Raw genomic sequence first — 144,179 nt, 5'->3', positions numbered from 1 at the left:
AACCAAGAAGCTGCTGGATGTATAAACTAAAGTGTTATGATAATGTAGCCAACTACGAGTGGTGGTGAAGCTAGAATTAGAATCACAATGTTAAAAAACAAACAAACAAAAAAAAGAAAAGAAAAAGAAAAGTGCTTCGTAGTTTACCGTATTTAGTACAGCATTACATAAATTGTGTTGCATCAACTGGAATTTTTTGTTACAGAAATAAACGTATACTGTGACTCATATGTGCCCGAAGGAGGGGCAGGGGGTCGCTCCCTAGCTAGTGAAAACGTATTAAGTTTCTTAATACAAATAAAAAGTATCAAATGTAATAGGGTATATACCGGTAGTAACCAGGGAGATGAGTCCCTTAGAAAATTTTCATCGGGCGCCCATGCTGTCATTAATTTTTCTGGATAAATGAATTGTTAGATTTGAAAAATATTTCTGTAAATGTTTTTATCTTTAATTTTGTTCTGAGTACATATAATCTGTTCTGGTGTCTTCTTAATACATTTAAGCGCTTAATAAATATGCAAAAGTTCGATACTCTGGAATTTTTGGTGACTTTATTTATTTATTTATTTATTTATTTTGAGCATTGATGCCACTGTTACATAATTATGCAAACACGTATTTATTAATTTGGGATAGTGGATACTGGATATTGTAGGCAGTGTTGTGAGAAGTCATATGGTTTTATGACTTGTTTTGTCGTACTTCTGGTCATTCTCAGCTATGTTGTCGGGTGCCTCCTTGGTTATCTGAAACCGTAATAATGCGACTAATCGAATGAATCGCTGATTAGAATATTTGAGGTCTATAAGTCTACTGGTACTCATAGCGAAAGTACATGCAATAAAGCTAGTCTTAACACTGCAACAGAATATCGATTTATGAATATCTTAAAAGGACATGGATGTTTGTTCCAACTACATCTTCAAAGCGTGCCGAAACTCAGCTATAAAATTCAAGTAGTATATATATATATATATATATATATATATATATATATATATATATATATATATATATATATATATATATATATATATGTGTGTGTGTGTGTGTGTGTGTGTGTATTATTGAATCCTCTTCTGGTGTTTTGTTCAATACATGATAAAATTGGTAATTTTGAAAAGAAAAAGCAATGTATGTTCAAGATGATATCAGAACAAGGGTTCGATATTACAAACTAAGAATTAATTTCAAATTTTATTCTTATGGATATTATGCACGTCGTAGGGGCAATGCTTCTTTCCTTCACTTTTGTGTTTTCTTTAGTTAAGTAATCTTTAACACCAGTGGACCAGTGTGCACTCTAATTGCATCCATCCAGCAAAAATTATTGTTAGCCAGTGGGTGTATTAGAGACCCGCGGGCCGACTCTGTTATTTCTTTGGGCCGGGCCGGGCCAGGCTTGGGCGGGCCGACACTGATTTCTCTTCAGGTCGGGCCGGGCTGGGGCCGATTAATTGCAATAATTATTGACTTTCTTTAAACGATAATTAGAATAAAGGCAAACGTTGAATAAGTATGCCCATGAAAAATATTACAAAATGAAACTTTTAAAATTTATCGGACCCGGGCCGGGCTTGGGCCAAGAATTTTAAAAAAACTTATCGGGCCGGGCCGAAAATCTTCAAAACTTTTCGCAGCCCGGGCCTAGGCACATTCGGGCTGGATTGGGCTCGGGCCGAAAAATTCGGCCCGTGCAGGTCTCTAGTGTGTACTGATACAGTTTCCAGAAATTCGATGAAAATTGGGTCAATATATATGGTCCAGCAAGAGTTATTACTGGATCTAGCAAGAGGGCATGCTGGACCGGCAAGGACCTCTAGATAGGGAATCGGTGTGATAATTACCGTAAATCTTATACGGTAATAACACACCTGTACATTTAAAAAAAAAAAACGACCCCCTAAATATTACGGTAAATTACCGTAAAATATACGGTACCAAATTTGTTTCTAAATATGGTCAATATTATTTTGCTTCTAAATATACGGTCTACCGTTTTTATGGAAAAACGGTGATCCGTAAAATTTAGGGTAATCGGATGGCAGCGATAGTTGACGGTAATCGGTCAGTAAATTTAAGGCGAAATTTTTTACAGTGTAGGGTCCTTCGAAGTACTTGATTCAGGAGCTTCAACCTCTTGATCATCATCAGAAAAAAGATCGTATTCTTTAGGTGGGTCAGGAACAGGTAGTCCTTCTCCATGTGGAACAGGGCGCATTGCAGAAGGAATGTTAGGATAGATCAAGGCCCGCTTCTTCTTCGTGGAAATTCCCTTCTTGACGGAAGGAACCATACAAAAATAACAGTCTCTGATGTGATCGCTTGGCTCCCTCCAAATCATGGGCACTGCAAAAGGCATTGAGCGCCCCTTCCCATTAATCCAATTTCTTAGATTGCTGGCACAAGTGTTACACACAATGTGGGGTGCCCAAGATTTACCTTGATCTCCAATTTTACAACCAAAGTAATATTGATAGGCTTTTCTTATTAGTGGTGTTATAGTCTGCTTTTGTGAGGAAAATGTCACTTCCCCACACACGTAGCAGAAGCTATCCGCACTGTTTACACAATTTCGCGGCATATTGAAATCCTCAAAATGTCACTTGAAATAGTTCCGACAACTATTTAAAAATATACATTCGAAATACCAGCATTTTTGAGTATTTGTAGTTGTATTTTTATGTCCTGCACTACACAAACGTCACAACCAAAACGCTGATAACTGCACTAAACTTGTCTTTTCTAACAATAGCAGAACACTACTGAGATAAGGAACACAATGAAACCAAGCGTTCGTATAGTTTCTCCAGTGTTGCCGGATCAGTGTAACATTTTACCCCAAACGAAGCGAATATATTTATTTTTAAAGCGTTATTATTAGACATGCCTGTAAAACGAAAAGTAGAGCTAATATTCGAAAATAACTTTCAAATTCGTGATCAGCACCACAAAATCAATAAGAATTAGCTGATTTTGTTCAATTTACATTTTCGTTGTTGAACAGTGTTATAAATATTTACTTGATACTTGCTTGAGATTTTCGTTACTTGCTGCCATATCTCAACAATAGGATCCACCTACTGTAACGGAATATTCACGAATCATTCGTTTCCTGTGGGGGTATTCCTTAAGGTGCCACTAAGCGATTGTGAATCATGCATTTTGAATAGAGAAGATCACAAGTCTGCAACCATAGCTGAAGGCCGAGTAGTTTTTGAAATGAAATGAAATGAAATCTTTAAGTTTTACGTCCCATGATTATGCCAGTTAGGCTAAAGGAGACGGTAATGATGAGAAATGGTGGAATGGAACATAGTGAGAGGAAACGGGAGAACCCCGAGAAAACAAACGTACATGTTGTTTGTCCACCACAAAGTTCACTTGGCGTGTAGTAGTTTTTGAGATATTCACCTCCAAAGCTCATTTTCCCCACGCTTTAGGCTACTTGTAACATGAAACTAATCAATTCCCAGGAAATCTTTACTAGCATTTTATTCTTGTTTCTATGAGTAGATTCACCTCTCATGCGTTGTTAAACTTGCACATTAGCACTCTCTCTCTCTCTCTCTCTCTCTCTCTCTCTCTCTCTCTCACCACACACACAAACATATAGATGAGGTTCGGGTCTGCACTAAGAAAAATCCGTTCTCCAGACAGCGGTATATTGTACAAATATACGGAATCTTCTTGCTTACTACAGAAATCAGTATGGAGCATACGTTATCCGTATGCTGCATAGACACTGCCTTTAGATGTTACATCATGCCGTTGCAGGATGTCTGATATCTAACAGTCTTCCTTATATTACATACATATATGTATATTACCTTTGTCAGCTATAAGTTATATACGTCCATTTGTATGTGAGATCCAGACCGTCTATATTGTTTCACACGTATAGATGGAAGTACGTATAGATGGAAGACTTATACGGAAAGTATTATAAAACATGCTTTTTCAGTTATACATCTGCTGTATGTTAAATCCTAAAACTACAGGAATTACGCATGTAACCTAGCTTTTTAAGTACGCCACCTACAATTTTTTTCTCAGGTGGGATGTTTTTTTATAATTTCATTTTGACGGTGCAATTTAGGGGAGGGGAAGATATATATATATATATATATATATATATATATATATATATATATATATATATATATATACAGGACACGTAAGTTTGGCCCTCCACTGTAGAACGCGCCTTGCGGTTGCCGATCGTTTGCTTTCAATGTGTCATGTGAGCCTTCCTCTTCCGTCAGCAGTAACCCGTTAACCTGTGAGTATCGTGGTGTGCAAGTGGTGCGGTAAAATGGGCAACCTGACAGATTTCCAAAGAGGCATGATCATTGTGCCCGTCTGGTTGGAGCTTCAGTGGCAACAGTGGCGAACATTGTGTTGGTATCGAAAGGCACTGTGTCCAATGTCACGAGGATATACATAGGGTAATTCGTGGGCAAACGACGTCTGCAAAGCACAATAGTGGTCTAAAGACAATCCTGTCAGATAGGTACCTGAGGGTATTAAAACGGATTGTAGCAGCTAAAAAGAAGACCACTGCAATGAAAATTACGTCTAAACTCAATTCCGGCCTACAGAACCCGGTTTCATGGAAAACAGTGCGACGAGAAGTTCATAAAATGAAAATTCATGGCCTTCGCCAAATCCCTGGTCACAGCAGTAAATGCGAAGAGGCGTACCCAGTGGTGCAAGGACCACAAGGCAGTGGAAACACGTAATGTGGTCCGATGAATCGACCTTCACAACCGGTCGTGTTTAAGTATGGAGAACACTGTCGCAGGCCTATGTTGGAAACTGTCTCCTCCCAACTGTAAAGCATGGGGGTGGTTCTGTTATAGTATGGGCAGTGATATCGTGGTTTTCCGCAGGTCCCATCATAACCCTGCATGGAATGATGAGTGCTAAGGCGTATGAGGTCATTTGGGGGGACCAGGTTCTACCCATGGCCCAACTATTGTTCCCTGGTGGCGATGGCATCTACCAAGATGATTTGGCACCCTGTCACGCTGCAAAAACGGTGAAATCATGGTTTGAGAAACATGACCAGGAGCTATCACACCTCCCCTGGGTCCCACAATCACCAGATGTGAACATCATTGAGCCGTTGTGGTCTGAGTTAGAAAGGCGTGTTCGGTCTCATTACCATCCACCAGCATCCCTTAAGGAACTGGAGCATGTTTTGGAGGAACAATGGTACAAAATTCCACACAGCACGATTCAGGAGCTGTATACGTCCATTCTACGTCGGATCCAAGTTGTTTTGGACGCAAAAGGAGGCCCCATACCTTACTAGGTACAACTTTTACACTTTTGCAAACGATTAGATTTTTTTGTTTATATATAAATGTTCGAAAATGACCGATATTAATGTGGAATACATAGTTTTCGGGGTCATTGATATGAACAGTGACACTTCCGATGCCGTTTGAATCTAAAAACATCCCCCATTAGTACTCCTAAAGGGGGGATGGTGAGATGTAAAAGTAATTGAAAATGACCGATATTAATTTTGAATTCATAGCTTTTGGGGTCTCTAAGTTGATTAGTGACAGTTTTGGTGTCCTTTCTGTTAAAATGAAACGTATTTTCATCGTGCTAAGAACAAGTATTCTGGTTGAATATATATACTGTTTTTTTTTTAATTTTGCAGAATTTATGAAAACGCAAGTTACTTTCTTTTGTTTTTTTTTAATTGGGCACAAAAAAGTTCTTACAATGGAACACATTCCATAAAGAAACTGACAAACTTTCAAAACGTGTTCCCGTTACTAACTGATATATTAGTTAAAGAATAGAGATTTTTTTTATTTATAAATAAGAAAAAGTAAAATTCTAAGTGAAACATTAACCCTGCTGAGGCAATTTTCACTTGTTAACTTAAAAATGGACATTCTTACGGTAAAAACGAAATAGTTTTTAAGAAAGAGAAGTATTTTGTTCTTAAGGAGGCCAGCAAGTGGCATAAAAAAGTGTTAATATTTAAAAAATTATTAATAAAAAAAAAGTTATTATTTCTGCACGTGCAAATGTTTTATACAGCTGGGTGACCTACAAATTGGAGAGTTGCAAGGCAAAATTAACTCTTATTAACACCATTTTTTTAAAAAATATTATTCATTTAATCAAGAATGTAAAAAATTTAGATTAATAATTTCTTGCCGTAATAATTAAAGTATACTTGAGAAGTTAGTTTAATAATTGCAGCAATATTAGTTAAACACGTAGGCGTTAAATTCTTATTTGCCGTATTTTTTTTTTTTTTAAAGTTAATTGGTAGTCTCATTGTCACTCTTTCTTAATAGTCAAGCCTCAAGCTATTGTGTAGAGTAATGGTTCTCAACCTAATTCTCATTACGACCCCTATTTTATCATATATTCTTTGTCAGCGACCCCTTTTCAATTTCTGGTTTGAAATAAGCTTGTGTGGGATTTTAAATATAGCTATTGTGGAGATCTCACGATATCCATCTATTTCTTTAATAGTAGAATCCATTTCGGGACGCAGACAAGGTTGAACGACGACAAGCTTGGACACTTAATTTTGGTCGCTCCCGACAAGGTTGGACGACGACAAGCTTGGAGAACGACAAGCTTGGACACTTCTCAATTTATCCTCTTGCGCCAGACTCGGACGAATTCCTGGGGTGTCCAAGCATGTCCTGGTCGATCCCGACAAGCCTGGATACATCTCATTTTGAGTCGTTGACGACAAGGTTGGACGACGACAAGCGTCCAGGCTTGTCGGGATCGACCCTGAGATGCTTTGACATATCTCATTTTGGGTCGCTGACGACAAGCCTGGACACAAAAAGTGTCCAGGCTTGTCGTCGTCCAACACAAGCCCTTGGCGCGGTCCCATCCATTTCTTGTACAACAGCAACTTCCCTAAAAGCGAATGGATTAAAACCGAATTCGGTCACTTCATTCATATTACAAATATCGTATCCAATCCGTCATACTGTTCCAAAATCGAGGCCATTTGAAAATTTCAGAACTTCATAACTTCCTTAATTTTGGGCCATATTATAAAAAAATAAAGTGATTTCTAATTTTCGTTTTAAAAACTTGGTCAGTTCTTTAAAAAGTTGTTGAGTATTTTAAATGACTTGATGATGTGCGTCACAAACACTGAAACCTTACAATGCCGCACTAGTAAAATGACAGCATGCTTAGGTCTCTCATTAGCTTTCAAGTTTAATTATTGTATTTCAACAATCAGGTTTTGTTGCATTTGTATTTTTTGTGGTATTTCGATATGTAGTTCTCATTAGTTTCATATCGTACCTCTTTCATTTAAATTGATTTTTAAACAACTCCGCACCTGTTGAAAATGCTTAGTAGACCTATTTTTTTGTTCTTAACAGTACGTATAAAAATAAAAGTATGCCTATCAGAGCAAAGTTCAAATACTATTTAAAAATATTTTCCGGTATTAGATTCTAGCTATATTTATCTATTCCACTTATCTTCGCGACCCGATGAAACCCTAGGGGTCGCGAACCCCAGGTTGAGAAATCCTTGTGTAGAACCTTAACAATTTATTGACAGGCAACGGTATATCTACGCGGGGTTTCATCGGGTCCAAACCCTCCCTTTAAAAATTAGTAGCTTGATACATATTTTTACACGTTCTTAATAAAGATATATTTTGAATTATTTTTTAAGTACAGTAATTATTGATGTGGCATAAAGATTTCATCTTACGCTTCATCTATACTCGTTTTCTTATTAAAACAATCTAGTTCTATAAATACTGATAAACACAATTTTTCAGAGAATACTAGCTGAACTTGCGCTCTCTACACAGCGCATCATTCACATATGAGCATGAATCTCCTTGTCATTCCTCACAACATCTGTACATGTCCATTTACAGACACAAATGAAAGACCTCTTGATAAAAATGTGGAAGGGGTACAATAAAGAAGAGGATTTTTTGGATTATTTTTTCAATATCTCTCACCGTTTGTAAGATTTCTGTCTACTTCCTATTATATTCGAGTTTCTAATTCATGTACGATCAGGGTTTTCTTTCTTTTTGCATGTAGTATGTAATAAGCAAATACATTACACATATAATTAATAATATAAGTGATATATATGGCGTTTATTGAGCAAAACACTCCAAACAATAAAGCCATCTCAAACTGGAGAAATGGCTTTGGGCATAAAATAAACGCCTGAGAGATATACTACTCCAGCATACAGTGATGTGGTGTTGGAATGCATAACTCGTAGGATGTGATGCTTTACTTTTTTTTTAATTTCAACACTTCCAGTGTACCCCTAAAATATGTACTAAAGAAATAACTGGACAATCTACACAAAATTTGGGGCCAACCAGTGAAAACGGCATGTTTCTAGTACTTTTGGTTTTTGAGATCTCATTGTCGAAAGCATTGAAGACAAACATGTAAACTTTTCTTTGGAGACAAACACATAAACTTGGCATTTGAATATATAGATAGAGTAGTACTTAAGAATTATTGTTATGTTTTCAGATGTAGAGTCACGTTGGTATAATATCACATAGATATAGTGTCTTGTGATATACACCCCCCTCCGAAACTTCAGACAAATTCCAACAAGAAAAATCTAGGTGCACTCCTTTTGATAGGTATGTATATAGAATTCAAATTTAAATTTATGAAAATGTTCGTTTGGTCGAAGTTTTTCTTTACTTCTATCTAATCTTCATGACATGTCAAACATCATCATAAATGTGTTATTAAGTAAAAATTATTCACATAATATCATTTACCATTTTTTTAAAAAAATAATCTCTATAATTTAACCTATTTTAATCGGCCTATTTGGAGAATTTTTTTTAAAAAAATGTCTACCATATTGGAAGTGTCATTTTGAATTTTTCATTTGTGACCTTACATTGGTATCAGCGACGTATATATTTATATTACGCTAATTGACCAACGTTTTCACACTTTCACCAGCATCCTGGGATTTCAGCCCACTGTGCGACATATTCGTACATGTTACATGTGTGATGTTATGTGATTCGTAGCATAAAAAACTGACTACAAATTGATCAAGTAATTGTACAAGCAGAAAAAAAGAACCTTTATTTCCGTTTAAAGATACGCAAGTCATTACACAATTTGCTCCAATAATAATTAAACAAGGTTTCATTGTTGTTACATCACACCCTTGGTAGACCTTTCGTGACACGGAAGGATTCTGAAGATCAAAATAAGAAAAAAAGAAACAGAACATAAATTTTCCACACACACACTAGCACTCACGTAAGTTCAAACACTTGCTCTATAAGTAATATAAATGCCTTGCAGCAACTTTGAATATAGCATCTTGTATTGTTTGTCGATAATATTAATAATAATAACATATATACAGGATGTGGTAATTTTCACACCACGATGCAGTAGTACAATGCTTAAATAAGGCGGCGTTTGTCTCATGCTTAAAAGTAAATAGGCTAAACGCCATACACACTAGGGCGGAGCGAAAAATCACTTTTTTATATATCGAAAACGCAATAGTGCGGAAAAGTTGTCAATTGATGTTGATAAAATATTGTAAAAATTTCGGCGCTGAAATCGAATATCTTCGGGTGGCGAATCGCCAAAAAAGATTTCGTGTCTTTATAGGGTATGCAAACCCGCCGAACACATCACTCTTTTGCGTTTCTACGGTAAATGAACAAAAGTATAACCTACATTTCTTAAGTTAAGTAATATATAAAATTTAAGAAATGTTTTCTGAATGATTTAGGCGCATTTTGGATCATACACTAGTCAATTTGATCAAAATAACAATCTACTTAATACAAAATACATATTTTTTCTACACCTCTGCTTGTTTCAGCGAAATGACCCAGGACCCACGACGAGGACATGGGTGTCGGTCAGGTCCTTCCCATACCCACCCTACCATTCATACACGTATGTTCAAATTTAAATCTTTGGTTATTTGCAAAGCATAGTTTGCCTTTGTTTCTATTTTTGTGTTTACAAATCGGTATTCTTAGTTTTAGTCTGATAAAACCGTCTCTGCCACAAACTGCTGCAGATGCTTCTGTTACAAGTTTCACGCAGCGTTCTGTACTCGTAATGTGACAGGAATATTTGAAAGCTCTTTTTATGACTGGATGTTCACGGTTATTATTGTAGATTTCAAGTTCTTTGTTGGAAAACAAGACAACGCTGGAGGATACTTCACTTCAACTGATTCCCAATTAATAAGGTCTGTGTAATCGTTTGCATTGAAATTGAGCTTTGGTAACATACATTTTTTTACATGTGACTCATTGTCTTCTTTAGCTGGTCTTCCTCGTTTCGTCTTCCTACTGATACTACTGTCACAATATCTGCTCTTCTCATTCTTAGCTTTTCCCATTACGTTGGCTATCTTTCTCTATGCCTCTGTTCTGACGTGAATCTTTCTTCAACCATAGAAAACAATATATTCTCCGGGTGTGCGAAATAACAGTTATTTTGGATTACACACTTCTTGACCCAATTGCCACTAGTTTTGTGGTATGTGCCTTGAAGAAATTCTCATTAACCACAAGTGTTTAGCTCCATCTCTACAAGTAGCATATCTCTTTGCTGAAAACCAACGACCTTCAGTCTCTTTCCTGCATAGAGTTTGATCTTTCAGACCATCAAAATACAAGCCTCTAAGATCCTTTCCTTTGGCCATCAACACCTCCTTTTGTCCTATATTTTCCCTTTCTCGCTGGACTTTTGGGAAGTCTATCATCTAGCCAGCATTTTGTGGATCAATTATTCCAAAAGATTGCAATGTAGCTGTTGCTATCAAAGCAGTTGCACGATCAGATGTTCGAAATCGGTCTGCCAGCATACCGACAAGTCTAAGGACATGTCGTTGCTGCTTGCTTCTTTTTTCTCTGATATTCAGTTGTTTTGCAAAGTAATCATCAACACCTGACTCATCGCCATCATAAGATGATGTCTGGAGTTCATTAGAAGTACTCGTTTGTGATGTGTAGGAAGACTGTTGGCGGGTGGTCTCTCGTGATTTACTTTTAGTGAGTATGATTAGTTTTAAAGTCTCCTCGTAGTCAACTCACTCTATTCTGGCTACTCGTGTTGTTCTCTGTTCTTGCAGAAATGTCCACTCCTTTCTAGGTATTTTCTTTCTTAATTCACATGAGCACATGGAAAGTTCATGACATCTACAGGAACATATATCAAAAGACTTCGTGAAATCTTCTTTAAATATATCCACTTTTTTCTGAAAACTAGCAGAAGCTTTCGTTTTCTTCTCAGATTTAACAAACTTATATACTTTCCGTGCAAAGCAAGTAGAAACTGAACTACACATTCTAACGACAAAGTAGGGATGGAAGCTTTGCCCTAAACAGATTTCACACATTGAGCAACGTCTCTCGCCAACTTCTTTATAGATCGATCATACCCTTTCTCACACTTTTCCAGCTCTACCAATTGAAAATAATGCTTCATTACATCTGATTTTGTGGGCTACTACACACCTGAAAGTTCAGCTGAATGTCCAAGCACGGGGTGAGTTGTTCTTAATCCTGTTCTTATTTTCGGCATGGTTAGAGTTTCAATATTGATGTAAAATACAGATCTTACACACATCACATAAAGTTTAATTTACAGTACAAAAACAGACTATTTATACACGTACCAAATACGTGCAACGAAGTAAACACTAAAATGCAATGTTAACCCCGCAAAATTACCTTGAAAAAATCATCTTCCACACTCGAACAAAGTTATCGAATACTAACTTTTTTTTTTTTTTTTTAATACTGTTACTATCAATTGGACTAGTCCAAATTGAATTCTTATTCAGAGGAGGAAGTTAAACTCTATAAAACAGTACGAGAATTTTTAAAAGGAAAAAGCGTGTTGAAGGAAAAAATTATAATGAACAATGAACACATTAATCGGCATATTAATTTAATGCTAGAACCTTATAAGAAACTACAAGTACAGTATATGATATGCAATATTTTGTTTTGCTAAAATGGGCTATTTTATGGTTCCAAATCAGCCTAAATCATCTAGAAATTATTTCTTCAACTTTATAGACTGCTTACGTTAAGAAATATACGTAATAATTTGTTCATTTATTGTAGAAACACATAAAAGTGATGTGTACGGCGGGTTTGCATAACCTATAAAGACACGAAATCTTTTTTGGCGATTCGCCACCGGAAGATATTTGATTTCAGAAACAAAATTTTTGCAGTATTTTATCAATATCAATTGACAACTTTCCCGCACTATTGCGTCTTCGATATATAAAAAAGTGATTTTTCGCTCCGCCCTAATACACACACACACACACGCACACACAGGGTGTTTCAAAATAACACCGAAACACTGACAATATTTGGGAGATGATTTCTGACACCACAATAAGACCAAAAAAGTATAGACCAAACTGGGTGGTGCACAAATGTTTCTTTTCGGAGTTATAGGCTGCCAAAAACATGAAAAAAATGAACTTTAAAGGTCCATAGCTCCAAAACTGTGGGACCTCCCGTAGTCGGCTCAATACTTCACTTAGGTACTAGTATGTGCCCTATCCAAATATCCATGTTTCAGAATCCTGCGGTACTTCCGCAACAATTTTTATAAAGGTAGTTGGTGAGTACTTCAAATTATATACCACTATCCAAACTATATTGGATCCTATATAATAACTAGCTTTAGCTAGCTGGTGGCCATGCGCGCAGACTCTCGCATCTCTTAAATCCACAATTATACCAAATTTAAATTTCTTTTCGTATTTCAACTATCTAAAAAGATAATATTTTTATTCCCAAGAAAGTATTAATTTAAATAACCTGGGAATTTCTTCATACCCATTAAAATCTAAAAATATTCACTTTTGGCAATTTTCCTGTAGATTAGTCCTGAAAGGCTACAATCGTGCCAAATTTCATCATTCTAATCCTGTCGGAAGTGCTTAAATATTTTGAGGTGTAGAAGATATCCCATATAAATAACATGGGAAAGACTTTTCAGTTCCCCATGAAACCACTCTAAAGTTGGAATTTTTTATATTTAGTGATTTACTTAGAATACAAACTTGAAATTCGGTATGCTTGCATGTGTTCGCAAGCGTTATCTAAGTACCTAAAACATGAATGAGATCATAGTTCAAAAAAGTCCCATTTAGACCCCCTAAAAATTAAAAATTAAAGGCAGATGAAGATATATGGGAAATTTCTTCATCCCCCTTTAGACCCCTCTAAAAGTTAAAAATATCGACTTTTGGCAATTTTCCTGTGGGTCAGTCCCGGACGGCTACAATGATGTCAAATTCAGTCATTGTAGCTCTAGGGAAGTGCCAGTAATTTTGAGGTATAAAAGATGTCTCATATAAGTAACAGTTCCCCATAAAACCACTCTACAGTTTAAAATTTTTATTTTTAGTGATTTTGTAAAATAATCCTATACAAAACGTACAAGGACTCCGAATTTCAAGTTTTTATTCCAATTCCAAGTACCTAAAACATGAGATTATAAGTAAAAAAAAAAAAAAAAAAAAAAGCCACATTTAAATAATATGGGAGATTTCTTCATTCCCCTTTAGACCCTTAAAAACTAAAAGTATTCACTTCTGGAAATGTTTCTGTGGGTTAGTCTCGAGAAACTAAAGTCATGCCAAATTTCAACTTTCCACGTCAACCGGAAATACCCGTTATATTATGTCAGTCGTTCATGTAGTTTTACACATAGTTAGGATAGGATAGGATTAGGATATTGTAATTGTAAGAGATTAGCGATAAGGTTTTCGGATACCTTTTAAGGATTCAGTCAAACAACTACTGCTTTCTTATTATTTATCGTAGGATCACGGTTCATACTTCCTTTCTTTAGAACAGAGCATCCTCTCCAACGGTACCACTCGCTTGTGCGTATTATACACCAGAAACGGGAAATTCGGGGAAAACCAGAAGCTTGTTTGAAAAAAAAATCCAAAACTTTTGCGCCCCTCTGGCCCGACCCTGGGTTCACTTAGGGAACTGATTTTTTTTTTTTTTTAAGTAGTTATGTACACAATGCATGTGCAGAATTTCAATCTTGTATCTTGAAAACTAAACTATAGCAGAAAAAATGAGCCTCAATCTGTGACTCAATCTGATATATACAAGGGCGGATCCAAGGGGGGCTATAGGAGCTTTAGCCCCTCCTAGACGCTCAGATATACACTGGATAAAATGGGCTTCAATACTGCTTTACACTGGATAAAACGGCAAACTATGGTTTAGCCCCTCCCTTGATCATATCCTGGAACCGCCACTTTATATATATATATATATATATATATATATATATATATATATATATATATATATATATATATATATATATATATATATATATATATATATATATATATATATATATATATATATAATTTACTGCATCATTACTATTTGGACTAGAATCATGGTTCAAAGGCCATTTTCTTCAGTATTAAGTTCTCTTTCCAACGTTACCACCTAGATGTCCCTATCACACACTTAACCGGAAAATTCTTGAAAACCCGAATTTTTTTCTGAAAAAAATCACCCCTTGCGAATAGTTACGCCCCTTGGGTCCGGGCTCGGGTTCACGCAGGGATCTCAAAAAGAAAAATTGAGAAATTGTCAAAGGTGCACACAATCCGTATGCAAAATTTCAATCTGATATCTTAAAAACTAAGGGAGTTTTTTTTAAAAAAAAATACCTTAAGAAACGGTTCCGAAACGCATCTGGGGTGTTCTTTGGTCCATACTTGACTTTATCAATTAAAAAAAAAGAGAAAACGGTTTCAATGCCTGATATAGGACCTAAATAAACGGTCAGAGAGTAGAGTTTAACGTCCCGTTCAGCAGCGAGGCTATATGAGACGTGGACCTACTGACTAACGTGAAATCTGAACCACATGAGCTTACGCCGGGAATCGAACCCGGGACCCCCACGCTAAAGGCGCGTACGCTAACCGCTTAGCCAAGGAGGAGCTCTAAACGGTCAAGGACAAGACTACGCCATGTTAACAAAAGTTACCATAAATACTAAAAAGAGTAGGATACTGTACTTGTAAGAGATTACAGTACAACCCCTCAAATCCGAACTAATTGGGGCTGAAGCCTGTTCGGATTTCGGGGGGTTCGGATTACCCGGGAAATAATATTACGTACTTATTTCGTTACTGAATTGGTGGCAAAACAACGACTGAGGTTAGACAGGGTGGCCCAGTAGTCGAAAGGGCAGTGATCTTGACTGGCGGGTGTACACTCATGTCCAAAATGATTGTCGCATATCTATAACTGTCTTCTTGTAAGAATATAATTAGCAGGATACTTTTAACACTGATACTATGTGTATAATCGGGAAATGTATATTTGTGGCAAATTTCAGAGGAATAGAATTATAAATCCAAAAATTAGAGTGAGTAAAACAAAATGTTGCTAAATGGACAAGAAAGTTCTATTTTTGTTTTCTTGTTCTTAATTACAAGACGTAAACTATTTCCTATTTTATCTAAACTTAACTGTATTTTATAACGTTTTGAATAAGCATTAAGTCTAAAAATGTTAAAACCTTAAAAAACTAAATTTGTGAGATTAAATCATTTTTTTCATTTTCCAGCTGTAGTTATTATTTTTTTTCCTGAGAACGTGTTCGGATTTGGCGGGTTTTTGGATTTAAGGGGTTCGGATTTGAGGGGTTGTACTGTAGTGATAAAGTTTTGGGATATGATTTTAATCGTCTGAAAAATAGGATCCCTCTATGACCTTATCCCTGTATTGCAACTGGAAAATATAGATATGTTGTCTACAGTTGTATAAGCATAATTTGAGCATACCGTGGTTTCACCATGTGATACAAAACTCCTTGTTACAAACTATGATTTGCACCAAAATTATGGAGAAAAACATACGTAAGAAGAACAGAAGGATAACATATTACATATGATCAAATGTAATGTCGTTAGGTAAGTTATTATATTATTTTAGTGACAAAAAATGAACAATAGAATTTTTTGTTCTTAATTCAAGACAAAGAGAAAAGTACGAGTAATTTCTTACAGCTACTAAGAGTTTGCTTTAAAATGCATCAACAAGAATAATGCGTTTTAACCTATTTTGTGCCTCTGTTATTTTCAAACGGTGTAATACAACGCAATCAGTCATTTACCAAGAGAGAAAGTTAACGGTTTTATAGAAATTATTATGTTTCGAAACGTAATGATAACTACCGATATTTTTTTGTTATTTGATTGTTAGTTAGTTTCAGTTCTGTAGGTTAGATTTCCTTATTACCAGAAAGTAACTTGGTATTTATTAGCTATGGGAAAAGAATCAATACTATTTTTTAAACTTTTCAGACATGCCTTACGATTTAAAATTACAGAGTTAGTGAATCAAAAGTTGGAAAAAAGATTGAAAAATGCTTCTGCACTAGATACAGTAAGTTTAGAAGTTGTACTTACTTTCTTCTTTTTAGTGGGGATATGACAGCTAATACGGGAGAAATGGGTGCCCTGCTCCAAAATACTTGAATCATATGCCTTATGGACACGGGTTCAACATGGCAAAAAAAGAGAAAAAAATTATAAATTATACAGAACTTTAGAAGCATTGATACGACGTAATTACGATTAAAGGTATCTACGGGAAAGATCTTTTATTGAAACGTCCTTGTAACATTTAACCTTATAAATATTTTTTTAAAAAAAACTGTAATTTTGTGCTAGTTCTATAGTAGCACTATTGCCAACCCTAAGAATTTTTTTTTTTTTAAATGGCACTACGTGAGATTAATACAAATTTGAATCTACATATTAATTGAGAACATACGAGTAGTGATCAGAAAGTAAAGTTGCAAAGCCTTTCATACAACCAATACAGCCAACAGATAGTAGGATGGGTACGCTACAGGCCCGTATCCACGGGGGGGAAGGCAAGGAAGGGCCACCCCCCTAAACTTTGGCTGGCCCCCATAAAATTTCACTGTAGGCTTGCAAATGAACTATACTATGGTGATGAAGTATAATATGATTGGGTCGCTTCCCCTAACTTCTACCGCCCCCCTTCCTAAATTTTTGGGCTGGCTACGAGCCTGGTGCACTATATATGGAATACGTTCCTAATTTAAAATACCAAACTATTTCGTCTACTATGTGCTGTCGCCGAGAGGACTTTACGTAAACTTGTACACAGTGACACCCTCAGTCCGCGTATGAGTGGTTTGCTGCCGAACGATAACAAAACATTTTCTTTTGTTGCAGAATATTTTTCTGAAGAACTTGAGTTTTTCGGACGAACCCTTCCCAGCTGCTGAATGTACGCAAAAAGGCATGTATTATCTTTGAGTTTGTGATGTTTAGATTACATATATAGTGTACCATAAGGACATAAAGATTCAGTACACTGAGAATCACGTAAGCGTGTGTAGGAAGAGAACTATCCAAAATAGCGATTTTTCTAATATGGAATACTAGCAGGATCCTAATATGGAATATTCCTAAATAGGTTCATACGTATGTGAACTAGAAGTGAAGAAGAATAACTGAATCGTAAGTTATATTATAGTCCGCGTCACTCGAATTGGCGTATGGCGTCAACCAATAAACTTGCAGTGCGCTGTTGGTAAACCTTCAGTGAGGTTTCTAATCATTCGTAAATGACCATAAATATGAACAAAATCAACTACGAAAATAAATTTCTTACTGAAGGTTTGGAATCAGCGTACTGCGAGGTTATTGGTTGGCTCCATACGCCAATTCGAGTGACGCGGACTGACAGGCCTGACATATTATTTTAGACCGAGCGTCAGCGAACGTCATTTGTGTTGTCTGTCTGTGTGTCTCGCGATAACTCCTGAACGCGTGAACCGATTTGAATGAAATTTTCACAGATTATTTATTGGTTCAAATGTCCCAAATCCCGTGTTGTCTACAGTGCAAAGTAAAGAGAACAGCACGACAGTACCGATTGAAGTAATGAGTCCGCTATCACAGCATTGCAGCATTGTGAGTCCACAACTACAGCCACAGCATTGCAACACACTTGGTCGAAAGCCAGGTGAGGCTAAAGTAGTTACGAGCACTCTACACAAAAACGATTTAGAAGCTACCTCTACCTCATCACAACGGGCCTTTACCTCATCACTGCAAGTAGTTAAAAAATGTTGAACTTTCCAAGCCCTGCCCCCCCCCCCCCAAAAAAAAAATCCAATCGAAACAGCCAAAGATAAGGACATCAAGTGGCTACAAGTTAGAAAATTAATCTGAAAAATCAGTGAGTGATTTGAACGAAGATCGTGACAGTTTAAGTGATCCTATTGATGACGACGATGATGAGGAATGTGAACATTGTAGTAAATTGTGCTCGCTTAGTGCAAGGGAGGGAGATTGGCTAAAGTGGCCACTTTGTAAAAGATTGTCCCACGAAACGTGTCCCATGAAAGATGGAGAAAATTATGTTTGTGGCCAGTGTTTTGCAAAGCAAAACTGGAATTAAAAATATGGACGCTATAAAAGACACTAATCCAGTATGTTTGAGCTTTATATATATATATACACAGTGGAGTTTCGTTAATTCGAACTTGGATAATTCGAACAGAAGTCCATTCCCCTTGAAAACTGTATTGAAAACAATAGTAAAAATCGTGGATAAATCTAACTTTTGAACCTATGTTTTTTGGATATTTCGAAGTAAATACAGTTGAAAATTTTTAATGTTGGACAGATGTAAACAGAGAAATACAGTTTTAACGTGTTTTCAGTTATCCAGATGCAGCCACGGGAAAGAGTAATACAAAAGATAAATAGAAAATCTGTGTAATGATAAAGATGAAGGTGAGTTGGGGAAGAAATGAAGATATAGAATGAGTGCCAATCTCATCTTGTTTCAGAATTGGTTGAAAATTTAAGATGAATTATTGATAAAGTCAACCAAATGTTATTAATATCGTATTCCACGCAATACATGAAATTCAAGATTTATTGACCATAAAAAACAATCAAATTTAAGCAAATGAGGTTTACGACTTCTTAAAAGTGAGAACAGAATATTCAAATTGTTACTGGTGTTTAATTGTCTGGGCTATTCAATGTATGTTGTAGTGTTGTACTAAATATATTTTCCATTGTACACGTAGTTCGAATTATGTGGAGTCAATGTCGTTTGTTAGTTTACGGTATTCGATCACGCAAATAAGCTGCTTTAAAGGTAAAGTCTACACCATATGAATATGTTTTTGATGCACAGTACTTTGGTTTGTTTGTTGTTATATATGTGAAAATGAATGTTGTTGGATAATTCGAAGTTTTTTCGCGTGCCCTTGGACTTCGAATTAAAAAGAGTCCACTGTATATATATAGCTTTTTGTATACTTTATTTGTCGCACGTAGTTTGCTTCCCAGAATATTTCGTTTTACAAGCATTTTACAAACATAGGCATAATAATGAATAAGTTCAATCAAGTTCGATAATTATCATTGTACTACGTATAATTCTGGTATTTCTGCTGTTTTATGTTTTATCTTAAGAATGTTATGTAATTTTTGTTTACTTGTCTTATATACCTATAGGCAATGCCTACAACACGGCATTTGGATAATTCGAGCATGGGCACGATCACTGCTCAGACCGCCCATTCTGAGTGAGGTTTTCCGTTGTTTTCCTCAGTCCCATCAGGCGTATGAAGGAATGGTACTTTTGTGGAGCCCAGGACCGAGTCCTTTTCAATTCGTAGACTTATATTAAGGGCCTATGTCATTTCGGAGTTCAAGGCTTGAACACTTCATATGCTTCTTTCCTTGAACTAATAAGTAAATTTATTCCTTAAATTCCTAGTATCCCACTTTAAGAACCGGTAGTGTTCCATATTAGGAGTGAGGTGCGCCTAATATGGGAAATTGAGTTTCTTTCAATTTTGTAATATTGTAAAATAATAATAATAATAATAATGTGGAACACACTTTTATACTTGTATTTTGTTTTGCAAAGGTACCGCAAGTATTATGATGTATAATATTTTTATTCTGGAAAAAGCATTTCTGAGAAATGAAGAAGAAACAAAAAGTATTCCATATTCGGTGCCTTTATCCTGCATGCATTAGGTTATTTTTCGACAAATCCTCCGTATGGGTTGAGGCACTCGTCACATCGTGCAGTGAGTTTGAAGATTCCTTCCTGGTAAAAATCATGTCCTTGCGTGTACACCCACGTTGTCACGAAGTGTTTCATCTCCTTTTCCGAAGCAAAGCGATGGCCACCTAGGTGCTTCTTCAAGTGCAAAAACAGGTGAAAGTTGCTTATAGCGAAGTCCGGGCTGTAAGGAGGATAGTCAATGATGTCTCAGCGAAACTGCATCAATAGCGTGGTGGTCTTCTGTGCTCAGCCACTGCGTTCCTCGTCGATGACGTTTTTTCGACCAACTGTAAACTCTGAAAAACATTCTGCGACATGTAGACGAGATATTACCGTCTCTCCGAAAAACTCTACCAGCTGCCGGTGAATTTCAGTCACGGTTACATGTATCGGCCACTAAAATCGGATAACTGAGCGGACTTCTTCGCGAGACTAGTTTTCTAAACAAGTTGTGTTTACCTACTACTAGAGCCGTAGGTGGCGGGTGGCTGACAGTTGCAAACAGTGCACAGTTGTCAACTCCATGTATTAAAATTACCGCACACTCCTCATTCCTCTATAATAGACGAAATTTCAGTAATATCGGCCTTGTAATCTTAGTTTGTGATTCTTTCTCGTACAATACTTCACTTATATTTCAGTGTTACAAGGATACCATAACATCACAAAAGTCAAAATTCTGGAGGCCTCTATTACAAAACTAACGCTGGTGAGACGGTTGGCGCAAAACACATCCAAAGTACCTTAGTGTCGAATACCACGCAGGGGCTTCATTTAGGGGAGCAGGAGGGGCCAATTGCCCCTCCCAAGAGTTTGAGGTATACATATACTTTAATCTATTGTCTATTGATATACTAGTACACAACGTGAAAGTCTTATGTCAGTGGTGCTCTTGCCCCCCTCAAGTGAAGTCTGAAATAACGCCCCTGATACCACGGTCATGATATAAGTAGGAGTAAGTAGGGATTAAGTTACAAAGAACTGAAAATTTGATGTTTTCGAAAGACATGGAAAAAGTTGAAGCACATTCTTTTTATAAATTCTTGCAAATCAATAAGCATACTTAATCATCAGGAAATTTCTACTTTGCCCATCTGTGACATTAGAAAGCATATGACATCGTCAACTTCAAACAGGTGTACTTGCTTTAGTTTTCGGGGTATCGACATGAAAGTGGCACCACTGAACCTTTAGACACAGAAGAAAAAGAAATGTCATCTGCGTAAAAAGGGTGCATAAGGGCACATAGACCGCCAATTACGAATAACATTAATACTTTAGAAGTTGTATAATTTATAATCAGTTTGGCCATGTTTAACCCTTTTAGGATTTTTGGTAACTTTTGTTACCACGGCGTAGTATCGTCTTTGACCGATTATTTAGGTTCTATAACAGGTATTTAAGTTTTTCTTTTTTATTGCTCACGTCAAGGATGGACCAAAGAACACCCCCAGATGCGTTTTGGAACCGGATGGTCAATTTGACGGCGCCAAGTGGGGGCGGAGGTGCGTGATTTTTTTCTTTTTTCTTAAGGCAAATTTCAAAACTTTTTCACGCCTTTAGTTTTCAAGATATCAGATGAAAACTTTGCATATGGATTGTGTGTACCTTTGGGTAATTCTCATTTTTTTTCCAGATCCCTACGTGAAACTGTGGCCGGACCCGAGGGTTACAAGTGTTCCATGGGCATAATTTTTCAGAAAAAATCCGTTTTTTTCGATTTTTCCGGTTCAGATGTATAATATGGTCATGTGAGTGGTACCGTTGGAAAGGACTAATTATACTGAAAAAAATGGCGTTTGAGCCATGATTCTAGGTCAAATAGTAATGACGCAGTATATTTTTGAAATATATATTTTTAAAAAATGACTCACCTTCAGACTTTCGAAAATTTCTCCTAAGTTAGTTTTCAAGATACAAGATTGAAGTTTTGAACAAGTATTAGGAACATAACAACGTATTTTTTTTCTTTAAAAAAAATCTTATCCTACGTGAATCCAGGCTCAGGCTAGAGGAGTGCAAAAATTTCGATTTTTTTTCGAAAAATCTTCCAGTTTTTTCGTTTCTGGTGTATAATACGGACAAGCAAGTACAGTAGTACCGTTGGAAAGTACGCTTGTATCCTGAAAAGAAGGAAGTATAAACCATAATCCCTGCCATAATCCTACGATAAATAGTAACGAAGCAGTAGCTGTTTGAGTGAAAATCTAAAATTTACCTCAACAATTGGAAATCCTAAAAGCGTTCACCTGTATCCACGAGACCTATGGTTCACTATTTTGGAGCAGGGTGCCCATTGTCCCTTACGTCCATAACCACAAACCAAATAATCTGTCACGTTTCCATCAAAAAGAGCAAAAACTACTTTCTATCTTACTCCATGGCTATGAGTATAACTTTCAGTTCCCGTCCTCTCTAGTACTACAGCACTTTTCATTCCTATTAGTTTTTGATACGCTAGCTGTATAATTTAAAATTGTACGGTACATCTTATAAATTTAATGATTAAAAAAAAAACAGCTAATGCCAAGTTAGTTACCAAGGGAACTAATCTCAATCGATAATCAAATAACAACTCTCGGTATATTAGTGATTCAGTCGCCATTTGATTACACCATTTGAAAATAACTGTGGCACAGAATAGATTAAAGCAAGTTATTCTTGTTTATAGATTTTAATGGAAATTTTACTATAATTAATGAGTTCTTTCTTTGCCTTAAGAAAATATTATATTTTCCCTTTGTAATTAAATTGTATACTGGTGAGTTGGAGGTGAGATCAGTGCGTGAGGTAAAGAATCCGCAACAAAGACTCATTCTCAGTTTCTTCTATTATTTTGACTTTATTGATAAATTTAATAGGGGATGATAGGAGAACAATAGAAAAACGCAGAGATCTTATTAAACGCTTGCAGGGACATGGGTTTAGAAGTAAATGCAGAAAAAAAACTAAATACATGGAGGTTCGTTGGGATCGTAACACAGCAAATTATGGAGGTGTTAAAATATCAAATATTAATACTTTTGACAAAGTGGATACTTTCAAATATCTAGGATCAATATTGACAGACGAAAACCATATTCACGAATAAATTAAATGTCGACTAAAAACAAGGAATTTATGTTATTATACAATTCAAAATCTTTTGTCGTCGCGAATTATGTTGATGAATTTGAAACTTAAAATACATAAAACGAAGATTATGTCTGTTGTGTTATGTGGTTACGGAACATGGTCACTTATTTTCAGGAAAGATTCAGACTGAAAGTATTTGAGAACAAGATCTTGAGACGAATATTCAGACCCAAAAGGAACAGGAATGGAGATTGACGAAAACTTCATAACGAGGACCTGCTTAATTCATATCGTTTACCAAACATTATTAGGGTCAGCAAATCTTTGGAGGCTCAGGTAGGCAGGTCATATAGCCAGAATGTTTTTCAAAGGATTTCAAAGTTTTAACTGGGAACCTAATAGGAAAAAAGATCATTAGGAAGACTTAGGCGTAGATGGAAGGACAATATTAAGTTGGATCTCGCAGAAATAGGAATACTAAATAGAAACTTTATCCAGTTGGCTAAGGACAGAAGTCAATAAAAAGCTTTTGTGAATGCGGCATTGAACTTTCGGGTCTCATCGGTCACAGAGTTAAATAGTTAGTGGTTCCAAATCAGATTTTAGCACTAAGTTAATGTATGGTATAAACCTATAACTTAAATGTACGACTCACACCACATGCGTTACCCTTAGGTGTTAAAGTGGAATGTTTATATTCATTTCTAATGGAATATTTTCCCCATATATAATATTGTATGATATATGACTTCATAGATGTAGTTACAGGTTCCATAGTCATTCCACACTGGAAACAAAAGACTAATAATAATTAAATTCAATTAAATTTCAACTTAATATGGAGTTAACGGGTATGCCTTATTTTTTTCCCACTCGGTCTAATTCACAATTACATCTTTAACAATAATAAATAATATGGTATAAAGATACGGACCATCGCACTCAACTTTCTCGCTGCATTTCCTTAAGGTAAATCTTGTCGTGCTGCAGTTATTAAAATGAACTATTTTCTTGGAAGTACGAACAAGATTATAAATCGTTTCCAGAGTAATTCGCCTGAAGAAAATTCAATCTCAAAAGTTAACTAGCTCTTGTAGACTTTTAATAAGAAATAACTTATGTCATACGTTAGGGTTAGTATTAAGGCAATATTTATTTATACAATATCAACAAAAATCGCATGAGTCATATTTCATTAGAATGAAAGAAAAAAAGGAAAAGAAAAAACAAAGCATAAAAAGAAAAGAAGGAAAGAAAAACTCACCGTAAGAGTAAATTATGAGGATATTTTCATGGAAGTGATTTACACAACACTGTAGGAATATTAATGAAATATTTGATTATGAATTATGAATAAAATTGCCTGAATCCTTTTCGAAAACAAGAATTTTAGGAAATCAAAAAATGCATAAAAATATTGTGATCTTGGCCAATAATTAGTTTTTGGATCAGGGGGCCACAAAACTTTTGAGCGGCCCCTAAATCGAGTTTCCGTATTTCCTAGGAAAAAGCACATCATACTGAGTTAAGTGATAGTTTGCGTTTGGCTACACTATATGTAGTTGTCCAGATATGAGGCTTAAGAGAAATTTTTTGTTGCCCAATAATTAATTATTGGATCAGGGGCCGCAACATTTTTCAATGGCCCCTAAATCGAGTTTTCGTATTTCCTACGAAATAAGCACGTTATACTGATTTAACTGATAGTTTGGGTTTGACTACACTATATGTAGTTCTCCAAACATATGGCCTACAAGAAAATGTTTGATTGAAATATATTGGATCTTTCGGGCCAATTGGATCAGGGCCTACAAAATTTTTGAACGCCCCCTAAATCGAGTTTTCGTGTTTTCTGCTTAATAAGTACATCATACTGAATTAAGTGATAGTTTGGGTTTGGCTACACTATATGTGGTTCTCCAGATATAAAGCGTACAAGAAAATTTTTGATTGAAAAATATTGGATCTTTTGATCCAAAAATAATCTGAAAAGAAACTCACTCCAAGAATAAACTACCATTTGTGACTTTTTTTCGTAAGAAGTAATTTGCGAAACATATTTCTATTAAAGAAATATTTAGTTATGATATACAAAAAAAAATCACCTAAGTCATTTTTGGAAAAAAATCTTCCAAAAAATTCAAGAATAAATAATTACTTATGGATTTTTTCAGGACAAAAAACATATGTCATATTGTTGAGTTACTAATGAAATATTATTAATGGAATGAACAAAATCACCAGGCTTTTTTGAGGGAAATGTCCGAAAAACTCACTCTCAAGAATAAACTACTACTCATAGAATTTTGCACGACAAATGAGCGTATGCCATGCTGTCATATTATTAATGGAATGTTGGGTCGATGCATAAGTTCGTGCGGTTCTTATATTTTATATTTTATTTTTCTTCTGCTGTTCTGTAAATTCAAATACTGTACAATACAACATAGACATGACATTAACATGTTCTACGAGTGTAAAAATACATTGCATACATTTTATTGTCGTTCACATTAACTAACAATCATTCAGTGATGTATTCACCTCCACTATCTGTGACCTTCTGCCAGCGTTCACGCAGCAGTTCAATACTTCGCCTGTAGAACGTGGATCATTAAACAAGTGAAAGCGTCCTGCTCGAAAGCGTGAAAACATTCTGTGCTGTTCTTCTAGCAATTACTTCATTCCCGTACAGTGCACAAATTGTTCTGGATCCTCGTTCACTATCACTTTATCGGTATTTGTGGGCAATGGAACGTGCAAATCCCTTGAAAATTCGAATCCGATTTTTCTCATAACCACCACTTTTCTTCTCTCTTTCGTCACTCGAAGAGTAAAATGTGATGGAAATGATCACTTGTCTCAACTTGACATTCCATATTAGTTTGTCTGAAATATATATATATATAATAATACGTTCACAATCAAAAATGAAATGAAATCTTTAAGTTTTACGCCGGTTAGGCTAAAGGAGACGGTGATGATGAGAGATGAGTGAAATGGTATAATGCAAAAAGTGGAAGGAAACGAGAGAACCCCGAGAAAACCTACGAACACGGTGTTTGTCCACCACAAAGTCCACACGGCGCGAGCTGGGACTTCAAGCACCGGAGGTGAACGCTCTACCACTGAGCCACCGCATCCCCTCCCTCTACGTTCACAATCAAGAAAACCTGTGTTTCCCAACACACAAACTCCAAACTACAGTAAAACAACGGAATGACGATAAAAAATCGCTTCACGCCGCATTGTTGCCAACACAAAAGAAAACCACAAGAACTTTGCATCGACCCAATATTTATTTATGAAATATGATCAAAATCGCCCGAGTAGTGTTTCGAGAAAATCGTCAGGAAATACTCGTTCAAGATAAACTACCTCCTGTTGATGTTTTATAGTTATGTCATATTGTCAGGTCATTAATGAAGCATTCATTTACGGAGTACGAATAAAATTGTCTGAATACTTTTTAAGGAAATTGTTCGAAAAAACTCACAGTTAAAAATCAACTACCCCTCGTAGAATTTTTACAGGACAAATGAGTTATGCCAAATTTTCAGATTATTAATGAAATGTTTATTTATGAAGTATGAACATAAACACCTGAATTGTTTTTGAGAAAATAAAAAAAATTTCCCCCAAGAGTAAATTACCTTTCTCAGTTCTTCCCAGAGAAATGACTTGTACCACAGTGTGAGGTTGTTCGAAATGTTGATATTTGAAATGTAAACAAAATTTTTCGAGTAATTTTTGAGAAAATGGCTTTTTTTTTATTTTCATCCCTTAATAAACTACCCTTATTTAGAGCAGTAGGAGGAAGAAAATTAAAAAAAAAAAAACCTCTAAAGAATTACATGAAAACCTTTAAGTTTAAAATTTGATTGAGATACGTTGAATGGTATGGCCTTTAGGCGAGTATGCATCAGGAGGAACGAACGAAATGATCGAACAGATGGAATGATGTTAAGAAAATCACTTTTTCGGTATCTATGGGCAATGAAACGTGCAAATCCCTTGAAAATTAGAATTCGATTTTTCTCATTCAACATCACCTTTCTTCTCTCTTTCGTCGCTCGAAAGTAAAAAAAAAAAAGAAAGAAAAAAGAAAAAGAAAAAGAAAAAGAAAGAAAGAAAGGAAAAATACGTTTCTGCTTTATGGAAATTTATATTGAAGCCGGAAGTGCTAATGGATGTGTAATTGGGGAATAAAATCAAAGATGAAATATATTCTTACGGACTGAATCCTATTTGAGGGGGTGCGATGGCTCAGTAGTAGAGCGTTCACCTCCGGTGCTTGGGGTCCCTGGTTCGATCCCAGCTCGTGCCGTGTGGACGTTGTGGTGGCCAAACACCATGCTCGTGGGTTTCCTCGGGGTTCTCCCGTTTCCTCCCACTTTCTTCATTCCACCATTTCACTCATTTCTCATAATCACCGTCTCCTTGAGCCTAACCGGCATAACCGTGGTACGTAAAACTTAAAGATTTCATTTTCATTTCATTTTGAATCATGTTTGTAGCTGTCTATTTCCGAGCTTTTTAACTGGCAATAGACGTTTCTACCAGAAATGGGTAATTTCTATCATAGAATCTCTTCTGAGTCTTCGCAAAGCTCACTCATGTAAAATATGAACTACCTCTTCAGTAACACAAATTTTATAAGCACCTCCGGACAAAATAGTACGAAGTGTGGGGATTTTAATGGCCTTGGGGAAAGCGCCTGGTATACCAGTATCCTTCTAGGTATTGCGCATGTGAGTATTGTATGTTATTTATGACAGTTTGCGGCTGGTCAGGTATGCATGCTGATGCGGTATCACTTTATTACAGATGGAACCATAGGCACGAGAAGGGATGTTACCGAGTGGCAAAAGAGAGCCATTGTCTTCCGGCGTGAATATGAGCATTCTCTGTAGTAGGCGATGAAGTTCGTTGGCGTGTCCGAATCTACACACAGTGGAGAGTAGAGAACGTATGGCAGAAACCATTCCTCTAGGAGCAACAGTAGCAGGAAACCCATCATGCCCGAGCGCGACAGTAGATATCTGGGGAGATTAGCAATCTCTAAACGGTTCCAAATCCGGCAGGAACTGCTACAGGAGTTCAATGTAGAACCCAGCCATCGAGTCTCTGAGTGAACCCTGGAGTGACAACTGTATAGTGTAAGGATATTTAGTCGTGTTGTCAGGGTACGCTTCAGGCTGACTGCCATATAAAAGAAAACTCGTCTGTCGTAGACGAGGGAACAATGCTACTGTAAGCAAGTGGTGACGCATCCTCTGGCCAGAAGAATCTCGGTTCCTCCTTTATTTCAATGACGACCATTGCAGGGTGATGTGGCGGGCCAGAGAAGCCTACAAAGTTGAGTGTCTGTAAAAGGCTAAACAGAAGGGGGTGGTGATACCATACTCTGGGAGTGTATTTCAAGTGCTGGCTTGACAGAAGTGCCCTTATGAAGGCTGTAGGTTACGTCTTCATTCTTGATAATGGGGTGTTGCCACTTGTCCAGTTTCGAGAGATGATTCCATCTCAGAGTCCCAATATCAAGAGACAACTGCACCGTCCATCGAGGTAGGATAGTGCGGGAATGGTTTGCTGATATCAACGTTATCCAGAAAATCTGGGACATATTGGAACGAGCCGTTAAGAGGAAATATCAACCTCTTCCACGATGGCCAGTCTGCGGAACCAGTTGTTCCAGGAATGGATCAAACTGGACTAGAACATTGACGGCATGCCGTAGAAAATCAATAATAATAATAATAATAAAGTTTAACAATTTATTTAAATTGGGCCGCCGTTTTAGCAGCTGTTAGGTCTATCCCTACAAATGCTAAAACAGAAATTTTCCTTACCCTTTCTCACCTGCTTTTGTTTACTCTCCGATTTTATTTTTATTTTGTCTTATTCTTTTTGACCGTCAATTTGACCGTCAAATGAAATACAACCGTCAATTTGTTTGTGGTTATCATATTTAGAGAACTATGGACGAAACATTTTGCGTGCACTAGGGTTGAAATACTTATGTAAAATACAAAATGGCATTAATCGAAAACATCATTGTGATTTACATAGTTTAGAAACTTATCATAAATCTGTCTAAATTATATTAATTCAGAAGACGTATTTCACGTTCGTCTTTGAACACTTTTGAGTCCTCTATTGCTTTAATTTAACTAACTAACTAACTCTATAGCTTATGGAACCCGGAGGTTCAATGCCGCGTTCACAAAAGCTCTCCACTGACTTCTATCCTTAGCTAACTGCATCCAGTTTCTACTTTGTATTCCTATCTCTGCGAGATCCATCTTAATATTGTCCTCCCATCTGCGCCTATGTCTTCCTAATGGTCGTTTTCCGATTGGTCTTCCAGTCAAGACTTTGAAAGCGTTTCTACTTTCTTCCATTCTAGCTACATGACCTGCCCACCTAAGCCTCCTAGACTTGACGACCCTAACAATGTTGGGTAAACCATATAAATTATGTAGTTCCTCGTTATGAAGTTTCCGCCATTCCCCATTCCCGTTCCTCTTGGCTCCGAATATTCGTCTAAAAATCTTGTTCTCAAATACTTTCAGTTTATGTTCTTCACTCAGAGTAAACGACCATGTTTCGCAACCATACAGAACAACAGGCATGATTGTCGTTTTGTATATTTTAAGTTTCAAATTTCTCGACAGAATTCGCGACGACAAGAGATTTTGAACCGAATAATAACACGAATTCCCTGATTTTAGTCGACATTTAATTTTCTTCGTGAATATGATTTTCGTCTGTTAATATTGATCCTAGATATTTGAAATTATTCACTTTATCAAAAGTATTATTTAATATTTTAACGCATCCATAATTTGCCGTATTACGGTCCCGACGCACTTCCATGTATTTAATTTTCTCTGCATTTATTTCTAAACCCATGTCCCTACAAGCGTTTAATAAGATCTCTGCATTTCTTTGTATTGTTCTCCTATCATCCCCTATTAAATTTACATCATCAGCATATGCCATAACTTAGTGAATACCGTTCAACTCTAGGCCCTGGTTGCTATCTTTGATTTTCCTTATAGCGTATTCCAGAACAAAGTTAAATAATAATGGCGACAACGCATCTCCTTGTTTCAGGCCATTTTCGACGTGAAAGCTCGTGGACAAACTTTTCCTACCCGGACTTTACTTTGGGATTCATTTAAACATATCTTAATTAATCTAATTAGCTTTCTCGGTATTCCAAGTTCTGTTAGAATGATGTATAATGTTTCTCTCCTAACCGAGTCGTACGCCTTTCTAAAATCAATAAATAGTTGATGTACCGGGGTATTTTATTCCCACTTTTTTTCGAGTATTTGGCAAATGGTAAATATTTGGTCGATAGTTGATCGATTTCGTCTAAATCCGCACTGGTAATCTCCAATAATTTCATCTGCGTACGGGGTCAATCTTGCTAATAGAATATTTGAAAGGATCTTATAGGATGTTGACAGAAGAGAAATGCCAGTCAGATTTGTCGCCTTTCTTATGAATTGGAACAATAATTGATTCTTTCCACTCTTGTGCCAATTCTTCCTTGTTCCAGATAAGGAGAATGAGTTTGTGTATCTTGTTCCACAATTTTTCGCCACCAGCTAAAATTAACTCAGCCGGAATTTCATCTACACCCGGAGGTTTGTGTTTCATTAATTTATTTATAGCGGTTTCTACTTCTATTCGGTCCTAATTAAAAAACAACAATATAATTTCTCATAACTGGAAATATGCAGAATTCTTACCAAATTACTCTAAATATGCAGAGAAATTATCTAGCTAAATACAGCGTTGATTAGATTAATTTTTATTCACATAAATTATAATTAACATTATAAACAGTAGCCGATCTGAATTAATTTACAATTTTTTTTCAATAGCTGTCGCTGTAATCGATTTTCAATAGTTACCTAATTATCAAATTTCTAATAAAATAAATAAATGTCACATGTTCTTACAAGAGTGTGCTTAAGTGTTTACATGCATAAGTTATGAAATACGAAATCTTTGTTTTCTGTCATGCAATGTCAAGATACATAACATATCCAAATTATGATGATAACCTTGCATGCTACACATTTTATAACATACATAACTACCTTACTCTAATTATGGCCCCTACATAACTAGAAATTACGTACTATTTGTATTTTATAATTCACATTTCATTCCTTATAATTTAAACACCAATATTATCAGAACATAATTTAACCTTGACTACTAAGCATGCACCTCTACCAGAATCAAAATCGGATAGTAATTCGATCTAAATATTTGTGAGAATTAATCTCGTAAACACCAGCAGAGGCCTAATCACTGCTAAATTAAAATAACGCTAATTTTATAGTAATTATGTGATATCTTCAAATAGATAAAAGATAATCGAAATGTAGAACAAGAGTACCGTTATCACGAGTACCTTTCCGTTTGCAGCCACTTAAAAACGCGAAAATAAAAGCCGATTTTCTAAATGGCTGGAAATCGAAAAGCAGATAAGTGAGTCGTGATAACGGTATCTCATGTAAAATAATATCGTCTTGTGAACTCTTGTTCCACTTTTCGATTATCTTTTATCTACATATTTGAAGATATCACATAATTACTGTAAAATTAGCGGTATTTTAATTTCGCCGTGATGGGGGTCCCTTGAACGGTATCCTTTCCATTGACATTAGTTTGCTGTTGATTATATATGCAATAATAAGTAGTATTCCACAAAACAAAACTGGTTTAAAGAATTTTGTTGTCACTATGCATTTAGTCACTGAGTTAAAATTCAAAGTTACATTTTTGTTGACCAAGACTCTTTCAATCTAACAAAATATTATTAATTTGAATATGTAGTTAAATATTGTGCAGTGCTCGGAAATACAGTCATTTCACTCTGTGGAAGGAAGGACTGAAACAAAAGTATCCACTAGCCCTAATCATGTTAATTGCCTTTGCATTGCTTTCAAAAATTCAACTTGTTCTGCCAGTAAAAATAATTTTAACTATAATATTAAAACTATCAAAACGTTGTTAGAACTCTTGAAGCCAAAATAATGGTTCAGCTCACGGTAATGATCAAGATTTAATTATCAGAAAGCAAATTAATCACGTTAAGTCACTGATGATGAAAGAAACTTTTCCCTCTTAAAATACTTTTACAATTTATTTCATTGAATACATTATCTTCAGCTAATTTAGTTCAATTTAGTTCTTTTTTTTTTTTTTTTTTGAGCTTTATTAATTACACTGCAGTTGTCACACCTACCTTACTTTTCATGAGATTCGAAAAACTACTAAATCTATTCCGTAATGAACATTAAACAAGATCGTCGTCCATTTGCGAACAACCACAACTATTCTAATCTCAACCCCAGACGTTGATTAAATCAGGGGTTCACACGTCTATTTTCAGGGTAACGTTACATTAAAACATATAGGAAATGTAAACACATACAAGATTATAAATGTAATTCGCGTATTTTTAATAATCACCGGATTTACTGGTTAAATAATTTTGAAATTATTTATCTCAATTAAAGGAAATCGAAGATTTAGAATACAATACTAAGCTAATAAAATGATATAAATTTACCTAACTTAGAAGAATTTTCTTAAATATTTGTATTTCAATAAAAGCAAAATTGATGATTAGTATCATTATCCTGGTATACAAGCCAGAGGAATACGCGACAAAACGTACTAGCGACAAAACGTACCACTTACCCTGAGGGCTGCTTGTGAAGGGTTTTCTAAAAACACTTTAAATAATGACAAGCGACAAAACGTACCACTTGCCTGGAGGGCTACTTGCGAAGAGTCTTCCAATCAACCATCAAATAATGTCAGGCGACAAAACGTACCACTTGGTAGGACGGTATATAAGTATATATATATCGGCCAAAATAAGGTTAAAAGTTGAACAGATTGGTGCTGAGAAAAGTACCGATGCAAGACCAAGACTAAGACTAAGGCTAAGACTAAGACCATGCCTGCAAGATTCTCGCAACACCAAGACCATACCTGCAAGATTCAAGCCAGACCAAGACCAGCAAGAATCTTGCATATGTAATATTTGAATATTTGCTGATTTGCATCACACTTTATCCAGGCTTTTGACAAGAGACGGATAGGCATTATTAGAGGGGTGCGGGCGCTTTCCCCCACAAGGGCCACCAGCATCTCAATGTCACAAATCAATTGCACAGTTTTCTTTCTACAGTAAGTCAATAGTATTAACAATTGACAATTAAAACCTGATATTCTTTCATCAGTATATTATTCTGAATTGTTCAAAATATTATATGAAGTTGAAGGAGAACGTATACTATATTACAAAATTAGCAGATGTTTTAGTGTACTAGTTTTTGATGCTACTGTATCTATCACTTTTGCATTCGAAATATTTTTTAATAAATCTTTTTCAATAGACATCAACATAAATGTTTTCAAATGTTCCTTAGATATGGTACTCGTTAGCCTATTTTTAATGTATTTCAGTTAATTTGAGTTTTGAAAATTTTCTTTCACATGTTACCTGAGTTACGGGCAAAGTCAATAAAAATTTGTATGCTGGAAACCTGGATAAATATTACTGCACAAATTACAATTCTGCAAAATTAAAAAGGCAGCACATTGGACAATTTTGCAACACGTTTTGCATTCGCTTTCCTTGTAAACAAATGTATTTTCTCCTAATTCTGAGTCACTTGCACCATCAGCACATTCATTTTACCTCGGTTGTGCTCGTCATCAAGACTGCCTTTCAAGGATATCCACGTCCTTCAAAAGCCCAAGAGAATACATTTATAGTATCCTTGGAAACCTCTTAACTGAAGTTTTTCGGAAAATATGTAAGTTTATCGAAAGGCACGTCTGGAAGTTCTGTTACTTGGCTGAAGTGGCTAGGGTCCAAATAATCCATAAAGTACATTGCTTCTTGAATCTTGAAGAAATACTCAAAACTACCATGTCCAATATTGTGTTGAATGCTTCGATGCAATAACTGGTCATTGGATAGAAGCAGCTTCATCTTCATATTCACAGGAAAAATCTTTGTCCATCTCTGAAGGCGAATTGTCGATAGGTCAATAGAATAAAAGAAATCACGTTCTAAGTCTTCAAATTTATTATTGGCCCATTCTGCAAAGCTTAATGCTGCATTCTTAACGGATTCAAAATCATCTCTCTACTCTTTCAGTTGGAACAGAGTAGTCTGCACCATCCGATAGGACTACACTAGCAGCACGCTCTATTTGGAGATAGTTTGACAGAGAGGTCGTCACCTGAAATATCTTAAGGAACATTTCTGCTGTCCGAATTGTTTTGAACTTGAGAAGATCTTTTATATATCCTTTCGCTTTACACCTAGCTTTTGGTTTGATATTTTCTGTAGAAGCAATTTTCTTAATTGTTATGGTCAACTCTATATACAAAGCACTTTTTGGATTAGGAAAATGACCAAACTTTTTCTGAAAAACAGTGTGTTTTCTACCATCTTGTTTCCGCAATAACTGTAAGACGCCTTTGTTAACATTTGATCTTCCAAATGTACATTCACTGATAAGACTCACGTATAAATATCGCAGTCATTCAGCAGAACAATGACACAGAATCAATGCAATATTTTGTCAGATCACATATGACATGATTGAGTATATAAGCGTAACACCACACGTGTAACTGAGTTTCTTAGTAGTTAAGCAGTTAGCGTATGCGCCTTTGTCGTGGGAGACCTGGGTTCGATTCCCGGCGGGAGCTCATGTGCTTCGGATTTCCCGTAAATCAGTATGTCCTTTCTCATATAGCCTCGCTGCTAAAAGGGCCGTTAAACTCAAAATCAACTGAATCACACGGGTAACTGATCATAGGTGAATTGAAAAAATCCGAATATTGTCCTTGCATGTTACTTGAGCCATTGGTTGAATTTCAAATACACTTCTTAATATCAAGGTTCAACTTCTGCAGAATTTCCAGCAGTAAACTGCAAAGACACTGGCCTGTGGTAGATATGCATTTTACAATGATAACAATACTTTGTTTAACAACCATTTTAACAACATACCGTAAAACAACAGAGCACTGGCCTGAAACTACTATATCTTGAGTAGTGTCTAATAGAACAGAAAATATTGAAGCTTGAGAGACTTCTTTCGAAATATCTTCTCTGATAAGTGTGTTGATAGCATTCAAAACATAATTCACCGTGTTTAGTAAAAATTATGCGACCACTATCCTGCTTACTTCCTCGTATATGACTCTTCTCGGTGACCTTATCTAAATTACTTTTAAGCGGAAGATCAAATTTGCAGGAAAGGAATAATATCCAAAAAGTTTCCATGATCTATAGCTGTGTCTTTCAGTTTATAGGCTGCTACATTTCCTCTGTAAATGATCCCCCTTTTACCAATGAGTTTCTGCACTTTGACAACTCGATACATTACCTGTCTGTTCTTCTCAACCTTATACTGCCGTTTTTTTACCTGCTCATGAGGAAGTAGTTTCTTAACTTGAAGTAGTACGTTTTGTCGCGGATTAAATATCCGAAATGTTTCAATTAGTCCATGACAGCTTGTAATTTATATAAGTGGTACGTTTTGTCGTGGAATAAATATCAGAAATGCTTTAATTAATCCATGATAGGTTGTCACTTATGACAGGTCGTCAAAAGTTTTACGTTTTGTCGCGAAAATTCAAGTGGTACGTTTTGTCGCTGGTGCGTTTTGTCGGGACACCAAGCCAGAGATGGAGTGAGTCGGTGGGTTGTTTGTCAAGAGGACGTGACTCATTGCGACCCACCACTCCCTGTGACCCACTCTGAGCCCCGACCCACCAACTCACTATTCTCAGTGCATTGTAGAAATCTGAACACTGACGAATTTGTCTACGTTTTATATTCAAGGTCTCCATTTTTCTTCCTTTTTCATGTTTCAATTTACATAGCACGTCTAGAAAGTAAGTTCCGTTTCAATTTATCTCCGCTGCAGCGCTACTATCGCAGTTCCGCACATGCGCGGTAGACGCTCTGTATCAAGGAGAAGAAACGTGCGCCATTTGGTTTGGAGATCGCTGTCAGTAACGTACGCTTTGTTGTGCTTGTTTACAATGTCGGTGTTGATTGAAAATCCCGCCGCTTGTGAAATCAGAGCGGTGATTCGTTTTCTGAATGCGAGTGAAACCAAGTGAAATTTATCGGCAAATTTGCGATGTTTACGGACAAAATGCGATGAGTGATTCAATGGTGAGAAGATGGGTCCGTCAATTCAATGAAGGACGTAGTGACGTGCACGATGAAGAACGAAGTGGGCGTCCATCTTTGGTTACAGAAGAACTAGTTCACGCGATTGATGACAAGATCCAGGAAAACCGCAGGGTTACTCTAATCTGTTCTTACATCTCACGTCTTTCCTTGGCGGTCAACACTTCAACAATGACGACGAGCTGAAAGAAACTGTTTCCAACTGGTTGGAGACACAGGCGGCAAACTTCTATGAAGAAGGTATACAAAACCTTGTGCCACGCTATGACAAATGCCGGCAAAATTTCGGCAGTTATGTGGAAAAGTAGTTTAAGAGTTGTAGAATTTTGTGCAATAAATAATTTTTCTGTATCTGTACACAATTTAATTTTATTACTAAACGGAACTTACTTTCTGGACGTGCCTCGTACTTACATGTATATCCAAGTGAAAAAAAAAACTTCAGTCACTTTTGGATATTGATATTTGTAATTGTAATAATAGTAATAGGACTTACTACTTTGCTTTTGGGACATAGTCGAATTTTGCACTTTTTTCCTTTACGTTGACTAACTTTACCTTGATTTGAGACTTGCTACCGCCAAGTAAACTCTGTGGTGGACAAACACCGTGTGCGTGGGTTTCCTAAGGGTTCTCCCGTTTCATCCCACTTTCTTCATTCCACTATTTCATTCATTACTCATCATCACCATCTCCTTTAGCCTAGTTGGCATAAACGTGGGACGTAAAACTCAAAAATTTCATTTTCATTTTCATTTTTGATTTGAGACTTTCAAATACTAACCTATTTTCCACTCAAAAGTATCTGTAATTCAACAAGGAAATAACTATATATGATAATTAAATTGAAATTCATCGTAATATGACCCATAACAAACACTTTACCATTTTATATCGTAAAGGTCAGATCCACCGGTATTGTAACAGAGCGGTGCTTGAGCGATTGACCGTAGTAGTTCAAATTCTGATTAGTGATAATTTTCACAGCCTTGTTTTATAACAAGTGTAAACTCTTTGGTCAGTGAGCTCCCGCCAAGTGAACTTTGTGGTGGACTAACGTCGTGTGTGTGGGTTTCCTCGGGGTTTTCCCATTTCCTCCCACTTTCTTCATTCCACAATTTCATTCATTTCTCATCATCTCTGTCTCCCTTAGATTAGCAGGCATAATCGTGGGACGTAAAACTCAAAGATTTCATTTCATTTTTTTCTTTAGTCAGTGAACAGGAGGGCGTGGATTATGGGTCAGAATTGATGATGATGGGTTTGGTGGGTGGTGGGTCACAGTAGGTCATGGTGGGTCATGGGTCAGAGTTGGTCACGGTGTATCAGTAGTCATGGGTCAAGTTTTCATTGATCCACCCATCTCTGAAGTAAAATCACAACATGAATACCTCATTACTGTAAATGAAAACTTAGAAAAATTGAATAAATACTGTTAATATAAGAATTTTGTAACAAATTATGTTAACATAATTTTAAAAATTAACACTGCAGGAACAATTGTTTTAGAAATAATAAAAAAAATGGATCAAAGATTGCAATCTTGGCCAAGAATTTTAAGAGTGATCCAAAAAATGGACCAAAAGATTGGGATTTTGGCCAATAATTAGTTTTTGGATCACGGCCTACAAAATTTTTGAACGGCCCCTAATTCGAGTTTTCGTATTTTCTACGAAATAAGCACATCATTCTAAGTTAAGTGATAGTTTGGGTTTGGCTACACTATATGTATATCTCCAGATATAAAGCGTACAAGAACATTTTTGATTGAAATACATTGGATCCTCGATCAGGGGCCACAAAATTTTTGAACTTATCCTAAATCGAGTTTTCGTATTTTTTTAAATTTTTTTTTCGGAATAAGCACATCATACTGAGTTAAGGGATAGTTTGGGCTTAGCTACACCGTATGTAGTTCTCTAGTAGGGATGCGTACGAGACGAGTCGAGACAGAATTTTCCTGACAAAATTGGAGTCGAGACACAGCTCTTCCAATAGAGAAATATACATTTTTCGAGTCGAGACATCGCTTTTACAGCACATTTTCGAGACGAGACAGCCTCAAATCTTGTCTCGTGCGCATCCCTATTCTCTAGCTATACTATAAGGCATACGAGAAAATTTTTGCCTGAAATATATTGGATCTTTTGATCCAAAAATTAAAAATGACATTCCTACACGTTTTCTATTACCTTCATCCGAGCTGCTCGTTTAATTCATTAGGTACATTAAATCAAAAAAAGATAGAAATAGCTTCTAAACAAATTTAGTCTGTAGCTTCAGGTAACATCAAATGTCGAAGGTAAGCGCGTTAATTGCATTGTTCAAAAACAAATTATATTTTCAAATGCAACTTCTCATTACTTATTCTTCCTTTCTTTCTTTTTTTCTTTTTTTTTAAACGGAATGGCGAGGCTACTTTTGCATATTTCAAAAAGAAAAAAAAAACTACCATCCTTGAGAAGAGTTTATCCATTGGGACAGCCGTCGTAAAATTACTAGGAACACCCGATAATTTAGATTTATTTTCTTTTCTTTTCTGCATCGCAAAAGTAATAGTCTGTATATTATTATTATACGAACACGCTCACACACAAATCAAGATTATGAGGTCAGTAAAGTCTAATAACATTTACTTCCGGACCGATTACTTTTTTTTTTTTTTGTCACTGGTTATATAATAATATTGGCATATTTTTGTTGTTATTAATATTTTATGTTTTTTTTTCTAAATTCTTAAGTGTTTTTCTCACCGAAGGGTATAATTAACCAGAAATCATTGTAAACAAATTGCATTTTTTTAAAATAATAATAACAACAAGAAAAAAGAACATTTACCTTGTTTTGAAATTTAACATCGATTTACAACATTGAGCTACTATTCTGTGTTTAATGAAAGTGGATCTAAAATATAACGTGATTTTCCCGTTACCAAAGCACGTGTAACATGTATTCTTTTAAGATTATTTCACTTAAAAAGCAAGTCAGTTTCATCTTTGATTGTGAAAGTACATTAAAGTTCCATGTTAGACTAGTCCTACATTCTATTTTTTTAAAAAAATCTATGGCATCCCGCAGCGGGGGGCAAGGGTGTTCAATTCTTGGAAATATATGTCAAGAAAACCAGTACTTAATTTGCTCTCAGATAGTGTGGTACTTAATAAATACTAAAGTACTATAATTCATTTGCTGTATTTAATAAGGATGTCTGTGTAAATAATTGTTGTTTCTACCAGACTGCTTCGAAGTCAAAAGGAGGGTATTGTGTTTAGCGTGTCTGTATGTGATGTCCATTGCTTGCACTGCGGAGCTCAAAGGCCTGAACCAATTTCAATAAATGAGATATCATTGGAATTATAATGACAGTCCTGGTAATATAAAATAGGTGACGTCACAAAAAAAATCAAAATGGCGCACAGTCGCCATTTTGTCGAAGCTGAAAAAAAAACAAGTTTTTCTGCTTTTCCTGTAATATAGGTATAAAATTAAACCTCTTATGAGGAGAATTTAGACAATATTTGCATACAGTAGCATCAGAGGCGCCCCCACGGGGGAAGGTCCGCCGAGTCCAGGCTCCCTCCACCAAACTTCCTAGCTCAACATACAGATAAATAATTGTTGTAGCATGAAAATTTGATTTTCCACTTCATCTATAGTCTTTTTCTTATATATATATATATATATATATATATATATATATATATATATATATATATATATATATATATTTAAAAAAACAATTTAGCTCTATCATATTTTCCTGAAAATATAGGAGGAAGTATTTTACAATTACTCATAGTCTTTTCGGCTGTAGACATATACCGATTTAATACTATATCGACGTAGTAGCTTGTAATATTGGACTCCTCTCAAAGGTTCGGCCCCCAACAAAAATTTTTGGGTGCGCGAATGAGTAGCAGTCCCACGATTATACGAGTCCCTGTAAACGAGCTTCTGTGATAATTAAGGCAATATATATTACAGTTGTAAAAGATAGCACGCATACTGGCTGTTGCCAAACCGCTACATCGCAAGTTGTCTGGCTCAGCTGTGTCATCTTGTATCGCTATAACATCGCAGCATCAAAGAGAGGCCAAAAGATGTCCCAGAAAACAATCACTGACTTTTCAAAAAAAAGTAAGTTTTGTATGATATAATATATATGTAAAAATAATTGTTTTTAAAAAGTTTTAGTATACTGTAATAAATAGTTCCTATATATTAAAAAATGTTTTATCATTTACAGTACTTCGTACCGTACCAATTAACAGCTGATCTCCGTATTATCCGAGTCTTTGTGTACCCAAGGTAGGCTTGATCCCAATTATCTCGGATAATCAGGAGTCTACTGTATATTGTAAGGAAAAGAAAAAAGATAGATAAAATTGGATTAGATTCGAGTTTAGCATTTCGTTCAGCAGCTAGGCTATGTAAGACGTAGGCCTACAGTCTAACGTGGAATCCGAACCAGATGAGCTCTATTTTTGTTTTTGAGGCCATTATTTCCTCACGAATCACTGTTCTGTGAAACAAAGAAAAAACTACAACATATGTAGAATACTTTAAGTGTTATATATTCGCACACGGCACATAAAATTTTATATACATATGTGATAGGAGCCATTTTTGAGACCTCTCGATTCACAGAAATAAAATCTAGCATCAATAAAAGAGATGGAATGTCCTACAACAGGTGATATGCTTTTTGTTCTCATACTTATTGTATGAGACAAAACTGCGTTTTTTTTTCGGCTACGAATATTTTAAAGTTCTATATAGTAAATTTTCACTTTTCTGAAATTGTTGTTTGTCTTTTACAAATAGGGCACAATGGACAAACATGTTACGCCAATGAAAACTTCATTCCCAAACTCTTCGAACAGTGTATGGCTCATGGCTTTGTGGCAGTTAGAATGAAACAAGAGGTGGAGCAAACAAATGCCGCATTCTGGAGTGAGATTCCAATTTTAAAATCCATTAAGGTTTTTTAACTAACTGAAATACCCATTCTTCGTATAGGGTCTTTATTTATAAGTCAACGCCTGTGGGAGTATCACCATTCATCTCAACGACCGCGAAGACTATGGATTTGACACTAATATAGGTCATTTTGGATTATTTTTACGTTTCGTTACCCCCTCCCCCGCAGATGACCTCCGCACAGTGGTCGGAAACTGGAAAAAAACGGTCAAAAATCGATTTTGTCAACTTCGCCGCCTATGAAATCGGTATTTATATTTGATTATAAGTATCTCTCCTGCTTCCAAACCCGGAGTTTCAGGACATAGGAATATTTTCGCTGTCCATAAAATGCATGTAAACATGAACAAATAAAAATGCCGACAAATCAGTAAAAAATGAACGAAAGAACATATGTTTTTACAATTTATATCGCTTCTGAGGTCGATGAAAGCGGTTGAATAGTACCTTGGACTCAAGTACTGTGTGTTTAGTGAAAAGTTTTATCTATATATATAAAAGAGAACGTACAAATCCTTTGTTAGCTCATCACGCTAATACGGCTGAACCAATTTCTTTCATTTTTGGGGGGTTATTAAGATTTGGACCCTAGATGGTTTTTATCATATCACTTTAATTTTCAATTACCAGTGTCTTGAGATAATTGACCATTCAAGTGTCCATAACGTACAAATCCTTTGTTAGCTCATCATAGCTAAATCTAACCGTATTTATATGCAACCCACATGACCGTGTCACTCGGCGGGTTAACATAAATGACAGGCGATATAATGTTAACATTTACTCCAATCTTCTATGGTTTTTATCATATCACTTGAAAGCGAAAAAGTAAAAATTATATAAGTAACAAAGTTTATTGCGTTCCAGGGTGACCGCAGCGAAGCGGGGTGAACACTGCTAGTTTGTTATATATTGTCATATCATTTATATGATGGCTTTGTTAGTGTTACCGAAAAGTTACATATACGCTGATGTTACTAGTTCTGCAGTCTAAGCCTATTCTTGCTTATCTGCAGAATAAGGTTTATTGAGTTGTTCATGAGTAGTGCAAAGGTTGAGCATTGGAAATAGCTGCACGCAAGTACACCAGAAGGACTCAGTCCCATCTAACTGGAAATGCGTGATGAATAATGTTGTTGTGATCACAGTTCAGATCCGTTATCTGAGCCTTACAAAGGGGAAAAAGCATATTCTCTTGTACGTAATTTGGATTGCCCTTCGTCCCTGAATCAAAGTTGTAGTGAACTCATAATATTGCAATTGTAAATTACACGTCAGTGCAGTAGTATATAAGAAAATTCTACATTGAATCTTTTAATTTTACCGAAACAACATAATTCTGAATTAAATTACATTCCAGTAAGTATTAGTGTTTCTTCGAAGCTGGTGCGGGTGAAAAACCGCGAACTTTAATTTTGTATCCTAAGGCCAAACACTGATTTGTTTTACACCATCTTTTTATTAGCTGCACATACAATTGGAGGGAGAGAACATTAAACCTGTAACCGCTTCTTGGATGCACATTAACTTCTGTCATAACTTCGTACCGACTAGCGATGTCCAGTCCAATTCACATAAGGCGTCAACATGTTTTCAATTTATAACCTGTATGTATGATATGATTCACGATGGTTGATTTCAAGATGGCGACTTTCATTGTTCTATGTCCTCCCCAATTGTTCCTCACCTTTTAACTCCCCTACATTGTTCCTTTGTTTATATTTTGCAGTATTTGACATTTATACGAGGAGTTTCCACACTCTTGCACCACCCTGTATATTAATAACAGCACGTATTGTTGCAGGGGTTCTTTGAATCACTTTCGCAGTAGTTGCAATCGATTAAGAAGGGACAATTATGTATATAACGATAGACAGACGTCAGTCAACTTCCATTATTTCGGAATAAACTATTTTTGTTCGCTTTTTCCAAGTTTCCGACCACTATGCTCCGCCCTTCATACAATGGTAGCTGAATTTGAAAGTCATCGCTAACGGAAGTGTCACCATTCGTCTTAGCGACCGCGAAGACTATGGATTTGACACTAATATCAGTCATTTTGTATTATTTTTACATGTCTCAGTATCCCCCACCCCGGTGACCCCCGGTTCGCAGCCCAAGGGGGTGAATTTGGAAGTTAATGCGATCAGAGTTTCACCATTGATCTCAGCGACCGCGAAAACTATGAATTCGGCACTAATTTCGGTCATTTTCTATTCCTTTTACAGGTTCTGGTAAACGCCCTCCCTGAGACCCCCCTGGTTCGAATTTTGGAAAAACGCTTCGTCTTGACCTTGGGCCTGGACCAAGGTACCCTTGATCCAAATTTGATAGCTCTCGGTCCACTCGTCTGGTTCCCAGGCTGCATACAGACAGACAGACACACAGACAAACAAACTCGTATGCTGATCTTTTTAATTTCTAAATACAATGGGCATGAATGCATAGCGTATTTGTGGGCTAAGTTTTGTTGCTGTACCGTTATCTGTAGTGTTGTAACTTTCTGGCAAATTATAAATTTACCCATTTTTAAACATTCTTTTCAGTTTCTTTTTTTTTCTGTTCTTTTTTCAATAGAGAACAATTGACACTTGAAATCTGTATTCCATCACATTTTTGAGAATGTATCAAGGGAGGATGAAGGGGGGAATGAAGAAAAAATAGCAGTTTGCAAAGCGTAAAGTGAATGGCTGGTTTCAAAAAGTTGCATGTAATGGAAGAAAAATTTGGGGGTGCAAGAAAATTTCTACACGGTTTCCAGATATCAGGGAAGGGAATAGAATACGAATCAGCCATTCTCCAAACTTCTACTAAATGAGTGTTGATCAGCGATAATTATTTTCTTTTTGAATTGGAGGCTCACTGTCTGTGGAAAATTGGGTGATATTTTTGAAGTCTGAAATCAGTGTAAAGTATTTTATACATAAAGGAAAAGAAATGCTAAACAATAGAGTTCAAATTTTGTATTGTTACAAGTAGATTTTTATCACATAAAAAGTTTCTTAATTAGCTTATTGGCAGTTTTATCTTCTTTTTTTTTCTTCTAATTTCTCCATCTCTACCACTTTCATTCTCTACCAACATTGCTATGTAAGATTCAAAAGTAACAAGATTGGGTTGCTCCCCCGCTATTATAAGGGCAAAACTTAAAAGCTTACATTGTCAAGTTCTGAATGCCTAACTTTCATTACATTAGCTAATATTTATTAAGTCACCTTCTGTTAACCCTTATCCGGGCAAGCTATTTTTGTAACGTAGACTGCAACCGGGGCCTTACCAACTCTATTAGCCTTACCAACTCGATATGTTCATAACTTTAACTTCGACTAAAGATAGAAGAATTCAGAATTTTATGGCATCGAAATATTTATGGTTATTAAGAAATTCGAAGAAAAATATGAAGCTACTGGGCCTGGGAGGCCCCGGTTGCCCGGATAAGGGTTAAAACATCTTGTTCTACAAGCTTATAGGCATTGAACTGAGAAGCGTCTGTTTTTCTTCCTTTTTTATTTGTTTCTATTTACCTACCTGAGATGAGTATATGTAACTTATAAAAGAAGTTCAGGCACTTTCGAGTAATAATATTTGTGATTGTAATAATAGCTATAGGACTTATTACTTGGTTATGCCGGTTAGGCTATAGGAGATGGTGATGATGAGAAATGAATGAAATGAACAAAGTGGGAACTACAAGAAAACCCACGCACATGGTGTTTGTCCACAACAAAGCTCTCTTAGCGCGAGCTGGGATCGAACCAAGGATCCAATGCACCAGAGGTGAACGCTCTACCACTGAGCCACCGCGGCCCTGTTACATGATTTTTCTTAAAGTTCCAACCTTGTAATTCATTACTTATTCTCACCTCTGGTACTTGGGGTCCCGGGTTCGATCCCAGGCCCCGCCAAGTGAACTTTGTGGTGGACAAACACCTTGTGCGTGGGTTTCCTCGGGGTTCTCCCGTTTCCCCCCACCTTCTTCATTCCACCATTTCATTCATTACTCATCATCACCGTCTCCTTTAGCGTAACCGGCATAAGCGTGGAACGTAAAACTCAAAGATTTCATTTCATTTTCATTACTTATTCGATTGACATAACAACTCGATACCAGGGTCTTCTTCACTTAGTTGCCACTCTGCTTAGAAAGAAATCTAAAACACTAGACACAAATGAAAGAAAGTTCACTGTGCTAGACAATCAATGAGTCTTTTGTTCTAAAACTATTACAACTTGACGATCAAGCATATGTGTTTGTAGGTTCTGGTTCTTATAGCAACAAACGAAACACAATCATAATAGTGGAACGTAGTGGGTCATGGAGGGTTGGTGGATCATGGTAGATCGGTGAGTCAGAGTCAGTCATGGCGAATGCAGGGTCAGAATGGGTCATGGTGGGTGCAGGCACGTAGCCAGGATTTCGTGAAGGAAGGGGGGGGGGGTCCGTGACATGAAATACTATGGTCATCACACCAGGGACTCGATCATTCTAAACAATTTTACTGGAACATATATTGGTTCGTTTAGCCAGGATTTCGTAACGGTGGGGGTGGGGGGGGGGGTTAACATGAAATTCTGAAGGCCCAGCTCGATCAATCTAAACTACTTTACTATCAACATATATTGGTTTGTGAGGATATGTTGGTAAATATTTTAATAAACTATGAAGAGATTCGAGTAAAATTAAAAAAAAAAGTATTGAAAGAGATTATACTATATTTACATCCTTCCTCTGTTTATTTAAATATAACAATTTTCCTTTCATTATGACCTCAACTATTATAAAAAGTACATACTTACTATTATAGAAAGTACATACTCAATAATGTCTTGTAAAATATTTTGCAATATCTGCGTTCCTTTTTCTGTTGAATCAAATGTTAACAGAACTTTCTTTCCACATACATTTTTTTTTATTATTCCGCCAACTACGGTCTGTTCCAAATGACAGGTTAAAGGAGCAGCATAAAATTGTTTTTGAAATAACATGTTTGATACTGCAAGGATGCGATGACGAAAAATTATGATAAAAAATGTCCACGCTGTTACACAACGGCACTATGCTTTCGGAAGATTGAAATCTCCCTGACTAGTAGCAGAAATTCTGAGAATTCTGCAACTTATCTAGAAATTTCAAATTCCCTGACTCTTCCAGGATACATCGCTCACCTCGCAACCATGTATTTCAAGTAATACAAATTTCCTCATAAGAAAGAGTAACCAAAAGCTTCCTGTAGTTTATTTTTAACGTTGATCCTTCTTTTTCTCATTTCATTTTGTTTCATCCTTCCCTAATTTTTTTTTTCATTTCTGGTCTCGACCGGATCCCCTCCCCCTTGCTACGTGCCTGGTGGGTGGTAGATCGCAGTGGGTCAAGTAATGTTGACCCATGACCCACTGACTCACTCTCAAAATTTGATCCACTTGACTCACGATCCTTAGACCCACTCCATCTCTGTGAATATCTTGTTCTACTTGAGTTTGTTGCTCTTTGTAAAAAAAAAAAATCTTGACGGCTTTTCGCATCCACACGATAATTACCACTAACAAAATTATGATTTTATTGGTTATATCTTTTAATTTCTTCATTAATTGCTTACATAATCATTTTCTTTCTTCCCAGAGGCCTCATTAAGCATATAACACGAGAAGAAAAAACAAGGGGTTTCATAATCTGTATGAAAGCTTTATTCTGTCATTTTTTCTTAATTATTGCTCAAACTTTCATCTTACTTGTCTGATAATACATATAAATGTTACAAAAAAAAGTCCATCTTGATTGAAGGAGAAACAGACACTTACTAACCTCTGTACCTTAGAGTGTCAATGAGAGGGACAGGTGCAACATCATCTTCTATAGGCTTTTGTAATAAAATCCTGTCACACACAATTTTCAAGATAATTAAAAGACATATATCGTTTCCTTTTTGCCAGAAGACAACCGGTTAACTTCAAGGTCACTCAAATAAATCACTGTTGCCAGAACGTTGACATGAAAAAGTCACTAAATGATAGCTAAAAATTACTTCAATTTTGAGTGAAAAGTTGCTAGAAATTGGATCCATAATAGAATGGGTGTCTTTGGCATGCAAAAAAATGAGGGGGACTAGGGGCGGATCCAGGAGGGAACGATCGGGGCGATCGTTACCCTCCAAGAAGAGGAAACTTTCTTATTTTATATATAAATAAAACCCATCCCAGAGTTTGAAGCTCTTAAAAGTATCTCTAAGTAGCAGCATTACAACACATCGCCCCGCAAAGGCCCGTCCTAGATCCGCCCTGAGGGGGACGAACAAAACAAAGAATGTTTGTGGACTGCAATTAAGTTTACTTCAAAATTGTGAGGTAAATTGGAAGTTACTTGAATTCAGAGGTAGCAGGATTTGGTTTCTTGCACTAACAGTCTAATAGACGATGTTGGGAATCAAATTTATGATGAGACAAATTTCATTTCGATTACTGAGTATGGATGTGTTAATTAGCACAGGGTCTAACGATATGCACGATAGCTCATGGAGAGCTGAAGTTAACGAAAGGTCTCCAAGTCTAAAATTTAGTATTGTTTTCCAATAGATAAAAGAGAAATTTAGAGCAATAAGTTTAATGATATACAGACCCAGGGACGTAGCTAAGGGGGGGCATGGGGGCACCGGCCTTCCCAAATCTTGGCTTGGTCCTCTCAAATATTTAGTTAAAATTGTATGTTACAAATTGTTTTATCCGACAATAAGTGAAAATTTATCCACAGTAAACTGAAATTATTTATACTTCTAAGAAAAGATTTAAAAAAAAAAAAGTCAATTTACAGGCTATTCCTTAAACACTAAATGAACAGTAATAAGAATATAAAATAGTAACTTCGGGGGCTGGGCGTCAACTTCGTTAATATTGCAAGGTTCTTCTAACCCTTAGAGTGATAAGAGCTTTATAGTAGCCTTGAGGTACTAAGCAGGGGGCGCCCGTAGAAAATTTTCTAGGGAGGGACTCATCTTCATGATTACGTCTGGTATTTCAGGTATTTAATATACGTAGTTTGTTATATTACGTATACATTTTCACGTGTCAGAGGGGGGGCCCGGGCCCCACCCTGCCCTGTCCCTTTCGGGCGCCTATGGTACTAAGGGCTAAAAATCTATGTGAATGCACTTTTTGTAACCAAGACAAAACTGAAAGGTCGATTAACTCATTGCTGAGTTTTGCAACATAGTATTTTATATTTTAATTGTTTTACTAGAAAATATTGAATGTAGATTTACTTTCTTATTTTTATTATGTTTAACAACGATTTTGACAAAACAGAGAATAGAATATGTCAACTATTTAGACCCTTATCTGTGCTGGCAACACTGCGACCGAGCTAGAAAGAGTCCGCAAATCGCAGGGTAATTTCACAGAACATCCACACGCAGGAAGGCTGAAAGAGATATGATCTGCTAGTCTAGTAAGTCTACTTATAAGACGGGCTGTGCTGACTATGTTACACGCAGCAAGTGAATTTTTATCTTTAAAAAAATCAATTGCTGAATGACTCAAACGTCTTTTAATAATAAAAAAATGAATGAATAAAGTAAATTAGACTGTTTAACCTGAAACCGTCAGCTCATCTGGTCACTTAATATGCAAGTGCTAACATGTAAAAAAAAAAAAAAATAATAATAATAATAAATAAATAAAAAAATAAAAACTTTGCCGAAATTTGGAGAGGATAGAAAGCTAAAACTACTATGTAGCAAATGACAACAGTTACTTCTGAATTTAGGTAACAGTGATAAAATTTATTTTTTAAGAATTTAAAAAGGAATAAATAAAATTCATAAATTAATTAACAAAATAACAATGACATGAATTTCTGAAAAAAAAAAATAATTTTTAGGAATTAAAACAAATGTTTGCAATCCTTCGGATAGGAATATCTCAGTAACCTAATCCTGCTATGCTGGTTGATGTTAAATTAGATTCTATTCACGAAATCTGACGGATATCGCTTTCCAGTTGCTATTATTGCTATATTATTGTTTTTTAAAAGTACTTCAAAATCAGAACACTTCCAGGAAACCATAATTTTGACAGTTTAGGACGGTTACGTTAAAACAAAGAGAAAAAAAAACTGGAATTGAATCTAGTTACACCAGGAAACTAATTCTCTCTTTTTATGATTTATATAACTTAAAAACAACACAGTAGCGAACAATTATTGTTTAAGCGAATATAGAGCACTCATTAAGCACAAATGTTATATATGAAGAAGAAATCTTAAAAAAGAAATTGACCAAAGTAGAAAATGCGTGAGTTATCGAGCGATAAATTAGGTAATTTTGAATTGATAAAAGAAAGCTTTTGACTTTGCTAGCAAGATGAGAACAATATTGAAAAGGGAAAAGGGGATAGGAGAGATATGCACTTATAAAATCTTAATGTTTACGCATATGTTAACGTGATAATTATATGAGTAAATATCTTCATACATATTCAGCATTAAGAAGAAATTCAGTCACATCAAAAAGACATTCAATAGTTTAATCCTACCTATGATAATCATATACTGTATTTTATACACATTGATAAATACACAGAATATATATATATATACGAGGGATACTGATAAAGATTGTGCTTTACCAAGAAAAAATGAGCTAGGAAGCTGAAACTCCCACACTATTCCACATATTTCCCTACTAGGTCAATACAGAAATAATAAACACTTCTGACCAGAGTATATACACTTGTTTATTAAAAACTAAATTCCAGTGTAACAGTTTCAACAACGTAACGTTGTCTTCATCAGACACCAACATCAGACACCATCAGATCAGAGTTGGTGTCTGATGAAGACAACGTTACGTTGTTGAAACTGTTACACTGGAATTTAGTTTTTAATAAACAAGTGTATATACTCTGGTCAGAAGTGTTTATTATTTCTGTAGTGAGCTCCAGAGTCGTGATGGATAGAGTTGTAGGTCAATACATTTGCTGCATCTGTCCTGTAATTTTTTAAGTCCTTGTAAGTAGAAGTCTTTTGTCTGCTGCTTGAACCACTCATCTGTACCATCAGTTGCCCTTTGAACACTGAAAACGGTGACCTTTGAGATATTTTTTTTGAGATTCTGGAACAGATGACAATCGGATGGAGCTAGGTCAGGCGAATAAGGGGGATGAGGCAACACTTGAAAACCTAAGGTGGCCAATGTGTAATGTATTTCAGATGCTGTGTGTAAGGAGACATTGTCAAGCAAAAGCAAAACACCTTTGGAGAGCTTACTACGACGTTTGTTCTTGATGTTTTCGCGCAACTTCCCCAAGAGACAACAGTAATATGTAGCATTAACAGTTGCACCCACGGGAACATAGTCCACCGGCAGAACTCCGTACTTATCCCAAAAGATTGTTGCGATTTGTTTCTGTGCAGACCTCTGCACACGGCGCTTCTTTGACCGGGGAGAAGAACTGTGCCTCCAGTCTTTAGACTGTTCTTTAGTCTCGGGATCATAACAATAGATTCAAGTCTCATCACCAGTTACGAGTTTCTCCAAAAAAACAACCTCACTTCTTGCAAAATGTTCCAAAACTGTGCGCGAAGTTCTCACTCTTTCCTGCTTTTGTTCCTTCATCAGAAGTTTGGGGATCCACTCCAGATCATTATTAATAATGATACCAACTCTTTCACGCGATATGCCCAAACATGCAGCAATCTTTTTGGCTGATATTTGACGATCTTCCATTACCATATTTTGGATGGCTTGCACGTTTTCGGGAACAGACACAGAAATAGGCCTGCCACTTTGTTTCGTACTTCCAACATCAAAATGTCCAGTTCTGAAGTTTGCCATCCAGCGTTTGACAGTTGCATATGACTTCCCACAGTCCCCAATAGTTGGGTGGGTTTTTACAGATAATCATATGAAGATACAAAAGAATGTCTGAGCACTTTTCCTCCGTCTATACTTGTACGTTTGTCTTTGATGTGATGGTTGATGCTTACAAGGAAAAGAAGCGGAATACACTTTCCTCATTTACCTACCGGGAAGCGGTTCTCTGATGACAAAGAAAAGGATGTTTACATTAAACAAAATTTGCCTCTACCAAAATAAATGTTCTAATGGAAAATAATTTTTAATGTTATTAAATTATATAAGAATAATTGCTCATTGGAGCGAATGTTACATCAGCACAATTAATTATGAGCGAGAATACAAACACCAAAGAATCAATTGCTGAATATTGATCTACCATTCTGCCTTACTTTTACTCCTGGAATCTGATCATCGCCGAGAAATGTCTTCCGTGACATTGAAAAAAGTTACAGTGTCAAGGTGAACGGAAGGTAGTTGTAAACAGCGATGAGAGTAAAAATGGAGATAATTCTGTGCGCGTAGGTAGACCTGCAGGTGAGAGTGAAAATTCAGTATGTTCTTATTCGTGATATAGGACTCATACCTGACTTTCAACATCTTTTTTAAAAAAAGAGTGGCAAAAAGCTACATATTCCACACATCTCTGGTTTTTATTCAGGGGAGTATGACTAGCACGTTACATTCGTGATGTTTAGTCTGCCCTCCGGCCTTATCTGGACAGTTGCCAGGACTCTGTTCTCCGGCAACACATCGTACGTTTCCATACCGCTCGTTGAACCCAATGTACTCTGTTAGGAAAACGCTTTCTACTCTAGCCTGCAAGGCCACCGGACCTAAACCTCTTCGAATACATGTGAGGTATGATAGGACGGACTCTGTTCACCAGCCGGTCCCGGCAATGATGATCTACTAGACAGACAGAGCCTAAGTATTTGACTGGCTAATGTCCGAACACACTGAAAAAAATGTAGATGGCGTACTTAAAAAGATAGGTTACATGCGTAATTCCTGAAGTTTTTGCACTTAACGTACAGCAGACGCATAACTGAAAACGCGTTTTATAATACTTTCTGTATAAGTGTTCCATCTATACGTACTTTCCTTATGAAACAATGTAGGCGGTCAGGATCTCACATACAAATGGACGTATATAACATATAGCTGACGAAGGTAACATAAGTATATGCATGTGATATACGGGAAACTGTTAGATGTCACACATCCTGCAACGGCATGATGTAACATCTAAGGGTAGGGGGCCGCGGTGCCTCAGTGGTAGAGCGTTCACCTCTGATGCTTGGGGTCCCGGGTTCGATACCAGCCCCCGCCAAGTGAACTTTCTAGTGGACAAACACCGTGTGCGTGGGTTTCCTCGGGGTTCTCCCGTTTCCTCCCACTTTCTTCATTCCACCATTTCATTCATTACTCATCATCACCGTCTCCTTTAGCCTCACCGGCATAACCGTGGGACGTAAAACCTAAGGGTAATGCCTATGTAGCATACGGATAACTTATGATCCGTACTGATTTCTATAGTAAGCAAGAGGATACCGTATATTTGTACAATATACTGCTGTCCGGAGAACGGATTTTTCTGTGCAGTTGTGTGGCCGTTTGAGATAGTTACACGTTATATTAAGATAAATAGGCCTACTGTATTATGTTCAGGGTGTACATGGATGATGAGTTGAGAATTGCACTACTTACCATGGCCTTCTTTTAGTGTACTAACTTTGGACCAGATCCGTGAATTATTGCGTATTCCTAAATACATTTGTGCCAGTGTAGTTTTACAGTTCTTATATACTTTACCTGATATTTTACTGAATGATGAAATCTTGACTCTCTGTAAGAAGTATATGACGACTCTCTCGTCATTTGATTAAAAGTTCCGAATATTTCATTTTTTCCTTCCCTACATCGTTAACAAACGCAATAGATATATTACACTGAGAAAAAATCGTATATGGATTACGTACAATAGTATGTTACATTTGTAAATCCTGTAGTTTTTAGACTTACCGTACAGCAAACGCATAACTGGAAAAAGTATATTTTATACGTACTTAGTTTTTGGACTTACCGTACAGCAAACGTATAACTGGAAAAAGTATATTTTATACGTACTTCGTTTTTGGACTTACCGTACAGCAAACGTATAACTGGAAAAAGTATATTTTATACGTACTTCGTTTTTGGACTTACCGTACAGCAAACGTATAACTGGAAAAAGTATATTTTATACGTACTTAGTTTTTGGACTTAACGAACAGCAAACGTATAACTGGAAAAAGTATATTTTATACGTACTTAGTTTTTGGACTTAACGTACAGCAAACGTATAAGTGGAAAAAGTATAGTTTATACGTACTTAGTTTTTGGACTTAACGTACAGCAAACGTATAACTGGAAAAAGTATATTTTATACGTACTTAGTTTTTGGACTTACCGTACAGCAAACGTATAACTGGAAAAAGTATATTTTATACGTACTTCGTTTTTGGACTTACCGTACAGCAAACGTATAACTGGAAAAAGTATATTTTATACGTACTTAGTTTTTGGACTTAACGTACAGCAAACGTATAACTGGAAAAAGTATATTTTATACGTACTTAGTTTTTGGACTTAACGTACAGCAAACGTATAACTGGAAAAAGTATATTTTATACGTACTTAGTTTTTGGACTTACCGTACAGCAAACGTATAACTGGAAAAAGTATATTTTATACGTACTTAGTTTTTGGACTTACCGTACAGCAAACGTATAACTGAAAAAAGTATATTTTATACGTACTTCGTTTTTGGACTTACCGTACAGCAAACGTATAACTGGAAAAAGTATATTTTATACGTACTTAGTATTTGGACTTAACGTACAGCAAACGTATAACTGGAAAAAGTATATTTTATACGTACTTCGTTTTTGGACTTAACGTACAGCAAACGTATAACTGGAAAAAGTATATTTTATACGTACTTCGTTTTTGGACTTAACGTACAGCAAACGTATAACTGGAAAAAGTATATTTTATACGTACTTAGTTTTTGGACTTACCGTACAGCAAACGTATAACTGGAAAAAGTATATTTTATACGTACTTAGTTTTTGGACTTACCGTACAGCAAACGTATAACTGGAAAAAGTATATTTTATACGTACTTCGTTTTTGGACTTACCGTACAGCAAACGTATAACTGGAAAAAGTATATTTTATACGTACTTCGTTTTTGGACTTAACGTACAGCAAACGTATAACTGGAAAAAGTATATTTTATACGTACTTCGTTTTTGGACTTACCGTACAGCAAACGTATAACTGGAAAAAGTATATTTTATACGTACTTCGTTTTTGGACTTACCGTACAGCAAACGTATAACTGGAAAAAGTATATTTTATACGTACTTAGTTTTTGGACTTAACGTACAGCAAACGTATAACTGGAAAAAGTATATTTTATACGTACTTCGTTTTTGGACTTAACGTACAGCAAACGTATAACTGGAAAAAGTACATTTTATACGTACTTCGTTTTTGGACTTACCGTACAGCAAACGTATAACTGGAAAAAGTATATTTTATACGTACTTAGTTTTTGGACTTAACGTACAGCAAACGTATAACTGGAAAAAGTATATTTTATACGTACTTCGTTTTTGGACTTAACGTACAGCAAACGTATAACTGGAAAAAGTATATTTTATACGTACTTCGTTTTTGGACTTAACGTACAGCAAACGTATAACTGGAAAAAGTATATTTTATACGTACTTCGTTTTTGGACTTAACGTACAGCAAACGTATAACTGGAAAAAGTATATTTTATACGTACTTAGTTTTTGGACTTAACGTACAGCAAACGTATAACTGGAAAAAGTATATTTTATACGTACTTCGTTTTTGGACTTAACGTACAGCAAACGTATAACTGGAAAAAGTATATTTTATACGTACTTCGTTTTTGGACTTAACGTACAGCAAACGTATAACTGGAAAAAGTATATTTTATACGTACTTCGTTTTTGGACTTAACGTACAGCAAACGTATAACTGGAAAAAGTATATTTTATACGTACTTCGTTTTTGGACTTACCGTACATCAAACGTATAACTGGAAAAAGTATATTTTATACGTACTTAGTTTTTAGACGGAAGACGGTTAGACGTCAGACATCCTGCAACGGCATGTTGTAACATCTAAGCGGGAAAAGAGCCAGTACTATGAAGCAAGCATGCGGATATCATATGCTTCGTACTGATTTATGTAGTAAACATAAGGATTCCGTATATTTGTACACTATACCGCTGTCCGGATAACAGATTTTTCTCAATGGAATGAAATGAAATCTTTAAGTTTTACGGCCCACGGTTATGACAGGCTAAAGGAGACGATGATAATGAGAAATGAATGAAGAAAGTGGCAGGAAACGGGAGAACCCCGAGAAAACCCACGAGCACGGTGTTTGTCCACCACTAAGTCCGCACGGCGCGAGCTGGGATCGAACCAGGGACTCCAAGTACCGGAGATGAACGCTCTACCACTGAGCCACCCAGGACCTTATCTGGGAAATAAGGAGGATGATCTAGACATTGAAAACCTTCATCATGCCATGTCAATTGCGTTTCCTTCTTTTTCAGATCTCCTTCCTTTTTCATTTTCCGTGGCGTTATACTTTCATTTTTTTTTTCAGTTTTATAATGGAGAGAGTCTGCATTAAGTATCTGAGCCTTGGACAGGTAGTGAATGAGTACGACTCCATTCTTATCTCAGAAGAATGTTGCAAACACCTTCTCAGCCCAGGCCCGCAACCAGAAGGGGGCTAGGGGGCCAGGCCCCCCTAATCTTTTCGTGGCCCCTCCAGACATCAATGCTATTATTAATACAAAAAACAATTTGTAGGTGAATTTTTAATGACTTGCCCCCGTAACATATTCATGGCCCCCCCAAACCTCTGAGGCTGGTTGCGGTCGCGGACCTGTCTAAGCCTACTTCAGTTTCTTGAACTTCTTGGGGCGCGGGGAAAATGAATGATACCACTCCACTGATTCAGTATCGTAGTGGTACAACTATATTTCGTCCATGGTTACCATTCGTAACAGATTTGATAGGCATTGCCAGGGCCGTGCCGTGAGGGGGCGAACGGCGCGACGGCCCCGGGCGCCGAAGTAACGGGAGCGAAAAATTCGGGAGAAAAAAGGAAAAAAGATAGGAAAAATTGCTTGGAATATATGTATGGGGGCGCCGTCGTATACTCTCGCCCCGGGCGCTGATTTTCCACGGCACGGCCCTGGCAAGAGGTTGCGCATACTCAAGTCATTATGAATTATGCTACCGAAGCATTCCAGATAATTGCCCACAATCTCTGCCACATGTTTTGCTGAAATTTTGAAATTTTCAAGAATTAAATCACGAATTGCATCTATGATTTTGGGGACGGTCACTACTTTTGTTCATCCTGGATGTAAAGCATCCTCTATTGAGAAATCAGCACGTTTAAACGTTGTCCCTTCTTCACCACTGTATACAACGAAGGGGAGTCCCGTAGTGTTTTGCTGATTTGATCATGAATTTACTTCGGTGACTTTAATTTAAGGAACAAAAATTTTATGACCGCTGTGATTTCGATGTTCGTGATATTGGCTGGTTGAGCACACATAATCACTTCAGAGGATTGAACAACACAATAAGAATTTCATTATGCATATGAAAATTTGTATCTGTACAAATAGAAATATGTTTGTCAAAACTGTACAAATTCATTACTCTGCCTGCATTCCTTCTGCGTTGGGCTAGTGCAGGGCCGTGCCGTGGAAAATCAGCGCCCGGGGCGAGAATATACGACGGCGCCCCATACAGATATTCCAAGCAATTTTTCTTATGTTTTTTTCATTTTTCTCCCGAATTTTTCGTCCCTTGCTTCGGCGCCCAGGGCCGTCGCCCCGCTCGTCCCCCCACGGCACGGCCCTGGGGTAGTGTTTCAGCAGCTCCTCGTAAATAAACACACACACAGATTTTTTCACAGATATTAGTAAGCCTAACGGAATTCATGGATGGTCTGCTCAATCGGCTTCTTGAATAGATTGATTGACTGAGATTGTAGTATGCTGGGTGGAAGTTCGTTCCATGCATGGATAGTGGATGCAAAGAACGATTTCGAGTAGAATTTTGACGAATGTAGCGGAAGAGAAAGGACTTTATTTACACCTGATCTTGTATCGTGATCTTGATGAGCATTCAATGGTTGCAATCGTTGATTTAAGTAGCAGAGTTGTTGAAAGCTCACAGTCTTAAAGAGAAGTATGAGTCGATGCAGGTGACGTCTATCGGCAAGTTTCAGAAGGCTAAACTTCCTGCAGTATCGAGTTAAGTCATTTGATCGTTTGAGATTGTAAGCAAACCGTATGCAGGCATTTTGGATACGTTGTAACTAGGGATGGCCAGAACCGGTTCCATCAGGAACCGGTTTTCGGGTCTGAACGGATCCGGGTCTAGAAGATCCGGTCCAAGAAGATCCGGAACCGGTTTTTCGGATCTAGGTCTGGAACCGGTTTTTCGGATCCAGCTCTGGAACCGGTTCTTCGGATCCAGGTCTGGAACCGGTTCTGAAAACCAGATCTCCAACAACCGGTTCCTCGTGGAACCGGTTCCGCCGGAACCGGAACTTTGTGGCCGTCCCTAGTTGTAACCGGTACACTAATTATTCACTCAAGTCAGAAAGAGCTACATCGCAATATTCAAGGTGAGAAAATATTTGTGATTTCACAAGTAGTAATTTTGTTTCAGTGGGTAGAGTTTTCTTTAGTCTAATGAGTAGATGCAAAGACCAGAACGCTTTCTTACATACAGCGTTGATGTGAGGTTTCTACTCAAGAAATTGATCTATTATTATCCCGAGATTTGTGATCGTTTCAGAAAATGGAATATTTGTTCCATTTATCTGTACTGCTGGTATATTCGAACGATGCATTTGTATAAGTCGTTTAGAAGAGAGACAAATGCATTTAGGTTTAAATGGACTTATGGTTAACCCAACAAAGAAATACAGTTGTATTGTAATAGCAAACATAATAAAACTATCATTTTTGGTAAGAAAAATAGCCGCCCCCCAAAAAAATGTATCTGCTCCTCCTTTGCCCCCCTAAGAATTTAAACCTGGTGTCGTCACTGGTACAGGGAAGTGTATTAAATTTCAGGGAGAGCATGTAAACTAACTAAAATTTCATCAATCCACGTGCACTCCTTCTGCCATCTTTCAACAACTCCTGGTACATTTCTGCTCAATATGGTAGACGTCACGTCAGTTGTTTGAAGCAAAATAACTAAGAGAGTACTAGTATATACTAACTAAAGATCGGTACTCTGACAATACGTTTTATAAGGAGCTAATCAATGTAACTCCATTCATTTATTACTATTTGAAGCAAGAGAAAACATAACTCCTTTTTATATATTCTAAAAATTAAACTCTGGTACTCGCACATTAAGTTATGTTGCCATCCATAACTTACATGTTATTACAAAATAAATAAGTTATTACAAAAATTAATACAAATATTATTTAAAAAGTAGTTAACAAGGAACATAGACAACATGGTAAGTTATCAATTACCGTTGAGTTCATTTTTTTAGTCGCTGTCTTAACCTAGATTTTTGGGTAATTCAAATTCTGGTCACACTGTAATTTCTATGGATGGCAACACTGAAAATTCTTCAGATTCATATTTTCGGTTGTAGAATAACATTATATATTATTATGGTAAGTTACATTTCATTATCTTTTTTCACTTACGAAAAATGGGCAAAAGAAAAATTGTTAGCTTTTGAAAAATATTTAGTAGTCTGAAGCCTTAAGAAGCCATATCTCGGGAACCGTAAGTGATGAACATTTTTGTACCAAATAGTAACCAATGGCCACTCTTCAACTGACCACTACTTTGGCGAGAGTCACCGGTACCAAAATGTTCACCATCCTCTTAGGTATTGATCAACACCAAATATCATCTCTCTATAACTAACCATTCCTGAGATATTGGCCCAAAAAAGTTCGGATTTCGGGAGATTTAAGGAACCAAACCATATCTCGGGAACCGTAAGTAATTGAGAGCTGATATTTTGCGAATTTTTCAATTGTGAGTACTATACTGGAACGTAATTTCATATTCTTTAAACAGCCGTTTTACATGTTGATTATAAAATTCACCACCTAAATCTGTTTGTATGTTAAACACGGGCAACTTGTTTCTTTTTTAATTGTTGTTATTGCTTTTAGTTTTAGGACCTTTCTTTGTTTTTAACGGAACACAATATGCATATCGTGAAAAAATAGCAATACAACATAATATTAATTAAATATATTTAAAACATACTTCATTCGTGTATTTCTTTTATTAATGACTATTGAATATACCCATGCTCCGCACGGAGGCTATATTTGGAAGTCAACGCATGTGGGAGTATCACCATTGATTTCAGCGACCGCGAAAACTATGGATTTGATACTAATATCGGTCATTTTGGGCTATTTTTTACATGTCTCGGTATCCCCCCCCCCAACCCGCTCCCAGCCCGCATACAATTGTAACTAAATTTGCAAGTCATCGCTAATGGAAGTGTCACCATTGATTTCAGCGGCCGCGAAAACTATGGATTTGACACTAATACCGATCATTTTGGATTACTTCTATATGTCTCGGTATCTCCCCCACGGTGACCCCCGGCCCGGAGCCGAATAGTGTGAATTTGGAAATTAATGCGATCAGAGCTTCACCATTGATTTTAGTGACCGCGAAAACTATGAAATCGACACTTATATCGGTCATTTTCTACTACTTTTACATGTCCCGGTAAACGCCCCCCTGAGACCTCCCTGGTTCGAATTTTGACAAAAACGTTTAACTCTGGTCTGGAGCCTGGACCAAGGTATTCGTGACTAAAATTTGGTAACTCTCGGTCAATTTGTCTGGTTCCCAAGCCGGTTCCGGTAAACGCTCCTGAAACCCCCCTGTTTCGAAATTTTAAAGAAAGGGCTTCGTCTTGATCTGAGGCCTGGGCCAAGGTACCCCTGACCAAAATTTGGTAACTCTAGGTCCAATCGTCTGGTCCCCAGGTCGCACACAGACAGACAAACACACAAACAAACTCTTTATTTTATTTATATTAGATTAGATAACTGGTTGGTGATTATTATTTCCGAAACGAAAGAAATCATCTCATTTTATACACATACAAATACTCGTATATATATTATGTTTGTCCTCGTAGTGAAATATCGCACACACCCGTTTTCTCATTGTTTGGAATTTATTCCATGAAACATGGTGTACTTCGAAAGATGATTCCTTATCTATTCCATAATATATATTTCTAATTATTATTATCTTTCCAATATTTTACATATCTGCTAAATCCATTTGTAATGCTTGTTGTCTGCGTAAAACAATATATTGTACAGGAAGTTTTAACAGAACTCTTAATCAAAACGTGTGGAAAAAATTTAGTACTCACGGAAATTATAAATGGACAGATACAGTATATTACAAGAATTGCTTAATGAGTATAATAGTAAAGTAGAAGTTAATAAGAAAAAAATTTTTTTTTTTTTAAAGTCCGTTCTGGCAATGCTCTTGGAGCAGGCCTGCAATCAGAGAGGTGCTAGGGGGCCTAGCGCTCGTAAACTTTCCGTGCCCCCTCCAGACCTCAATACAAAACGCTATTCTTAACACAAAAAGCACAATTTAGATATTTGTTATTGAATTTTTAATGACTTGGCTCTCCCCTAATATATTCGTGGACCCCCAACCCTATGTGGTTGGTTTCTATCCTGTCTTGGAGTATTCTTAACTTTTTTTTTTTTTTTTTGTATCTTCGAAGTTGACGCCTTATATTTAGTGACTTTTGCTCCGTATTGGCAACACTGCAAGCGACGTACAAAGAGATAGGCTGTTGTGTATGAATGTAAGCAATAGAAGTGTTACTACTACACGCATTCGCATTTGTGCAACTTCCCCTCTTTCCCCTTCCACAAATTTTCTGTTTTCTCAATGGTATATATTAAAACAAATAACAAAAAACAAAACCTTACATCTTTCCTCCACCGACATCAAGCTAAAGAGGGAGAGAGAGGGAAAAAAATACAAGGTTAGATCCTTAAAATAGGAGAAGTTAAGTTTCTTTAGGGTCAGTTGATGAAAACTATCGGAACGGTTTACAACTGTCAAGAAATGCATCACGGAAGAGGCAAGGAAGATATTATTGGGGAAAAGTGATTGTGCTTCTTTTCTTTTCTTTTTTTTAAATTATTATTATTATTGAACCAGTTGTGAAGGAACAAGTGTTTTTTGATATTAATTCTCCAATCAAAATTTCACACTAGTGAATGACTGACTTCTTCTGCAAAGATAGGAGACTCGTTTTGGAACAATTCCAAGACCTACGCAGGAATGGCCACTGTTCAGGTACGATCAATTTTATTTGTTTAAAATTACAAATGAAAGATTCAAGAGTTTGGAACAAATTCTTCAATAGGTTTATTTTTTTTTTATTTTTTTATTTTTTATTTTTTTTTTTGTTTGTTGACATTAAGCGTCTGTGTCCAGCGCCAATTCAATGTGAGGCATGGATCTACGGTTTAGGATGGAATACGAAACACATTAATGTGTAAAAATGTTCTCCCACTGGGAATCGAACACGGACCACACTCCTGCGTCCTAAGTTATACCTTCGAAAGCACCCACCTCTGTGAAAACTCGGATGTGATTCCTGGCGGGAGCTCAACTGGTTCGAAAGTATCAAGATGGCTCAGTGGTAGAGTGCTTACCTCTGGTGCGTGGGGTTCCTAGTTCGATTTCCGTAAAAGTAAGTTTGTCGTGGCCAACATCGTGTCTGTGGGTTTTCTCAGGGTACTCCTGTTTCCTCCCACTCTCTCATTCCACCAATAATTCCGTCATCATTCACTTGCCGCAATCATCCGTCTTCCTTAGAATAAATGGCATAAACGTAAGACGTTAGACTAAAATATTTCATTTCATTTCGTTTTTAAATGTTTCGAAACTCACACTAAGTTGTAGGTTCACCTTCATATAAATTCAAGTCCAAGCAATGGGGCCGCGGTGGCTCAGTGGTAATGCGTTCACCTCTTGTGCATGGGTACATGGTTCGATCCCAGCTGGTTCGCTCGGTGTTCTCCCGTTTCCTCCTACTTTATTTATTCTACCATTGCATTCATTTCTCATCATCACCGCCTCCTTTAGCCTAGCTGACATAATCGCGGGACATAATACTGAAATATTTCATTTTTTCAAGTCCAAGCAATTCAACCAATCGACTGTTTATATACTGTATAAATGGTCTACCCGATTTTTAATGCTTTCATAAAAACGCGACTTTCCCAAAGCGTTGCAAGCAAAATTTTAGTAGGAAAAATCCCACCTTCGAAAGGGTTTAAGACAATTGAAGCAATACTGTACTACTGTACAATTGTCATCTGGAGAGAGCGACGTCAGCTAACATTGTCTGCTTGCGGAAAAGGAGAGACATTGCTTCGCGATGGAAGACTAAAAGAGTGAAGAAGTCATTGAGTATATCATGGATTAGAAAAAAGAAATTTTTCAGTAAGTTTTGCCTCTTATCTCAGGGATACGTTTTGGCATTTATGTAATTTATCAGTAAAAAATAAAATAACTTTAAATCTTCTCAATCTTATTTTTTTTAAAAAAAGAAAAAAATTAGACCTACGTTTTATGTTATTTTTTGATAATTTTAAAATTGTATGCATTCATGCTGCATAGAACGACACACGCAGGAATTCATTTCGGGAGAAATACAAAGGATAAACTAGGAAAAGTTTTGCAATACGACGCAACTGTGTGTCGCAGAGTCTGCTTCTTGGTGCATGCTGAGACATGTTCATACTTGCACAGTATCCGCTGCGCGAAGTCTATGGGCTGAGTTATTCATTAGCAGTGATAGTCTAAAGTGTTTGCTATGGCATATTGATCACAAAATGAGATACAAGCAGTTTTGCGGTATAAATTCGCGTGTGATTTAAACATAGACCAGTACTTAGAAAAAATAACGTTTGCAATAGGTGATGTCTGTCCACATCCTATTACTATATTCAAGTGGTAGAGAATTCCAAAGAGGACATTTCACTCTGGAGGACGCTGAGGGGGTGGGAAGGCCATGAACGTCAGTTACGGAGGAAAACATTACTGCTGCTAGAAAATTGCTTGACGAAGACAGGCGAGTAACCTACCAGCAGATTGAGGGTACCTTAGATTTAAACGTTCCAGTAATTCGTTCTGTTCTGCATGATCATTTGCGAATGAAGAAACTTTGTTGTCTGTGGGTGCCGTATAGTCAGACTGAAGAGCTGATGACACGACGTATGACATGGTACCGGAAGATGCTGCAAATGTTTGACAAGGGACAATTTCGATATGTGAACAACAGCGTGACATATGACGAGACTTGGTTGTACTATTATGATATGCCGATCAAAACTCAGAAGAAAGTTTCGGTCTTTGATGACGAGGATACACTTGTAGCTATCAGAAAATCCTGATCACTAAAAATGAAAATGATAGCTGTATTTTTCAAATCGAGTGGAATTGTGGAGTATGTTGTTTTGGACACACAAAAGACAGATACAGCTAATTGGTACACTGAACGGTGCTTGCCTAAAGTCATCGAAACTATGAAGAACCTACAACCAAACTGAAGAATGGCCACCTTATTCCTCCAACACGACGATGTTCCAGCTAACCGCACGAATATTTGCACTGAATATTTAATCATTACAGGACTGAAACTTCCTTGAACACTCTTCTTACAGTCCAGACCTTGCTCCCTGTGACTTTACACTGTTCCTGTATTTGAAAACGAAGCTGAAAAGGAGGCGGTTTTCCAGTGATGAGGATCATCTGAGAGCTTGGGACAACGAGTATGTCTTACTCCCTAGTAAAAATGGGCAGATCTGGTTTAACGTTGGTTTCGGAGGATAAAGAGGTTTATTGAGTGTGGTGGAAATTATTTTGAAAAAATTAAATCTATTACAAAACTTTCCTAGTACCCTCTGTACAAAGCTTTTCAGAGGGGGAATCCAAACTCAGTAAATGGATAAATTATATTAAAATTTGTAAAATCACCTCTAAAATTACAAGTCGGGATTTCCGGGAGAGAGGTTCGGACCCCTTAGCTCTCGGTAGATGGTGGGTCAGTGGGTCAATGGTCAAGTTTTCATTGAACCACACCATCTCTGATGAGCGCATAATCTCCCCCTAAAAAGAATATTCACACCTTAAAAAAATACATAATGTATTCTTTAACTTTTATAACTAAGTATTATTTATTAATGTATTTAAGAATATTTTCTTCTTACAATATGATTTAGATTAAATTACATTTTAAGTATTCACTATTTAAAGTAGACCGCACACGTCTTTTTTTCAATTCTCAAAGTAGTGAAGCAACATGTATGCAACATATGCAACCAGTTGCAGGTAAAGTACTCAAGAATCTCACAAATGGACCATATTGACATAAACAACGTGTTACCTCGCGAAATCTAACGTCTAAAATCCAAAAGCAAGAATCTTTGAAATGAAATCTTTCAGTTTTACGTCCCACGGTTATGCCGGCTAGGCTAAAGGAAGCGATGATGATGAGATATGAATGCAATGGTAGAATGAAAAATTGGAAGGAGACTTGAGAGCCCCGAGAAAACCCACGTAGACGGCGTTTGTCCGCTACAAAGTTCACGTGGCGTAAGCGAGAATCGAACCAAAGTCACCGTCCGCACGCACTAGAAGTGAATGCTCAACCACTGATCCACCGCGGCCTAAAACAAGAATCTTTACAAATGGTGCGTAGAAAAATATTTTGGGATTTTGTTACACCGTACGGCAATTATGAATAGCTAAAAAAAAACCTTCGATTTAAAACATTTTATTACACAAAATAGCTACCGGTATAAATTTATTGCAGAGTAAAGGTTCTTACTTAGATCTGTAGAAAATGGGCAGTGTGGCTTTACTTTTAACTTTTAAATGGATTGATTCACTCGGGATTCTCGGATTGAAATCAATAGTGCAACAACAGACCTCTCACGATTTGCCGATCGATTAGTAGACTCTGATTGAAAGGTTGGCCACCCTTGCAATATGCAATGTAGAAATGCACACATGAGAAATTTATAATACAATATATTAATTTATTCTGTGATAACCCCAAACCGAATTAATAATTATTATCTACAAACAAACAAGCCACTTGACATAAGAGCCCATTTTGTTAGCCTAAGTCTGCTCCAGCGTCATCTGCTAACCAACGGCTTAACTACGACGGACACGTGGTCAGCGTGCTGCGACACTCTGTCCCTAATAGACGCATCAGGAGCTTTCTAGTCCTAGTGGCCATCACGTCTTTTATTTTCGCGCGATCCCCAGTTTGCCTCACGATACTGGGTGGATGCGGAAAATTGGGAAGCACCGGCCGGAAAACGAACCCGAGAATAATTATTATCCCCCATCAGGATCCTACCGCCTACAGTCGCACAATTTGTCGATGCCAACTAGATGCCGCGGTCGGATTGCCGCCGCCTTTCCGAGCGATTTTCGACCGCGACGAATAGTTGCCTTGCCGAGCAGTCGGCAAACACTCGGAAATGAGCATTAAATGCGTCGGCGCCACCTTCGAAAAGAGACCGACATAACGAGTCGGCATAGGGTCGGAAAGAGGCCTTTCCGACTGTTTTGCCGACTCTGACCATCGGCAACAGTCGGCAAATGGCATTATATTTTACGATTTTCGACCGCTTGCCGCCTCGGCAAAAGGTCGGCAACTTCGAACAAGTAGATCGTCCTGCCGCCGCGGAAAGATGCCGGCTGCCTCCGGCGGCCCGCCAGCGTCGACGGCGGCAATCCCTCTTTGCGACCGCGACTTCGTGATGGGGTTCGGTTATGTGAATTACCTTCATCAAGGATCTGGAATCTTGACATTCCAAGAAGTCAAAGTGTCCTGCACAGGGGAATAGTAATTGAATTCGGGAAGCACATATCTGTGTGAGGAATCCCAAATTAGTCAGATTTTGAACAGGGATATTCATAATCTTAATTGGTTGATTGGATGACTTGTATTTTTACGTTTTTGTAAGCAGCGAAACTATGCATGCAGAACTAAACGTAAAGCTTTATTGTCGAATTCGAACTATTGTACAAAGCAAATAAAGTGATAGCATTTAAACAACTCAATTTTAACGTATGTCAGTGGACCCAAAATAGCTACCACTTTAGCGTAATATTTCGACACCAAGGGTCAGATGCGGTTAACACAGGCCTGATGTTTCCGCTTTGGAACAGAGACGGATTTTTAGCGGTATGAAAATAACACCACGTGGCTGCTACACAACTATGTGAGTTGAGGAAGGAACGCAGGCCAATAAGAAATCTCCTACTAATATTAGTAACTGCTTTACTTATTAGTGATCAGGGAAATATTTCATTTCTTAAGAATAACAACTGAACAAAATCACAGTCACCTTAAAATTCTGTCAGGGTTGCAGGATGGCTGAGTGGTAGAGCGCTTAACTCAAGAGAGTGAGGTCCCTGGTTCGATCCCTCGTTAAGTAAGTTTGTGGTGGACCACATCGCGTCCTTGGGTTTTCTCGGGGTACTCGTTTCTTCCCACTTTCTCATTCCCCAATTTCTTCCATTCTTATTCACTTGCCTTAATCATCGTCTTCTTTAGCATTTAGGACATAATCGTGGGACGTTAAACTGAAATATTTCATTTTATTTTTAAAAAATCCAGTGCATCAGATAAGTACATCTATACCTTAATTTTAAGCGAGCACATTGCCTTCCAATGATATCATAAATATCTAGTATCTGAAAGTGAGAATTCATGTATTTTTTTTTTTTTAATTTTTGCTATAAGCAAATCTTTATTCTGTATATTTGACGTTTCAATCAAGTAAAGAACAACTGGTATTTCCTATAATCTTTTACGAAAATAGATTTATGAGCATGTGTATTTTATGACATTTACATGAGTTGAAGTATTGCCATCTGTTGTTTCCAGTCCATCATGCTCGTCTTTGTTATCTCTTACATTTCGTTTCTCGTAACCACTTAACAAATAATTTACATCGCACTTTATCATCTCTCATAAGAGGAATTCTCGTTTAATAAGAAAAGTTTGTTTTTTGTAGAACTAGCTGTTCTGACAACTGCATATAAAGCAACAGCAATGGCGCATTACTAAAATAACTCATCATCCTGTCAAGTAGTTGATTTCACGACTGCAATTGTAATACTTTATTCCAAAGTGCGATGGAGTTGAAGTAGCATCAGACTTGCGTCAAAATTTAACAAAACACGAATAACATAGAGCCATTGTGTTTAATAGGCGCAGCTATTTATTTTAACTGTGTAGTGCTGAGTACTGCGTTTAATACTCTCCCACTAGAAAACGAACCACAAGCACCCTAGCCTCTGGACCAAGTGGGTTCCTCACATTGATCTTGTGGCTTGCATGCTCACTCTTGGTACATACAGTTCCGGATTCGATACCCGGTGTGAGAATCCAATCTCGTCACCAAATTGTAAAACGTGAATGATTTCAAAATTACACAATTTTTATATTGCATATCCTCTCTCCCTTTAACTTGGTAGGGGGGGGCACGGTGGCTTAGTGTTAGATCATTTACCTCTGGTGCGTGGGGTCCCTGGTTTGTTTCCTGGTCAAGTAAATTTTTGATGAACAACATCGTGTCCGGGAGTTTTCTCGAGGTACTCCTGTTTCCTCCTACTTTTTCATTCCATCAGTTCTTTCATCATCATTCACTTGCATTAATCATCGTGTCCCTTAGCCTAAAAGACATAATTGTGAAACGTTAAACTGACATATTTTATTTTATTTTATTTTTCCTTTAACTTCGTCGCGTCCAACTTAACTCATGCATCCTTATAACAACTTTGGTATCCCACGACCCAATATATAATGTAGGTACGTAACAAAGACACAATCAACAACACGTTCATTCTTCGCGGATTCTTTTATTTCATTCATATTATTTTTAATTAACAATTTCCTTTTGACATATATTGCCTCCAAGCCTTATGAACTACTTATGCTCAATTTTTCATTACGTAAATTATCTATTTGGTCGTTTATTAACAACCTATCACGTAAATATGATTCCAACACTCTCACTTTTTCTAACAACGAAATAACTAACTTTTCTTCTTCTTCTTCTTCTTCTTCTTCTTCTTCTTCTTCTTCTTCTTCTTCTTCTTGAGAGGTATTATCAGTATACTGAAATATTTATGGCCAATTTCAGTCTATATTTCTACAAGAACGCTGAAATTTGGACATATTAGGGTGGTTCGGATTTCACTTTAGCTTGTAGGCCCACCCTCTCATATATCGTCGGTGCTAAAAGATGACGCAAAACTGTCAACAATGAAACAACTTTTTGTTCAACACCTTCATTTGCAGTACATTCGTGGGACAAAGGGAAAAGCAACTGGCCATCCTTTCTCTCAATGTACTTTCCCCGCGGGCGATATTGAGCAAGCTGGTAGAGAGGTTGTCTTCAGATATAACCCTCATATAATAAAGTTATGTGACAAATATTTTGCTACTGTTTTTTGTTGAATTCTGAGCGGAAATCGACGATTATAATTTTGTAATATGTCCTGACATACTTTTACAGCTAACTGGTTTTTGGTTTGCACAAAAGAAATCCCATTATTTTAACTGCGTCAAAAAAAACAGTACAAGAAAGTGCAAATTCCTTTCTGACGTCACGTGAAGAAACCGATCTCAAAATGAAATGTTGATAATGAAAGTTTATTATGACGAGCTGTGACGGAATTTACGTAGGAATATTACGATCACTAGGAGGAACGTGTAAAAAAAAAAAAAAAAAAAAAAAAAATTGTAAATACATATTTAGACGTTTTTGGAACGGAGGGCTTTCTTTCTTGAGCTTTCAAGGTATAATCGTGGAACGTAAAACTACTTGATTTTCTGTTCCTGGCCGAGACACGTCACATGGCACAGACACGTCATTTCCGGGATATTGGGTTAGCCCCATGTTTGCTTAAGTCCCGGAATTACTGTGGGAACTTTATCGGATAACAAAAGGACGAGTTTTGGACATTCAAATATTGTTCTATGACAGACGCGACTCATTGAGATTCAAGGGAAATCAGGTGAGTATTTCCATTATTCTTAAAGTTTCTACCATAACAAGCACATTCTATTGAAATTCAAAGGAAATTACGTGGATATTTCTATTATCCTTAAAATCTCTATTGTGACACGCATATCATGTTGAAATCCAAGGGAAATTCTTTGAATATTTCCATTATCCGTAAAATTTCTACTGTGACCGGCGCATCTCCTTAAAATTAAATAAAGTCCTGTTGATATTTTCCCTTGTCCTTAAATGCAACGGAAAATCGCATGGATATTTCCATTATCCTTAAAGTTTCTATTGTGACATACACTTCCCCTTACGGTCCAATAAAATTCCGTTGATATTTTAGATTATCCTTAAAATTTCCATTGTGATAGGCACGTACCATTGAAATCCAAGAGAAAAATCTGGGCATATTTTCATCATTCCCGAAATTTCTACTGTGACTGGCGCATCCTATTGGTATCCAAGGGAAATTCCGTGGGTATTTCCTTTATCCGTAAATTTCTTCTGTGATGGGCATATCCTGTTAAAATCCAATGAAAATCCTATTGATATGTCCATTATTCTTTAAGTTTCTATTGTGAATGGCAAATCTCTTTTAACCCTTTTAATCCCACTGTTCCCAAATGGGAATAATTTATTTTTTTCAATTTTTCTCTGTGGATTATTTGTTGTGGATTTATTTTGTCTTTTACAATAAGGACCTGCTACCAGTCCATCTGCTACTACTAAAATGCTCAAAATATTTTAAATGAGGTCAGAATCAATAAGTGTAGAAGGAATTAAGAAATTCTGAAAAAAAAATGGGATTAAATGGGTTAAATTCAAGGGAAATTCTGTGGATATTCTGCGGGAAACTCTGTGGATTATTCTGAAAGTTTCACTCTATGAAACAGGAATTGAGGCATTATAAAAAAAAACTATTTTTTTTAAAAAAAAGATTGAAGCCTTGCAAAATGTAAGAGTGGAGAAGAATGGAGGAAATTAACTGCATCCAACTTAAATACAAATGAGAAAATGTTAGCAGTAGTGTGTGAGAAGAGGAAAAAATATAGATGCAATTAGAAAGAGGACGAGAAACTGGTTGGAACATTTCTGGGAAGTAACTGTATAATGAGGGGCGTGCTAGAAGATACGGTAGAGAGAAGAGGAGGGTGGAAAGAGATTGTAATGATGGAAGGTATTACAACAGAAACTTACTAATTAAAAAAAAAAAAAAAAGTTAGCTGGAGACTGGTGCATAAAAGCTTCTCAGTTTTGCGACAAGTGAGCTATTATTATTATCAGGGGCGGTTCCAGGGGGGCAATTGCCCCGATCGGCCTTCCCCCCCGAAGAGGAAACTTTCTCATTATATATATAAAAATAAAACGCATCCCAGAATTTGGAGCTCTTATAAGTAGCTCTAAGTAGCAGTATTACAACCCACCGCCCTCGGAGAAGTCCGTCCTAGATCCGCCCCCGATTATTATTATTATTTGCTGTATTTAGGTTTAAGCCGGTTTCAGCTTACTAATCTCATGGCCGTCTCTGGCAAGTGCAGATTATTTGAAGAGTTCTTCTCCAAAGAACTTTCTGACCATACGACAGGTATCTAGTATTACTGATTTTTGTGGATTTGTCAGGAAATGTTTTCCGTTTATCTGCTCCAGTTGTGTCACAGTACTTTTGCGGACAATTGCTTTAGTTGAGATAATGATTGGTCTTAGTGTAACTTTCTGACATTTTCGTAGCTTCTTAATTTCGTTTGCCAGGTGTTTATATTCGCTTATTTTCGTACTGAATGTTGTACGTACGCTATGAGTCAATGGTACTGCTACATTTATGAAGATTACTTCTTGTTATTATTATTATTAGCAGTAGTAGTATTAGTATTATTAAAGTTTAAACTGCTAGAGAAACACAGAAGACGTGTGGAAAAGAAAACTTAAGAAAATGAGGGAAAATATACTATCTGGAAACTGTAGCATCAGGGCCGGATCATTTTTTTTTTTTTTTTTTTTTAGGGAGGTGCACCAATAGTTACCAGTACATTTGAATTGAATTGGATTTTTTTTTAAATGCCTTTAGTCATCTGTGGTGTGAATGAAGAATTGTCCTGGAAATACTGTACTAAGTGTTTGCTTTCGGTGAACCCTTTTCTTTCAACTTTTTGAAAATTTACTTAAGCTGTCGATTTTGCAAAACTTCCCTTTGTTTTAAGCCCAAACGAAAAGGTGACAGCAGAAATTTTCGAAAAGTGGTGCTATTTTCACTGCTAGCTTCTCACTTTAGGTAGTGTATAATTACAACGAAGGCGGGGTGCACGTGCAACTTTGCACCTCTCCCCTAAATCCGGCCCTGTGTAGCAGGGTGCACGTGCACCTTGGTCTTATCTAGATTGGTTGTTGATTTGACTTTAGGTTTAGCATCCCTTTTAGCAGTGTGATGTGTGTGTGTGTGATTTTATGGGACGTGGACCTATAGCTTAACATGGGATCCGAACCACATGAGCATTCGCCGGGAATCGAACCCGGGTCTTCAGCACGTACACTAACCGCTTATGCATGGGAGAGCTCTTTAGATTAGTTGTATCACTAAAGACAAAAACAACGATATCTAATTTAGAGAAGAAAGAGTTTCAATTGATACATTCTCTACATGTGCGTCAAATTTTTATTTGATATATTTCACGCTCTTTGTTTATTTATGGAACTTTAATATTCTGCCAGGGGCGAAGCAACAGAGGGATCCCTGGCGTGGATAATACATTTCTTGGCGTGGATTATACATATTGTGAAAAATCCCATATATGTTTCCAATTTCGACTGAAATTCCCTTTATCCCATTCCGAGCAATTAATGTCAAAAGATCTCATAAAATGCTAATTTTTTTCCCACGAGTTGGCATCACTGATGCGCAGTGCCAAACAAAAGGAAGAAATTCTTGAAGTGTGTGTGTGTGTGTGTACGTGTGAAATGAAGGTGTGTAGGACGAAATGCTCTTGACATAATGAAAGGAACCGGCAATACGAAAACAACTCTTTTTTTTCTTTTAACGTTGATTAAGGAAACTTCCTATCTATAATTACATCTTCTGACACTCTAAAGTAATTTTGTATATTGATTCAGTTTGTCTGACAACTAAGTAAAAGACAAAAGTTATTTTAAAATATTACATAACAAAAATACCGAAAGCGATACTTCCGGATTAAAAAGCTTGAAATATGACCTTGCTATCCGTTGTAAATAATAATCCGAGCTAAACGAAAAGTTGTCCATACGAGGACATCCTGTATTTACAATGTTTTTTTTTTACATTCTTGTAAATCTTGGTTGTGAGTATGGAAGTCAGACGGGAAGTTTCTAAAGTTGTCGGTTACGCTTTTTTGTTGACGACAGAGGTAATATTTAGTTTAGCTTATTTAATAATTTAACAATGATTCACATTAGTGGCTACGCAAGGGAGTTTCGAAATTTAACCTCCTCCCTTTGAACAAGATCTCTCTCTCTCTCTCTCTCTTATATATATATATATATATACAGTGGCGGATCCAGGATATGATGAAGGGAGGGGCTAAACCATAATTTGCCGCTTTATCCAGTATAAAGCAGGATTGAAGCCCATTTTATCCAGTGTATACCTGAGCGTCAAGAAGGGGGGCTATAGCCCCTATAGCCCTCCCCTTAGATCCGCCACTGTATATATATATATATATATATATATATATATATATATATATATATATATATATATATATATATATATATATATATATATATAGGATGTAATAAAAAGATACGCCAAAATTTCAGGGGTGGATTCCTTACGGGTAGACAAGCAAAAAAGTTTATATGACCATATGTCGGGAAATGTATCTTTACAGAGTTAGACCATTGAGCCACCTAACGATGTAAAATAGTGACATTCTGGTTGCCCCTTAATGTGACTTAATTTAAACCTCAATAACTTAGCCTTTAATTAAGTTAGGAAGGTAATTTTGGTATCTGTGTATTCCTGAAGGATGACGCTTGCCGCCGATATGTAGTTTATGAATGTGGGGTGTACCACGGGGGAGGGTAATTACTTTTTATTTATTTATTTATTTATTTATTTATTTTTTGCTTCAGGATTTTGGGGATAGCATTCCTTTCCCCTTGGGGATATACTCATAAAATGCATATCGGCGGAAAGCGTTATCCTTCAGGAACACGTTGCTACCAAAATGATCCTACTAGCTTAAATAGGGGTTGAGTTATTGAGGTTTAAATTCATTCAATTAAGGAGTGACCAGAATGTGACTGTTTATCAGCGTCAGGTGGCTCAATGACCGTAACTCTGTGACGATGCATTTTCCGACATATGGTCATATTAACTTTTTTGCTTGTCTATCCATAAGGAATCCACCGTTGAAATTTTGACGTTTCTTTTTGTTATACCCTATATATATGAACTGAAAAAAAAAACCCTTTACATCAGATCTATAAACTTGATATCTTAAGTAAACCTTTATTCTAAATCTGTACCATTTTTTAATTACTCTGTTTATATTAACAGTGGTTTCCCACACTTAGATTTCACTTGTTAAAATATATCCATATACAGTATATATTTCCTAATCCATCTTCCAAATCCCTATAATCACTATCTTCATAATGTTTACAAATATTTTATTTTTTATATATTTATTTGCACAGGCTCGTTCCCATAACTACCTACTTATTGATAAACACTTTGTGCCTCAACACTTCCCCTCCCCCTTTTCTTAATCCTGGATTCCTCTTTCAGAGATTAAGTATTCCATCATCTTTCGGGTGAATTTCTCTTCCTTGTGGATTTTGTGAGCCTCTCCTGGTTGTTTATTTCTTCCTCCTGCTCTGGTATAGAATGCCTTATGGTCTGATGTGTATATTTTCTTCAACGATTAAATACTTCCTGTTACGGTAATTGATTTGCATTTTCCCTCCTTCTTCCCTCAGGCACAACGCTTTCTGGGCTTCGATCACCCAACTGATCACTTTCTTGAATAAAGATATGAATTTGATGTTTATGATGCAATCGAATATCCATATATATTCCATATATATTCCATACTATCGAATATCCATTTACTAATACTCGATAAGTATTTAGTCCTACTTTGCTTTGAGCTATTTCTTTTATAAATTTAGGTATTTGTGCCTGGTGATTTTTAACCCACACAGTTTTCCTGTAATTTGCACTGAGTCATTTGTTTTCTTGTGAAAATTATGTGGAATCGTAGACCAACCAGCTGCGAGGCTTAAAAGATAACATTTTTTTTCCGCAGGTGTATTGGGAGAATGTTTGGAATTTGTGTACCAAAGAACATAATTTATTTGTTGTATCCACTTCCCAAACATCTTTGGGGTCACATTATAATTTGATTGCAGAAATCTTGTTTTCAATAATTTCTTTACGGATTGAAGTGTTCTTTCCGGATTGAAGTGTTCTTTCCGCTGCACCATTACTTTGTGGGTGATACGGCGGAGCATGTATTAACTTAATTCCTCTCTTCGAACAGTAAATCTGAAATTGACTTGAGGAATACGGAAATCCATTATCCGTAACTATAGTCGCTGGAAAACAAAACCAATGAAAAACTTATTCTAATTTATCTGTTGTTTCTTCTAAAGGTGTACTTTTTACTACCCAGACTTTGATCCACGTAGAGAATACGTCGGTTAATAATAACAGTGTGAAACCAAAAAGGGAAAAGTGATCTAAATGTAACCTTTTGCCATGATTTATGTTCAGTTAGCTAATTATGATATATTGTGTTTGAGCTGGTGCGACAACTTTGTCATTGATTGACAGTAATTACATTCATGAACGCAAGTAGTTACGTCAGAAATTACATCCGGCCATCAAACTTGTATTGTTACCATACTGATCAATTTCTCTACTCCTAAATGATTTGCATGCAGTCTGGCTTAGTACGTTACGTCGTAACTTAGCAGGAACAATTACGCAACCATTATAAAACAAAAGATTTCCTTGAATCTCTAATTCGTAGCTATGCTTGAAAAACTACTTTTTTATGTTCCTTGGTGCCTAAATTTTGTGGCAGTACCATTAATTACTCTGTTAATTTTAACAGTCGTTTCCCACAGTTACATTTAATTTGTTAAAATACATCCATATATATATTTTCCCTAATCCATCTTCCAAATCTGTATAATCACTATCTTCATAGTGTTTACAAATATAATTTTTTAAATATATTTATTTGCACAGACTCTCTCTCATTAACTACCTAAATGGTTTATGACCTATTGGTAAGTACTTTGTGCCCCAACATGAACTATGCTGGCAAATTGTAAGAGCTGATTCCTCACTTCAAAATAAGAGAAAAAACTTATATACGGGGAAAAGTGCGTAATTTTAGAGCTAGTGCTGTCCAAAATCGTCAAAAATTCAATTTCAACAAGCCCTATTTCGGATTCAAGAAACTGTGAACTCCCTGTCCATATCAGCGTAAATGAAGTCATACATACGCAATTCAAAAATTCATATTTTATCGATGTGCAATGCGTGTGCAAGAGATTCTTTACAGGGTATAATTCCCAGACATGTTTTCAATAGAATTCTTGGATACGCTCTGATTTCAAACTGGGTGCAGAGTAGGTAAAAAGCAAACGTTGACAACACTGGACACGAAATTCTTCGGCGAGAAATCGGAAGTGTTAGGAACCGTCAGCTCCACAATGTTTTGTGATAAGAATAAAGCGTGCTAATGTTTTGTTTCGCGCATTTACGTGTAAAAAGTTAATTATATCATAGCATAATACGTCATAGCATCAGGATCGGCTCTACCACATGTGCTTGTTGAGTTTAACGTCCTTTTCAACAGCGAGGCTATATGAGAAGGGACCTACTGATTAACGTGGAATCCGAACCACATGAGCTCCCGCCGGGAAACGAACCCGGGTCTCCCACGCCAAAGGCGCATACGCTAACCGCTTAGCCACAAAGGTCCTCTACCACATGTGCAACAGTGCATTTCCACAGGGCAGCAGAGTTCGAGGGGCTGCAAAATTTGTCGTAATATTACTTAAAACAAATATTTCTTGTTGGGAACAGACTTCATGAGGATGGTAGTTAAATTTACTAAGCTGACCTATTTGAATACAACATTCATAAATCATGTTTAGGTAGCATTAGTTTAAGGTCACATGGACAGTACTAAAGCAAATGGCCAAACAAATCCTAGCATGAATTGTTTGATTGTTGTCAAATACAAGAACTCAATTCTCGAACAGAATCAAACACCTGTTTTATCTAGTTATTTATCACCGTTTTGATATGAAAACTGGTCTTGTGTTTGTCACAAACAAGTTCCTTATCGTTGAAGGTGGAAACAAGATTTGTTTTATTTCTTTAACAGATGTAAAAGGAGAATAAAGAAATAAAGATAAAAGAGGTACTTGCACTGAAATTACAAACTGATACATTGAAATTGAAGCTCGATATTGAACTCTATAAAAAGGATGACAATCTTTCCTCTGCAGGTGTGTTAGTCTTTTATTTAAATAAAAAAACATATACAACGAGACTGTATTTGTAGTGTTTATGTCTTTCTGAGTGCGATTGCTCTTTCCCTCACCCTTTGTTGTTCATGGGGTAGCAAACTTAAAATCGTGGCTTTTGAGATTTGTTTAGAAATGTTGTCATTGTACGGGGCGGCAAATTGCCTAGGGCCGACCCTGCACAGCACGTATTATTACGAAGACGGAAAACCATGAAGCTGGCAGTCCCTAACACTACCGTCTTCCCGCCGAAGCATTCTCTTCATTGTTGTCAAAACTTGCCTCTTGCCTATTTTGGACTCGCCTTGAATTTAGAGCATCTCTGAGAATTCTGTTGACAATATATCTGGGAATTATATCTTGCAAAAAAAAAAAAAAAAAAAAAAATCTCTTGCACATGCACATCCATTGCAGTTTGATTAAATATGATTTTTTTAAATTATTAAAATTCAATCAAATTTCTGGTACAAAACGTCCCAGATTCGTTCCAAGATCATGTGAGTCTGAGGTAGGGAACATCGTGTTCATGAGTTTTTTCGAGTTTCTTCCGTTCCCTCCCACATTTTCGTTCCAAGAATTATTTCATAACCATTTAATTTCGTTAATTATCTATCTGCTTTAGACAAGAGGACTCAATCGTGGTATGAATTTTGAAGATATACTTCAGCATGTGGCAAAGTTATTCTGTATGTGGCAACGTTATCATAAAATGGGCTGGCACGGTAGTCCAGTGGTAGAGCGCTCAATTCTGAGGTGATTGGTCCGATCTCCGACCAAGTAAGTTTGTGGTGAACAACATTGTGTCCGATGGTTTTATAAACGACATAATTGTGGGGACGTTAAACTGAAAGATTTCATTTCATTTTCATGAACTTTTAGACTTACAAAAAAATCAATTATTTCAAAAACTACTCATGAGAATTTAGGCTTAATCACACAATTTTGTTCAGTTCGATCACCTCTGTTGATTGATATATGTCTCTTCTTTGCATATTTTATTATTCGTTGTATATTATTGTTTTTTTTTTTTTTTTTTTTTTTATCAAAGTGCAAGTAATAATTAAGGATAATACGGGTTTCAGGTGAAAAACTCGCTCGCCTTGTTAGTCTTACGTAACAATCTATAAGTTGTTGAATACCTGGAACTTATAATTTCGCTGTCAGATACGGAAATAATACATCTACATACATATTTAATACTTAGTTAAATGCCATGTACGATTGTTAGATGTTTCAGAGAACAAATACACAGATTATTACCTATGCGTGATAATCAAAATTCATATGTAAGAAATTATATGTGTGTGTGTCTGATTTCACATAGTAAAGTTGAATAATTCTACTGTAATTGGAAACTAGGGCAATTTCGTAAAGAAAATGGGAACACACAAAACATCCAAATCCAATAGAGAATGCTCCAAGAGCATTGCCAGAACGATTTTTTTAAAAATTGTTATTAACTTAGGGATGCAAATAACCATCGGCACGGGTGAGTTCTTTAATATCACTATTAAAATACGGAAGGTAAGTAAATGATTTGTACTGCGGGATGTGGACTAGTAGCTTATTTTATTCGGCTAGTAAAATTTTGTTGTTTATTTACATCCCTGTATTAACTTTTACAGGCTTTATACCTTGTTCTATGTACTTTATTGTTATACTCATTAAACAATTATTGTAATTTGTATGTGTATCTCTTGAGTACTCAATTTTTTTCTACGTGTTTTGTTTAAGAGTTCTGTTAAAACGTTCTACAATATGTTTTTAGAAGACACATGCTCAAAATGGAGGGCTCAAAACGAAAAATTCGCAAAATATCTTTTTACTACTTACGTTAATAATGGGCTGAGATATGACTCCTTAAATCTTCCGAAATCGGAACTTTATTTGGCCAATATATCAGGAACGGTAAGAGTGAGGCGAAAAATTCCAACATTTTCTCAGATAGTTTTTGATGCTCTATCGAATTGAGGACTCAAAATTGAAAAATTCAGAAGTAATAGACAGACAGACAGACACACACACACACACAGAGGGGGGATTCAGTAACGAACTTTTTAAGTTAGTTGACTACTACACGAATGTTTGTATTTTAATGGATATTTTACATTTCTTAACAATCCCAATGCTTTTCTATGAATTCAAAAAAAAAAAAAAAGAAAGAAAGAAAAGAAAAAAGAAAGAAAGAAAGAAAGAAAGAAAAGCAAAGAAAAAGAAAGAAAAGAAACCTTAGAAGCAGTGGCGTACGCAAAAGGGAGATTTCCCCGAGTTTTAACTCATCTTCAACAAGATAGTATGAAAACAATTACATATTAAAATATGTGAAGTATACAGAAATCTTGAAAGAATATAAACACTTGGGGGCGTTTGGTAGAAATTCTATGTACGCCATTGCATGCAGAATATATTGAAATTCACAATAATGTGCAGTTCTGTTTTTTCGCACGACTTACAGAAAGTGTTCACGACCATAATTTCCTTGATTTACCGGTATTTTGAAAAATGTTATAAATCGTTTTACGAAGGAAATTGAATTGTATAACATAACAAAGACAAAACCTACAGGAAAAACGTAATCCTAGTATAATGACAAAGAAATTAAAGCTTTTTGCCAATCCTGTCCATATATTATCTTCTATATTACATGGATCACTTTCATGATTACGCAAGGTCGAAGAAAGGAAATTACACAGTGTAACTTACCTAACAAAATGAGCACAGTACAGGTAACATATTTTTAAATCACACTCGACCCTAGTCATATGAGCTAAACACGCTGTTCTGATTGGTTGAAGTTATCCGTTTCTCGCCATGTAGCATACTAACAGAAAGCATAGGCTGGCTACTGTCGGTTCTCGTAGCCGTGCGTGCTAGTACAACATGCTAGTAAACATAATCACTTTTGCCGTGGGTTCAAACCCGGCCCAAGTAAAGATTTTTTTATTGATTTTAAATTTTCATAACACTTTTTTCATTAAAATAAGATGAAAATAATACACAAAAAAGTGAAAAAAATGAAAATGAATTTAAATCTATAAGTTTAACGTCCCACGGTTATGCCGGTTAGGCTAAAGGAGACGGTGATAATGAGAAATGAATGAAATGGTGGAATGAAGAAAGTGGAAGGAAACGGGAGAACCCCGAGAAAACCCACGAGCACGGTGTTTGTCCACCACAAAGCTCACACGGCGCGAGCTGGGATCGAACCAGGGACCCCAAGCACCGGAGGTGAACGCTCTACCACTGAGCCACCGCGCCCCCCTCAAAAAAGTGATTTACTTACGTTACGCGTGCAGTTTTGCTATACGAATCCATAGTATAAGTAGTAGAAGTAGTAGTAGTAGGAGGAGGAGGAGTATTAGTAGTACTAGTAGTAGTAGTAATAGTAGTACAGTAGTAGTAGTAGTAGTAATAGTAGTACAGTAGTAGTAGTAGTAGTAATAGTAATAGTAGGAGGAAAAGTAATAGAAGGAGGAGTTGTAGTAGTAGTAGTAGTAGTAGTAGTAGTAGTAGTAGTAAGAACGAGTTAGAAGCCCCGCAGGGCTCGTCTTGTTCCACCTTGACCCCATGCAACCAATCAGAAACGTGTATTTAGTTCCTATGGCTAAGGTCGAGCGTGGAAAAAATATGCGTGCAGACACCCCCCCCATAATTTTTTGTTGGGTGAGGTCCAAAGATTTTTGGGGAGGGGTCAAATACATGTGTGTAGTATTGAACCTGTGTTATTCTGTACCTGAAAATACAATAAGTAATTGTGAACTATTATCACCTATATTCTCAGGAAAAAATAGAACTAGTTGATTTTATATGAAAAGAAAGAGGGCAGATGATATAAAATCAAATCTATATATTCACATCAATAATTTATCTGTTAAACAAGTATAGTTGTGCTTAGAAGATATATAAATATTACTCGAACTACGAGGTTTTGGGAGGGTGCGGACCCGGTGGACCCCTCCCCACCCACGTCTGTGTGCCCCTGGCAGAATGGCAAAAGCAGCAAATAGGGATGGGCACGAGCGAGTTTTCTTTGAAACTCGACTTGACTCGAAACAGGCATCTTTGAGCTCGAAGAATTTCCCCCAACTTGACTCGAATTGGGGTCGAGTTCCGAGTCGAGTCGAGCCAAAACGAGCCATATCGAGCTAAATACTGTGTGTAGTTTCAAGTACTCTCTTCAAGTATCCTACATAGACAATATAATTATTTTCAATGATACTACTACTACTACTACTAGAGCTTTCTATTATTATTATTATTATTATTATTATTATTATTATTATTATTATTATTATAACGCCGTGTATAACCATGAAAGATAGGCGGTTTGTATCTGAATACAAAATTAGTTGACTACAGATCTCGGTCGTCGATATGTCTTCAGAAGACAAGGACATCGTTCACGAGGTTCTGAGTTTGAGTTTTGCAGGAGTAAGTATTCAGGCTCGAGCCAAAAATTGTTAAAAGTTATAGGGCGCCAGCCAAACGTGTTCAAAACTGCTCGGCCCGGGTTTAGCGTTGTCAATGGCTCGAGCAGCTCGACTCACAGCTCATTCACTATCGAGCCGAACCGAGAAGTGAGCCGAACCAACAGCTCAACGAACCGAGCCGGCTCGAGCCGATGGATCACCAGAGCCGAGCCCGGGTTGGGCTTCTGCTCGGGCTCAAAAATTTCACCGTGCAGGTCTCAGCTTTGATGGTAAGAAATATAGAATATACCTTGATGGTGAGAACTACACAGTTGGAGCTCACGACATTTGAGGCTGTCTCGTTATGCAAATCTTTTGCCGTCTCGTTATCGAGACGAGACAAGATGAGAGCAGTGTCCTGTTTCGTAAGCAACACTAAAAGTATTCCACAAACTCGACTCGACTTGAAACTGACTTCAAAAACAATGACTCGGCTCGGAACTCGACTCGAAACTCGAGAAAAATTTGAATCGAGTTTCGAGTCGAGTCGAATCAGCAAATTCCAAAAACAAAACAACAAAACAAAGGAAATTATCATAGTGAAGGTACATATAAAGAAACGTAAATCAAATACCTCATTAACAGTTTTAATGCTATAGAAACGCAGTTGCAAGCACAAAGACCCTAAGGAAATATCTGAGAAAGAAAACAGAAAGAAAAACTACATAATTATATTCTACAGAGAGAAAAAGTCGTTAATACTTGACAGTTCGCGTGATGAAAATTATAAAAAATGGATACAGCCAATCCAGAAAGAAGTAGAACTAATAGTTGTCAAAAGATAGTGTAAACAGATAATTAATAAAAAGTTACCTAACACATTTGTATAGACTTAATATAAATTAAAATTCTTGAAAAAGAAAACAACACAAAAAGTGCAGAAAGTTTTACAAGTTAATCTATCAGAAATTTTCAGAAACGTTCATAACTTGTAGAATATTGTTTGGTTAGTACGGACGTTATTAGTAGATGGCGTTGTCCCTACATTTTGCGTGAGAGAACTATGGTGAGGAAAATACTCATGTTCCTGCCAGTTGACTTGAAACAGGGGTGGACCAAGGTCCGGGCGACTGCTCAGAGCGCCATAATCAGGAGGGCGCCAAAACGAGCCTCAAAAACTAAATTTTATAACGTATTTTCTACTGACTTTTTTTTTGTTTATATTCCTGTAAAGTAGCATCAATTACATCATCTTTTCCCATTTAACTATGGAAGAAGAGAGTTTCGTAGTACTAGTGGGGCTGTATCGACAAATGGAGACATGGCACGTAGAAGAAAGAGTAGAGGAGGAGCTAGTATTATGTATAACGGGCCATGTTCTTTGTAAACTCTTCCCAGGCAATGAGTGTAATTGGACTTTATATGTATTACTCTTTTAAAGTGGTACTGGAGAGAGGAACATAATGTGGATTGAGTTCGACATTCTTCAAGACATTAACATAGATGTCATTGTCAAAGATTTTGCAGACAGAAAAAGTTCGGAAGGTTATACTGTTGCGAAGTGCTGAAAACAATTTATTTAAAATGGTTTAATTTGTTGCTAATTTTGAATAATAGTAGAATATATTTTTTATTGTTTTTCTTAACTTTTGTTATGCTATTAATTGTCATGCCTGAGGCCAAAGGTTGCAAAATTAGGAGAACAATTTTGTAAATTATTCTAGATTTTAAGGTACTGTTTTCATGGAAGAATGGTCTGCTTTCATCTCTGATAATCATGTGAGCAATGTTGCCACAGTCCAAGCTCTGGAGTGGGCTGAAAAATAGTACCAAATTGAAGCAAAAACGGCTGAATTCATTATCCTATACCAGTGTGTTACATGGCTCTATAACACGAAACTAAAAGAGGTAAAGTTATAGAACACTCGTCCCCTCTTCCAAGACTTCAAATAAAGAAAGTGTTCTTTTTTTTAAAAAAAAAAAAATTACTTTTTAAAAATATCCAAGAGGATCCCGAACAACCGTAGAAGTAGATGAAACTTTTCTCGCACGTAGAAAGTTAACAGAGATCGCAAATTAAAGGAGAAAACCATGATCATCTTTAGTATGTATTGTAAGGAAACCAAACGCGCCTCTATTTCAAAGTGATCAATATACCAAAATCGTGTTATGGCCATATATGAAAAAATATATAAAACCAGGAACAAATCAATCATCTCCGAGTTCGTGTATAAACAGTACATTATACTAAAATATTAAAATACAAATTATTGCACTTATTTTCTCTTGTTTCACGACCGAAGGAGGATAGTAGAATGTAGAAGAATATAAGATAAGTAAACTGACATTTGTAGAAAAATGTAAAACCAGTCCAGGGTCCTAGAACCTTCCCTGAAAGACATCACAAGAAAGAGATGTAGGAAGAGTCTCACTGACATTTTTGAAAATGTGACAAGCATTTGTTAAATGGTGCTGAATTGGGTAGAATTCTACCAACTTTTTCACGAAAGGGGCTGAAAATGCCAGCGTGGTACCAACGGGCTGTTGAATGACAAAAAGGTCTGAATTTGGTACAATTGTACCAAGTGTGGCAACAATGCATGTGAGGGTTTGACACGTACGTCATAATTAGACATCGGATTTTTTTTTTTTTTTTTTTTTTTTTTTACAAATGCATTTGGTATATACATCTCTGTTGAACTTGGTAGGTTTTTCTAACAACAATAACACAGCTCAGTGCATATAATTACATATTTCGAAAGTTAAAACATATATTTGTGCTTAAGAGCATAGTTAGCTTATTCTATAAGTTTTTATTTCAGATGTATGTTTATAGCATGGAATAAATCCAATTTTAGTTTGTATTTTCAATGCGTTTACATGTCTATGCAACAGAACGGCTTTCTGCCTGTGAGGATAGAAGAATGCTTAGTTTGTGGAGGACCAATAATGTTAGTATCCGATCAGCAGAGCAAAGACGCTTACAATTGTCAAAATGTTAAGAGAAACATGATAATGATAAAGACATGGTAATATAGTGACGACATCAATTCATAAACATGAGACGTGAGGAGGAATGCTGCTCAGTGAATGTTTAGCTCTAATTGATGAAGTTCGACACGAGCTCTAGTCAGTTCCTGGTAAACTCGGGCGCTCTGTGTAAAAGAAATTGACGGATGTTATTGCCAGAAGTTGCGATTACAAAACTGAAATCATGGAAAACTACCTTCAAGGGATAAATTTTAACGTGTCAGAAAAATAGATACTAAAAACTTGTTCCTCCCTATAAATATTGTCCAATAACATCTATTGATGTGAAGAATTCATTTTCTGGCTACAAATGTCACAAACTGACGCCAAAAAATGTAGAGAAGCATCTTATGATATACTGTAAGGCTAATTACGGGAAGGAGTTCTTAAAAACGAAAACTTTTTCTTTTCTTTTTTCTTTTTTTTCTTTTTTTCTATTTTTGGTACAGTGGAAACGTGTAGAAAAGTGAGGCTCGTATCATTTCTTGTAAAGTAGATGCATTCTAAAATATAAACGTGAAGAAGAATGTAGAGATCGTGTTCTAATATTCAGTGAGATGTGTTTATTTTAATCTCATTTTAAAATGTTAGAAGTATACAAACTGTAACTGTCATTTAAAAAAAAAAAATGAAGAGAAGTTTCTGAAAGGCAAAGTACGCTTTCGAAAATGTATTTCACCTACAAGACTTTGTTATACCTTTGCTGCATATTTGAAAATGCCTTATTTTATTGCATTTTTAGTGTATATTAAGTGCATATTTTAACACATTTAATAGCATAGTTGTATGCACATTTAATGATTTTTTTAAGTGCATAAAAATTCAATGTCTAGTCATAATTCAAGATCAAATGTCAAAGAAAGGATTAAAAGTAATTCAGTTCTTTCTGTTTACATTTCTGTAATGTCAACGTCATCTATCACGTGATGAAGGTCCATATGGTTTGCTGGCAAGCGGAGGTGCATAAATCATGAAGGGAAATCTTTGAAAAAAAAATGTGATACTTGTTGGGGAATTTCCACTCTTGGTTTCTCCATATCCAGAAATTAAATTAGTAACCCTAGTATACTGCTCCCACATTTTTCAGTCTTTTTTTTTTAAATCCTGGTACAGTCAGCGACAACTATGTTTTTTTTTTTCCGTTTCATGAAACTAGTTGTAAATTTTCTGTACGTTTCAGCCATACCACCGTTTTTCTAAAATAAATTTTACCAAACGGAAAAAAACTTTTGTCGCTGACTGTATATCCTATGAAATTAACAATACAACGTACTTATCTACTTGTTCTTCGTTAAAATAGAATTAATTAGATAATCAATCAACATCCACCAAAAGAGATTATATCCATCAGTTGAGTAGCAATGACTAATAAAATGTCTAACGTTTTAGGTTATATAACAGCCCTGAGTTTGTTATATTAAAATTACAGAAATATTTCAAAGGTAAATTCATATACGAATTGTTCAAAAGATAACACAAAAAATCGAATTTATTTCAACTACTATGTTTTTCGTGGATTTTCTGCATTTAACCTATTATTTTTTATAATTAATTTTCTTTATAAATGAACTTACATAAATACCTATTATAGCTTCCTCATCCAGAAAGAACAAGTTTGGCCAAAAGCAATGATACCATACGATACAGACCAGTGTTGCCACAGTCCTAGCTCTGAAGTGGGCTGAAAAATAGTACCAAATTGAAACAAAAAGGGCTGAATTCATTATTTTATGCCAGTGTAATACATAGCTTTATAACACGAAACTAAAAGAGGTAAAGTTTTAGAACCCCCCCACCCACCTCTTCCAAGAGTCCAAATCAAGAAAGTGCTCGTTTTAAATATTATTTTTTAAAAACATCTAAATAGGAGGACCCCAAACAACCGTGGAAATAGATGAAACTTTTCTTTCACTGGCATCACTAATAAACAACTTAGCCCGGTAAGCCGGCAATCACGTCAATGTATTTTTTCGTCAATGTATTATCGATTTGGTGTAGAATCTTTGCAACGACACCTAAATTATAGATTTACTTGAGCACACGCTGGCCTTCTACAGAGTATTCAACACTTGTTTCAACGTGTGTGTGCTTCCCTTTTTATAAGATTTCAAGCTAAAATTTCCACCATGCTGTTTCTATCTCGTCTCCCTCATGCGCGGCGTGCGGTGCAGCGTCACAGAATGAATGTTAGCAGCATCTTTTATTTAAGAGTCCAACACACAGTATGAGTAACGTGAGATGTAGGAAAACTTTTACTGACACTTTTGAAAATGTGACAAGTATTTCTTAAATGGTACTGAATTGGGTAGAATTGTACCAATTTGTTCACAAAAGGGGCTGAAAATGCCAGCGTGGTACCAGCGAGCCGATCAATGACAAAAGGGCTGAATTTGGTACAATTGTACCAAGTGTGGCAACAGTGATACAGACCATAGGAAATGATATCATAAGATACAGATCATTATCCTTAATAACGTATACATATTTCTCCAGTGATGCCAACCTGTAACAATACGAAATTCCATGTCAAGAGACAAAAATTTCATTTTACGTGTGAATTTCCCACGTTATACTAATTAAAACTATGCTATAATATTAAAAATTAAATTTCTCTACGTTAGTCACTTTTTACAATATCTAAATGAATAAGCCGTAAATTTCGATCTTCTCGCAAAATCCCATATATGCTGCTTATTATCCCTTTCCGAGAAAATAAGGTCAAAAACTCCCACGATATGGGATTTTTCTCACAGATTGGCATCACTGATTTCTACAAGTTACCGTTACAAGTGGGACATTTTTAAAATATGACCCGGATGATGTTAACTTAAGTTTTTACAGAAAAAATAAAACAGGATATTTGGAGATTTGAACCCCACCTTTTGGGAGGGGGGAGATGACATACTATTTAAACCCGGGATTGGGAGCCCTATCCTAGTACACAAGAACAGAGCAATATGATTATTATTTTAAATTTTGACCGGTAGTGGAAAGAAACATTTTTTTTCCTAAACACCTAACTTACTCTGTATGAAATACACAATTTTAACACACTGTTGTTCTTATTTTGCAGAAAGAATTGATCACAGAAATGGCGAATTGGACGTCCAGTGTACAAGACTTATATAACTACTTGATGTATGAAGTAGAAGGTAAATACAATTTTATTTTTGAATAAGTGTACGTGTATTTATTACGACAATTTAGTAGTAACTGTTCAACTTTATGGATAAATGAAGGTACGCAGCAGGTCCGTAGCCAGCCCAAAAATGTAGGGAGGGGGGGGCCGGCTGAAGTTAGAGGGGCCGATCCAACCATATGATAGTTCATCACATCCTAGTTATTTTGCAAGCCTACTGTAAAAATTTTAGGGGGCCAGCTCCCCCTGGATACGGGCCTGGTACGCAGAGCACGGTGCGAATTTTCTGGGGTATGTGACAAATTCAATTACTTTGTATATACGAGGGTCATTTCAAAAGTCTTGCACACACCGCATGCGAGACCGTTTGAGTGGTGTGATCAAAGTCAGTTTTATGTCAGTTGTGAGTCAGAGTTCGGGCTTGACGGTTGTGTCTGTATTTGCTGGTTAGCGTGGCTATGTTGTAAGAAATTCAGCATTAAAATAGAAGGTGAAGCCGACTCAGGTCGGGTTACACATAGTGACCATCGTTCTTATATCAAAATCGAAACTCTATGTGGAAAGAATCCAACTGAAATTTACAATTCTTTGACGAGAGGTTTGTGGAAATAGTGTAGTGGATCGTAGCACTGTATCACAGTGGTCAGATCGTTTCTGTGAAGGTCGTGTAAGCACTGCGACAACCCAAGAAGTGGAAGATCATCAACTGCAATAGACTACACCTGTGAGATTATTGTGAATGACATTTTGACAGAGGGTCGACGAAAATTATGTGAGGAAATTGCAAATGAGGCCAAAATGTCTGTCACTTCAGTTCACAGAATCATTAGTGAAAAGTTAAGGATAAGATAAATCGCTTCCAGATGAGTTCCGCATGATCTGAGTGAAGAGCAGAACCCATATCGTAAAAGAATCGCAGAATTGCTTCAACGTTACCGAACAAAAGGAGATCATTTTCTACTATGGATTCTTGCAATTTATGAAACCTGGATACGAGATTTTGAACCAGAACTGAAGTCTCACCTCACAATGCAAAAGTTCCGAGATGATCCGACTGATCAACTCAACAATGAAAGTGCCCTATCCAGAATACAGAATTTACCAAAACATTGGGAAGCTGTCACAAGCAATAATGAAGATTATATTGAGGGCCTGAAAAGGAATTTTGCACAATAAATTATTTACTTCTATAATATCTTTCAGAGTGCAAAACTTTTGAAATGACTCGTATATTTCCAATGAAATTCCACTAATGGTCACAAGTTAGCAAATTAATCACAGGAATTAATATGCAATTAATACTTATAGCGATGGCACTGAATGTAATTATAGTACCCCTAGTGCCAGCCTCTGCATATATTGATTCTTAAGGTTGTTCGCTGAAACTCAACCCTTAATTTGTTGAAACTTAGTCACCAATACAAAAACAATGAAAAATATTTAACAATATGGGAAGTGAACAAGGTAGATCTACAAAATGCTATTAAATAACCTAATAACCATTAAGCCAGGTAGTATTACAAAATGCTATTAAATGAACTAATAACCATTGAACCAGGTAGTATCTATAAAATGCTATTTAAAAAAACTAATAGCCGTTGAACCAGATAGTATCTACAAAATGCTATTAAATAAACTAATAACCGTTGAGACAGATAGTATCCACAAAATGATATTAAATAAACTAATAACCGTTGAGCCAAGTAGTATCTACAAAATGCTATTAAATAAACTAATAACCGTTGAGACAGATAGTATCCACAAAATGCTATTAAATAAACTAATAACCGTTGGGACAGACAGTATCTACAAAATGCTATTAAAGAAACTAATAACTCTTGAGACAGTATCTACAAAATGCTATTAAAGAAACTAATAACTCTTGAGACAGTATCTACAAAATACTATTAAATAAACCAATATCCGTTGACAAATCTTTTCTTATACACAAGAGATTTGAGTGCACAGTTTGTGATGTCATAACTATTGAGCACCCGAATTTATACATTACACAAAAGGTGTTATAAACAACTATTATAATATGTTGCTGTAGTTTCAAGAGCTTAAAGATGCTTGTAAATTGTCACGCTATGCTACTAGTTATATTAAAAGGGCAATTAGAAGGAAAATGTCTTCCATTTTGTAATATTTATTAGAACCATCACCTAAGAAGATATTGATATAAAAACGAATGATATATACAGGATAATAATATATAACAAAGTAATATAGTGGAAAGAAAAGCACCAAGGGGAAGTCCTTGGTTCTCTCGTGTGTGTCCTTTAATGTTTTGTGGTCCTTCCTTCACTCAAATTAAGTCATGTAATATTCGATTACACAAAGCATACTCACAAACGTCCTGTAATGGATGCCAATCCTGGTAGCCACATCTTGGAATTTTCTGCGTTCTCAGTTCCTGAGCGACGTGAATTCGATACACCTAACTCACAGTTGTCAGATGTAGGTAGAATGATCTTTTGCTTAAAACACTAGTTTTTATATTGTCACAAAACTGTTTTGGAATTTAGAAAGGCACTTTGTGTGATTTTTTGATAATGAGAAAATATGTGTTTTTACTTTCTTCCAAAATAGTCACCTTGAAAGTGCTGTTTTGATTTTCTATAGATAGATTAAATTGTTATTTTTTCTTCATAAAGGAGACGTCACTGATTGTATGCACGTTTAATAATTTTTGAACTTTTCATTGTTTAATGTTTTTTGGGAATATCATAACCCCCCTTTTAATAAAGTACAATGGTCAACTGTTCGTGAGAACCAGTGACATGGAATCCCTTAAAATGTTTCATTGTTTAATGTTTGTTTAAGACCTTTATAACCATGGGGCTGGTGCACAAAAGAAAGAGAAAAAAAACACTAGAGGAAGGAGGCACTAGTAAACACACACACGAGAAAAAAAATCACTAAAACTGCTGGGTCCGTGTAGATGTCGAGCGTGATCCCAATGGTGTATCCGGGAAGGCTGGAACTCGGGAAATCCTGATCGTGGTAGTGCAGCACGTCGAGAGTCAGGACTAGTTCCTGGAAGTCTGCTATCTGGAAGTGGTGATCCTTGAGCCAAAATGGACAGCATCTTGTGGTCTGGAAGTCGTGAGGTCCATCATCCAGAAAAGGAAACTGCGACTTGGTAGGCATCATCCATGGAAACGGGTAGCAAGATGATGGGTAGCCCAGGTGCGTTTGTGAAAATAGGCCGGATGCGGAAAAGAAATTACATGACAGGAGGCACTGAATTACTTGTTAAAGACCATTGTGAAAACGTTTTTTTTAAGACTAAAGGAAAGAAGAAAAGGGAGAAGAGAAAATTAGGAAGAAAAGTAATGCTATTGCAAAAGGAACGTACAAGGAACAAAAGGGATAACTAAAAAATACGTATAATGGCGTACTGAAAAGAAGAAGGCACCTGATCAATCTTTAGGGAGATGCGGATATTCCGGGGTGTGTGAAAAGGCGAGACCCTTATGTTTTTATTATTATTATTATTATTATTATGATCATGTTTACTATTACTGCATGTGGTGTGGACGGAAGTATGGTCGTGGATAGCGAAAGTTTCCGTTATAGTAGAAGTATAGAAATGAAGAGTGAATTTGCCATTAAATAGGACAATATATATATATATATATATTAGTGAGACGTAGTTTATTCCTGGCCAAGATACCGTAAGTTGACCTGGAAGACAAATGATTCGGGAGAAAACTGCGTGAGGTTGCCAGTTATGAGCAAAAGGAGCTTGTATACGGGTGGTGAGAAAAAAATGGAGACGCGAGTGGCAGTGGCAATTTAATGTGTGCCGTTCGCGAATGTGTGGTGGTGGTTTTGTGTTTTATTATCATCATAATGAGAGGGTTTGTTAAGATATGTGGAACGAGGAATGAAAATGGTGGAGGACAGAGTACGAGGTAAGTTCCAAAAACCTTGTGTATGGATGAGAGAAAGCATTTCGTCCTAGCGACCTTAGTGATATCAAGTGGGGTCGGACCAGCCGTTCCCAAAAAAGGACGCAAGAAGGAAATGAGATGGAGAGTCTTTCCTTGCGCGCTTAGGAAAGAAAATGACGTGAATAATGAATGATGCCGGTATATTGCTTATGGGGAGAAGGAAAAGCGTAGAGGTTGTTATGAGCGTAACTAGGAGTCGTTGCACGGGAGAAATGGTGTGTGTACAGCGGGTTGCCTAAAACAGGAGACGAAGCATATGCAATAATAATGAACTGCCGGAAGAAAAAAAAATCCGCACGGGAGAAATATTGTCTGTAATGTGTGTTGCCTACCTGTAACTGTAATTATGGCATAACGAGAGACAAAGTCGGAAGTTTTGCCAGTGTGGTACTACAGAAAGGAATCATGTTTCACTAGGAACGTTAAATTAGATAATCAAAACATAACGTGAAATGTAATTGGTAGTTGGGTTTTGAAGTAATGTGTGGTCGGATCCTATTTAGAGGTACTGAGAAAGCGCTTGTACTTATACTCAAATTGGGGGTCTGGGTTTGTAGGTGGGATGTACAGTTTCAAACGGGTCTTAGCAATGACCGTTGGCTTCCCATCAATATCTAGAAGATACTCATCAGCCGAGACATTCGAAATCACTTTGTAGGGTCCCTTATAAAGACGGGATAATGGCTTACAAGTGTTAGGTTTTGTTGAGGTATCTAAGACCATAACTAAACTGTCAGGGAAGAACTGTGTTGGATTTTTGACCTTCTCAATGCGCTTCTTCAGATCAGTGAAAACTTGGTGTTTTCGAAATTCAACGAGGTCCCTCATTTCTTTGAGTGCAAGTAGGCGATCATTAGTATTCAAAGTTTCTTGTTGAACATGTAGCAAATTGTCTAATGGTAAAGTGGGATGAACGCCATAGAGGAGAAAATGAGGAGATAGACCAATGGAAGTTAAGGGTGATTTATTCAGAGCCGCAGTGGCATGCGCAAGGAAGCGAGGCCAAAATTTCTGGTTGTCTTGGCAGAGAAATTTGAGACTCGTTTGCAAGGAGCCTAATCTTTGTTCGACTGTGCCTAGAGAACGATGTTGATAGGGTAGGCCGTACTTAACTGTTATGTTAAGAGACTTGAGGAAGTTTAACGATACTGTAGACCGGTGTGAACTCTGAAGATCTAAGTAGATTGTGCGAGGAGTATTATATGGAAGAAGGATATGGTTTGTGATGAAATTGATGAAGTTGTCGCTGTTTGGAGTTGTTATGGGATGAGTAATGGTGAATCCAGTACAGTGGTCCGTAGCTGCATAAAAGTATTGGAAACCTTCGGGATCGCTGGGTATTAGCTTGCCTGCTAGGTCCAAAGAAAAGGTTTCAAATAGGCCTGACTGAGGAAAACGCTGAATTGTGGGGTTATTAGGCATGTAATTGCGTTTAAAGATGGCGCAGCCTTTACATGATTTAAGTTTCTGAGCTAGCCATGATTTTAGGCGCGGAAAGAAATACTTGTATCGCAACATCCAATACATCTTGGTAAAACCTATGTGAGTCATTGAGTCATGATACTCATCGAATAAAGCTGGTTTAAGACTGTCGGGTACGCAGAGCAGTAATCGAGAGTTAGGTACTCGGTACAGTTTTTTGTAAAGTATGCCTTTCTGAATAACGTATTGTTTGTTGAGACGTTGGAATGAAGGATCTGTCTCGTCTCGTTTGTTAAGAGTCTCGATAATTTTGGAGAAGAATTTATCTTCACCCTGTAGGCGAGATAGGTCCAAGTTGTTATCGATAGTTAGAAGTACAGAATCAGGCACAACTTCATTGTCCATGTCTATCGTGTCTTGCGTAAGAGGAGCAGGATGCCTACTAAGATAATCAGCTATGGGATTCTGATGGCTTTTTGCATGTTTGATTGTAAAGTCAAATGTATTAATGTAGTTTAACCATCTCAAAATTTTTGGGGATGGAACAATTGTTTTCCGAACAGCAAGAAGAGAAATATTGTCAGTAACTAGGGTGAAATGGTGGCCTAACAAATATTTTTCTAATTTCCGGAGAGAAAAGTACACTGCATATAATTCTTGATGGAAGATTGGAAGGGGGGAAACGGTTTTGGGATGTCTGGAAGAGACATAACAAACAGGTTGCACAATGTTAGTAGTGAGATCTTTCTGTAATAACACCGCCCCGACGCCTATTGATGCGGCGTCTGTCATGAGAATGTGGTGTGTATTGCGGGTGGAATATAGAGCAAGTACGGGGGGTGAGGTTAGAAGTTTCTGCATTGTCTCAAACGCTTGAACGCGCTCAGGAGTCCAGATGAGCTTTTTAGGATTGTTTGACAGAGCCTGATAAAGGGGTGCAAGAATGATGGAAAAATTTTTGAAAAAACGTCGGAAAAAATTTGCACTGGCTAACCAGCTTTTGAGGCTTTTGAGAGTGGCCGGTCTGGGTGCCTGAGCTAAAGCCGAAATCTTATCAGGGTCAGGTTGTAGAGTGTGATTGTCAATAATATGGCCTAAACATTTAATTCTTTTTGATCCGAAAACTGATTTTTTAATGTTAAAGAGCAGAGAATGTTTGGCGGCTTGCTGAAAGAAGTCACGAAGCACAATCATCATCTGATCGAACGAATCTGCGTGGACATACATGTCGTCAACGAATGATGTAATATTGTTGGGGAAGATGTCCCTATAAATGGTTTGAAGAGCTTGTTGAAGTAAAATTGAGGCATTTTTGAAACCCTGAGGAACAGATGTCAACTGAAGGTGATTGAAAGGGAGAGAAAGACCCTTAATGGAGAACGCAGTGGCCGGTCTGTCCTTGGGATCTAAGTCTAATTGATAGAAACTGGAGTGTAAATCAAAGGAGTTGAACCAAACTGAGTCAGAAAGAGACTCTAGAACGTCCTGTATATCTTCTAAAGGAGAAGCTATTGTTCTTGAACGGGAGTTAAGGCCCCTGAGATCAAAAACGGCCCTTAGCTCAGTTTTGGAATTTGGTTTTAAAACAAATAATATGTTATTTCTATACTGAGAATCTGATTGTTCAAACACTCCTTGATTAATGAGGCGCAGGACGAGTTCTCTTGCTCGCGGTCTAAGTCTATGTGGAATGACGAATTGGGGGGACTGAAAGGGAACGTCTGATTCTAAGTCTAACGAGGCCGAAAAGGTGGGTATTTTTGTGAAATCATTGTCGTGCCATTGAAAAAGAAAAGCATATTCAGAAAGTAGCGCCTTCATTTGAGCAGTTTGATGTTCGTTCATGTCAGGAGAAAAGTGAAATTTGTTAATGTCAATGAGATGACCGATTTCTTTAAGGCGTTGTGCTTTGTGTCGTGAAGCGTCCTCGTCCGTGGGAAAATGAACCTGTCTGATGGTGTAAGCGTTAGTGTTTTGTTCCGGAGGTGAAAATATGGAACCAATAACAATGGGAGTATTGGCCTTTATAATCTGGGGACGAGACGAGACGTTTGCAAGTGGCAAAACAAGGTTATCTATGGAAACAACAGCATGCGTCATATAACAGTTACTTAAGTTTCGTAAGATAGGAGTATGTAGCCGGAAGGATGTATTTGGAAAGTGACCGTTAACCTTGAGAGGAACTGCTTTAGCTGAATGGGGTGGTATGACAAGTCTCCTGCGTGCTTGAAAAACAATGTGAGGAGTGGGATGTTTTTTGAAAAAGTGAAATGTGTTTGTATTAACGCTGTGTATTGCATTATCGGCTGGAGGCATGCGACCTAGATGACGTAATGATAGGATGCCTTTGTCAAAATCAAGGGTTGCTTGATGGTCTTGAAGAAATTTACTGGAAAGGATAGCAGGAAAGTTTTTGAAAGGAACCAAACGAAAAAGTACAGAGTATTGATGACCATTAAAATTCAAGTTGAGAATGGTAGCACGGGAGAGATGTACCGGAGATGATGAAAGACCATTTAGAACCGTGTGAAGCTTAAAAGTACGAACCGAAGGGTCGAGTTGGTCGGCTGGAAAGAGACTGACTTCAGCACCAGAGTCAAGGCAAAAGAAGACATCCTTGGTCATGCAACGGGCTTTGACGTAAGGTAATTTGCCTTTGAAATGCAACGGTAATTGGAGGTAATCTGAGGAAGAGGGAGGGGAAGAAGGGGATGAGGAAGAATTAAGCGCGAGGAGACTGGTGCGCTCTCGCGCTAATTTTTGGCGTTTTTTGGTTTATTGGTACGAGAGTTTGTGGAGACAGGGGAAGGGGAGGGGAGGGAGGGTAGGTGGGTAGGGGTAGGATATTGAAAAAAGGGATGATAGAATGGATATGGGGGAATGGGTATGGTTGGCTGTTGTGTAGTATAGACGTTTTGGGGTTGAGAAGAATGCTTAGTATTAAAACGCTTATTGTTCTTGCCTTTACGAGAGCCGTTATTATGATCATTTCGTGGAGTGTTACGGGTTGGGGGAAACTGAGGGACAGTTTGACAATGAGAGGAGGCGGTACATTGACAACAATGAGATGAGTGTGTGGAGCAATGAGTACACGAGTTAGAAGAAGAAGTCGGATTGGTGGAATGAGAATGTTGGAGACAGGAGGACAGCGGATGGGGTGAGAGGGACTGTGGAAAGGGAAGGGATTTATGGTTAGGAGAGAGGGTGTTGTGATTGTGTGGACTAGGAGAACGAGAACGGGTAGGAGCGAAATGAACAGAGGTAGGTTGAGAATTTGAAAGGGTGTTGAGGTGAAGCTGTAACTGTGAGACTTGATGAGTCAGTTCTTGAATGGCGCTAGAAGTTGGGACATCTGAAGTTTGGCGTGAAAAGGAAGAGTCCGTTTCTCGCTTTTGGGCCATGAGCTGAGTGCGTTCTAAGGTTGTAACCTCATCAATAAATGTAGGATAGTCAGATATGGTGCGAGTGCCAAACCAACGTATGTTCTCGGGTGTCATGCTCGACACGCATTCTAAAAGAAACTCCTGAAAATCTAATTGCGTGTATGCCTGATCTGCCAGAAATTTCTTTGCGAAAACGTAATGAGAAAGTGGCTCATTGGGGAGTTGAACTCGAGCCCTATACCGATGAATGCGAGATCGTGGAACCTGCTCGTCGCCAAATTGTTTTAAGAATTTTTGTTGGACGGTTGACCAGGGAAGGGTAGAGAGATTTTGGGTGGAGAACCAATGTTGAGCGGGTCCAGAAAGGGACTTTTCGAAAATCTTTATGCATTTTGAGTCATCCCAGTTATTGACCAGTGCGATCTTCAAGAAATTTTGTAAAAATAAATCCGCACTTTGTTCCTTGGACGCACTGTATATATCGGGAATGATGGAGGAAATGCCTGCCATATTGTTTGAATTTTGAATTTGAGGAGTGTTTAAGGGAATGAAAGAAGCCTGACTGCGAGTCGTGGGCATGACAAGAGAATGTGAGAAATGAAATGACCACAATGGAGTTAACAAAGCAATAAGTGCCTTATATGTGTGAAAAGAGGAACACAAACACTAAGAACCACACGAGAGAGATTCCTCTGGGGGAGCCATAATATGTTGCTGTAGTTTCAAGAGCTTAAAGATGCTTGTAAATTGTCACGCTATGCTACTAGTTATATTAAAAGGGCAATTAGAAGGAAAATGTCTTCCATTTTGTAATATTTATTAGAACCATCACCTAAGAAGATATTGATATAAAAACGAATGATATATACAGGATAATAATATATAACAAAGTAATATAGTGGAAAGAAAAGCACCAAGGGGAAGTCCTTGGTTCTCTCGTGTGTGTCCTTTAATGTTTTGTGGTCCTTCCTTCACTCAAATTAAGTCATGTAATATTCGATTACACAAAGCATACTCACAAACGTCCTGTAATGGATGCCAATCCTGGTAGCCACATCTTGGAATTTTCTGCGTTCTCAGTTCCTGAGCGACGTGAATTCGATACACCTAACTCACAGTTGTCAGATGTAGGTAGAATGATCTTTTGCTTAAAACACTAGTTTTTATATTGTCACAAAACTGTTTTGGAATTTAGAAAGGCACTTTGTGTGATTTTTTGATAATGAGAAAATATGTGTTTTTACTTTCTTCCAAAATAGTCACCTTGAAAGTGCTGTTTTGATTTTCTATAGATAGATTAAATTGTTATTTTTTCTTCATAAAGGAGACGTCACTGATTGTATGCACGTTTAATAATTTTTGAACTTTTCATTGTTTAATGTTTTTTGGGAATATCATAATTAGTTCATATGACATCGTTTCCCACGTACTATGTGACTTACTTTTTATATTTTTATACTCTTTATTGTCTCTAAGTGATTAAGTTAAATTTATAGACTATACAGATGATGTTGAATGCAAATTCTTAGTTCATACAATATTGTTTTGTAGATACTATGTGACTCATTTTTATATTTTATATACTTTACTGTTTCTAGTTATTCATTTAAATTTATATGCTATACAGAGAGTGTTGAAAACAATTAAAAATCCATATAATATCGATTTATAGATACTATGTGACTGATTTTTATATTTTATATGCTTTATTGTTTTTACTTTTTCACTTAAATTTATACGCTATACAGAGGATGTTGTAAATAGTTAAAAGTTCATATAATATCGTTTTGCAGATACTATGTGACTCATTTTTATATTTTATACATTTTGTTGTTTTTAGGTTATTAATTTAAATTTATCTTCTATATAGAGGGTGTTGAAAACAATTAATAGTTTATTTTGTAGTATTGTCTGGTCTACTTTCTAAGTTTTTATAATCTTCGTTGTTTTTAAGTTATTTACTAAAATCTATGATTATAGAGAGTGTTTAATATAAATATTAGTTCACATAATGCCGCTTGGTGTATATCGTCTGGCAAGAATTCATATGGTACTACGAGCTCGGTTTTACAGAGTTATTTACTTACAGCGCCATTAGCTAGTATGTAACAGTACAATCTATTACAATGAGCGAAAGCAAAGTATAAGGAGACAAATGCTTAAAACGATTGTAGGCATATCCAGTACCGGCCCTAGATTATTTGCGGTAATGGACTTTAAAATGAATTTATTTTTCGTTTCCCCCTCAGGATACGCTGTTTGAAACAAAGTAACATGATAAATAATAACAGGTAAACTACATACTAACTATTTTCAATAATTCATTTTAAACGTTTAGCAATGTGGATTTGAAACTGGACAAATATAGAAGCAAACATTTTCCGTGACGCAATAAGATTTTTCGATAATTCGTGGAAATAAGTTAAATTACTATTGCTTATGCTTTGCTGTGTACAAGGGCACCTTCCTGGGGGGCTCGATCCCCTTAAAACTCCATATATTTTTATGAATATGTACTTTTATTGTTATATGTATTATTTTACGAATATACAAACCCACATCCGAATGAGCCCCCCTCCCCCAAAGTTATAGAGATATCGGCACCCTTGGCTGGGTACTGTTTTATTAGTAACTATGTTTATTCATCGATTTCTTCCCTAAATCTTGAACTTTTCTGTTGCAGAATAAAATATTTGAATCCTAATGATCCCTTTTCAAAAAAAAAAAAAAAGTGTGTATGTACGTCACTGTACGTGTAACGATTCTAAATCTGATAATGCGTAGAATTAATGTGAAAACAAAGTATGTTGTTCATAAGACATAATCTGTCATATGCAGAGTCGTTCTGACGAGTGACTAGTGCCACACTAAAAAGTTCGACTAACATATGTTTCATGCAGTAGTCAGAACTTAGTACGACGCTAATCGCACGCAAAAATGACTATGAATATGACCCAATAAATGTAGAGAATTTTTCATGCGATTTAGCGTAGTCGTTTTTCCAACTCTCTATGTATGATGTAGAAACGACGTCATTAACTTGTTCCGCCACCAACGAATTTAGAGAAAGTTTCCTTCACATTGTTTTGTGCGTGTTTTGCGTCGTTTTATGCGTCACCGGAAGTGAGTCAAAATAGGCCTACAAATATGGAGGAACAAATCATTTTCGTCCCACCTTGAAGGCCCATTTTGACCCACTTCCAGTGACGTACAAAAGGTACAAAACAGGCACTAAATGATGCGAAAGAAACGACCTCGAAATTTGATAGTGGCGGAACAGTGGATCATTTTTGTCCCATCTTGGAGGCCTATTTCGACCCGCGTCCGGTGACGTACAAAACGTAGAAATAGATGCACAAAACGGCACAAAACACGCATAAAACGATGTGAAGGAAAAGACCTCGAAATTCGTTGGTGGCGGAACAGCATTAAATTGTTCCGCCATAATTGTAGGCCCATTTTGACCCACTTGCAGCGACACACAAAACGTGGAAATAGGCGCACAGAACGGGATAAAATGATATGAAGGAAACGACCTCGAAATTCGTTGGTGGCGGAACAAGTTAATGACGCCCGTAGAGACATACTTTGTAGTCAGAACCAGCAGAGATAACAGGTTAATCAAAACAAGTGTTGCCAGTCTAGATTAGTCATTATCTGCAAAATCATCAACTATGCCTTATTTGCTCGTCATCACTGTCTGGTATCAACACTAGGTTTTCTGCATTCTTCTTGCTCTCTCTGTGTGGTTTACTGGGAACATGAGCAGAAATCTGTAACGTCAGAGAGCATCCAGTGGAAAATAATTTATCTAGGCGCAGTTCGCAATTTTGCTGTTCACTTTGTTTTTGAGGGAACAACAGAGATTGGAAAGCGGTTCACGGTGGGACATTTTATTTTTATTAAACCTTATCTTATGTATGCGATCAGGATGTAAATTTCGTGTTTTTTTTTCCCTAGTGTACTCTACGAAATGAAATTTGAAGCATTTCTTTTACAAATGTAATTTATAACTTGATTTTTATGGTAATAAAATATATTCTTGACTTCATGGGGCCCACAAGGAGTTGAGAATTGCTCTGGGAGACGACATCAGAAAGCTTGGGAAACGCTGATCAAGGGGGAAATAGAATATTTGGGGAGTTGTATATTCGATTAGTTGGCAACAATGATTGATATTACTGAAGTTCTCCTTTCTGCGAACGTCGGAACAACTCTAATATTCGTTGTTATTATTAATATTATTATTATAACTGTTAATTGACTTTTTTTTAACGTAGTTTTCATCCTCTGTCTCCTGCAAATATTATTTTTAAAATCCCCTGGAAGTTATCTAACGTGCTTTTCTCAAATTTGCAGAGCTAGAGACTCCTAGCGGTATGTAGAGATAATTCAATGTGTATATATCTTGAGATTTTTTGAAAAGTAAAATATATGTGCGTTCATAGCACAAGAGACTTAAAAGTTTCTATGGAACGTTTTAAATACATAGAAAAGTGAATACTCTTTTTTTACATTACAAAAGATATTTATAATATCTGAACATGGTTCTTTTAAACTCTTAGAAATCCATACGAAATACGTCCAAAATGAACTAAAATGGACTTGAATCCTTTGTGCATTGCAAGGAGATTTAGATAGAGAATTTAAATACGAAATATGTCCAAAATGAACTAAAATGGACTTGAATCCTTTGTGCATTGAAATGAGATTTAGATAGAGAATTTAAATACGAAATATGTCCAAAATGAACTAAAATGGACTTGAATCCTTTGTGCATTGAAAGGAGATTTAGATAGAGAATTTAAATACGAAATATGTCCAAAATTGACCAAAATGGACTTGATTCCATTGTGCATTGAAATCGTGAGAATGCTAAACCTATTTGCAACATTATACTTATTTTTCTAACTTAATCTGTTTTATTTTGACAGATCCAAGAGTAGCGGACTGGTTCCTTGTAAATCCTCCATACATAAATTGGGCGATCGTTGGGTTCTACTTATACTTTGTGACTTCACTAGGACCAAGACTGATGGCCGATAGGAAACCCTTTCAATTAGATAAATTTGTTATGGTTTATAACTGTTTTCAAATATTAACAAATTTTCTACTCTTTTGCGAGGTAAGTATTATGTCATATGAATATATTTATCAGTTGACTAATCTTTACTCAATATTAATCAAAATATACCCTGAGTGGTCACTGAATTGCAACCACATAAGAAGGTGTGGCCGGCAGCATAGCTGATAACATGACCACCACGATTGGGAGTATTGCAGAGAAAGAACCTACCCGAGGCTATATATTGACAGACAGCACACTGTTACTATGGAAGGTGAACAGGATTTATCCGCATTCCAAAAGGCATGATCGTCAGTGCTTGTGTCAATAACCCAGACAGCAATACTTGTCGGATGCGCCCGTTCCAGTATAGTGAAGGTGTTTAGTCAGAAACAATATTAAGTTGGAGCTATCATTTCTTATACCTCCAACCAGTGGCGTATTTAGAGGGTGGGCTATCGGGCTCAAGCCCCCCTCCGGAAATAAATTTGTTATATGCATAACTTCGTTAAAATTTGTCGGCACCCAAAAGGAAAAAAAATATAAGTACTTATTCATTCCTTGTGCATAGCTCCCCCGAAACAAAATCCGAAATACGCCACTGTCTATAACCTGTACTTAATATTGTTTCTGATTGTAAAAGGAGTGACAAGAAAATGGGGTAAAGACTTCCAAGAGACGGAACTGCAGGGGCTTACGGAAGATCACATCGCGGGGCGAAAGTCGCGTCAAATTGCACGTGATAAGCAAACGAACGACCAGTGTCCAGGAATTACGTGACCAATACAATAATGCATGTATAACAGCCATATCCCACGCAACTATACGGCGTACACTGTCACGCATGGAGTTCCACAACAGACGTCCCACTCATCAACCGTTTCTCACAAATCGTCAGCACCGACTGTCACACTTGGGCACAGGAGCACACTAACTGGATCGCAGATGATTGGAGAAAGGATGTGTTGGTCCGAAGAATTACGGTTTGTGCTACACTATTCGAACGGGCGCGTTTATGTGTGGTTCCAACATAACGAAGCAATGGACCCCTCGTGCATGGTGCGTACTGTACAGGCAGGTGAGGGCGTCTGTATGGTTTGAGGATGCTTCTGTTGGGGATCGTTGCTGTGCACATTGTGACATTCGTTGTGTGTCTGCAGATGTTAGGGGATTATGCACACTCTAATATGTAACACTTCTACCTACACGGAAACACGATTTTCCCGGACGACAAAATATGGTGCCTGCTTGGCTTGAGGAACATTCCACGAAGCTGCAGCATATGAATTGACCTCCTAACTCACAGGATCTTAATCCTATAGAACATCTGTAGAATGTTGTGGAACGAGTTCTTCGCGCTATGATTCCTATACCAACATCTGTGGGGTCATTGTGGGATGCCATCAGGAATATATGATGTCAGATCACGGTGGAAACATATCAGCAACTTGCAGAATCCATGTCACGTCTTATCCAGGCCGTCCTTCGAGTAAAAGGTGTACCAACAAAGTATTAGGTAGGTGGTCGCAATTCAGTGAGTACTCAGTGTATTTAAATACAGGGTGTTTCAAATGTTTGAACTCTCTCTTTTCTTATTAGTGAAGCAACTTATATAATGTAACAAAATATTCTCATAGATATGAGAAACATGTAGGTAGAAAATTGTGTGAAAAATAACGTTGGTTATATCCAACAAATATATCATGTTTCACAGAAACGAATTTGAATTGTCGCACTTTCCGTAATCTTCTTCAACGTGTCTTGTAACAAAAGAAACATTCACCGAAGCTTCAACACACACTGTATTTTAAACTATAATGTGTTACAATTTCGGATATCTAACATATCCTTCATCAGGCACTATAGAACAGAAATGGAGATACATACACACACACACACACACACACACACACACACACACACACACACATATATATATATATATATATATATATATATATATATATATATATATATATATATATATATATATATATATATATACATACACTGTAATCATTCTTATGGAAAGTCTAAATTCTATTGGCTGAAGCCTTCAGCCAAACCTGTAGGCCTCCGTTTCCATTTTACAACCAATCACCTTCCGCCATTTTTAGTCCTTATAAGGACCTTTTTCAATTTAATCTTCTCTACACTATCCAAAATTCTCTGTCATAATTCATTAATAGGTAAACCCTCTGTCTAGTTCATCAGCTTATCTCTTCCTACCTTCTTTATCTATTTCCTTATTATAACTCTCTTCTCTATCTCCAACACTTCATTTCATCCCAGTTAATTTTGTGGTTAGTCTCCCTAACATGTTTGTATATCGCATTGGTAATTTTCTTCCTCCTCTCATCATCTTTATGTTGTTTTATCCTTTTCTTTCATTTTCTTTCCCGTCTCTCCTACATATGACATAGGGGTTATCGCAGTCCCCACACCATACCCTGTAGATGACTTCTTCTTCCTCTTCACTAATCTTTTTGGTGCCTTTTCTATTCTTCTTTTTTCATTGGCTTCAGCCAATAGAATTTAGACTTTTCATAAGTATAACTATATATACTTATCGTTCAATACGTTCGATACTTTTTGAACACACCTAGTATATAGTGTAGTGTTTTACTTACTATAATTGTATCTGTTTTTTTTTTCAGGTCACGTATTTAGCATTTTTTAAAGTGAAAGTCGATTATTTGTGTCAACCGGTTGATTACTCTTACGAGCCTGATGCTATACGAGTAAGTACACACTAGCTTATATTATTTTACTTAAATTTATTGACTCTCATTTTCCGTTATAACTTAGTGAGTAAAATTATCAATTAGGAAAAAGATCTTTTTTTCTCTTGAGAATTTTGTATATTTAATTAATAGTATATTCTCCATATACAGGGTGTTTCAGGAGGAAGAGTCAATACTTCGGAAAATGGTAGTATGGGTGATTCTAAGCAAAAAAAAAAGTTAATATGAACATGGGTCCTAATCTCAACGGTTTGAGAGCTACAGGTTGTGAACCATTTTTGACTTTATGTTTCGTGTTACTCACCCTGTATATACTCTACAGAGGTGAGATATTGTGGATTTGAAAGGAGATGGAATTGCCTTTCCAATGGTATGCAACACGTGGTAGTGGTGTCTTTGAAAAGGGGGTTATTGAGGGAAAGTTAAGATTATGTAAGGGAACTGGATGGCAACACTGATTCCCAAATTTTCCTCAATAACTGCCCTTCCAATGACACCATTGCCACGTGTTGCATACCATTGGAAAGGTAATTTCATCGCCTTTCAAATCCACTATGTCTTACCTCTGTAGAGAAAATATAGGGTGAGTAATACGAAACATAAAATCAAAAATGGTTCACAACTTGTAGCTCTCAAACCGTTGAGTTTCATATGAACCTTTTTGCTTAGAACTACCCATATTACCATTTCCCCCAAATATTGCCCCTTCCTCCTTAAACACCCTGCAAATTAGGATGTGATTAGAAAAACTAGCTGTTCTTCGCCGGTTTACAACTATGCTTTATAGTGAAATGCAGTGGTACATGGAGCTACATTGTCAAAATTACTTTAAGATTTGGTAGTGACTGAATATTTTAGGGTGAAGCAATACTTCACATAACAGAAGCTCACACGATCAATATCGTAAATTTCTACTACTACTGTCATAATTGAAGATGAACCATTCTTCTAGTTTGATTTGTTGATCTCTTTCCTTCTTCAATTGATGTATGCGTTACAGGAAAATAATCTTATATCGTATAAAACTAAATATATGTTTGTTTGTTTATCTGCTGTACAAAGCTACATCATTGGGTTGGATATATTTCTGAAGGGTGAACAAGAAATTGGTAGACTAGAAAATCTATAAGAATTGAAAGATGTTTTTGAACTTTATTTCCAAACTGGGATAGTACATGAGAATGAGGACTCCAACAAAACAATTTAAATAAGATTGGCGTTCTGGATGCCTTTGTACCGAATTTCATGCAGATTATGTATTCTCCTCCGCATCAGATGTAGACCTGTATTTCGCGCAACTTCTTGGCTGAGAAATTTCCAAATCCGCGTAAAGCCACGAAGACTTTTGGTGGCTATGTGGGGACGTTCAGCATACTTCTGTTTACATACGGCCCAAAATGCCTCTTTGGCCTGTGCTTGGGGTACATTGGGCTTGTTCTTTGCTTTCTCAATGAAGGGGATGCCTTCACTACGAAAAAAACTTTACAACAGTCTTGACGTAGTGCGACGTAGCAAGGTCCGGCCAAAACAAAACGTTGTCTCTTCGGCGTCCGGATAAGAAAGGAATCGATCTCTTCTCCAAACATTTCGAGAGGTACACGTTGGCGTTGATGGTGCCTTCAGATATAAAGGGCTCCGAAATTTTCCCCTCGCTGTCTATTGCTTGCCACACCAATATTTTCTTGAAGAACTTGCTCCACCTCTTCGTTTTTTCGTCGTATCCTAGCACAGCTGGATCCGAGGCATGGAAATACCCCCTTCCTGGAACTTCATCTGGCTCCCAAGGCACATAGAACTCATCATTCACTACGAAGACTTTGTGCAGGGACTTTTGGTAAATGTAACAGTACCCTGCCTTCTCCCGCTCCTCCTGATCGTTGACGTATTTGAGTGGAGTTTTCTTTGCATATACCTTAATTCCCAATCCTTTCTGCTTTATGAACTACAGAATTGACTGCCTCAGCTTCAACTTCTGTGTAGCACGACAAGTCGACATCGACGGATCTCTTTGAAAAAACTTCTGCACTTTCGCCATCATCTTCTGTCCTGATTCCACGGCTGGACGACCAGTATGTTTGCGGTAACTTCTCTGCTGAGTAGCCTCGAACCTGGAGATCACTCAGTATATCGTGCTTTTTGGAACATCTTCGTCGCGAAAATAAAGCAGTATTTTGAACTTACTTTTGCTTGCTTCATTTTCGTTATATGAAATGATGCGTTTTCCCACCACTTCTTTCTCCTTTCGTGACATCGTGAATACTGAAATTTCAAACGGACAATTGTGGCTTAGAAGTAGACAGACAGAAACACCGAGCACGTGCTCGTGTTTACAGTTTGGTCAAATGGCGTGCCTGTTTCATTGTGCATATACGGCTTTTCAGTGTACCAATTTCTTGTTCACGCTTCAGGTAAGTAGGCCAAACAACGTAGGCTATTTAGAATTACAATGCACATCGTTTGAGATAACTGCATGAAAGAGATGTTTAGAATTTTGCCATACTTCTGGGTAACTGCAGAGAAGAGACGGTAGACCACATAGAATTTATTGTTACTTCTTTATTTTTGAGGAACGCACGTATAGTGTGTTTTGACGATTGTATAGTGTGTTTCAATCAAAGACGGGTACTTACCATATAGAATCATCATGTTCGTCTTAGTTGACGATAGTATAGTGTGTTTCAATCAAAGACAGGTACTTACTGTGTAAAATCATCATGTTCGTCTTAGTTGACGATAGTATAGTGTGTTTCAATCAAAGACAGGTACTTACCGTATAGAATCATCAACCATGCTCCTCTTAGTTGACGATTGTATAGTGTGTTTCAATCAAAGACGGGTACTTACCGTATAGAATCATCATGTTCCTCTTAGATGACGATAGTATAGTGTGTTTCAAGGACAGGTACTTACTGTGTATAATAATCATGTTCCTCTTAGTTGACGATAGTATAGTGTGTTTCAATCAAAGATGCTTACCGTGTAGAATCACCATGTTCCTCTTTCATTTAGTTAGTTATCACCTGTTCCATTTACTATCACAATATTAATATGAAAACTAGTCTTGTGTGTCACAAACAACTTCCACATCATTGAAAGTGGAAACTTTTTTAAAATTTTTTAACAGATATAGAAGAGAAATGAAGAAATAAAGATAAAAGAGCTAGTTGCATTGGAATTGCAAACAGATATATTGAGATTGAAGCTTGGTACCGGTATTGAATTCTATAAAAAGAATTAACATATTTCTTCTGCAGGTGTTTTTGCTTCACCTTTCACTAATATAATAGATTGTTGTTTAAAGAAAAAAGACACGCCGAGAATGTATTTGAAATGTTTAGGCCTTCTTGAGTCCGAGTGCTATTTCCCTCCCCTTTGTTGTTCATGATAGGGTACCATATTTAAAATCGTGGCTTTTAAGATTTGTTTTTTTTCTCGGGAAAGAGGGAGGCAAATGATATTGCACAGGGCAGCAATTCCTTATGGTCGACCCTCACCAAGATCACATCATAACATAATTGTTGACACATGTAAATCAATAAACACAAATGTACAATATTTAATACAACGTTACAAAATGTGGCATTCCAGTATGTTCTATTCCAACATGGTTATCGTTATACCTCACATTTGAGAGCGTCACTAATAATGCTACCTCGAAAACAAGAACTAGATACGGTATGTCTTTTAGGTTCGCCCTTCCAACAGAGTTTGACAGTTCCTTTTGTTTAATGCAGAATAGATATGTAGTTTGCAGCAAAAAGCTGATAAGTAAACAATGAAAATTTGGCAATCTAAGTTGCAGAAAAAACAAAAGGATCTTTAAAATGATTTGTACGAGGAGAAGTCACAAAGTAAAGGGACAATTTCTCGTACTAGGGTTTGGTAACACTGCTAGTATCCAGCGCTGAATTAGTGTCGTCTGCAACACTTCTATGCAGCGTGTCACTCTTATTCCCGCGTTAGTTGTTGGAGTGTAGCAGACCGTTAAATATGGCAGCTCCATTGTCGATCTGCACCAAGAAGGAAATGAGAACAGTGATTCGCTTTTTGTTTTCGAAAAGTGTTAAACCTGCGGAAATTATTTGTCGAATGCAAGCGCAGTGTGGTGACAGCTGTTTAACGTGAAGCATTAGGCACAAAGGTTGGAAAACATTTGGTCCGTTATCGTCGATTTTTACAGCAAATAGTTACTGTAAATGAAACTTGGGTACATCATCACGAACCGGAAAGTAAAACTGTGAGTATGATTTGGAAACATCCATCATCACCAGAAGTTAAGACATTTAAACGTCAGCCATCAGCTACTCATTGATATGGTACAAAATTAGTTACAGGTGCAACGGAAAACATTTTTTTCTCTGACGAAATAAAAAAAAAGCTCGTGAAAAGTTGCGAAAAGTGCGTTGAAATGCAAGGATATTATGTAGAAAAATAATGTATGTTTCAGTTTTCTATCATTAGAATAAATGTACCTTTTCTCGCCTTTTCTCAAGTCCCTTTACTATCTGACTTCTCGTATCTTCGAAATATTGTATGTACTTGTAAATCAACACTCCTATAACATACTTTCTTTTTCTTTCTTGCAGTCAGCAGCGGCTTGTTGGTGGTATTATATGTTAAAACTGGTAGAACTCACAGATACGGTAAGTATTTTTTCTTGTCTTACAATATGTTTACATAGAATACAACATTAGTAGATTCAAAACATTTTCTCTCCATTAAGAAATAATGTTTTATTTATTGTATTTTTTAAAAAAGAATTAATAGAAGATATTATAAGGTGCAGTCAAATGAAAAGGTCCATTTCCATGTACAGACTTTATTACTAGATAGAGATATGTAATGACCTTTTCTGTTGAGGCACTTATCCCACCTTGACTTGAGATCATAAATGCCCTGGAAGAAGAACTCATTGGATTAAGTATGGAACCATTCTGTCACCGCTTGCTGCACTTCTTTATCCGATCCCGACTGTTCTCCCCGAAATGTTTCTTGAGTGGCCCAAAAACGTGGAAATCACATGGACTCAAGTCAGGACGGGGTGGTCTTGCACTTCCCATTTCCACGATCCAAAAGATTCTGTGTTTGTTTGACAACATGAAGTCGAGCATTATCGTGCAATAAAATAATACCCTTTGTGAGGTTACCCCCAGTGTTTATTCTTGACTGCTAGCTGCAGCCGACGGGGAATATCGCAGTCTTTGTTGGCGTTTTTTGTTTCTCCTTTGGGGTGGAAACCCACTGGCAAAGGCCCCTGCTCGTTGAAGAACACAGTCACCATGACCTTAGCAGTTGAAGTTGTGGAACGGATTTTTTTTATTATTATTATTTAGGCGACCCTGCATGCGTCCACTGCATACTCTCACCTTTGGATTCCGGTTGAAAACGTGGGCATATGGATTCATCTCCGGCAATGATCTTTCCAAGAAAATCGTTGCCCTCGTTCTGATATCGCGTCAAATGGTTCAGTGATATTCCCATTCTGTTGTGTCGCTGTTCCTCAAACAAACACTTGGGGACCTATGTAGCACAAACCTTCCGGTAACCAAGTCTAATGAACACAATGTCATGCACACTACCTTGGACACATGTACTGGAGCACTAATGGCATCCAAGGAGACTCGTCTATCAGTTTTAATGTAATTGTCAATAGCAGCAACTGCCTCATCATGAATACGATTCGTCACCTGCCCGGGTCGCGCATCATCAGTCAGTGTCTTCCTGCCACCACGAAAACGTGAATACCACTTTCGCATTGTTTTGTCTGAAACACACTTCGCACAATACACATCCTGCATTCTCCTGTGTATGTCCACTGGATGGACACCTTCCGCACAAAGAAAGTGTATATACGCCCCGTTGTTCTTCCTTGGTAACGTTGGTCACTGGTACCTCTATTGGTGAGTCACACGGCGCCACGTCTTACCTGGGGCGGAGAAGGGAACATTGATAAGTAACCAACCTTTGCTAGCATGCCACACTGCGCTCGTGTGCAACAAATTTAACATTTATTATGGCCTACACATATGTGGATATAAACAGCAAACAGGACACACATCTCCCTCAACACGTTCTTCTTATATTTACAATTGGACCTTTTCATTTGACTGAACCTTATACATAGAATGTTAAACTGAAAATTAAACGAAAAAAGTGAGATGATCATAGAAAAAATTGAATTCAAAATTTGAGCGGATTTACACGTTTCATGAGCCCTAAATGTCAAAAAATGCATTTTTGGGTATCTACTAGTAACGGATCTAGAAGGTAAAGACGGGGGTAGCCAGAATCCAGACTTTGATAGCTAAGGTATATTATAAGTTTACTATAAACTTTCAAAAAATATATAGATAATAGCTTAAATTATTTTTATCACTCAAAAAGCTAGAGGGCCTAGATCCCCTAGCCCCGGGTAAGATCCGTCAGTGGCTCTTCATTCGTTCGTTCCGTTGTAAACGTGTCCACTCTCCTAAAATCTTAGAGGTCATATCGTTCAAAGCATCGAATCTAAATTTAAACCTTAAGATTTTTATAAGATTCTCTAGGGTCATTTTTAAACAAAATCTTTCTTACCTGTGGGGTTTATAGGATACCATAAGTGTGTATTGTTTAAAACCTCATATAACATATACTACTGCTGGATTTTTTTATTGCTCAGGTGTATATGCATTGCGAAACAGGTCTCATGTGTTTTGAGAAGGAACTCGTCAAATTGATGGGGGTCATGACGTCATCTATTTGGCCTTCAAGAGTACGACGCAAAAGACTTATTTTGTTTCCGCGCAAATGCTGTCCAAAAGGTTTTATGGTATTCAAGAGCACATATATATGTCGTCGATATGACCATCAAACAGGGTACACGTGTTATTTTTAAATATTTTTCAAGTAATTTTGAGATCTGTACTTAACCCAGGTTCGGTCCAGAAAAGTCTAAACTTTTGAAAAAGTGATTTTGGGATGAACGTGACAAGTGTTGAGTGTGTAACAAGAGACATAGTTCAAGGTGACGACAGCCTACAAAACTCACAGCAAAACCACATCGGTGAAGAGAAACAGTGGTCGAAAAAATCCTCAACGACAGGTCTTGTCGAGCGTTAAAGCAGATTGTCACTCAGAACCGTAGTGCGACCGCAGAGTGTAAGTAACGGAAGAACTCAAATCGTGCCTACCAGAGCCTGTGTTGACAATCATAGTCCACTGCGAGTTACATGACAGACATATAGAGTCAGGTTCCCACGAGTGATGATAAGACCAGAACGATTTATCATGACGCAAATGGTGTCACGAATATGCAACATGGACTGTAGATGACATGCAAAAGGATGATATGGTCGGATGAACCATTGTTCACCTTATTTCAAACCAAACCCCCCAAAAAAAAAGGTTTGGTCCGCAGTGTCTCGCCCAACCCTGAAACATGACAGTGTTTCTGAGATGCTGTGGAATGCAATATCTTGGGTTTCGGTGGATTCTGTGCATACGCTTACCTGCTGCGTCACGGGACACTTATGTGCCGTGATTACGTCGGCATTAAAGAGGACCACGTGCATCCTACGACTCAGATATTGTTTCTGGACAATTTTGCCGAATCTATCTGTTCATACAGCTGAAGTTATTGGAGTGGCATATATTTTAATCCCGCTCGACCTTAGCCATAGGACAGCGTTTCGCAACCTTTTTCAACTTGCGGCACACTACGGGTGTAACTTAAATTCTCGCGGCACACTCATAGATATTATTATTTGCAAATATAAAATACCATGGTAATTTTTTTCTATGATTACTGATCTGCTCACACAGATGAAAGCTCGATCACTGGTTTTCCCCTATGCTAATTCATTATGTTTATTTTTTTTATTCTAATTTTAAAATAGAAAACAATTGCAATGAAATATAGGACTCGGATTTTTAAAAATATGCTTTCTTTTTCGAAGCCTATATCCAACCTTTCACTAAGAACGAGGATCATTAAATAACGAACGAACACACAAATGTCTTGTATTTTTAACTTTGCTGTGTTAACCAAAACCGGTGCATATTACTGCAATCACACAGCTTGCGATGCGTCGAAGTCAAAACACAGCTGTTGAATAAAGTGTTGTTTTGTCATTCACGTGCGAATAAGTGTTCACATGACGCGTACCGTACGATTACAAGTGCTTCAATTTCTCGGTGTTAGTATGACTCTCAAATGAAGCGTAATATAGCAGCTAACCGTGGAAATGTGTACGAGCCGAAATACTGTCTGCTACACAGTAATAGGTGTAGAATAATATATTACAATTACAGTATTTTTTTCCATGGTAGAAATTCATAGTAATGTGAAATACAAAAATATACATTTTTTCCTATGTCTTGCAATTTGGTTGCTATAGAATTAATAATTTTGTTTCGATTTCCTCGCGGCACACCGGTTGGGAAACGTTGCCATAGGAGCTAAATACACTGTTCTGATTGGTTGAAGTTATCCGTTTCTCGCCACGTGGCACACATATAGCACAAATCAAATGCCTTCTGCTGCCGGTTCTCCTGGCTGAGCGTACTAGCGAACGGACTATTAACGACTAGCTTTTGGCGTGGAGTGTGGTTTGAGAAAGATTAGAACAGAGTTGAACACTTCCCCTGATTCACCTAATTCCTGAGTAATGGACCATTGAACATCTGTAGTCCATTTTAGAGGCACAAATCTGGTGCTAATTTCCACCTTTACCCTCTCTCTCGAAGCTGAGTGATGCACTTCAAGAAAATGGTATAATATTCCGGTAGCTACCATCGACAACCTCTATGCAATCTACGTTGCGTTAGAGCTGTTCTGAGGGCCAAAGGTAGTCCACCATTAAATTAATAAATATCTGTTTATATCTATACGATATATACATCTTCCATCCATGTTATATATTTGTGTTTCATTTCACAAGTATTATGTATATAACTAAAATATAGATATATTTCTTACCTTGTTGTCATATTACGTAACACTTATTGTATATTTTCTTTTGGTGTGAATACCAAATTAAATAAAGTTTCTCCCTATTTTGAACTTACAGGTTATATTTGTACTACGCAAGAAGCAGAACCAAGTAACAGCTTTACACTTATATCATCATGGTGGGATGGCCTTCTTCACATGGACTATTGTAAAATATCACCCTGGTAAGATAAACGATATATTGCATTTATTAGTACTTTTTACATCAACAGATTTAATATTTAAAACACGAGTAGTGATCAGAAAGGTTACAAAACCTGCACTGACACGTGCATATACAGTATTATTTCATCTAACGAATACAGTCAACAGATAGTACATATATTAGGTTATTTTTCGACATACGTAGTGTAGCGGTTGCGGCACTTGTCGCATCGTGAAATGAGTTTGAAAATTCCCTCCATGTTGTACGAAGTTGTTTGGACCCAATAAATAAATATCACGTCAAGAAAAATTCTATAGATTGTTACTTCGTTAGACATTATTATTATTATTTGGCGCCCTTGCGTGCGGTACTATACTCCGCGTCACCTGAATCGGCGTATAAAAAAGTCTAAACTGATAATAATTTGTATAATGTATAATTGCTTTCATCCAATAATAATAAGAAAATATATAGTGTCATGAAATCTCAAACGCCTCCTAAATAGTGACTTTAGCGTCCATGTTAGGAACTATTGGTTAAAACGGACTCAAGAACTTATCGCTGTAGAAATAAACAAACGCGTTGGATCTTATGTTGTGACGTCCCCCAAACCTTTTTTAATAACACCTTTCCTTCTTCTTTACATTCCCAGAAGTCTCTTACTCAAAAACTTTACAACTATACTCCGCGTCACCCGAATTGACGTATGGCATCAGCCAATAAGCTCGCAGTACCCTGTTACTAAACCTTCAGGGAGGAATCTAATCATTGATAATTCTCCACAAAATCAGTTATGAATGATTAGATTCCTCCCTGAAGGTTTAGTAACAATATACTGCAAGTTTATTGGATGATGCCATTCGCCAATTCGGGTGACGCGGAGTATAGTTGTAAAGTCTTTGAGTAAGAGACTTCTGGGAATGTAAAGAAGAAGGAAAGATGATATTATAAAAAGGTTTGGGGGGAAGTAGGGTGTATACTACTGTCACAACATAAGATCCAACGCGCATGTTTATTTCTACAGCGATAAGTTCTTGAGTCCGTTTTAACCAATAGTTCCTAATATGGACGCTAAAGTGACTATTTAGGGGGCGTTTGATATTTCATGACTAATTATATATTTTCTTATTATTATTGGACGAAAGCAATTATACATTATACAAATTATCACCAGTTTAGACGTTTCACAAATAATAATAATAATAATAATAATAGGTTAAGTATAATACACATTTAGATTTCTTTAAAAGAGTCGCTAAAAGAAACGCTCATTTATATATATAAATGAAAGTGAGTATGTTTGTGACTGTAATTCTTGAACCACCAGACCTATCTCGATCAAATTTGCCAGATAGATGAGATTCGAGCTTGGGATGATTTTTATCATTTCACTTTTACGGTGCAACTTACGGGAAGGGGTGGGGACCAAATATTCAAAAATGATCGAAAATGACCTATATTAGTGTCGAATCCATAGTTTTCGGGGTCACGGAGACGAACAGTGACATTTCCAATGCCGTTTAAATCTAAATTCAGTCCCGCAACTTGGTAAAGGGGATATATATATATATATATATATATATATATATATATATATATATATATATATATGTAGCCCTGCAACTGAACGAACAGTGACACTTTTGATGCAGTTTAAATTCAAAATCAGTCCAAAATGAAACGTATTCTTCTCGTGCAAAGAACAGTGTTCTGCTAGTACTTGCATATATACGCATGCTCGTAATATTCTTCAATGCTGATTTTAAAGATTGAAGCCTTTTTCTGGTTTTTAGACTGTTTCGTCTGTCTAACGTCAAATGACGGGAGCACTGAGGACAATTGCATTTTCCCAAGGAGGTGCTAGTTTTTAAAAGGTTGAGAACCACTGCGTATTTTATTATCATCCTTACTTTAACATCTACACACAAACATAGACAGTTGCCGAGTTACATGAATTGGACATACGTAAATTCATAGCTAAGTTTCCAATATAGGACCTAAGTAAAATTTACGAACAGTACTCACATCTCAAGTAAAAAGTAGTATTAAATTTAAAATTCTAAGTTAAATTTCCAGAGCCATCTAGTGAGTGAATCATGAACTAATTACGTAATTAACTAATGTTGAATTATTATTATTATTATTATTATTATTATTATTATTATTATTATTATTATTATTATTATTATTATTATTATTATTATTATTATTATTATTATTATTATTTTGCCATCAGCGTTGTAGGAATATAAGATTCTGTACCCTATTTATAAAGCATAGTATATTACTGAGTTTTTACATTGCAGTATTCTTAAAGAGTATTTTTTTCAACTTTTGCGATAAGACAGATTATGGTACTGTAAAATTTCAATTTACACCAAGAGCCATAGTTTATTTCAGCTTTCAAGTCTAGAATTACCTATAGAAGGTTATCCGTAAAGTATTGAGACTGGGTCTGGTAAAAAGAATTTATTGATCTGATCTGTTCGTATTATTAAAATTCTTCAAAATAGTGTCCTTGGGCATCGATACACAACGCGACTTTCATGCTGCAAATACTTCCTGGAAGTCAGCTACCGTAACCTGTTTCAGAGACTCTGTGACAGTCCGTTGGATGGCGGGAATATAGTCGAAATCGTGACCTTTTAGGTATCTCTTGAGCTTTGGCACAAAAAAGTGTGGTAGGCTCATATCAGTATTATACGGTGTCTGCGGCAAGGATGTAACTACTATCCTGGCCAGGTGATGTGGGCTGGAGCGTTGTCGTGTTGGTGCTTCCAGTGACTGGCAATCTCTGGTCGTTTCAGTTTGACCGTTTGGTTCTGTTCGGGAGCGCAAAGATTTCTTTGTAGGAAACGGTGTTCGTCCCGGCCGTGACAAAAATTCAAAAGCCACTTTTGCGCCATGCGTGATCCTCATTGAGTCAAAGCTCGAACGCAACTGTCGACCGGTGCGTTGCTTAGCTTAGACTCTCCACCATAAATCTCCTCGTCGGGGAGCGCGCTCCTGGCAACTGGAAGGCTGCGCGGCACACTAGTCTCATTACTTTACTGACAAACTTTGAATTTATATAACAACTGACAGTTTTATATTTTCCTTTCTATTTCAGGTGGCCAAATCTGGTTGACTGGACTATTGAACACTTTCGTTCATGTAATTATGTATTACTATTACTTAAAAACAGCTATGAATCCAGGATATGGTAAGACAAGGCGGTGGAAGAAAACTTTAACTCACATCCAATTTGTAAGTATCGTAGAAATGTCTCCTGTAGCTGTATTAAGCATGTTCTAGATTTAACATTGAATAATATCAAACTGCTGAAACAGTCATTTTCAATTTAACATCTTTTTTTTTTTTTTTTTTTTTTGGCTTTGTATTATCAAAATTCGTTGTTCCCATTCTCGGTAAATCACACGAACAGACAGAAACAGACGAGGGAACAATTTTACTTTGGCGAAGAACGTCGTAACCGGGATGGTAGTTTTAATGTTTCTCGGTAAATCACACGGACAGACAAAAAGAGACGAGGCAACAATTTGACATTCGCGAAGGACATCGTAACCGGGATGGTGGTTTTAATGTTTCTCGGTAAATCACATGGACACAAAAAAGAGACGAGGCCACAATTTGACATTCGCGAAAGACGTCGTAACCGGGATGGTGGTTTTAATGTTTCTCAGTAAATCACACGGACACAAAAAAAAGAGACGAGGCAACAATTTGACATTGGCGAAGGAAGTAGTAACCGGCATGGTGGTTTTAACGTTTCTCAGTAAATCACACAAACACAAAAAAGAGACGAGGCAACAATTTGACATTGGCGAAGGACGTCGTAACCGGGATGGTGGTTTTAATGTTTCTCGGTAAATCACACGGACACAAAAAAGAGACAAGGCAACAATTTGACATTGGCGGAGGAAGTAGTAACCGACATGGTGGTTTTGCATATTTCTCGGTAAATCACACGGACAGACAAAAAGAAAAAATGAGACTATAATTTGACATTGGTGAAGGAAGTTGTAACTGACAAGTAATAACATGGTGCTTTTTCATGTAAACAATTCATATATTCATGTCTATGGTGCTCCGTTCCGTTACCATTACTACAATTGTCCCTACATTACTCTCCAACCTCTCTCTCACTATATATATTTGTGACGTTCTATTATGTAGCATGCTTGACATCACGATCGTTGAGTTAGCCCAACTCTCAATATCTGTGTATCTAACTAACTGTAACTGAAGGTTGCAGAAGGATATGAGACTAATTAATTATGCCTACTTAAGGGACACCTCTCTATGTGCCAAAGGTCTTTATTCTATTCAAATACGTCTATCTTTGTGACAAAAATCTTTATTCTATTCGATACGTCATCACCTAATGAACACTTAGTCGCTCAAAATCGTTGCAGTCTTATAATATTTATTGTACTGTCAGTCTTCTTAATAATTTATAACACATCGGTATAACATAATCATGGGCGCCCAGTCTTTAAAAATATGAAATATATCTCATATCTATTAAACTATCTCCATGTTACAGGCTCTAATCTTAAAGACTCCAACTATCAGGTATATGTCACGTCCTCGTAGCATTTCCTGCCATATCGCAACAACTACTCAACATCTTCCATGATTCTTATTGTTTCTCCATGACTACTCGTACACTGCCAACACATCTCTACATCTTTCTTCCGCCTCTCTCCAAATACTCCTTGACTCTTATTGTTTCTCTCGTCTACCCTTACACTACCAACACTTTTGACATCATTCTCCCGCCTTGATTAATATCTATTACTTATTGTTTTGATTCAAACGTGAATGAAAACTGAAATCCATTATTATAGTTGTTTAATAGTAATTATTATTGGGTTCGTAGAAAGTGAATCTGAGCCATGGCGGTAAACATCTTGAAAATGTTATCGATGTCAGTTATGCCAAGAGACAGAATATATATTTCCCGCCGCACATAACAAACTGCGAACATTCACATCTACATACACATAAGAATATACTCGTTTATTTCCGTATTCATACTATAAAGGCACTGAGTATAAAATAAAATTAATTATTACACTTATCTGATACTCCTCCACGTTTATAAATTACATTTCATGTATTGTTCGTTAGGCAACTAGACGAACAAAAGATCCTACATTAAATGGGGAAAGTTATACATTCTATACATTGACTATGTAAATAAGATATTAGCTTTTAATATTAGCATATGTGCATTACAAGATAATGAATACTTGGGAATTGAAGTTAAGTTCTAGATTTTGATGCCGTGAACTTCTGAGCAAATTCCTGAAAAAACAAAACACCATTTAGAGAGATACTTTATAATTTCGGTTATTAGTAGGGTTAAGTTGCCCCTTTTAATTTAAGCATCTATGTTTATTATCCTTTCATATGCAAATAAATAAAATCCCTTGTTGAATTAAGTAAAATGACTTATAAGCAGCAAATATTATGTCCTTAACCCTTTCGCTGCTAAATCTGTTTCCGGAGCCAAAAAAGATTATTATTGTTTCTGGATTGTTTGATAGTATATTAACACAATATGGAAAAAATATCCTGAAAATTTTACATATTGCGTAAGAAACTATACCCTCACATTTGTGAGGTAGCCACTTACGATACACAAATGTCTATTATTTCTAAGAAAATACTTTTTGATTGCAAGTTTTTTTTTATACTTATATTCTTTTGAGTTGTGTATTTGTAAATAAATAAACTTATTTCTCTAATTTTGGCTTACATTAGTATACTTTATTCAAAAATTGTTTCATAATATCGATGTTTGAACTATTTTCTACCTCAAAGCAGAGGGTAAAAGTGAGGGGGCACGCGGGCAGACGTCGTCCACCCACTTCAAAAAAAATATGTATGGCGTCCCCTCACTTTCTGAAAAGTAACAATGGGCAAAGATAGGCACGAGGAATGGCGTGATGTAATGCGTCCCCCTACCTTTTCATAACATATGTGATTGCAATGCAGAATCTTCACATATTTTGAAGAGAACAGATTTGTTCTCTTAGCATGGCTCTTGAGTGGAAAACTATTTATAGACAACTAGAATTTGCTCACACATTAAAAAGTTGTATCTGGAGTTGTTATAGTGGTACATACTCCAGATCACTGCAGAGGCATGCTGTTGTAACAGTTATTTCGGTGGTTATAGTTTCAACTTGCAATAGTTGTGTGAATGAAGAAATATTTACTATATACCAATCAAAAGCAACTAGGTGAGAAGATCTTGAATACTACTACTACTACGGAGAAGAAACTACAATGCATTTCAATGCACAGTGCTAAGACTCCGTCAAACGTTATTTGTATTACGTTTTGTCTGACTGTCCAAAACAAATACAAACATTTTACACGAAATTACTGAATTTGTACTAGAAGCAGAATTTAAAGGAAAATCCTGCAAAGAATAAAAACAATATTGATTCTGTTGTTTTAAAATCTATTTCTTCATTAGGGCAATTTGTTATGTCTGCAATGTAATTGGTAGGAACGCTGTAAATTTCGACCATCACAATTGTGAGGGTAGCCAATAAAGGCAGACTTTCTTGTTTCAGAATTCTAGAAATTTCTTTCTTTCTTCTTTGTTTATGAGAAAGCAGATTTTGGTGTCTTTTTACTTCATAATAAAAGGGATATATACTTACAAAAAAACACTTCAGACGATGAGTAATAGATTTTCAAAATCATGGTTCTCGAGGACTTTCAACTCCACAGAACACACTACTCATAAACGTTGTGATTTCCAATATACTCAAGAGATGGCAATTCAGTATCTGACAACTTGTCATTCAGACACTCACAAATGTGTTTGTAGCTAATTTGTGTACTAAAATCTTTTGATTGGCATTTTTTTTGCCAGAGTGAAAATAGCACTCACAATTGAGAGGGTATCTGCTGAAACGGTTAAAGTAAATATATCTCTCATTGGTAAGCAACGCTTTAAAAAAAAAAAAAAAAAAAAAAAACAGAGAAATTTGAAAACATTCATACTTGCAAACACCACTGAGAAATTCAATTTCTTTTGCAGATGAGAACAAACTGTTTATATTAAAATATTCTAACTAAATATCTGCTTAAAATATATTAAATGGTAGCTTAATTTAGTTTTAAATTTGGATTTGTAACTGTAAAAATGTGAAATTAGCAAAATTTAAAATAACAAAAACTAAAATTGTATTGTGATATTTGGGACAATACAAAACATATTCTGGTAGGTTCCATCGACTTTAAACTTTACTGTTGTAGCACTAGTTTCACCCCAAAGTACATTGCCTGCCAATAATTGCCATATATTATTAACTTCTTATCATCCAGTTGAAAAGATTCAGAAAAATGTCTCGCCCGCTCTGAAAATACAACGTGCCCATAAAAATACTATCATAGTTTAGAGTGGTATTAGGTCACTTTGGATAATCGCATTTAAATGAAATTGGTCACATTTGAAAGAAAGACTCAAATATTGTTGTGCATGTCAACAATGCACAACAATGTCTATAATGAACGGGTTCAAGCACAGAAAAAGTAAATTCACTCATGTTTACTTTGGGTCCACTAATCGATGAGCACACTTGTGTTTACGTGCTTACTAATTGCTTATTTCCACAATTGGAAGAAGAAGGAGGAGGAGGAGGCAATGACTTTATTTTCCAAAAGGTGAAGAAGCACCTCTTCACTGGCATTTACATGTTCGGGAACATCTGAATGAGCGGCTTTCAGGAAGATGGATTAGACGTACCGAAGATGCTGATAATGTCTTCTACAAGTGACCGCCGAGGTCGCCTGACTTGTCGATCTGTGACTTCTTTTTATGGGGTTACGTAAAGGATTGTGTCTATGTAACCCCATTGCCTCAAAACCTGCAAGAAGTGTAAATTCGTACCACTGCTGCTATTCAGTCCATTTCATCAGATATGTTGGAATGTATGTGACGGGAATGGGAATATCGTCTTGATGTCTGCATCGCCACTCATGGCTCCCACATTCAATGTCTATGAGGTATAGTAAAAATATTTTTAGTTTTTCTTTCATGTGTGACCAATTTCATTTAAATACTATTATCCAAAGTCAATCAATATTACTTTAACCCAGCGTTTCCCAACCGGTGTGCCGCGAATGGGCTGCTGGTGTGCCGCGAGAAAATCGAAAGAAATTATTAATTCTATAGGAACAAAATTGCAAGACATAGGGGAAAATGTATATGAACCTCTACTATAAATCTACAATTTTAAGTTTCATGCTGTGTTACTTTTCTGTACATGTTTAATGCTGGAAAGCGTATTTATCATTGTCATGACCATTATTGCTTCTTTATTGTTGCAGACTTTTGTAACTTGAAATTTTAACATATCATTCAATAAATTCAACAAAGCAAACATGCATACAAATTACCTACATTTGTGTTTTAAAAGTATAGGAGATTTGTTTATTTGTTCGTTATTTAGTGATCATCCCTTTTAAAGGTTAGGTCCAGTTTTCGAAAGAGAAAGTGGATTTTTAAAAACCCGAGTCCTACATTTCATTGCTATTGTTTTCTATTTTAAAATTAGAATGAAAAATAAGCATAATGATTTACCACGGGGGAAAATCAGTGATCGAGCTTTCTTCTCTGTAAGAAGATCAGTAATCACATTAAAATACCACGGTATTTTATATTTACAAATAATAATAGTAATTATATATATATATATATATATATATATATATATATATATATATATATATATATATATATATATATATCATATGGGTGTGCCGCGAGAATTCCAAGTTACACCTGTAGTGTGCCGCAAGTTGAAAAAGGTTGGGAAACGCTGCTTTAACCTCTTGAGTCCATCCTGTATATGTGCACCTCTGGTTTTTAACTTTTTGCTTCTATTCTGAGGCTTGCATCGTAGTAGAAACTGCTTTGTAACGTTTGCGTACCTCCCACCTATGTTCATCACTAATCTTATTCATTAGATGGCTTCAACAATCGTCATATTTCAAGCGATAGTTACAAAAAGAAAATGTGGACCGCTTAGTGCCAGGATTTAAGAGGTTAAAGTATGACTTATATTTTAATGGATACGTTGTATATTAGAATAAGATTTCAAACTTCTTCAAAAATTACAAATTATTCAGTAAATTAAGTCAAATTATTTTTTCTTATTTGTTTTGCAGGCACAATTCTTCCTTGCTCTCGCTCATGGAATGAACGTCCTTATATACGACTGTGGATATCCTAAGATTCACGGACTTATAGCCATAGTATCGTCAATTGTCCTTATTGCGTTGTTTGTAAACTTCTACATTAAAACGTACCATGGTAAAAAGAAGCAAGCTGTCGACTAAACAATAGACTGTGATGAATTTATAATTTATCCCCTTTATTGTCAATCAAACTATTAACAATAAACACTCAATTTCTTTAAAGAAACTATCAACCATTCATGCTATGAATCGTACTAGGAATTAAAGAAAATATCAACTAATTACGCTATGAACCATTCTAAAATTATAAATTCACTATAGTATGGATTATTATGGAATTTGTTTTTTTAAAAAATCAACTAACCGTGCTACTAACCGCACTGGAAATGATAGAAAATACCATCTAATTATGTATGAGCTCTTCCAGAAATTTAAAAAGTATCAGTCCAACCGTGCTATGAACTCTTCTAGAAATTAAAGAAAATATCAGTCAAACCGTACTATGAACTCTTCTAGAAATTAAAGAAAATATCAGTCAAACCGTGCTATGAACCCTTCTAAAAATTAAAGAAGTATCAATGCAACCGTGCTATGAACTCTTATAGAAATTAAAGGGAATATCATTCCAGCTGTGATATGAACACTTCTAGAAATTAAAGAAGATATCAGTTCAACCGTGCTATGAACTCTTCTATAATTAAAAAAGATATCAGTCAAACCGTGCTATGAACTCTTCTAGAAATTAAATAAAATATCAAACCGTGCTATGAACTCTTCTAGAAGTTAAAGAAAATATCAGTCAAACCGTGCTATGAATTTTCTAGAAATTAAAGAAGATATCAGTGCTATGAACCACGTTAGAAATTAATGGCAGCATGAGGTATGTTAATTATTCAACAAAAGTGAAGCTGATTAATAAATGGTTCTTGATACGTTGTTCTTTGCATGTGTATGACTATACCGGAATATTATATCCTAAGCAATCAATCAACCATTGTTTGAATAATATGAGTGAATCGAGTGTAGTGATTGCCGTCTCTCAAATGATAATGATAACTTTTTTTTATATAAACTATTCAGGAAAGCTATGTATTCTTTGCTAATTTATGAAGCTCCAGTGAAGTGTTAAGTGTATCAAGTATATTGTGATTGTATTGAAATAAGCATATAAACTATTCTGTATTTTTTTAGAATGTTCGAGAAACAATGTGTAATTAATTTGAAAGTTCTTGTGCTATGAATATAGAGGCTAACTTCACATCTAGGGAAATATTACGAGAACAACTATACCCGTACGTTCGAAGCTAATACTTTCCTTTGCTTTTAGAAACCATTATTGATCAATTATATCTGATTGGTTTGTTGCAAATGCCTTGTACAATGCATTATGTTAATGTAGCTTGACCCTAACGTGAGTGAAGTTAGCTGCAACATATATATTGACACAAATGGAACAAATTGCGATATGGAGTAAAAATATTATAACAATATAAAAGGGACAGCAAACCAAAGTAAAGAACAAATAATCAAATAAGCATATATTTCTTTTGTTTCAATTTATATAAAGGAAATGATAAAATAAGAAATGATGTTATATGTAAAGTGGTGGGAAGAAAATGATAATATAAGAAATGATGTGATAATAAAAATTGTGGGAAGGAAATGATAAGATGTGAAATGATGTGATAAGAAAAGTTGTTGGAAGGAAATGATAAGAAATTATGTAATAATAAAAGTAGTGGGAAGGAAATTATAAGATAAGAAATGATATAATAAGAAAAATAATGGGGAGGAAATGATAAGATAAGAAATGATGTGATAAGGAAAATAGTGGGAACGAAATGATAAGAAATGATGTGATAAGAAAGGGGTGGAAAGGAAATGATAAGAAACGATGTAATAAGAAAAGAGGTGGGAAGGAAATAAGAAACGATTCTGATAAGAAAAATGCTGGAAAGGAAATGAAATATCTAGTTATTCGTCCCATGCTTGTGCTCTTTAGGCTAAAGGAAACGGATGATAGAATGAAAATGTAGGAGAAAACAAGAGAGCCCCGTGAAATCGTACGGACACGATATTGTCCACCACAACCTGAGATGGCCTCGGATTAATTCAGGGACCCCTCACACCAAAGGTGAGAGCTCTACTGCGGAGCCATTGTACCTTACATGTAGAATGGGAAAAGTTAAGGGAGACTCATAAGTACATTTTTGGTTACTTTGTTGGCATTTGATCTTTAAAAGATAATTTGGATTGTGAAATATAAATTATATTTTTGAGTGTTTTTAATCTCGAGACAATTATCTTCACATGTTAAATGATTGTAGTCCTACTATATTCAATTTAGAAATTATTAAACCAATATTCAATGTAAATTTGTAGAAAAACATCATTGTCAGTATTAAAATTAATTATTGTAAATGTATATTGTGTATGCCGTTCGTTTGTCTCTTTTGTTAAATATATGTAATAAAGAAAATAAATAAGAATATTTACTTGCATTACTTATTTACCAACACGATTTTACTTCAAATAAAAGTTTTGAATATTTTTTTCACTAATGATTGAGAGTTAAAAATAAATGGGAAAGGTCATATTTGGAAATAATGTCAGTTTCGCGTTGCAGAATAAATAGTTGACCTTGATAGATTTGATCAAATCTTTATTATAAGATCGCTCAACATTTATTTGATGTTTAATAGTTTAACGTATATCATTCAATTAGTATTTAACAAATTTGTTCCCTGTAGTTTTCAAAATTCTTGTTCTAAATTGCAATGAGTGTTTGTTTGTTTCGAAAATTTGACCACTAAGTATAAACTCCAAGACTACAACTCAGAACCAGGCCCGTCTCCACGGTGGGGGGGAAAGAGGGGGCCGGCCCCCCCCTAAATTTTGGCTGGCCCCCATAAAATTTCACGGTAGGCTTGCAAATGAACTATAATATGGTGATGAAGTATAATATGATTGGGTCGGGCCCCCCCCTAACTTCTACCGGCCCCCCTAAATTTTGGGGCTGGCTACGGGCCTGCTCAGAACCCAAAGGTCTGGACAGGGAAATATTTCACATAGCCTAATTATAATTTAAAATAATATTATTTAGTAATATTAATATTAAAAAAAAAAACTTTATTCAGAATCTTAGGGTATCAACTACTTCAACTTGCTTTTCACCTCGCAATTCACTTGGCAAAGCGCACGACAATTTGTGACACTGCTTCTCAATCTGCTAAGCATGTTTTTATCAGTGTTACCAACAACCTCGGAAAAGAATAGGCTACATGGCTTTCAGAAATAAGCTTTTTTTACGCAAAAATTAGCTAGATTTTGAACTGCTAACCTATAATCCGCATTGTAGATTTTGAATCCCCTTTTTGTGTGTAGGATTATAAATAAGTTATAATAAAATTTGTAATGTTGAATTTTATTCGCTGAAGACTAACAAGCAACATATATGACTTTAAATTACAATAACATCCATCAACAACTCATCTGATTTGTGAAAGTGAACATCCATATTATCAGTTGCATTGAAATAAGTCATCATGGATGACGTCGCAGCTAGCCGAGGCTCTGAAACTGGATACACCATCGTTGGATTGTGGATTCGTTGTTTTTGTGTAAACTGCAATTATCCCAATTTTCAGTAGTACTTGTTTCGATAGGTCATAGTCCTTCCTTACAACTAACTAACTAACTAACTAACTAACTCTATGGCCTATGGAACCCGGAGGTTCAGTGCCGCGTTCACAAAAGCTCTCCACTGACTTCTATCCTTAGCTAATTGGATCCAGTTTCTACTTTGTATTCCTATCTCTGCGAGATCCATCTTAATATTATCCTCCCATCTGCGCCTAGGTCTTCCTAATGGTCGTTTTCCTATGGGTCTACCAGTCAAGACTTTGAAAGCGTTTCTACTTACTTCCATTCTAGCTACATGACCTGCCCACCTAAGCCTCCTAGACTTGACGACCCTAACAATGTTGGGTAAACCGTATAAACTATGTAGTTCCTCGTTATGAAGTTTCCGCCATTCCCCATTCTCGTTCCTCTTGGGTCCGAATATTCTTCTCAGGATCCTGTTCTCAAATACTTTCAGTCTATGTTCTTCCCTCAGAGTAAGCGACCATGTTTCGCAACCATACAGAACAACAGGCATGATTATCGTTTTATATATTTTAAGCTTCAAATTCCTCGACAGAACTCGCGACGACAAGAGATTTTGAACCGAATAGTAACACGAATTCCCTGCTTTTAGTCGACATTTAATTTCTTCGTGAATATGATTTTCGTCTGTTAATATTGATCCTAAATATTTGAAAGTATCCACTTTATCAAAAGTATTATTTAATATTTTAACGCCTCCACAATTTGCCGTATTACGGTCCCGACGCACTTCCATGTATTTAGTTTTCTCTGCATTTACTTCTAAACCCATGTCCCTGCAAGCGTTTAATAATATCTCTGCATTTATTTCTACTGTTCTCCTATCATCCCCTATTAAATTTACATCATCAGCATATGCCATAACCTGGTGAATGCCGTTCAACTCTAGGCCCCGGTTGCTATCTTTGATTTTCCTTATGGCGTATTCCAGCACAAAGTTAAATAATAATGGCGACAACGCATCTCCTTGTTTCAGGCCATTTTCTTCCTTACAAACACTTCTTATTTCACCCACATGAATCATCATGATTCCATTGACTGTTTTCAAGCTAATTAGATATCCTATTTGTTTCCTTTAATAAACAAAAAACAATCTCTGTTGCTTGAAGAACTGAACAGTTTACTAAATTTGTATTAGAAAACTTTCATTGTTGTAATGAAATGGGAAAATTAAAATAATTAAAAAGTACCAAACGGGGCCGTTACGGGAGCAAGATTAAAGTTATTTCTGAGTTGATAAGTATTGTTAAGTACTGTAGTTGTAAATCTGTTGGTGCGGAGAGAAGAAGAATGAAGAACAAGTGTTTGTTGCGTAATAAAACATCCTCTTGAAACGGTCTTCAATCCAAGGATGTTATAAATAGAGGATCTGCCCATATGTATCTTCATCCTATTAAAGCGATGAAGCCAAAAAACAACCGAGCATCGGCACGTCTCATTGGCTACTCTCGTATCTGACATCGTCTGATTGGCTACTTTCGTTTCCGCCATGATTGTTGGCTCAAGACATTGCGATCTTATTGGGCGGAGTGGGCAGAGTAGGGGTGGCGAAACTGTGACGTGTGGCTTCAAGGGTTTGTTGTAAGGGCAGATCCTCTATTTTATAAGATCCTTGCTTCAATCTGTAGATGTGATTTTTTTTTTTTATTGTTTTCGATTAGAAAACATTTTAATTAAGAATAGTATCTTCTGATACGGACCGATGTCCACATTGCCACATACAAAATTTAGTATATCTGTAATGTGGTGCTGATACACAATAGCCGGCTATTACACTCTGTCTAGAGAAATCAATTAATACGATAATATCGATATATAATGACAGATAGACTTACTTTTTTAAGTTTACACTTTATTTTCCAAGAAAAAAGTATTTTGAAGATGTATTTAACGGTTAATAAATAAGACCAAAATGACAAAAGAACTTCATAAAAATAAGCTATATTTAAGGCTAAAGCATTTCGTAGATTAGTATGTCTAAATGCCGGTTTGGGTTTAAAACCTCGCGGCCAGAACCTCGCGGCGACAACCTCGCGGACCAAAACCTCGCCTGGCCAAAACCTCGCGGCCCAAAATCTCGCCAGGCCGAAACCTCGCCTGGCCAAAACCTCGCCGCCCAAAACCTCGCGGGACAAAATCTCGCCAGGCCAAAACCCCGCCTGGCCAAAACCTCGCCGCCCAAAACCTCGCGGGGCCAAAACCTCGCGGGCCAAAATCTCGCGCCCCAAAATATCGCCATACCCAAAATCTCGCCTGACCAAAATGTAAATGTTCGAACAGATGATCAGGATGACGGTACAAAAGACGCTGTTTCAGAAGAAGTATCACGGGTATTTGACCAAGTCCCGCGATACCATATGAAAATTCTATTTCTGTATTAGAGGATTTCAATGTGAAGGTAGGGCGACAGGATGTTTTTAAACTGGTTATAGAGAAAGAAAGTCTGCATAAGGAAAGCAATGACAACTAACGAGGTTAGTTTCGTGAACTTTGGAACATCCAAAAACTTAAAATTTTAACAAAAATCTAATAATATTTATGAAAGTATGAAATAATATATGAGTTTTTACGACGTCCCTTCATTATGTCCTATAGGTTAAAGGAGACGTAGATGACCAGGATGAAGGAAATGATCGAATAAAGAAAGTGGGAGGAAACGGGAATAACCCGAGAAAGCCCACGCACACGATGTTTTGTATATTATTATTATTATTATTATTATTATTATTATTATTATTATTATTATTATTATTATTATTATTATTATTTGTAATGTGGAATTGCATATTAGGAAACACATTGGGTAAATTTTAAAGAAAAGTTTCATTCGCGGCAAGGTTTTGTCCCGGCGAGGTTTTGGCCCGGCGAGATTTTGTCCCGCGAGGTTTTGGGCGGCGAGGTTTTGGCCACGCGAGGTTTTGGGCGGCGAGGTTTTCGCCACGCGAGGTTTTGGCCCGGCGAGATTTTGTCCCGCGAGGTTTTGGGCGGCGAGGGTTTGGCCACGCGAGGTTTTGGCCCGGCGAGATTTTGTCCCGCGAGGTTTTGGCCGGCGAGATTTTGGGCGGCGATGTTTCGGCCGCGAGATTTTGTCCGTATACCCTAAATGCCTCTCCAAATAGGCTAGATTTAGCCAGAAATAGGCTAAATTGACATCGCTGTTTATGACGAAATTCCAATCGAAGAATTTTAATTCGATATAACTTCACCATTGACGTTATTTCTCGAGGTAAAACTTACTGAAAATTACAAACTTTTTTATTATTTCTTTTTTAACAGATCGTTACAAGGTATGTCAAAAACAGTTCTTACTAGCACATTTATATCCGTTTTCCGATTACATAAATCTGTAGTGCAGCGTTTCCCAACCGGTGTGCCGCGGCACACTGGTGTGCCGCGAATGGACCGCTGGTGTGCCGCGAGGAAATCGAAACAAAATTATTAATTCTATAGCAACCAAATTGCAACACATAGGAAAAAAATGTATATTTTTGTATTTCACATTACTATGAAACTCTACCATGAAAAAAAATACTGTGATTGTAATATATTATTCTACACCTATTACTGTGTAGCAGACAGTATTTCGGCTCGTACACATTTCCACGGTTAGCTGCTATGTTACGCTTCAATTGAGAGTCATGCTAACACCAAGAAATAGGAAGCACTTGTACGGTACGCGTCAAGTGAACGTTCGTAGAACACTCATTCGCACGTGAATCACAGAACAACACTTTGTTCAACAGCTGTGTTTGCCTTCGATGCATCGCAAGCTGTGATTGCAATAATATGCACCGGTTTTTGTTAAAACAGCAAAGTTAAGAGTACAAGACATTTGTTTGTTCGTTTGTTATTTAGTGATCTTCGTTCTTAGTGAAAGGTTGGATACAGTTTTCGAAAAAGAAAGCGTATTTTTAAAAATCTGAGTCCTATATTTCATTGCAATTGTTTTCTATTTTAAAATTAGAATAAAAAATAAGCATAATGAATTAGCATAGGGGAAAACCAGTGATCGAGCTTTCATCTTTGTGAGAAGGAGATCAGTAATCACAGAAAAAAATACCATGGTATTTTATATTTGCAAATAATAATAATAATAATAATAATAATAATAATAATAATAATAATAATAATAATAATAATAATAATAATAATATTTATGAGTGTGCCGCGAGAATTCAAGCTACACCCGTAGTGTGCCGCAAGTTGAAAAAGGTTGGGAAACGCTGCTGTAGTGGAACGGAAAATTCGTAAAAAAAAAAAAATAGTTTTTAACACAATGTAATTTATTAAACCATTCTATAATTACAGAACTTTCTCTTTTCACAGGCATATAACATGTAGCGCTTGATATTTTTCACACTTTTTTCAATATATACTGTATATTAATTACGGAAATCGATTTTTTTTTTACAATGTAACAAAAAGTATAGAAATATCCTATATGCATGTAATATGTAAGTTATAGTTCAGAAACAGACAGAAAATACAGAATATGAGAGTTTACAACAATGATGCTTGTTATCTTTAGCCTTTGTGTGAAAAAGTTCAAAATACTGTGGGACACATACACCGACATCACATTTGAGGCAGTAAAATGTCATCTTCTTTCGTGCCCACTTGCCTGTTTCTTTATTATGTCTTTCTCCGCAAACTTTGCACGATCTGCATGGTCTTCATTTGTTGTCCGAAGGTGGTGTGTGGAAACTGACGCCCTGTTTGTATCAGCTGTGTGTAATGCGCCCCTATTGCATACCTACACCGCATTACATTACATGGTAATCAGGCCCGTAGCCAGCCAGTGGCGAAGCTAAGGGGGGCCAGGCCCCCTTGCTCACATTCTTGGCCCCCCTACACAGTGATATTGCTATAGGTCGACAAACGGTGAGTGCTATAGGTCGACAAACGGTCGTTGCTACAAGTGAAACTACTATCAAAACGTCTCTCGACAACAGAATTACTAGTTGCAGAATACCGTATGTTGCAATAATCTGCGCTCCGAATAAAATATCTTTACTCGTTTTTGCTTGTAGTTCAGGAAGATCTAATTCACTGAAATCTGCGGGGTGCATATGCATTGACCTCACCACTTGAACATTTCTTTAACTTCTGTCCCTTATCTAGTTATCTCCTTTGTTTTGTACAAAGAACCAGAAAGAAAAATCAAATCAGTCGGCATTCTCATTCGCTTCAATGTTGAAAGTCATACTAAAATATGAGATGCTTACTTACAAATAGCATACACTGCAGAAAAACATTACACTTGCGTTGGAAGAAAGAAGTTTTCGTACATTACTTATTATAATTTGTACACTAAGTAATTAATTCCCATTGATTATGGCGACATAGAAAAAATGCATAGCATCCATTAAATAATTTGGCATTATTATTATTTTCAAAGCATCTTAATATCGAGCCGTCTTGTTTAATTAACAATAAAAAAAAGAGAGCAGAAGTTTTTTATTACTTGTGAAATAATTATTCTCTCTGTTGTTTGCATCCCGATCATTTGAGAAAAATTAGATGCTGAATACTACGAGCAAGTACCTACTATTTGCTACCGATACTGGTTCTCCCGCTCGATTATCTTCTGGTCTTGTCTTTAGTACGTGTAGTTTCCTAATGCTCTTGGCCATTAGCAATTCTGTAGAATCCTTCTGGTACAATGATAACAAGCGATACTAGCGGCCTCCAGAAAAACGGAGTCAGCGCTTGATGGACCGATACTACTAACTAAAGCCTGGGGAAATGTGATAAAATTCAGTGATTCTTTGTAAATAAGTCGTTCAGAAGTACTTTCCTTTAAAAAATTCAACTGTAGTTTAATCCCTAAAATGCTACTTCATAGAGAAATTCCAAAGTTTATCACAGAGCCAGTGTTACAATCTCCTGATCACTAACCACCGAAATGGTACACGTTGGTCGCGGCAGTAATGTTATTTTGTGTAAAAGTGGTAGTTACTCCCGTGACCAGGTTGTGTCATCCCGTTATCTTATCTGATATTTATTAATCAGAGAGATATCAGGAATTTATGGAACTGGTCTATAAGACTCCATTCAGTGAGTTATGTCACTGAATACCAAATTTTATCGCAGATTTATGTATGTTCTTCGTCAAAATATGCTTAACCATTTCCGAGAAAATTATATTGTAGGAATTATGCAGAACAGTAAATCAGTTATGACGGGAATTTTGAACAGGATATAAGCCTACTAGTTAATGCTGTGCATTCATATCCAATCTCAAAACTAACAATATTAATTTAGCATCGACTACAGGATAGTAACGTTAAGTTACTTCAACTACATTTGAATTTATTTTAAGGCTTTGAAACATCCGAGGCTCAGAGAATAGAAATGAGGGAAATGATTCAATTGGGCCATAAACATTTCGCTAGTGAACTAGGGAAGAATTTTGGTAAACTCCTAAGTCGAACTATTTGCCCATGAGGATCGATCACATCATCTTCCGAATCTGAAGTCATTGTACTACCGCTAAGGTTGATCGTAAATGCCTAAATGCACATGGTTGATCGTACTTTTGTTTCTGTATTCATATGCAGTTTTATTACCTACCTAAGTAAATTACATGCTTTTTTGTAATGTAAACTGTTACAAACTGGTATTGATCAATGCTTCTATGTGTTACAGCTGTCAAGCACACAAGTGAAATCAGTATTTCAACAACTATAAGCTATTTTAACAAGACAATATAGACGAAGCACTGTTTTTGAAATTTATAATCTTCCACCTTTTCTGAAATAATACTGTTCGTTCTACCGTTTAACACAACATAAATTAATTTGCTTTGTCACGTAATAATACTTGTTTATTAAAAATTTTAGAAAGGTAAAGAAAGTGTGTAGTTTATACAAGTGTTTGAAGTGTTATATTTAATGTTTTTCTTTGTTGTGAGAGTGAGGAAAATCATTACAATAAATAGAGTAAGTTCAGTTTACTTTTAATGGAGTTTCCACTAGTCTGTTTGTGAAAACCTAACATAGCAGAATGCATATCAGCTTGATTCGAAAGTACAGCTAAATTCTGGTAGCTCTGCCTTCGTATGTAATAAACAAGTTCCTAAAATAACTAGCATCATGATATAAGTGCAAATTTCAACGAGGCACTTTATTCCCTAAATCAATCAGTCACACATATTTTAAACGCCGTGATTAAGTAACTACTTATATTAGAATGGAAATCAATTGTATAAATGTGGCCTAGTTGTTTGAGGTGGTAAGTTCTTATATTTTCGCTGTTTTGAACAACAATCATGAACATGAACAACGAAGATGGAAACATTCATCTTGAACACACACACACCTATATCTATCTATCTATCTATCTATCTATCTATCTATCTATCTATCTATCTATATATATATATATATATATATATATATATATATATATATATATATATATATAATTTATGTGAATCAAGTTTTTCATTCATTGAAGATGGCCCCCTCAAAATTTTCTTGGGCCCTTCGTTGGCTTCCCCTGAAAACTGTAGCCAGCCCAAAAATTTAGGGGGGAGCCGGTAGAAGTTAGGGGGGCTCGACAAAATCATATTATACTTAATCACCATATTATAGTTCATTTGCAAGCCTACCGTGAAACTTTTAGAGGGCCAGCCAAAGTTTAGGGGGGCTCGCCCCCTAGCCCCCCCCTTCCCGTGGATACAGGCCTGATGGTATTTGGACAAATGGCAATTTGAATTCTGGTCTGCAAAAATGTGGGATGTAAAACTCAAAGATTCTTACGCCTACCTTCTGCGAATGAAGGGTTCCTCAACGACTGCGTACTAGTTGTCACTACTCCATAAACTCATGTTTTGTGAATTCACATTTCCTGACATATCTTAAAGGAACCACTTTTCCAATACTGTTTCATAAGAAACACGCTCTTCTACATAATATCAATACATGAACAGTAAGCCAGGCTACACTGGAATACGAAACCAGCGTTGCCAGACTGACAGCTCGGAATTATTCCAAAACCTGATCGAAATTACGCTAGATTCGGTCAAATTATGCTAGATCCTCATAATTACTAATACAGGAGTTTTAAAAGAAAAAAGAACGAAGTTGAGATACGATAACGTAACTTAAAATACGCAGAGCGCAAGAATGCGTGGATGGAACTCAATACTTCACGCACCAAAGCTTTAACTCAACTAAACTAGTGCAGTCGTTGCCAGACTCAATGGCGTATATATCGTATAAATGAATGCAAAGTGTTTGTTTACATATTTTGAAAGAAAATTACCTAGCAGCATAAGCGGAGTTGGGAATTGTCTGCTGGGGGGGGGGGGCAAATTTTTGGTCGATCTCGAACCTTTCATTTCAGGAATAAAGATGGTCATGAAGTCAGAAATAAAGATGATGAAATTGTCAAAAAGTCGGGGGAGAATGGCCCCCATAGCTCCGACCATGCCTCGCAGTTAAAGGATTAGAAAACCCTGGGTGGAGCCACAAAAAAATAAATAAATAAATAAATAAAAAAGCGCAAAGCCGTTTTTAACTTACTTCGGAAAATAAGACTGCCTGTATGGTTTACCGACTATATGAATCGATGGAAGAGGATACATTTCTGCCGTTCTTTTTCTTCCCACGACCAACTTCTTTCTCATCTTCAGGTTTTACGGCTTTTTGATAAACTTGCTGAAATTATGCTAGATTTGGGTAGGATGCTAAAAGCAAGATGCTAGATCCTAAAGAAATGCAAATTATGCTAGATCTAGCATCATTATGCTAGATCTGGCAACGCTGTACGAAACACACACACAGCTCGCGGAATGTCATTGTTGCCACATTTCACATATTCACAATGCTGCCACGTCGATGAGTTATGTGGGAACATCCGCATTGAGAAAAAAAATGTAGGTAGCGTATTTAAAAAGGTATGTTACATGTGTAATTCCTGTATTATTTTTTGGACTTAACGTACAGCAGGCGTATAACTGAAAACGCATATTTTATAATACTTTCCGAATAAGTGTTCCATCTATACGTACTTTCGGTATGAAACAATATAGGCGGTCAGGATCTCACATACAAATGACGTATATAACATATAGCTGAGGAATGTAACATAAGTATATGCATGTGGTATACGAAAAACTTAGATGTCAGACATCCTGCAACGACATGATGTAATATCTAAGGACTGTGCCTATGTAGCATACGGATAACGTATGTTTAGTACTGATTTCTGTGGTAAGCAAGAAGATTCCGTATATTTGTACAATATACCGCTGTCCGGAAAACGGATTTTTCTCAATGCGCCGTGGAACCTAGATGGTCACGCCCATATGCAAATTTGGTTTCGTACCTACTTTTATTAAGATTTTTATGACAATTTTCCCGAGGCCTGTTACGACTGGGACACCCTGTATAATATAATTAGTAAAAGTGTAGCCTATACCTGCAAAATAATTCATTTTTATGTTTGAACTTCAAATACTTCAAATCCACTACTTTTGGAGCATAACGCCGCTACTTTTTAATCTTCAGATCTGGCAACACTGATATCTAGTAAAAGTAGCGGAAATCCTGGTCAGTAACACAACTACGATAGTTATCGCCAAGGATGAATTCAGGGGGTAGCCCGAGGGGAATTTCCCCCCGAAGAAAATTCATTCCCCCGGGAGAAACTCAACATTTGAATCACAAAATGTGGAAATTACTTCACCCAAACTCCCCTGCCTCCCGAGGAGTTCACATTCCCCCCCGGGGGGGAAATGTCTGAATTCGACACTGGTTGTCGCACGGGGCAAGAACTCGCCTTAGCGCCCCCCTCCCCGATCAACCAAACCAAAACGCTCCCCCAAATATTTGCCCACTTTTTAGCTCTCCCAATCCGGCGCCCGGGGCATAAACCGCGTTTGCCCTCCCCCTAGTTCATCACTGATCCTAGTGAGGTGAATTGCTGGATGAGTTGATTGACAATGTGTTATAATATACACTATCCTCACAACTGCTGGAATTACTGAGCAATTATACAAGATGAATTTAAAAGTGAATAGGACATCTGTTCGTGCTGTATTTTTACACTTGTGTTTTTTCTAGCTATCCATATGTTTAACGAGCTTTTGTTTCTTTCCCTTTTATATATTTACGCTTTTATTTTATTTTATTTTATTTTAGACTTTAAGAGCTCATTTCTGATAGTTTAAAAGAATTGCCTTAATATTGACAGCAATATATAGCCTGGCTGCTAACCTCCCCCCGTTATACCCTCAATAAATCAATCAACGTTTCATGTACGTGATGTTCGAAACACACAAGGATATTGTATATACAATTAAAAGCAATACATCTTAAATTAAAAAATACTACCTCATTTTAATTACACGGCTATAAAAATAATTACCGTCATCCTCTATATAATCTTTATGGGCCATTACATTATCTAGAGTCATCTATATGTATGCTTGATTAAATTATTCAAGGTCATATGTATAAAATTGTATGTATGAACTGTATGTTGTATTCTATGTTTTACTTGAATGCTTATTTAAAAAAAAAAACAGTATCTGGCGAGGTAAGTGTAGTTCTTTAAAATATTAAAATCATTTGACAAGCTGACGTCTGGTAAGATTTTACATCATATTTTAAAGGAAGTTCAAAACAATCTATAAATTAAAATACTAGGTGTATATATTTGTCTCTGAAGAAAAGTTTCTGTGCTTGTCTCCAATTCTTTCGACAATGAGATCTCGAAAGCCATAAGTGCTAAAGAAATTGTCGTTTTCACTGATTGATTTCAAATTTTGTGAATACTTTATTGAAGGAACATTCAGTACCTCATGTAAACAAATACACGTGGTGATTGTTTCATTTTATTAGTTACAAGAGCTTTGAAAATCCATGCGGCAGAAGAAAATAGTCCAATGCCAAGTAAGCCGTTTTTTCTATGTTATTGTTGCTGATAAGGCTGATTATCAGAAATGCAATTTCCTTACAACTAAATAACAGAAAAGACACTATATCTAAGGACCAAATTGAATTAATGCAGTAAAGAAGAATACGCATGAATAGAAAGTGACTTTGACCCACCTTACGCGCGAATCATAGTTTACAATATGGCCGTGTGCGGGGAATATGTAAACACCGACAGGCATGCTTCTCGAAAGAATGGCTGACCGATAGCCAATCATCCGATGACTGCAGAGTAATAAAATTCTGCAATGTTTACATAAGGATCAAAAGGTTCGTTGAATGAACTTTAGATTGACCAATTCAATTAAATATTTTTTTTTAAAATGGCCGTTATTTCTTTATTACATTTTTAGGGGTACACTAGAAGTGTTGAAATTTTTAAAAAGTAAAGCAACATATACTATGTGTTATACATTCCAACACCACATAATTGTATACGGGAGTAGTATATCTCCCAGGCGTTTATTTCATGACCAAATAATAATGAAAACCGAAAGATAACCATTTCTCCAGTCTAAAATGAATCTTTATTGTTTGGAGTGTTTTGCCCAATGAACACCATATATCACTGACATTATAATTAATTGTGTATGTAATGTATTTGCTTGTTATTACATATTGCACGCAAGAAAAAAGAAAACACTGATCATACATGAATTAGAAACTTCAACTGGAAGTAGGCTCAAATCTTGCAAACGATGCGAGATATTGAAAAAAATCTCTCCTTTATGATACCCCATGTCGATTTTTATCAAGACGTCTTTCACTTGTGAGAAATGACAAGGAGATCATGCTCATATGTGAGTGATGCGCTGGGTAGAGAGCGCAGGTTCAGCTAGTTTATATATATATATATATATATATATATATATATATATATATATATATATATATATATATATATATATATATATATATATATATATATGTCGTTGATCATTGATAATATTGTTACATCTATACATTTACAAACTGAAACATCAACAGTTGTTTGATAACATTGCATTCTCAACAAAACTCTTTCAAACACAAGAAAAGCAATGGTAAATATTGAAATGAATTTTATAGTGTTAGTGTTAGTAGATGAAGTAGCTGGATTGCCACAAAAAGCTTTACTTTTCTCTCGACTTTAAACTAACTCTAAGGCAAGTGCTCCAAATGTTGCATATATTCCCAATATTGCACACTACTTTTCATAATTAATGATTTCTTTCATCTAGAGGTAAAAAAAAAAAAGAACGTTTGCGCTATGAGCTATCAACAGTATGTATTTTGTTCTAATTCTTATCTGGAATAGTTGCAATACTAAAATTAGAAAATATACTAATCTGAAAGGGATATATTACGTAGAAAACAGACCTAACTAAACAAGAGTATATATTTGCAGTAATACTGAAACATATACTTTGCTCGTCCACCAATTTACGTCATATTATGAACTTCGGTGGAAATAGAAATTAAGAATGGGAAATAGTCAGTGAGAGAAATGAAGTCTTAGGGAGATGGAAAGAATATGTTGAGGACCTATATGAGAGTAGGGATAGATCGTGCCGACTAGATGTTGAAGTATAAAATGAAGTAGACGAAGATGATAAAGGGTTTAATATTTATCAAAATGAGTTTGAAAAAGCTATACTCCAGACTACGAATGGAAAGGCAACCGGGATAGATAATATACCGATCGAATTCATTAAGAATATGGGAGACTAGAGAAAGAAAGAATTGTTCCAACTCTGTTATGAAATATGTGAAACAGGAGAGTGTCGGAAGACTTCCTGAAGACGATCACGATACCGATGGCTAAGAAATCGAACGAACTCAATGAGATGTGAGGATTACAGAACTATTAGTCTCATATCTCGTGCAGCTAAAATTCTGCTCCGAATACTGAACAGAAAGTTGTATAGAAGAACAAATGAAAAAGTTGAGGACGAACAGTTTAGGTTCAGGAGAGGTAAGGGTACATGAGATGCAATAGGATTATTAAAAAGTAATCGGTGAAAGGTTTATAGAAAAAGGGAAAGATTTGTATGTGGTACATATTGATCTAGTAAATGTGTTTGACCACCTGAATTGGGAATTGCTGATGGAAGTTCTGACGAACCTTGGGTTGGAATGGAAAGATCGAAGGCTCAGAAGAAATTTTTATATGAACCAACGGGTAAGTGTTAAAATAGGGGAGGAAATGACAGAGAAGAGTGCAATTGGAAAGAGAGTTCGACAGGTATGTTGCTGTCTCTCGCCTACATTATTTAATATCTATCTAGAAGAAATAGAGAAAAATAGCCTACAAAATGAAGGCGGCACTTCAGTAGGAGGTAGAATGATTAGGTGTATACGGTTGCAGATGATATTTCACTTATTGCAGAATCTGAAGAGAAAATCATTAAGATTAATCCAATGTTCTCGGGATTGTTGTCAGAGTGAATGTTACCGCTGTATGGTAACGAAAGCTCAGCACAGCAACATTCACTCTGGCAGCAATCTCCGAAAACATTGGATTAATAGTAGACGCCAGGAAAACTTCAAGATCATCGAAATCAATAAGATGTTAGGAAACTTCAGGAAGAGCTGTGAAGAATATGGGATGAAAATAAATGTTAACCAAGACAAAAGCCATGGTGATTGGAACGAAGCGGTCGGTGTCAAATATAGAAGTAGGAGGGGAGAAAATAGAACAGATGACTTGTTTTCGATACCTGGGTAGTATTATTAGTAATGATATGAAATGTGAACGTGAAATAAAAGCAAGGACAGGAATGGCGAAAGAAGGCTTTAGGACGAAGAAAGTACTATTTTTCGAAGAAGACTTATAAAATGCTTCGTATGGAGTATTGTACTGTATGGGTCAGAAACATGGACATTACGCAAAAATGATGAGAAACGACTGGAAGCTTTCGAAATATGTGTGTGGAGAAGAATGGAGCGAATTATCTGGTTCGAGCGGAAAACGAGTAAGAGGGTATTAGAAATGGTAGGGGAGAAAAGAACAATCTTAGATATTATTAAGAAGAGAAAAAGAAACTGGTTGGAACATTGGATAAGAAGGAACGGTATCATGAGGAACGTTTTAGAGGGTATAGTGGCAAGAAAGAGAGGGAGAAGGCGAAGGAGACTACAATTGATGGATGATATCAAAACAGAAAAGTCGTATGTGAAGACGAAGAAGTTAGCGGAAGACTGTGGAGCATGAAAGCTTTTCAGTTGCAGCAAGTGACCTGCCAATAATGGCAGATTATGTTTGATGATGATGATAATGATGATTGTTTTAGGTGAGGAGTTTATAAGACTAAAGTGACGGAAAATTGTGACATAGAGAAAATCGAGCATCAAGCTGTCATTAAGTATACGTCCCTTACATCCCTGGCAGAAATTCTTCCTGTGGGTTCGATCTGTTGTCAAACAACACCCTATTCACCTGTTTTGGTCGTTCCCTCGGACTTTCACTTGTTTAGAAACCTGAAATAGTTTTTGTGGGGTCAGCGATTTTCTTTGGATGCAGAGGCGAGAAGTGCTGTACTGGGATATTTTGCACGGCTCGAGGAATCATTTTTAAAAAGTGTTACCGAAGAGGTGGCGCAAACGAATCTCGATCGAGAGGTATAACGTGGAAAAATAAAGCATAACTTATCCAAGTATTTTCTAATTTTGTAGATGTGGCCTCGGATTTTCAAATCCACTCTCGTATATATTTTAAAAAAAAAAACTTCAAAACCACTAGGCTCATCAAAAACTCCTTTATGTATTTACTCTGTCTATCAATCTGATCATCCTGAAGACACTCTCGGTGGGAGCTCATGTGGTTCGAATTTTATGTTAATCAGTAGGTCCCGTCTCATATAGCCTCGCTGCTGAAAGGGACGTTAAACTCAAAATCAACTCAACACAACTCCCGGAGACACAAAATTTCAAGAATTACTCCACGGATCACAACCAATTTCTGCCGAGGATGTAGAGAGTCAAAAGTTAAGCATCTATAGTGCTGCCGAAATGTCTTGATCCGTGGCAAAAATGTGAACTCAGGCTCACACCCTAGACACACCCAATGCGTTGAGCCAATAAGGGTTCAGCTGTTCCTAAGCGAGAGAGCCTTGCAGCCGTCTACGCCAAACGGAGTGGAATCCCTTCAGCCGATAGCAGCACTTGGAAATAAAGACCAGGTGTCAAGTCAATGTGGTATATCTTTAGTTCGTTGACGGAGATGATCCATGTACCGAAAGTGGTAGAAATAAAACACTTCCGGGTTTTAATGTTGATCACTATAGAGCAAAAGTGATAATAGATATCTAGAAGTGATTCGCTGCATTTATTAAACCAAAAGTGACAGAAATTTACTATAACTCCAGTGAGAAACAGTTTTCTTTTGGCGGAAAGTTTCGATTCTAGCGTTCTAAGAATAGATATGATCTTACCTTTTAACCCTTTATTCAAAGCAGAAGTAATAGAAATCAACCACTTCAAGTTTTAATGTTGATCGCTATAGAGTTAAAACGGTAATAGATAGCGAGAATATGTTTCCTACAGTTAATTAATCGTCCCAAGAATATATTTCATTTACACTCTAATCTTACTACCGAAACCAGAAGTGGTAATAATTAACGACAGACCCTCTTCATTAATCTAGTTACTAGCATGTGTGCTTTTGGTGCACGTGGTCCTAAGTTTGATTCCGATAGGATAGCACAAAAATTTCACAATCGTTCATTTTCACTAATCGCAGTTTCCTTTAGCCTGAAGGACATAACAGTATTATGTGAAACTAAAGAAATCATTTTCATCTCAAATGAATCACAATTTTCGATTTCTACATCAATTGCGAAACTACTACACTATACAAACAACACTTCTTCACGTTATGTGCACTAGACATTGCTGGTTGCTTTAGAATAGCTTTATCAGGACAGTATTGCTTTAGTACTATCTTCTTAGAAAATATCTCGTTTTGAACTCAGTATATTATGATCCCACTCCTGCTTGTGAAAAGTTGCTTTTAATGTCAACTTGTAAGTATAATTTCAACTTTAAGGTACTGTTTTTTTTTTTTTTTTTAATACTTTCTTCTTATTCTTTCAGTAAAGTAGAGTACTACTTAACATGGATGGATGGATAACTAAAGCTCAGTCAGTTCTCAGTAATTATAATTTCAGCAATGCTGCAGGTAATTTTATGGTCTTTTACATAATTAATTGTATATGACTGTCTGTCTCATTTATATATATACACGAGGGAGTCCGAAAATAAATTTGCCCTCATTTTCCCGAGGAAAGCGAACAACATTGGAGAAAAGGCGTATCCACCATACAGTCCTGATCTCGCACCCAGTGATTTCCATCTATTTCCGACTTTGAAGAAGACACTCGGCGGCAGGCTTCCTCTGAAGTCACAGAAGCTGTTTGACGCTTCTTCCGTATGCAGAACTCTGAATTTTTCCTGGAAGGGTTTTTGAAGCTTATAGACCGATATGAAAAATGCCTTGATATACGTGCTACTTATGTGGAAATATAAGGGTACGTCTGATCTTTAATGCACCATGCTATTTTTGGTCTTGCATCCCCACCTCTGTCCACAGTCGCCTGGGAAAAACTTATTTTCGGACTCACCCTCGTATATATATATATATATATTGTATATATATATATATATATATATATATATATATATATATATATATATATATATATATATATATATATATAGATAGATAGATAGATAGATAGATAGATAGGTAGCTGCAATGGGTCTATTCCGGACGTTTTCGTTCAGTTTAGACCCCTTTTGCAATGCACGAAAATACACAAGGGGTCTATACGGGACGAATGGGTCTATTGAGGACCAAAAATGGGTCTAAGCCGGACGATAGGGGTTTAAATGGGACGGAGGGGTCTAAGTAGGACGATCAGTGCTACCAACATACTTTTCTTAAAGTGTTTACTTAAACTTTATAAATTATGCTAATCTGATAGTGATTTGAAGTTTAGTGTTTCTTTTCAGCAGTAAGGCTATTAGACACTTGAATCTAAAGTTTGAGGTGGAATCCGAACATTTGTGCGTTCGAATTTCTGTTCTTTTTCAACCGGGAATCAAACTCGGGACCCCACGTACCAAAGTCGTGAGTGCTAGCCACTATAGCAACGAGAATAGCAATAATCATGACAAAAGAGCTTGTGTTAGCATTATAGTATCAAACTACATATATTCATTATATTTCTTCCATCGCATTTGGGATTTTTTTTTAAATGAAAAATATTATACTAGTTTCCAACTCTACCATTATACCAAGATCACTAAAAGTACAGTCATCCAAGTAAACAAAACACATCTTAATTCCAAGCAATTCGGAATACTTAATAAATAAAAAGATAAATACACAAAAACATTAAAATAGAAACGTAAAACATTAAACACTTGATGTAGCACTTACAATTTGGGACATCTTTTCGGTATAGTTTATAAATATCTTATTGATAAAGTGGTAGACCGTTTATGGTGGCGTTTCCTGGATCGATGGTGGCTAGTGCCAAGTCAGATTTGGAATAGAAAAACACCGTGTGCATCGGTTTTCTCTGGGTTCTCCCGTTTCATCTATTATCAAGTGTGGGAGGCCTCCGTAGAAAAAATCATTTTGGAAGCTCCACTATTTTCACGAAATATGGTCAAAGTCCTTTTTCAAGTATGATGTTGCAAACTAAATGTGTTTCAACTTTCATAAAACTCAAACCGGTTACAAGTGTGTGGGGGAAAGACTATGATGATTATTGAAGTTTAGCATCTCTTTTATGCACCAAGGCTATATAAGACGTAGATCTACAGTGAAATATGGAATGTGAACGACCATAATACTTTAAAATTTAGGTACTCTTTCATCACGAATCAAACCCATGATCTAATGAACCAAGGACGCGTGTTCATTACTAGACCAGCGAAAAGTTTGGGGAAAAATTGAAAGTGTATATATTACATCTTGAAAATTGATCTACCAGCTTTCACAAGAACTAAAAAAAAAAA

The 144,179-nt window shown here is 36.5% G+C and overlaps 1 protein-coding gene across 2 annotated transcripts; it reads left to right on the top strand.

The window, feature by feature from the left end:
- Positions 1-61,408: 61,408 nt before the first annotated feature.
- LOC145672930 (very long chain fatty acid elongase AAEL008004-like) lies at positions 61,409-125,049 on the top strand. Of its 2 annotated transcripts, XM_081742149.1 has the most exons (8): positions 61,409-61,780; positions 87,568-87,646; positions 101,332-101,522; positions 104,120-104,203; positions 108,793-108,849; positions 113,254-113,359; positions 116,450-116,586; positions 122,536-125,049. In XM_081742149.1, exons 1-8 carry the CDS (start codon positions 61,766-61,768, stop codon positions 122,704-122,706), a joined length of 840 nt encoding a protein of 279 aa, XP_081598275.1. In that variant the 5' UTR covers positions 61,409-61,765; the 3' UTR covers positions 122,707-125,049. The 2 variants fall into 2 exon arrangements, with proteins under 2 accessions (XP_081598275.1, XP_081598276.1); XM_081742150.1 differs by lacking the exons at positions 61,409-61,780; positions 87,568-87,646 and adding an exon at positions 89,689-91,553.
- Positions 125,050-144,179: the final 19,130 nt, after the last annotated feature.

This window comes from Thermobia domestica, chromosome 16, assembly GCF_964235325.1.
Source record: "Thermobia domestica chromosome 16, izTheDome1.hap1.1, whole genome shotgun sequence".
NCBI classification, from domain to species: Eukaryota; Metazoa; Arthropoda; class Insecta; order Zygentoma; family Lepismatidae; genus Thermobia; species Thermobia domestica.
This window is presented reverse-complemented; position numbering and strand designations above follow the sequence as displayed.

Excerpts from the sequence above, each read along its gene's own strand:
- LOC145672930 (XM_081742149.1), top strand. Across the intron at positions 113,360-116,449 it reads TATTGTAAAATATCACCCTG|GTGGCCAAATCTGGTTGACT; the intron begins GTAAGATAAACG and ends TTTCTATTTCAG. Across the intron at positions 116,587-122,535 it reads CTTTAACTCACATCCAATTT|GCACAATTCTTCCTTGCTCT; the intron begins GTAAGTATCGTA and ends TTTGTTTTGCAG.